The 114,136-nt window shown below is 35.2% G+C and overlaps 7 protein-coding genes across 49 annotated transcripts; 3 read left to right on the top strand and 4 right to left on the bottom strand.

Moving 5' to 3' along the window:
* Positions 1 to 1,012: 1,012 nt before the first annotated feature.
* Positions 1,013 to 4,812, top strand: LOC136819129 (uncharacterized; the record flags this gene model as incomplete). 4 transcript variants are annotated; one of them, XM_067075302.1, is given in 7 exon segments in its annotated part: positions 1,013 to 1,146; positions 1,341 to 1,494; positions 1,696 to 1,913; positions 2,145 to 2,180; positions 2,745 to 2,758; positions 3,026 to 3,366; positions 4,348 to 4,812. In XM_067075302.1, coding segments are annotated over 7 exon segments (1,310 nt in total), but the record flags the coding sequence as incomplete, so codon positions are not given.
* Positions 4,813 to 6,871: 2,059 nt separating this feature from the next.
* Positions 6,872 to 24,734, bottom strand: LOC136819130 (homeobox protein orthopedia B-like). Of its 4 annotated transcripts, XM_067075306.1 has the most exons (6): positions 24,590 to 24,734; positions 23,795 to 23,869; positions 18,958 to 19,096; positions 13,277 to 13,458; positions 12,215 to 12,669; positions 6,872 to 8,036 (listed from the first exon to the last, which is right to left on the bottom strand). In XM_067075306.1, exons 4-6 carry the CDS (start codon positions 13,299 to 13,301, stop codon positions 7,497 to 7,499), a joined length of 1,020 nt encoding a protein of 339 aa, XP_066931407.1. In that variant the 5' UTR covers positions 13,302 to 13,458; positions 18,958 to 19,096; positions 23,795 to 23,869; positions 24,590 to 24,734; the 3' UTR covers positions 6,872 to 7,496. The 4 variants fall into 4 exon arrangements, with proteins under 4 accessions (XP_066931407.1, XP_066931405.1, XP_066931406.1 ...); XM_067075304.1 differs by lacking the exons at positions 18,958 to 19,096; positions 23,795 to 23,869; positions 24,590 to 24,734 and adding an exon at positions 14,033 to 14,187; XM_067075305.1 differs by lacking the exons at positions 18,958 to 19,096; positions 23,795 to 23,869; positions 24,590 to 24,734 and adding an exon at positions 14,039 to 14,186.
* A 1,577-nt stretch (positions 24,735 to 26,311) lies between these two features.
* On the bottom strand, positions 26,312 to 29,736 carry LOC136819122 (swi5-dependent recombination DNA repair protein 1 homolog). The gene is made up of 2 exons (XM_067075292.1): positions 29,461 to 29,736; positions 26,312 to 26,518 (listed from the first exon to the last, which is right to left on the bottom strand). Exons 1-2 carry the CDS (start codon positions 29,659 to 29,661, stop codon positions 26,339 to 26,341), a joined length of 381 nt encoding a protein of 126 aa, XP_066931393.1. The 5' UTR covers positions 29,662 to 29,736; the 3' UTR covers positions 26,312 to 26,338.
* Positions 29,737 to 30,012: 276 nt separating this feature from the next.
* Positions 30,013 to 44,389, bottom strand: LOC136819160 (nephrocystin-1-like). 6 transcript variants are annotated; one of them, XR_010848396.1, is made up of 29 exons: positions 44,297 to 44,389; positions 43,877 to 43,950; positions 43,623 to 43,683; positions 43,099 to 43,173; positions 42,936 to 42,997; positions 42,717 to 42,746; positions 42,228 to 42,281; positions 41,505 to 41,621; positions 41,265 to 41,346; positions 40,766 to 40,860; positions 40,290 to 40,359; positions 39,299 to 39,341; positions 39,095 to 39,122; positions 38,690 to 38,735; positions 37,645 to 37,752; positions 37,297 to 37,381; positions 36,952 to 37,043; positions 34,307 to 34,382; positions 33,831 to 33,883; positions 33,576 to 33,720; positions 33,348 to 33,385; positions 32,984 to 33,066; positions 32,195 to 32,271; positions 31,985 to 32,084; positions 31,652 to 31,758; positions 31,307 to 31,428; positions 30,886 to 31,002; positions 30,264 to 30,490; positions 30,144 to 30,232 (listed from the first exon to the last, which is right to left on the bottom strand). XR_010848396.1 is itself a non-coding variant. In XM_067075366.1 (28 exons), exons 1-28 carry the CDS (start codon positions 44,366 to 44,368, stop codon positions 30,317 to 30,319), a joined length of 2,286 nt encoding a protein of 761 aa, XP_066931467.1. In that variant the 5' UTR covers positions 44,369 to 44,389; the 3' UTR covers positions 30,016 to 30,316. The 6 variants fall into 6 exon arrangements, 4 of the variants coding, with proteins under 4 accessions (XP_066931469.1, XP_066931470.1, XP_066931467.1 ...); XM_067075366.1 differs by having other exon boundaries at positions 30,016 to 30,490; XM_067075368.1 differs by lacking the exon at positions 37,645 to 37,752 and having other exon boundaries at positions 30,013 to 30,490.
* A 3,174-nt stretch (positions 44,390 to 47,563) lies between these two features.
* Positions 47,564 to 49,502, bottom strand: LOC136819132 (GPI mannosyltransferase 4-like). Its single transcript, XM_067075308.1, has 2 exons — positions 48,085 to 49,502; positions 47,564 to 47,872 (listed from the first exon to the last, which is right to left on the bottom strand). The coding sequence occupies exons 1-2, from the start codon at positions 49,471 to 49,473 to the stop codon at positions 47,645 to 47,647; spliced, it is 1,617 nt and encodes a 538-aa protein (XP_066931409.1). The 5' UTR covers positions 49,474 to 49,502; the 3' UTR covers positions 47,564 to 47,644.
* A 6,545-nt stretch (positions 49,503 to 56,047) lies between these two features.
* Positions 56,048 to 62,357, top strand: LOC136819115 (large ribosomal subunit protein eL36-like). Its single transcript, XM_067075285.1, has 4 exons — positions 56,048 to 56,139; positions 57,201 to 57,292; positions 60,879 to 61,013; positions 62,258 to 62,357. The coding sequence occupies exons 2-4, from the start codon at positions 57,203 to 57,205 to the stop codon at positions 62,333 to 62,335; spliced, it is 303 nt and encodes a 100-aa protein (XP_066931386.1). The 5' UTR covers positions 56,048 to 56,139; positions 57,201 to 57,202; the 3' UTR covers positions 62,336 to 62,357.
* A 13,574-nt stretch (positions 62,358 to 75,931) lies between these two features.
* On the top strand, positions 75,932 to 94,750 carry LOC136819139 (uncharacterized). Of its 32 annotated transcripts, XM_067075314.1 has the most exons (40): positions 75,933 to 77,177; positions 78,157 to 78,223; positions 79,219 to 79,568; positions 79,946 to 80,748; positions 80,974 to 81,729; positions 82,003 to 82,340; positions 82,704 to 82,792; positions 82,912 to 82,942; positions 83,588 to 83,695; positions 83,845 to 83,949; positions 84,116 to 84,172; positions 84,336 to 84,401; positions 84,585 to 84,647; positions 84,836 to 84,898; positions 85,063 to 85,128; positions 85,314 to 85,376; positions 86,468 to 86,533; positions 87,188 to 87,250; positions 87,437 to 87,499; positions 87,683 to 87,745; positions 87,907 to 87,969; positions 88,137 to 88,199; positions 88,360 to 88,422; positions 88,606 to 88,668; positions 88,934 to 88,996; positions 89,285 to 89,347; positions 89,634 to 89,696; positions 89,984 to 90,046; positions 90,244 to 90,306; positions 90,461 to 90,523; positions 90,809 to 90,880; positions 91,092 to 91,184; positions 91,437 to 91,535; positions 91,705 to 91,757; positions 92,156 to 92,216; positions 92,386 to 92,436; positions 92,803 to 92,877; positions 93,037 to 93,417; positions 93,734 to 93,766; positions 94,054 to 94,748. In XM_067075314.1, the coding sequence occupies exons 1-40, from the start codon at positions 77,112 to 77,114 to the stop codon at positions 94,449 to 94,451; spliced, it is 5,292 nt and encodes a 1,763-aa protein (XP_066931415.1). In that variant the 5' UTR covers positions 75,933 to 77,111; the 3' UTR covers positions 94,452 to 94,748. The 32 variants fall into 32 exon arrangements, with proteins under 32 accessions (XP_066931423.1, XP_066931417.1, XP_066931420.1 ...); XM_067075322.1 differs by lacking the exon at positions 87,683 to 87,745 and having other exon boundaries at positions 75,932 to 77,177; positions 94,054 to 94,750; XM_067075316.1 differs by lacking the exons at positions 87,188 to 87,250; positions 87,437 to 87,499; positions 87,683 to 87,745 and adding exons at positions 86,709 to 86,771; positions 86,936 to 87,001 and having other exon boundaries at positions 75,932 to 77,177; positions 94,054 to 94,750.
* The last annotated feature ends 19,386 nt before the right edge of the window (positions 94,751 to 114,136 follow it).

Genomic DNA, 114,136 nt, shown 5'->3' with positions numbered 1-114,136 from the left:
CTATCTCAATTTGAAAAGTATTCTTTTCTTTATGTCCAATCCTTCTCTAAGCTTGTGTAGCCTGAGTCTGTATGGTCTAGTCATAAACTCATTGTTTTTCTTCTCGTTGATCTGCTTCATATTCCAAGATGGCCTGAGTTCAAGTTTTTGTTCATGAATGACGTCTCGAAAGAGATTGTTGTTTTACTCTTTACTTTCATTTTCTATCATCTTCCTTTTCGGTTTTCTTTTCACTAGCCTGAGTCCGCACTATGACCAATACTCGCAGGCTATTACAAATTACTGAAGATTCTTTTAGCACAAAAACGGAAATCTAAGTATTGTAATCGCTCTCCTCCAGAGGTGGTAATGTCCATTTGTATCCGACTCTCTGTTTGTTTTTGTGATTTGTTGTTCCTCTTCATTGTCATCTTTTCTCTTCTTTTTTCGACTTCCTGTTTTTACATCCACGTCATCCTGTCATTCATCAATACACGTCTTATTCCAATTTCTGGATTCCTCTTCTTTTAAACATTCTCGAACAAAAAGAATATCCTTTTTATCAAAACTAAATCAAAAACCACGCGTTTGAAAATTTCCGTCCGCGAGCTCAATCAATATCTTATAGTATAATATCTCACGTCTAAGGTTATTAATGAATTATTACTTACCTATTTTATCCTTTAGAGTATTATGTGGGTTTTGCTACAATGATTGCTGAATATTGTAACATCCTCTCTCCCAATATCAATATCGTCGGGTCGCAGGCTTCTACCACACCCAGAAAAACCTTGCATCTAACACTGATGTTTAGGATTTTCCAAGAATTTACCAGAGTTTTAGTCAAAGATTGTAGCTCAATGAGTAGTTCATATTTATGAGTGAGAATGAGTGAATTTTTGTGAATATCCAGCATCCAGTAACAAACTGTATGAATAAAGTTTTTAATTTTATTTCTCAGTTTCAATATTTGTTATAAAATTGAAAATCAGAAATTGCCCGATAATTTTAATTCTATCTCGTTCACACACAGGTCGAAACAGTGAAGGTGCAAGTTCATCGCTATCTGCCATCTATTCTCATCGTCAATCGTACGAAGATTTTCTTCAAGAACACCCTTTCATCTCGTATTCTGGTTACTTGACCAAATCCCCACCCATGCACAAGGTATTAATTTTTCTATTAAACATGTTTAAACGAAAGTCTGTCTCAAAAAGATACATTCTTAAAAATCTTAAGCCTTAAACTAATTCATTTAAATATTTTTAAATTTCTTTTATATTGGACGAGAGATGTTTCAGAATTAATAACTGCAACAGCAAATCTTTCTTTAAATGAAAAATCAATCCATTATGTTACAGGTCAAAAACAAGATAGCGCGTTGGCATTTGCGTTATTTCATTTTGTACGATACTGACCGATCAACTAGCAACGATCAGCGCTGGATAAACCGAAAAGTCTTCCTGTGTTATTATAAGAATTATAGCAGCGCCAAGAACGGAGAGAGTCCCTTAGGTATGAAAAATCTTTCCATTCTTTCTATTTCATTGAAAATATATTTGCAGTTTGCCAGCATTTTAAACCAACTTTTTGCAATTCTACGATTCTATATTCCTAGTATTTTTGATAATAACATTTTTTTGTCGGGAAAAAGACTGAATTCGAAAAAGTATTGTATCAAATGCAAAAACAATTTTGGTCGTTTTGCATTTTTAGGAGTCATCAACCTGGAGAAATCAGTCGTTTCAAAGATTCCACCTCACTCTTCAGTGCACGGCTACCCCAATGCTGTTATTTTGTATGACGGCTTCGAGAATCGGAAATATTATTTTTGCTCTACACAACACACTGTATCAGAAGCATGGTTTAGAAAACTTTCCGAATGCGTTCCACCGCCTTCGCCTAAAGATCGCGAGATGCAGAACGAACACGAGGTTATTCTCACTTTTCAGCACTGGCTTTTTTAGCTTGGTTTAGTTTTCTTTTTAATATTTATTTTAAAAAGTCTCGAAGGATTGAATTTTAGATAAATGAAAACCAAAGTCCACTCTCCCGATTTCAACGACAAAAAGCCTTATCCGCCACTGTCTTTTCGACAAGAAAAATCGTGTATGGTTAATAACCAATACAACCAATGATTAACATTTTTGTGTTTACTTTTACAGGGAGCTTTTAGAAGAAGACCGCGTATTGAGCGACCTGTAAGTATTAGACTTTCATCCATCTTTCTATATTTCCTAATCTCATAACAAATCAATCTATTCTGCGTCTTCTGCGGTTTACCACAACTCTACTCTGACGGGATATGGCGAATGTGACAATCCTAAATGGCTCTTCAGCCAAAGTATCTAAACCGTGTTGCTTTTTACCTAAAAATGTTAAAGATTGACGTTTGTTTGGGATAACTGTTTTAGCCAATCACAGTGCTCGAAACCCATGATAATTTTCATCCTTAATCTGGATGAAAAATATCAAATCGGTCCACCAAACCTGGGTGGATTCTCTTACCAGGCCATTTCCAGAGTACATAAGTGCCATGCGCGGAGTATCCGAATCAGGTAGGAGGTCAATATTTTCCCGTTATCTGTCAAGATTTACAAGTGCTGTGACATTCTGACCAGTAGTTTGTTTTGTATTTTACAGACCTAAGCAGAACTGGGAAGAATGATACCTGTTTTGGTTAACATGTTTTTAAAGTGACAAGTACCCAATAAACTCTCCTGCCAAAACTCTATTATTGAAGTTTTTTCTTTCTCTATTTTCAGGATTCTGGAATAAGGTAATCAGTGTTTTCTTTTGTTGTATGATGCATCACAATAGTGCTTTTTGATCCTTAGATTCTCTGCTGAACAACTCCATCCTATAATACGATTATTTGACAAATTTTACCATGCGACGATATTTTGGTTCGAATCTCCTATAATTCCTAATTATGGAATAAGGGTAACACATTTGCAACTCCTTTCACCGGAAAAGTAAAACGTGATAAAACATTATGCAAAACATCAATTGTTTCATATAGATAAAACGATCATTTCATATATAGCTCCAGTGAAGAAGTTCAACACCCCACAGCAGCTCCTTTAAAATCCAACCCTCTTCCACAAGCAAACAATATTGCCAACAGAGTATGTCACCCCCATCCATCCCATCAAAACATGTCCAACTGGCCCAAATTGCGACTGGACACGGTAGAGTCACCTTTTAAAGAAGCTGCAAACTTTCTTTTTCCGACATCGAACCCATCGTCTGCTCTACTAAACAGAAATCAGTATAAAGATGTGACGACACCAGGTCTGGAACACGACACTGGCACCTCGACAGAGACGCCATCTGATTACGACGAAATGGATCCAGATTGGAGCAACATTGATGAAAGTATTGAAGGTGAAACGGAAATTTTACAACATTTAATCATACATAAAAAAGTGGAGCCGACAGAATCCACCCTCCCGTTATCTGGTTATGATCGCATCGACATCGAACTTAATGAGGATTCAGGTCAGTAAACCCTTGCAAGTTGAAATCTGTGTGTTAACGTGTCGCCCATTTATATAGCTTTCCTGGAAAACATCGTCAATAGTCCCGATTTCTATTTTTGATTGATGAGGAGACAAGGATATGTTTCTAATGTTTTGTGTTCAGTTATTAAAAAATCAATTAAAAGTGTCCATTTCGGGGATTCCAGTCGCCTAAGTTTGAAAAAAAAAATCAAAATTGCTTTAAATTTTGAATTTATGTATTGATTGTGATTGATGTTGCAGAGTGCTCAATGAAACCAGAGCCAAGTAAAATATTAAAAGATATCTTTCATCACATTTTTAAATTTACGAATTTAGACCTTCTGAATTTGAAAAAGTAAAAGATTTCATTGATAACCTATTTTAAGACTGATATCCGTCTGTTGAAATGCTTGTAAACGGCTGAAATTGGATTCAAATATAGATCTAAGGAGGTTTGATTGGACCCCCGCTGAGCAGAAGTTGGATTTCAAAGATAATAAAGTGCAAAAATATTTGATAAAAAATAATTCTCGCAATTCTCGGCCGATTTTTAAATTCTGAAAAACGGTAAGTCATATAGCCTAGCTTTTTCTCGGCTGTAAACGAGATTGATTCACTTCCTTTTAGTAGCGTGCTGAATATAATGCCTCTAGCCTTTAACGGTAAAATTACCTCGTTTTTTTGGTAAGCTGAGATTGTTACAGCCGTTCAAACTTCCCAATAAAAAGATGACTATGTGGCAACTAAAACTTAATATTTTTATCAGTGCTTAAAACTTAAATTAAGATCTATTTCAGGTCTCTTTTGATTTGTTTTACTTTAATCGATTAAATCTCAAGAATATTCCATACATTTCCTTCAGTAGGGCTGAGTCGAACGAACAGTGACTCTTCAACCGTGGACGCGCCTCCTCTCCCTCCACGCATCAAGGGATGGCAATGCAAACGAGAGCGCAAAACTGAAATCGGTTTCGAAGGTCCTCGATTCTCTTTATTCCCAAGTGTAGATCACCTTGACAACGCACGATGTGACGACGAAGAAGAGTTCTGCAGCCGTAACTTTGTACCCGGCGACCATAACAACAATCCAACTAAAGTTAATACCAGTGAAAAAAACAAAATCAAATTCAAACTATCCGTCACTCGCGTGCATTCACGTTCGTTGGATAGTATCCATGATACGTTCTTAAATGCTAACGTCTCACGTTTGTTTAACGAAAACACAATTGAAGAGATTTTCCCGAAAATTGTACAGCAAAAAAAAGACAAAGGAACTTGAAAGAGAAGTTTATATGACCACCTTTGTTTCGTGTTTCAAAAAAAAATTGAAGGAAATTATACACTTCATTTGCCTTCCAAATGTTCCTCTCTGTCTTTCGAACACACCACACAAATCCAACACCTCAGTGATTTGATGAGGTATAATAAATAGAATTATCAAAGTATGGCGACGAAAAACCAATAGTTATCCGCGCAGGGCACGCACAAAGATTTACAAATTGGATGGACCGAAATATTGTTATTTAGGGGATAAATCCATGGTTTTCACAGATGGGCAAAATATGACTCCTCCTCGGTAACGCCCTCCCGAAGTCGACCGAACGATCAGACAGAAGCTTAATCTTGGACAAACTTCAGTTAGCTTAATGGTCCCCTTTTTTGTTCCTGGTATTCCTTCGACATTTTCAGAATTTGTGAATAGCGTATAATTTTCCTCTTCCAATTTATAGAAATAGAATTTTTAATGTATAATAATATTTTTGAGATGTAAATGTACTTTTTTCGTTACCGAGGGAAAACGATTTTCTTGTGTGTTTTCAAGTCTTATTTTTCATATATTCATTGATTCTTTGCCGCACCCCATGGCTTATTTTTCTTTAACCCAAAAGAAGCAATTGTAATGTTAAAACTTTGTCTAAAGGTCTAATGGCGCTCCACCACAAGTGTTCAAGGAATTATGGGCTCTGACCATAGTCGAAAAATTGATTTTAGTATTGAAACATAAAATCAAATCCCTTAAGAGTAATGAAGAATTTAATAGCAAAAATGACGCTATGAACTTTAAAAATTACGTTAATAATATGTTGCATTACCTTCTTTTATAAAAAGTGCTAAGTTTTAATGGGTAATTAACCTTTTTGTTTCGAAGTTTTTTCAAACAGTCCGCAAAGAATTGAACTGTTTTAGATTTTTCGGAAAAAATTTCTAAATTAATGCATCAAAAGTTATAGCTATTTTTCAATGAAAAATTGGGATGAAAAATTGGTCAAAAAGCACTATTTTCAAGATTTTGAGACAAATAAGCTTTTAGAAAAATTTTCCGAAAATCTATTTTTAGTTCGGTAAAAGATACACCATCTACCGCAAAAGATTTTTCAAAATTTTTTTCTTCGCCGAAAATAAGCTCTTCAAAGTTGAAGTATTCCTCTTCGCAAAAGTCTTCATTTTCTTCTTCATCAAATTTTTTCATTCCGATTCTTAAATTTTCAGACTCAAATAGAAATTTATATTTTGTACGTGGCAAATATAAAAAATTCACTATAGTCAGAGCCCTAATTAGATCTAGTGCACTCGATTGATATACACCGCTATTGAGTAGTTAGGGTACCACTCTTGAAAAAAACTCTGATCAAAGACTTTGGTTGGTCGGGATTAAGTAACTTCAGGGTTTGTATAAAGCTTTAGCGAAGAAATTTTGTAGTAGAAAATGTTACTTATAGTTTATGTCAGCCTTAGGCTTGTGTTACCAAGTAAGTAAGACTGGATGATCGTGTTACAGGCCCCTTCAATTCTTTTTAGAATAACAAACTAACGGTGTATATGATCGTAGGCATTGAGTTTAAAGCCCCGAAGAGGTAAGTTTTGGATGCGAAGTGAATCACTTATTTCCCATCTCATCTGAAAGCGTTATCTATTTCCCAGATCCAGAAATTTCCACCCAACACGCTAAAGCTCTGAAGGTCGGGAAAATTTTCAATATCTAGAAGGTTTTGATTACGGAATTTTGCAGGACCGCGTCAAGGATTTTGCAGCCGGAGGCCTGGACCTCAGTCCTCGTTTTCGGATCCAACAGAAATAATTTCAGGTTTACAGCCCCGATTGGGGATGTGGCACATCAAAGACCGACCATCATTCTCCTCCGATGGGAAATTGGCCCGCTCCTTCAAAGCCTTAGCGTGGGCGGCCGCAAATCCGCCATAAGAATATCAGATAATCTGAAAGCTACCCGTGTGATTTTCACACAAACACCAGATTGAAAACAAAGTGCCAGGTTTAATCCGCCATCCCAAAAGCGACGTAAATCTAAAGGTTTCATTTCATCTATAAGAGAGGTCGAAAATTCATCAGCGTTAGATCTCAAAAAGACGACCGAAACAAAATAAAGAAGGATTAATTTTAAAACTCATCTTTTCTCTTAAAACATAAGTCAATAAAATTCAATTATGTTCAATAATATTCTACATTATTTTGCTTTTCCGTAAAATTAAATAAATTCGGGTAATATGAGGGATAGGAGTTTACAATTTATGAAAAATTATTTACATGATATTTACTTTCAAACAAACAGAACAAAACTATAGAAAAATAAACACAGGTAATAATAAATAAATTAAAATATTCGGCCTAAAAATTTCTTAACAAAACACAATGAAATTGCCTTAAAATAAAAGAAAGTTCTAAAGTAATCGCCTCGTCAAGTCCCTTCTTTCCCTTAATAGGGTGTGGTTTACTTTCGCTTATTCAAACGTGAACTAGAAAGTCGAGAACTTGTAGAGTTACTCTATCAGGGACCTTTGCTAGAGCGAGAACGCGTAACAAAAAGTGAAAATAGATTTCTATACACTAAATGTAATAAAATTGCTCCTTTTGATGCTTGCCGTCCACTATTCATAGTTCATTGGGCGAAGTGTTCATACTTCTTTATTGCCATGGTGTACAACAAAAAACGTCACTGGTGTCGGCGTTATGTCGTCCGTCCAGTTTTACTTACAGCATTCAGGGCTTCAAAGTTTCTCTACCTGTAAGGTGGCGCACTACTTTTATGTTCAACCACAGTTCCCTTTCGCCTGTTATCGAGAACACTGGTGCTGCTGTTCGTATTCTGCCAATGATCAGAATGGTCAGAAGTTGTCGGTTGTGTGTTATATTGCGTTCCCCCTGTGGGCGAGCCAGCCGATGACACGCTGTAGTCAAGATCTCGAGAACAATCAGCACTACCATTCAGACCATAGCCCCCTTGAGAAGTAACTGGGCTACGATCGATAGGGTATGAGCCCGGCGGAAGTTGACTGTAAGGGAACTGTGTGGAAGGGGTACCTGCGCCGCTTGTGACGTGAGGTGGAGGGGCTCCGGAAGTTTGAGTCGGTGTGACGGATGGAAAGTTAGTGGGTGACGCAGAAGGCCAGATATGAGGAGGTTCGTTGTGGTAGCAAGACGACTCGCGTGGTTGAAGGTTCTGATTGAAGTAGGAAGGGAAGAGGCCGTTGTTGTGGTGAAATAAAGACATGGTCTTCTTTCGTTTCTTCCATTTGGCACGACGGTTTTGAAACCAAACCTGTCAATAGAAAAAAAAGTTGGTGAGTTCGTGCAGGCTGGATGTTCGTGCAGGCTGGATGTTGAAAATATTGCTATCGCGAGGAAGGAGGAATGGAAATACGACATTTCTTCCGTTGGCTTCGAGTGAACAAAAATTGACGTAAATGGGATGTAGGGAAAACTCAAATCCAGTGTTCAAAAGAAAAAGTTTAACAAAACATATAGAACTTATCTAGATAATCTCATTAAACTTATCCTTCAGCGGTGGTTATTTGATCTTACAAATATTGCACTTCCCTTTGTGAGAATTATGTGTCTGTGAAAATCATTAACAAAGTTTGAGAAAAATTATCAATGGGAAAAAACTAAATCTGCTTCACTCATTAGCTCCATCATTTTTTGCATATTTTGCTGTTTTTCGTCTGGAAATTAATTACATATCTTTGCCACTTTTATTAGACCTAAAAACCTACTGTTTTTACAAATTGAAATTGAAATAATTTTAATGGACCAAATTAAATTGCAGACGAAAACAAATTATGATTATTAAAAGTTTACATTTATATTTAAAGATTTCTGAACGCAGAAGCCAACTCATCACTTATATTGAGGGTCATTTTCATCGAATGTTAAAGAGATCGGAAAGAGGCATATTCCCACGGAGCAAGGTTCCAGGTGAAGCCCACGTGAATATAAATACAGAAAACGCGTAAATGAAATGTAATCCACAGAGTTTGTTGAAACGATTTGTTTTCAAACATCATTTGACGATTGTATTACAACAATATGCTATAAGCAAAGCAATATTGTCAACACTCTCAGCAAAGATTTAAGATTTCACCCGTCGAAAATATTGAGTTTCATTTAAATAATTTTGCACTATGAAATCAGTCAATAAATTTCACAATTATATAAACGGGCAACGCCCTTTTCTTTCTCCATCTTCCAAAAGAAATCTGTGCTATGTACTAAAGTATTCTAATAAAAAAGATTTATGGGATGTTTTTATGAAAAAAAAATAATCTCAAATTTCGTTTGTTTGATGGTACCGTTAACGAGCTTGGCAGATATTCAACAAAAATGCCAATCTACTTTTGGAAGAGTCGTATTCAAAATATATAAAAAACACAGGCTAGACAAATATCGAGCACTTTGGAATATTATGCAATCATAAAATGAGATTCTTTGAGAATTTTTCCCAATGCTGATCACTTAGGTGTCACCCGCTAACCTGCATCAAATAGTTCGATATTTGTTTTTCAAAATATCAAAATATGAAGTTTCTGATGTAATTGTACCAGAGAAGTATTAATGTCCCTGATACAATAACATTCAAAGGCACATATTAACATGTCACAAAGGAGCTTATATCGATTGTCGCTGCATGATTATCTCTTTGATCGGTAGGATGATGGATCTTTCAATCCATTCCATCTACTTTTTGATCTCATTATAGCAAAATGATAACCTTGACTGTCAACAAAGTATTAGAAATTAATAACAAACAATTTGATAGTTTTAAATGGTGCAACTTTCGATTTGGATAACCCGAGTCTCCCCCCTCCGTGAGTGCATCGATTATCAGGGTAAAAGTATAGAAGCCGCTTAACTCTTGCAAGCTGGTTATATCCAAACGCCTCGCTTTTAAGTACCCTTCTTAGTTGCCAGAGTGTGACGCAAAATTCGAGAGCTTCGGAAAAGTGTGGGCAAGAGGATTATTTACCAACTTTTGAAAAAGAATCGTAAAAATAAGGGTTCATCGTTTTCGCAGGCGAATGTCACAAGCATGTTATTTTTTCTATTTATAATAAATCTGTTTCCTCAAAAGCTCAAAAAAAAGAAGTATCATAAAATTTTCATTTTTCATCATGATATTTCAATACATTATTTTTCCTTTTTCCAACTTTCTAAAGTAATGTTTGTCTTTCAAAATAATCGGGATTTTAATCATAGCTTTTCATTACAAACATGTCCAGAACACCAGACTGTACTTTCCCAGGGCTATTCAATAATTCTGTAATCCCTCAACACTCTCTGATCGCAGTGTGTTATCATCGACTTCACCTTATCGCCTAATCTATGTTTCGTAAATCAAAATCTGTTCGCAACATAGTATTAATGTAACAAAGGGAAGCTATCAAAAATCGGAGGCTTCATATATAGGAGACCTAATACCCTTCTTGTCTTAAGGAAATAGAAGATAAACACGGAAGACGATCCATACGGCAAATTCGTTACCCACAGATGTTATAAATTTTGCGAGGATTTATATATTCAAAAAATTCTGATTGGTCAAAGTTAGGCATCTGTCTTAGGGCTTTGGGTTATTGGTTTAACACTCTACTTTAACACAAGAGTGTTTGGTTTTACTCTAAGGATTTTCTTTAGTTTTCACATCAAATATCAGATAGTAAATAAATGAGAGTGAGACCTAAATTTCTCCCCAATTTTCTTTCAGGCAGAAAGAGAAGAGAACAGCCGAGATTTATTGTTTTCTGTGTGACTTTAACAAAACAATACGACTTTCTGACAGGAAAAAGCTTTTAAATGAAGAATGAAAAGTGAACAGGTTTCAGTTCCTTAGAGACATATAAGAAGGCTGTGTTCTCCCCAAAAATCAACCCTCTCAGTTTTATCAAGGAAAATTACTTTTTAATGCAAAAACAACATACAAAAAAATCTGTTCATTTGAGCAAACATTTTTGCTGTCACACAGAGAAGAAGAAAACCTGGGCAATTCAAAAACATCTTAAACCAGTTTATATCTTCAAGCAGACTTCAAATATCTCAAATTGAAAAATAACAATTCAAAGGTTTTAGAGGAAAAAGTCCAGTTAAGCTAGGGCGCTAAAAAGTGGTAATGGATGGAAAATGACGACGTCAAAAGTCATAATGAAAGTACAAAGAAGGAGCAAATTTGAGAAGGACTAGAGCACAAAGGAACATATACTGAAGCAAAAGATGTCTAATTTGAAGCCCAAAAAGAAGGACCATTGTTTTTCTGATTTGCATACTCCGTCAAATCAATGGCAAGTTACAAATACTATAGACTAGGTGCAGATAATCCTAGGGCCCCAACTATATAAAGAGGGAATCTCGAGGGTATATTAATTAGACAAAACCGTTTAGCGCACTATTTAGAGGGTTGGTTAGAGGACGTTTTAAGTAACAGGATTGAGTTCCACCTGTTGGGCAAGAGGTTTAGGGGGCACAAATAGTGCTTTTGACAACGCGGTTAACACCTCCTCGTTAGACTCTTCTTTATTATCCTGCTACGAAGAATTGATAAAATGTATCTTCTTTTTGGAGATTTATGAAAAAGGTTTGGTTCAATTAGTAAGGTATATCTAACTCACTTTTTCAACATAAAATCAAAAAAAGATTTTCTTATCGAATGAGTGTACTAATGAGCCGCTTTGCGGACCGTTCCTACAAATAAACTTTCAGCAGTGCGTTTAACTTAACATCCTTGCTTGAAAGCCCTTTCAAAACTCATGAAAACGAGAGTTTAATAGACTGTAAGGAAGAACAAAAAACTGAAACCGCCTCAACGTTTTTTCGGAAGAACTTTTCACACAGTTTCATTAGAAATGTTTTTCAAAAATCGCAAAACCTTTCATGTCTAAACTCTCTATTTTTTTTGGAAACAGTTGAATTCCAAGATTTTACCAAGTAATTTTACCTTAGAAACAAGATCGAGAAATTAAAACCCGTCTTCCCTTCTTTCTTAAAAGCCCTCATTTCTTCTTGTTTGCAAACAAAGTGTAAATTCAATAAATTATCTGCATTAAACTAATTAATCAGCAGATATTTAATTATCACCGATTAGTATTCATTACCTCTCGTTAATTTAATCGTTAAATTAAACATAAATTAGCACAAGAAAAAGGCTATAAATCTGGAGGAAACATCACCTTCAACAAATACCTGTAGAAATGGAAAAACGCTTCCAGGAGAGTGTGAAGGTGGTGAAAAACTACCAGCAAAAGTTTAGGTGAAGCGATTGCAATATGTTGTGTTATAAGTGATTCGACTTATTCCAGTTTCTGAGGGAATTTTCATCAAGGGTTTATAATTGTAAAATATATTTAAAGTTTTTGATTTTATCATGCGTTGCACACGACAAAAAGTGGATTTAAAGCAAGTAATGATGAGGAAATTGAAACAGATTTGTAATGTAAAAAGAAAACAACTTACTTGAACTCTCGATTCGGTCAGTCCAATGCGCATCGCCAACTCCTCGCGCACGAAGATGTCCGGGTAATGTGTTTTACTGAAATAACGCTCAAGCTCGTTCAGTTGGGCGGGTGAAAAACGGGTGCGATGGCGTTTCTGTTTTGAAGGGCGGTCCATATCATCACTAGAATCGTCTTCATCGTCGGTGAGTTTAGTTTGATTGTTGTTGTTCATGATCGGGCGATTATTCATTCCCGGATGGTTGTTGTTCAAGTCCGCGTCCGTTTGATCACCGGTCGGACCACTTCCACCGAACGTCATGGAGTGAAGCTGTGCGTTTTTAAAAGTGTCCGGCGGGAATTGGGCTAAGACATGATCGACTTGCGATTGGAACGGCTGATGATGGTTCGATTGCACGTTGGAAAGAAGATCGTCGAATGATTGTTGAGGGTTAGGTGGCGCGATGAGGTGTTGATCTATTGACGAATAGAATTTTTTAAGCTAGGATTATTTCGATTATTAAAGAATTAATTTCATTTTCAAAAAAAGTTAGGCCAAATTTTTTGCACTTTCTTTTTTGATTTCTAAAATATTGTTGCTCGCGTGTCTATTGCAAAATCAGCGTCTATTTCGTACGCTAGATTAAAAAGCGAAGCGCAAATTAAAATTCAAAATTAATTGAAGAAAATTAAGATTAATTTCAATGACTACGCAGCCAAAATGAATGATCAAAATATTTAAAAAATAAAAGTTCCGAATAAAATTCATTTCGAACACAAAAATTGAAAAATAATTTATTAGCAATTCAAAAAATTCTCTTCAAGAACCGAGAAAAAATTAAGTAGTAAAAAAATAGTAAGAAACTATAAATGAATTTTCATTTATCACTAACTAATCAATCCGTAATTAGGCGCAAATTAGTCCTTAATTTGCTTCTTCCTTTTAAAAAAAGATAAAAAGTGAAAATTCTTTGACATTCAAGGGAAGAAATAGAGAACGGTAAAGCAACTAGAAATCAACTAATGAATGATACAAAACAATAATTTGGAGAAATCACGAAAAAATAATTACAGTAAAACATACCTGGGGGAGGAAGAAGAGAAATCATTGCGCTAGACTGTGCGCTTTCCACTCTACTTGCACGATCGCAGGCTGCGTGTAGGTTCTCGATGATACTGTTGACTTTAAAATGATGATCTAAGTCTTCGTTTGAAGAAGTGACCACAGAATGATGGTTGGAAACACCTCCTGTGTGTTGCTGCTCCCTAGGTGAGAAGAAAACCAAATTAGAATGGGATGACATTTCGGCCGAAACCTCACAGATATTAAAAATTCCACAATGAATACATTGGCTTTTTATAAAAATCTTTTCATTTCTATCTTTTCACTTCCTTGTGTCTTTAGAATTTTCTTCTTTGTTTTTGTTTTCAAAGAAGAATCACGAAAGAATAAGGGGAGAATAGCTTTAAAGAACTAGCGAATGGGAAGTACAGATTTTCCCCGTGTAGTCCATGAAAACAAAGAAGAGAATACATTGTGAAGAACTAACAAAAGAGAAAAAGAAGCAAAGTAGAAATTCATCTATGTAATTCAAGTTAGAAATTGAAGTCCCCACCCTATTTGAAAATGTCACCCTCTCTACTAAGACAAGTAAACTGTAGAATGTCGAAGCTTTTATTTAATGAAAAAACTCTATGGATTGAAATTAATTCAGCAAAATCGAAAAATAGAACCCATAAGAACCAAAAAACCTGACAGGAGAGGAAAACTAAAAGGTTCAGGCGTAAATTAAAAACAAATTAATACTGTAAACACAAAAATAAATAAAATTTAATATACATGTACTTATTCTTATAAGCAGGCATGTAGATTAGGATTGTTAAACAACTTCAAATCAGGATCCCAATAACCTTCTCTTATCACAAAAATGATCGCTCTTCTCGACAAGAATACAATAGACAAATTAACTTATTCTTGCCATTTCTTTCTCCCTTTATAAAGAGCTGGAAGGCAGAAATCTACTTTCTCCTTTCTCATTGAAATCAGAATTCAAAATGATTCGTTCATGTTAGTCACGTGATAAAGCTTGAGCCAATCAAACTGAAGGACCAATCATGAACCCCCTTTGAAAGGTAAAAGACAATGAAAAGCCTGATATCACTTCAGTTTTAAAGTTGATAATACAACCCCAAGACTGACATTGGCTTTATATTTATCCGTCCATTTCTAAATCTTATCATTTCAAATGTTTTCCGTCGGATATTATGATAGAGCTATTTGCCCTGCATAGAGTACACTGATAAAGGTTCGAATAATGGAATTTCAAAGAAGACTCCCAATGAACTGATCATTTCACATTTTGCAATCTTAGTACAGCAACGCGAGCGTGAGGAAGTTACCCTTGCTAGCTCTACCTTATCATCCTCGTTCTTTTCCAGTTCAATCTTCATTGAAATGAGACTTTTAAAGAGAAGCGAAATAGTGTACCCAAAGTTACCCTTTTCATGAGCCCCGGCGAGCCATTTTAAGTGAGGGGGCCAACATTTTGGAATAAATGTCGCCCACCATGGTTAGGCGACGAAGAAAATTTTTTCACTTTTTACACCCTCAAAGAACCTTAAAACGATATCTAATTGGGGAGAATAATAGTTTTTGTGGTTTGATTTGGTCTCAAACCAGCTTAAAATAGTAACTCTTAAAAACATATGACATGGTCTACCAAAAGTGGGGGGGGGAGGGGTATGGACCCCCGCCCCCCCCGTTGATGGGGCCCATGCTTTTAAGTACCATATGAAAGAAATCTTCATTTAAGAAGGTGTAAGGGAGGCAATCACTATTTGACTTTACGTTCAATATATGAGCATCCATATTTCCAGTGAAACTCTGTAGAGTGGGTGCACGCCACGATCTCTTATTTCGACGCCATTTTGCTTTTTGAAAAATATCGCTATAAATTTCGTGCTCGCTCCCCTCGTGTAATTATTTTACCCATACTTTTTTTCATAATAAGGATACACCGGAAATTGCAGATTTGATCCTGGCCGGTGTGTTTGGTGTCAGTTCTTCTCCCTGTGGCGAACCGCGAGCTTCGCGCGTTCCCCGAAGAAGTCTTCTGGCCATAGCTGATTGTCTCCTGCTGTTGAAACTCTTTCTAATGGCTTTACTGCCATTATGAAAGTAAATGCATTGGTTACTAAGCGACAAGTTCGCGTAACTCTTATTGATAATAAGCATGCAAAGAGACTGACATCGCAAAAATGTTAATGAAGATTGCCATGGAGATACGAGGCATTGCATGCTTTGTCATTCTCGCCATGTATCGTGCAAGTCAACAATAAGCGATGCAAGGTGTTGGTGGAAAGAAGAGGAAAGTAAAACGAGAAGAGGATGATATGATGATAGAAAAAGCGCGTTTATAAGCACAAGAATTGTAATTGTAAGAATTTGTAGTTTCGAATGTAAAGATAAATCATAAAATGATAATAATAATTCGAATCAAGCATGAAATTTAACCAAAGCCCAGTTATCGTCATTTAGCCCTAATCGACTTAATACTCAATACATTTCACAGTATTATATAAATCTTTGCCTACAGCACGCACTTTTTCGTGGTTCTTAAAGAAAAATCATTTTTCGTCGAAAGAAGTGGGATTGAATTTCCCTGTTTACTTTGTGAGAGGGTTCATGTCTGCTGAACACGCTTGAAAGGATCGCTTCCCATAAAACACAAAACAAAACGTGCATGTTGACAAACAGATTAAAACAAGTTTTGCAAATGTTTGCATACAAATTAACAATTGGTGCAGAACAAAAGATGACGTCACTTGAGATCATATTTTGGTTAAAACCGTTTTAGGACGTAGCGCGACTTCTTTTGGAATATTTCTCGAAATGAAGCAAAATTAACTTAATCTCATAAGATATCATCCATTCTGCGCATGCCGTGCTCTATTACTAAAAGGGTTGTGGCGAATGTGATGATATGACCGGGTTGATCAGCAGGAAAGAAAGCGAAAGCGACTGGGTTCTAATGTTTATGATTGACGTTTGTATTGGTGCCTTTGTTTTGCTTTAGCCAATTACTGGCACTTAAATTTGAAAGAAAAAGAAGCAAAGTGGTCCGTCAACTTGAGCAGACTCCCTTAAAAGTGTAGAAGTGGCATGCGCGGAGTAATCAAGATCCTTTCAGAGATTAAAATTTGGTAGGCTACAATGCACAACCTCTAAACACTCCTGTCTCACTGCGTTGCTCCTGAAAGTCCCTGTTCGGTTAAAGAATCAAAGAGCGATGGGTATATCAGTTTGTCTGTCATTTTCAGTTCCTCTGAATTCTAAAAAATACTAATGTTTGGAACCGTCATTCTCAGGGAGAAATTTTATGACAACACTACAAATTTAAAGAGTAATTAGAAAATGAAGAAATGAAATGAAATGATCTTCAAAAAGTGACTCCGCAGGTTAATCATACTTTTGAAACCCTGAAGCACTGGCTATTGATGGTCGAAACGAGCGCCGGAAAGTTTTCACTTTCAATGAAACATCTTGAATAACAATGTTACTGTAACACTCTAGCAATGTTTGCAGTCTATCCAAACAAGGAAGATTTTTGTCTGTCTTTCAGTCTGATAAACGAAGATGAAAAAACATAAAGCAGCAAAGGACTTTTTTAAGCATCGTGCTGCGGAAATGGAAAGAGCGTTTATATAAAGTAATAGGGTAGCTTTGATTGGCCTTTATGTCGACATCGATGAAAAGGAAAAAGAGTTCTGAGAGTTTGTATGAGCAGTAGATATTGCAATATCTCAGTGTGTTAGTGAGATAAATCACAAAAAACCTAAGCTTTAGTTTCTCTATCCTCACAGCATATTTCTTGTTGGTTGCGAGTGTTTTGGTTATTTCTTAACCCTGCTATTCGCTTCTGCGCACCACAAGTAAACAAAGAGAGGTTTTTGGAAGGAAGAAAATACCATGTTTTAAAAATAGTCTTTTCAATTTCAACTCCAAAATCCTGCATCATGCTGGTTTAGGAAATGAAAATAAGATATTTGCAGGCATGCATTACAGAGGCTTTCTACCACTCCAGCTACGAGATTACCGGCGCGACCTTCAACGTTCTTCATGAATTTTGCAATGTTTATTTGTAACCTTCTTCTTTAAGATTACAGCGGTAGGCAGTAAAATTAGAAGTTCAAAGCTCGAGCAGAAAAATTAACCTCGAATGAGTAATCGTAAATTTGGTTCGATTGCAAGGTTTCAAACAAGAGTCGTGTTACCAGGTGGCTTCTCTGCTCTTTGCTGTTTCTTCTAGTGGGATGACAAAAAACTAAACGAAGAAAGCTTGGGCCAGGTTTTTTTATATGGTGTTCTGCCGTGTCCCCAACTTTCTCTTTAAGAATTTGTTGAAAAATCTAGCTAGCTATCATTTAGAGATGAATTTCAAAGATGAATGGAATGGTGGCGGACCGTTCATCGAAAATTATCGTTGGGAATTATTTGGATATTCAAATTGAACATTCTCAATTGACCTAGAAATACCGGTATACTCTTGTAAGACAACGGGTTAAATATTCTCAAAATGTTCCAATAAAAAAGTGGTTTTACTATTTCAGAGGAGGGTTGTATTATCATACAAGAGACTAAGTACCACCCTTCAACTTTTTAATGGAACACTGAGAAAGGCGCGTGTCACTTGAGATCTCTGAAAGTTTAAACTGTGAGCCTCGCTATCATCAAGTATTTGAGTCATTCGGCTTCTATTGCGAGTTCCTTACTCTCTTATAGATTTTTTTAATCCAGTACTTCCTTTGTAAAAGCGCCATAAAATTTGTTTTTAAATACCGTGCGACCACCTTTTCTCGATCTGCGGGACAGAGCTTCAGAATGAAAAATTGTTCTTTTACTTCATGTTTAGAAAGACTTCTTTTTTACAAAAAGTAAGAAACATGGCATGAAAAATCTCAACTGTTAACTTTTCGAAAATAAACTATTGTTAAAAAAATCTTCAATGAAGAACAGTTTTTTTACGATTTTATAATTACTTAGTTATACAACTTTTTGAATATAAAATCTTCGATTGCGTCTATATACGTTTCTTCTTTTCTAAATATTTTCCTTGGTCTATCGACTTTGAAAAATAAAAGGGATTTCTTAAAGAAATTTGAAATAGTAGCGACTCCTACTTGTTCAATATTTAATGGCAGACTGACTCCGATAGAGGAAATCAGCCTCTCGTTTCCGCTCAAAAAGATGATGTTAAAGACTTAGGAATTATGAGACACGGGGACTTAAAACCATCTAAATACGCCACCTTGGGAGATGAGTATTGGCTTGTGACTCATGAATACTCACTTAATCCACGCAAACTTCTTTTCAATTAAAATTAGTTGGCGGGTAGCACCATAATGAAAATCAAATCTTATTTCGGTAAAGTTAGTTGACGTGATTAGACTAGGCGTAAGTCCCGTGTAAGTGAAAGCTACTCTATTTTTCGTGTAAGCAATTGAAGAAGAACATTATGATGTAAAACAAATTTATTATATGCCCCCTCCCCCCGCCACGTGAAGAAAGTAACTAATTAAAGCAACATATAATTAAAACATCATCAGGAAATAAAATCAACCGTTTTCTGGCAATATACTGGCAAAGCAATCCATTTGCAACAAACCTGAGCTTCTCTAATTCAAAATAGCAGATAATCTCACGATAAAAGTACTTACATTTCTGAAGAAAAGAGAAGGTTAATGAAAGTGTCAAGAAGAGCTTACCTTTTCCTCTTCTCTCAATCGAGACAACAAGTTAACGTTTGAAGGAATGAATGAACGAATGAATGGAAAACCAGGTAGTCTGTTAAAATGGAGCTAAGTAGTGATCAATTCTCGTCAATTCGCTTTTCATGTCGAACAACTGCAATGAAAGGAGAAGTAAAACAAATCAGGAGTAAGAGAATACTATGAAAAAGAAGGGAACAAAACCCCGTTTTGTGTCGCGCGGTTCGCATAGTACGACAGAAAATCATGACCTCGTCATATTTTGTGTTGTTTTTATATTACTTCATCGTATCGTCATATAGAAGGGATGCAAAAATAGATTCTGGTCGAATCATAACTAGCAACAAAGGGTACCTCTCTTATTGTTTTTACAACTCTTTCATTTCGAATATGTAGCTCTTATATGCGAATTTACGTGAAATTTATTAACGATGAGAAAAATTATTTTTTGATGTTTTTGTTGTTTTTTCTGGGTAGGGTTTTAAAAAGAAATTTTAACCGATGATTGTTTTTAAGTTTTTAAAAGAAAGAGCATTTTTAAGTAATTATGCTCCTGCCATTGTAAAAAGCAAACTCGATATTGATTTGTATAGGGTGGGCGGTATTCACACCTCCAAGTTTAATAATAGCATGTCAAAAAAGTCGATTTGTTTGCTGATAAAGGATATCGTCATCAGTAAATAAGTGAGAGATTCGCGGACAGGAAGCAAGGCTAGCGTTTGAAGATGCTGCTGATTTTTTATAAGAATTTTAGCGAAGATAAATTAGCAGACGAGTTCTATTTACATTAGAACTGCTTATTTGTGCACACAGATATTCAAAGTGCTTGGAAACTTCTCTTAGTATATAGCTAGTTCTGCTTTCTGTAACATGGATGGGTTCCAAGGTTGTCTTAACAATACAAAAGTACCCATTCAACAATTACTTTTTGTTTTACTGACAGTGTGTCCGGGATAAAAAGCAGATTCATTACAGTTAAAATCTCTTAAATCCTACCTTAATTTAATAGGTTATTGAGAAAGGAATTCAAGTAATTTGGTCATATGTTATCGGGTTGTTAGCATTTTGTATAAAGATTCTTCTTCGATTTTTCCCGAACACGCTGTGTATGTTCTTACAAAAAGCACTTTGAGCGGTTTTTTCTTATGAGGAACGCAAAACATAGAGATATGAAATTTGACAATATTTACATTCAGTTCCTTCTTTCGAGATTTGATGACGTCATGTACTTCCTTGTTGAGCAATAATTTAGCCTGTATCGAGCAAACACTAGCTTGGGCGGCATCCAAATAAGAGAAACTCAAAAGTATAGATCTAAATTTAACTTTTTATGCAAGAGCTTAAGGTGCTCTTTCATATATTTGCTGAAATTTTTTTTTTAGTCGCGCGCGCGCGTGCGGAACACCTGCGTGCTTGAGAAATATTTGATTGCGCAAACGAGCTCTATTATGTAAGTATCAGTTTGAAGAGGGCTCTTTAAAACTCATAAAGTCAAAGAGAATCCGCACTTTTCCAAATGTCCAACTAGCTAGGAAAAGATTGTTAAAAAGATCTCATTATATACTACCGAAAAACTATCGAGGTGAGAGCACAAGCAAAGGTTAAAATTCAGAAATTCATATTTTCACCAACTTTTGTAGAGAGATGGGCAAAACAGTTTACTCCCCCATTATGTTTGCTGATTGCAGACTTCTTCAGTTCTTTAGCCTCTTGAAGATGTCTTGAGAAGTTGACTTACGTTCTTTAAATGACTTTTTCAAAAAGGGTTTTGTAAGACTTTGTTGAGGAAATGAGTTACGAGTTATTTGTTTGTGTTCCAAAACAGATTAAGATGACTTGTGGTTAAACAGCTAAGATCATTTTCATGGATTCGAATACTTATTTCTTATTCGCGTAGGCCTCTTTAAAACCATGACCAATATTCATAAATTTTTTTGATCAGGTTGTCTTAAATTTCGATGTACTGTGTCGGGACCCTGACATCGCAAGTGGGGAAGCCAAAGGTCCTGGGAGGAGCAACCCTGGTTTGCGCTACCCGGAAAAACTCCGATTTTGACCCTCCTGAGTGATTTTGCTCAGAAACCAATGATATATAAAAAAAGAGGGACCTGCTCCTTTTCCTGTGAGCATTTCAGGGTTTAAAAATTAAAAATTTCAAAAAAAGAAACGTCAAAATATTTTCCAAAGAAAATCAAAAAATTATCCATCTGAATTTCCCTTGACTTAAAATTAAATCTTCCTTTTTTTAAAAATCGATAAGTTAGTCAACTTTCAGTAGGTTAATTCATCATTTAGCATGAAGAAACATAGAAGTCGCTTTCAAGTTTTTTTGTACGTTAAAGATGTCAACCTTTAGTACAGAAGATTTTGAATTCTTTCCCTCTATCTACTACTGCCTACACTACTGCCCACTTACATAAGAGGGATGAGGTAATCACTTTAGGATACAACACTCACTATTATCCTTTCAACGATTACAAAGTTGCTGTCTAGTTCAACCTCTGTCAAAAGTTATTCGCATTTAGAACTTTTACTAATAGCTTAATTGAAAGGAACTTAACTTGTTGACTGTAGAAGAAGACTAATATCATCTAGAACCAGTAATAATGTTTTTATAAGGTTTTCGGTGATATGATTCTATCTAACCAGTGCGTTATCTGACCACGTTTCTAAGGCAAGCACGAGAAGAAGACCTAGACTGTTCATGTTCATAAAATCTAATAATCAATAACTTGATTTTAGGTGCTACAAAAGAACTTGAGAATCATGAGAAAATCTCACTTCAACCCTGCGCAAGGGCTCTTTCGATAAAACCATCTCAATTACTTCAAGGGTGTGAGAAAAGTAGCATCGAGCAAAAAATGAGAAAACTGAGCCTCGTATATGTCACTCGGGTGAGGTGCAAGGGTAATTTCTTTGTTATCATTTTGTACCAAGTGAATACCTTGTTAGTTTCAGATTCGATTTGTTTCAAACAGACTATTTTACACTGTCAACATAAATATCAGAAGAATAAAAAAATCCATTTTTGCTAATGTCATGAAAATTTGAAAACAACTTTCTCTTAAAAGATTTTTGAGGGCAATGGAGCAAACCTTTCTTGGGAAATTTAATTTTTAGTTTTATGTATAATCAGTTATTGAGGTTCTTCGCAAAAATAGGGGCAAAAACAATCAGGGTAGGTAGGCTAGGAGGAAAATAACTTTACCCTTAATGTTAAGTAATTGGTTTGTTTACTTTCTGCCGGATAATGCGTTCTAAAAATTATTGTAATTTGTAATTTCTATGTTTTTAAGACATGTCATAATTTACCAGGCGGTATGTATTTTTCTCATCTCATCTCATGCTCTAATTAGATGTATCTCAATTACGAAACATTTGAAACTCTAATGGTTTGAAATTTTTGTCTGAAAGATGGCAAAAAGGTATTATTCCACAAAAGAAAAGAAAGCCTGTATTATTTTTAAAGGGACATTTCTTTTGTGAAATTCAAAGTTTCCATATCAAATATACTTGCCATATCAAAACATGAAAAAAGTAAAATGTCGAAATATATTTGCTTCAATATATTCAATAATATAATTCAAAGCTATATACCGAAATTATGAAATTCTAAACCAACAGTTTGGAAGTTAAAAGGACATCGTAGTAAAGCGACTTTAATATTTAACCAATAAATTGCGAAAAGATTTTTTAAAACTCAGTTTAAAGTGAAGTTAAAACCTTGTTAACAGTTTGGCTCGAATGAAGTTTATGGAAAGTATTATAGCAAAAAGCTATTCTGCCTTTAGCACCTCAATTTTGATTGGCTATCACCCTGTTTTTGGGAGAGAAGGAGGCGGTTGACAACCAGAGGCTAAAACAAATTTTTAAACTTAAAAAAGAAAAAAATGAAACAGATTTTTCTTAATAAAAAGTAGCGTTCCCGATTTTATTGAAAGCCTTTTATATCAGTTTTAGGGAATAAGGTATGAAACAAAAGTTCCTCCTTGGGAACAAGAGAGGGGTCAATATTTGAGGGAAGTGGAGATGTAAAATCCTACAAACAAACTCAAACAGGTTTTTAATAGGCTTTTAAATGCAAACGCAAACAGAGTTGGAAACCCTCAAACAAAGAAACCCTTTTTGGAGTGTACAATTTACACACAGGGAGATAAAGATGGTAGCAGATGATTTTTTCGTGAAACATGAAACATATGAAATTTCTTCTCTTGAGGGCCTATTTTAATTCGCCTTATTCCCCACTCTTTTGTAACAGGCTAATGTCAGATTTTACAGTGAAATCCTTTACAAACAACAGCTTGGTGCAATTTATCAATTCCTCATTGGATTTTAAAGAGCTTATCTAGCATCACATCTGATGGTTTTAATGCTGCACCAAAGTTTTTTCCGGGGAATGGGTACTTATAAATGTAAACCATAATAAGTCAGACCCTCTCTTTATGCAGAACTGTTCAAAAAAAACTTCTTCAAACAAAATATACACCCTTTCTTTGAAATTCAGCCTGTAACGACATAGTAGAGAAACTTCGTTCGAGCATGCCTCAATGTTTCTATTATTTAAAGAATCAAAGATCATGTTACGATAATCATTGTAACATTATATTCTTAAAATTCCTGTGTGACCAATGAAAATTAGTTTCCATTAGAATTGACTTCCAAAGTGTGTAAAAGTAATTAAAAAGCTTTTAATTTTGAAATACAGAATGTGACAGACGGAACGAAGTTGGTACAGACTAAATGAGTTAAGAAGATTTTGATTGAGGTCTACTTTTTGCCGCCGACGTTTTTGTCGAGATTGTCAAATACGAGATTGGTAATTTAAAACACTTACTCGACTCATATCCAGAACTTTTAGATGTTGTTCAGCTTCTTTAGGTAGTTTGACAATATGCATCTCGAGTTCAACCTGGAAAATCAAATCAAAACAAAACTTTGCAAACTCAAAAAATTAGCATTAAAACTTCATGAGGATGGACAATTGTAGTTTTCATTAAGACCATTCATTTTCTTGATCACGAAGACTGGAAAAACATGTGTATCCAAGACCGATAATTTGGAGAATTCACTCAAAAAATTGATTGGAATTTTCTAATTGAAATTTTTTCCTTTGATAAACCTTATCGGCTTTTTTTACGCCGGCCCTTATTGGTATTATTTTAAGCTCTTGGCGTAATGAGGGCCAGCGTTAAAAGGGCCGTTGTAAAAAGGACCAAGATTTAGCAAATTTTACTTAAAAGTGGCGTTAATTTTTGACCATTTTTCTCTATTTAAAGGATTTTAGGTAGGCGATTCGAAGATAAAAAGATTTCCATTGTTTTACTCCATATTTAAAACTTCTCAAAAATCAGTCATATTCAATGGAATTTTCAACAGTTTACTACTGAAAAATTATATTTCAATGTAAATTGAGGCATAAATAGCCATTCTAACAAATTTTGGCGTTATTTACGGCCCTGATTGACGTAAGCCCAAAATCGGGCTGTGGCGTAATAAGGGCCGGCGTAAAGACTGCCAATAAGGTATTCAGGATGTGCACCACCCCTACAATATCTTTTGACATTACGTCACTTTTACACTATGTAGCTGATTGGATGTGGCGTATTGAGTAAAAACAAAGACAAGTTACGTCATCATTGTAGCAGTGCATGTTAGGGATCACCATTAGCATTTTCTCTCATCTTTGAAAGTGCACCGTTGACAGGAGATTTCATCAGAGTATCCAACCATGATCTGTTTTAACTTGTGGTCCATAAGTTGATTGGTAAATTGCAATTTTTATTATTTTGTTATTATTTATTGCTATTATTTTGTTGCTGAGAAAATGAAAAATAATATAGTAAGTCATAGATTTGAAACAATTCAAATTTCCTTATTTCCTTATTTCTTTCCCAGGCTTGGTCAATACAAACAGATTTGAATTCGACTGTTTATGAGTAATTGGCCAATCAAAAGCGGAAAAAGCTCTCAAGCAAGATTTTATGTTCAAATTTACAAATTTTTTCTAAGTAACAGTCTACTTGGAGCTCATTAAGAATAGAAAGCAGGGGGGTTAGGGTCCAGGATACCAACCCAGGGCCCAAAAACCTGATTTGAAAGTAGTAGACACAAACAACCCCTAAATTGGTATCGATACGAACTTGAAAATCTCGATTTTTCTGAAAAAGGGGGACCCACCCCCTCCCTAAACTGGCAATCAGTAAAAATGCAAGAAGTTATATGCATAGGATACTGCATACAAGGGAAGCTAAACAAAATCTGTGGATGTTTTTATTCAAAAAACATTCCCCTTATTAATCACTTATATTATGTACCACACTTTAGACTCCTGAAAATGAAAACAAGTTTTTCTCATTCTAACACAACGTAAATTAAGTTTCTTGAACTAAATTGGCAAAATGTATCAAATTCATAAAACTAGTTGATAAACTAGACTAGATAAAAAACTCATTGTGAGTCTTTGTAACATAGCCTATATGATGAACGTTATGAACAGAAAAATCTTATCACGACTAAAAAAGTTTGAGTTTGCTCAACTCTAGTTTTGAATGAATTCTGGTTGATTGAAAGGATTGAGAGCAGCAAAAGTTAAATAAAAATTAAATTTCAATTATAGAATGAAGAATGCTTTTATATGGAATCAGGGTAGAGTGTAAACGATTCAAATAAGTTTTTATACTAACATTATACAACATTTTAAGTCAGATACCAATTTCAAATTCAGCAAAACTAGAAAAAAGGGGGACCCTCTCCCTCATTTTGGTATCGATACTAACTTAAAGATTCCCTAATTTTCAAAAAAAGGGGGACCCGCGCCCCCATTTTGGTATCGATACCAACTTGACTTTTTGAAATTTGAAAAAAAAATTGACACCACCCCCCGACCCTGGGTTTGGTATCTGGATCCTGACCCCCCCCCCCTGTAAAAAGTAGACGGATTTCTATTTATTTTTTCCCCGAAGAGGTACCTTCTAGGAACTGTTGTTGCCTTGCTGGGACTTGTGTAGTTAAAAAAGGAAAATAATGACGAGATGTGTTCTTTAGTCAGGTGTCTTCATTTCTAAATCTACTATACAATGAATGAGAAGCCTGTTATGTAAGGGTTTTTTCAGTGAAATTAAAGTTTGAATACTTTTTCAAAACTTAAACCAAAACTGAACAGTATAAATATCATAAACGTCCAAAGGTTTTTCAAAACCGCATACAAAAATAAATCGCTGATGATTAGGGCTCTCCTCTCTTTTTAAACCACCTATCGAGAGCAAAGTGAGAGTGGATGTGGATTACCCACGTATCCTTTTTTTGTTTTCCTGTAGGTATGTCACCTAACGGATTACTGGGTCAGCAAAATATTTGACTATAAAACGTCTTTCTTGCGTCATCTGAAGCACTCAGTATCCGCATCAAAACCAATCATATCATGTTGAATGTGTAGCTGGTTCAAGAATTCACCCATCTCTGGTTTAGGCTCGTTGAAAGCATCGTATAATTGTTGTGATGCTTCCTGCGCCACGTCACGCCATTTGTGGATCAGATTGTCCAACTCTTCAAGGTTGTGCTGTAGAAAGTAAATCAAAGTATGCGTAGTTCTTTCCTCTTCTTAACAGTGCGCACTTGCTAATTCGATATCGCCCTATTGGAGAGCTCTTGTTTTCGCTCGCTTATTTCATAAGATAGGGATCAAGGTGCAAGCAAGTCATTTTTAGTAAGCTAGCTTTGCTAAGAAATCCTCACTATTCAAGATCAGTGCTGCAAATAAGGAATTTCAAGTTGGCCGGTGATTACTCAATCAGAAAGCACTAATAATGAAATCATCAAAATTTCACTGAAAAAAAACCACACATATTAGCTTAAAAATGACTGGTAATTACCGGTCACCGGCCGTTATTTGCAGCACTGAAGATAGTCGTGCCATTATCTAAAAGATTTAACGGGTATATGCGTTAGAAACAGTTCCTTATTTTTTCCATTTTAACGATGGGTGTGGCTTTATCAACGCAATGAAATTTTGGTGTTCTCCAAGTTAGAAAGAACTTATTTGAGCAGTTAACAGTAGAAGAGGAAACCGAACCTTAATTCAAAATTTAATGCATTCCTCCAGCTACATCATGGCATTTTTGAAAAAGCCCTGATGAGCATTGCTTGGAGGTAAATATTGTAAGATTGACATTCTGAGGTCCTGTTTCCTTATTTTATGATGATGGATATTCTTAGTGTATTTTTGACCGATGTCATCATTAATTTCTTTAAATAGTATGTTTTGTTAAAAATAGGCGTTTATTTAGTAAAAGCTATAGTTAATTTAAGTATTTGATTTCTTGGAGCTTTAAAACCAGTTTTAGTTAAGCTGGGAAAAGTTTTCTAGAGAGCATTGAAGGGAATAAAGCTATTTTCGTCTTCAGACTCTTACAAATCCATTTTAGCCTTCAGACTCTTAACTGATTGCACCATTTGATAGAGCTTGAAGAGTAGACCACCGGGTCATTTGTCAATTTCGGTCGACATACATATTACACCGACAATGGTCGAACATCGTAAAAAATTATATGCTGTAAAAAATTTCTTCCAGTGGATTCATCTCGAAAAGTACTATCGGTTAGAGAAAAAATTCAAAGGGTTTCCATGAATAGATCTAGAGCAATACGAGTTTGAAATTTTGTAAATGTAATGTAAAAAAAACAACATTTAAAAAAGTCTCCGACAAAAAATATCATCCACTATGATTCAACATTACGGTCAAGTTTACGTTATTTTAGCTGAGTGAGCAAAATTTTATTGGGTTTCGTCACATTCGAGGGTTTATGATTTCGCAACGAACGAACGAACGACTAATTTATAGGACCTCCAGGAAGGTTCGAAAAATCCGTCCTCGAATGATATAAAATATCTTTGTATACCGTCAGTTTAGAGTTAAAATCAAAACTCTGAGTCGTATCGCCACACCGAACTGCTGAGTTACAGAACTGAACAACCGAGACAAATCGCCACACTATCGCGTCGAGCTGGTGAGTTGCTGCACACTTTTAGATTGAGATTGAAACGGTGACCTTAATTGTCTTTTGTAAAAAGACGAAATTTAGTTCTGCCCGATTTTCAACACTTTCAGGCTCATCATGTTTTTATATTTAGATTATTTTATTATTTATTTTTGTTCTTTTAAAATTGTGCTTATAAAAAAGTGTCTAAAGGCAGTAATTTAAATTATCTAAGCGAAAAATGCACACTACTGTTTTTCATTTTTCAAAATATATACTGCAACTTTTACTTGGTATCATGTTCGTATTTGAATTGGTTTTGAAGGTAAATGAAAAAATTGTCCGACCAAAATTTAATTTTCCTTGGTCTACATTGTAATTTTGTATTTCCATGAAAAGTGACAAAGGCATCTCAAGCAACGACAACAACTGCAATTTTTAATAATATCATCAAGATGAGACTAGCATCACAGTAGGACGGAACCCATACATACATGATACAATGTCATCCGGATGATAGCCGGTCATGCACATCAGGTATCAGGCCTCTCAAGTAACGATGACGAAGGGAACATAAACTCCCTTTAACTCTAGGAAGTGAAAGTTACGATACTGTCTTTACTCACACTTGCTTTCATGATATTCACAGCTGTTTATTTCCAAATATGAAACTCGGGAACAGGAACAAACAAACTTTGGAACAACTCGTCGCTACATTGCAACTTTTCTCAAGGGGCAGTTGGGATAGTACTATGTAATTGTTTCAACCGGAAAATAATACCTGTAGAGAGCAATATAGATATGCCCTCCGATGCATCGGAATGGGTCCTACCCACGATGGAGTAGGAATCACAGCGCAAGCAGACATTGCAACCCTGCAGATGCGAGCTGCCGAGCCATGGTGTATACCACGACACTCGAACTACACGGGAGAACGGATGTCCTCGCAGGTGTAGAACCTCCTGAGTGTCACGGCACACCACAATGTCTGAAATATCTACCCATACTCTTGTATCAGAGTTATGGTACCCAATTCCCCTCACATGGCATGGGTTGACCCGGGCGAAGGAGCATTCACTTGCCAAGTGAATCGTAGTGCCACGGTGGGTATCGAACTCGAGCTTCCTGGACAGAAGTCAAGCACGATAACCACTACACCACTACGCTTACGTAGAGAGCGAAACTATATTAACCTAGTTCTTGGAAGCTTTGACCTTAGGGGAACCAAAGAAAATTTATTGCTCTGTGGGCCCGACTGACCATGTTTTACTGTCAGCTGATGGTCATGAGGAATACAAATCAGCTGTAAAAATGACGTAATTTTTTTGATCTTGGGCTCTTGGGCGCCTTTTTTCATTTAAGGTGTAGGTGACAGCCTTCAAATCGTCTCCAAGTTCAGAAGATTTCAGGCTCATTGACGTTTCTGTATAAACGATCAGAATCACTTCCAACAATATAGTAGAATGAATTCAGTAGATGATCGATAATTGGAAGTATTGGAGAAGCGTTTAAAAAAGAGAAATACCTTATTTCTGTACATTTTGACCATCTTCAACTTTCTGATCATTTCTTCTTTCTCTTCAACCTGTTTCTTCAAAATTTCTTTTTCTTTCTTCAAGATCTTCACTTGTTCATCTTCGTTGAAACGTTCACTCAAGGCCTCTGATTCTTCACTCTGTGGCTTTTCTGACACTCCTTTGTTCTTTTTCTCATCGTCACCCTCCATAAGTTTTTATTAGTAGATGATTTTATTACCAAAATTCTCATTCTATTTCATTTTTGTGCATTTCAATATTTCAAATCATCTGTCAAAAGAAAAATAATGTATTTCATGTTAGCACAAAGTAAATAAGCCAGATGAGCAAACGGCCAAACGATTAAATAAATAGAAATTATACTAAAACGTTAAATCATCCAACGCAATGAATCTCAAGGGAAATTGAAAATAATCACAATGCGATTCGGTTGTGTTCGCGTTTAGAAAGCAGATTTCGATGGTTTTTTTCGAAAGAGGAAGATTGAAAGTCTATCAGTCGAACCCGTAATGAAATCGTCAACGAATGAAAAATGCTTCATTTTTAATAATGTACTCAATCTTTTAAAATGTTTCTTTCCTGTTGCTATCTACAAATATACAAAACTTTGAATAAATAACGTTTAAAATTTGCAATAAATAATATGTATGATACAGACAAATAAAAATTGAATCGTGGGTTTTCGTATAAAAAGTAAGATTTCACTACTCTCTACTGTAGCAAAACCAAATCGTAAACTCTAAAGTTTAATTACCCACTGTATACTATGTATGTGCATAGAGAGAGGGAACTCCTATGCAAAAATGAGCGATCAGTAGGTAGCCATGTTCTCACATCACACATGAATCAAGAAGGCGAATGCAACTCCTTTGTGATTGGTTGCGGATAGAGCGCATGCGTCGTATTATTAGTGAATGCCATTCGCCCGACGTTAATCGGTTTGAACTTCTGTTCCGCCGAAAGAAGATTTCCGAGTGATTCCTTCTTTTGAAGGAAAGATAGAATGAAAGCAAAGCGCGCCTATGAAAAGAAAAAAATCGATGGTTTCATGTTGAGAAGTCACCTTAGCAAGGGTTTTTGTTTGATTTGTACATACAATTAATTGGACTATCAAAAAATCTACTTTAATGACAGAAATTTTCGAGGCCAGAAATCAAATCCCCCGAAATACCAAACTTCGCGAATGGCCACACTCGCGATATTTCTTGACATTAAAGTATGTGAATAGAGACCCCAGTTGTAATGCTATGTCTTTATTTGCCTATGGGTGGATTTCACAACGTATACCAAGCTTTGCTCTAAAAAATCTCTAGCTGGATAATATTTTCTTTCGACACCTCGGGGCGTTTGAAAGCACGAGCAATTTACCACTTAATATTTTCTTTATGACTCGAGTTACAATAACGTGTACGTACCTTTTCTGCAGTCTCGTTTGCCCAGTGAAAAGGCGGTAGGTGAGCACATTGTAAGAGACCAAGTATACTTTCATTGAAGCATTGCATGAACACTGATTGTACGTGTGCATTATCTCTCTAAAATTCAACACAAAATTATTAGCACAACCAACACTCTGCGCCTTACAACTTTCTATAATCCCTAACATAACTTGACAGAAGAGTGAACGGACCTTTTGTATTGTACAATTTTCCCTCAAGGTGATGAATTCACCGAGTTCAATTCGCGTACCCATTCTCAGAAAGTCTCCGAAATACATACTTCTTTCGAACAAGTCAAATGTTAATTATTTAAAAACCTCTCTTTAAATAATTATAGCCACCATGAATGTTGCTTTCAAATATCTTTGTGAAATGGTGAAAGTTGAGTGTAATAATTTACCCTTTGAGATCTGTTGAGGGAGGATTTGGCTTTTTCTTCCCAGGTCATCATGAGAGCATCCATTAGGTCGTGATAATCCAAAGCTCTTGGGAATTGTGCCAACAAAGTGTCAAACACTGTACCTAAAACGAGCAAGTTTTTTGTTTGAGGCGCTCAAAATATCGGTTCAGTTTGAAAACTCTCAAATCCTCGAGAAAAGATAATTTGTTCCAAACTGCCAAAATAATCATCTCATTAGGAGTAATCTACAGGTTAGAATTCTCATTTGAATCAAAACCTACATATTGGGAGACACCTACATTTTGGGGGCCATATGCTGTAGTAAATAGTTCAAATATGCGATACCTCTTTCTATCAGGTCGTCTTTACAAAAGACGGTTGCAGCGTGTTGCCGAAAGTAGCCAATGAAACGAGCGTATCTTTGACACGTGACAAACCTCTCCGGAAGCATGCTAAAAAATGGTTCGCACAAAGCGTTTTTACTTTATTCATCTATGCCGTGATGGTCTTTGATAGATTCTTCTGGTTCATTTTTATATACTTAAAGACAGATTGTGTGAAAAAATAGTGCGCACTTTAAAAATTTCAGGGGGAGTTTAGTCATTGGCGTCGAACGAAAACCAATATAGAATTACAGAAAACTAACCTAAAAAATAAGTCTTATGGAACAATTCTTACTCGTAAATATCTTTAGTCACTTTGTTAAATGTGGTAGTTTTGACCGTTATTTTTGGTTGCCGATTGGAACGTAAAATTGATTGCATTAGTGAAACATTGGCTGGAACGAAAAGAATCATCAAAGTTTTATCAAAATAGTTTAGCGTACATGAGTAAAGAAGCACACAAAACATTGTGAAAATGCATTCTTATCAAGAAAGTAATTCTTACTGTTAACACCGATTGTTGGGTCCAACGGGACACCCTTCTCGAAAGGTGTTCCTCCGTTAACTATCAAATCGTGGTTCCTAAAATTTGAAAAGAATTGTTTGAAAAGGCTTCAATATTAGTATAGTGTTTATCAAAAATTAGTTTATAGCCATAGCATAAGAGCTACCAGGAAACGACAAATTCAAGTATACATTAATGGTCATAGGAGTTAATCTAATTTCATTTTTTTTAAAGTTTTCACTGATAATCGTCTTAATCTGACTAAAACACACAAAGAAATACAGTCGCTTGAAGTTCAAAAACATACCGACGTCAGTACGATCAAGACAAGTCAGAGAGTTGTTGTAATACAACTTTTTGCTCAGAATTTCATGCTCTATCAGATGGTACCTATCATTTTCGTTTATTTTGACTTTTGAAAATCAGCCTATGGCGTCACTATTTTGGTCATAAAAAGTTTTCCCGGGCATAATCCGCGCCCTCCCTCTCAAAAATATCTTGTAATATACTGTTCTTTGGAATAGACCTTAAAGACCCTAAAAATGGCCTTAAAAAGGTCGTAAAAAAGATGTCACGGAACCCCAGGCTTAGCCCCCTATTATAAGGCTTGAGGTTAATATGCAACCACCTTTGGTGAGTCTGAGCGGAAGGAATTCAGTTTTGTCAAGCAGTTTTGAAGTCCATGTAACGACATTTGGTCTCGGTGAAAAATATCCATTAAACGGATTACCGCCAACAGACGGGAAAGTTGAAACACTGATTAAGAAGAAGAGATGGTGGATGACTCACTTATTTCCAACAGGTGCACCGCTCTCATCGAACAAACTGAGCGACGCCCAGCCACAAGAAATCTCACTTCTTTCACCAGTTGACTAAAATTGAAAAGTTTCGAAGAATAGAGTTAGAGACTTCCTTTCCAAAATTTACGTTCCGCGAAGATTTCAATGCTCTCCTCGGGCTCATCCATCCAATTACTCTTTCCTTAGCATAGCTCATTTTTCCTTTTTTGTGATGTCACTCAGTTCAAATTGCGTACGCTAGATAAGTTTAACATTAAAAGTAGTTTGACGATGCTAACGAGCTTGAAGATTGAAGACCAACTTTCCAGAAAAAAACATGCCACTCCCTTACTTATTATCCACTATATATTTACCGTGCGAACGTAGGAATAGTTCAATTCCATCAGCAAACCTGTGAAGATAAAGAAACGAGACAAGGGTGAAAAGTAAGGTAAGACAGGGATGCATGTTTTCATTGTATGAGATTTTTATACAACAGCAATGATAATCAAACATCATTGCACCATATCATATTTGATTTTAATTGTGAAAACTCCACATCTAATTTCGGGACTTTAAACACTCCATGAATTTCGACTTACTTATTTTTCGATCATCAGAGTTGATCCTGGCAACGAGCTCACCATCATAGAGACTGGGAATGTGTTTGGCGACTTTCGGTGTGAATGTCCATGACAGATCGCGTTCCAAGGGTACAGCCCGCACCACGTGTATATTACTGAGGATCTGAAAAAATGGCAGAGTGGGTGGATAACAAAAGTATATTGAGCATTCTTTTTGCCTAAAGTATGCACGCAATTTGATTAGCACGAACTAGGAAGATGTATCTTACTCACCTTTTCGCCATCCCATAGGGCGAAATATACATGTCGACTCAATATTTCGACCCCTTAAACATGAAAACAAAAATTAATTCTTTTTTAATGTTTAAAGAGAGTGCATTAAGTAGGATTCATAAACAACGAACCATGTTGCTAAAACTCAAACACACATTTTTAATGTTTCATAAAGAAAAAAACTTTGAAATCTAATAACGGCAAACGATAGCCCTTGACCAAATAAGCATAAACATGCTATAATACTAGGGTGGCTATACAAATTTGCTCAGAAATTGAGCTAGAAAGCTAAGCTACTTGAAGCTAAAAATCGAGTTCCTTATAAAAAGATGTGTATAGTTCAAAACACTAAGCGTTCCAAGAAGGGTACGTACCAAATTCATATACCACTGCTAGGTTAATTGAGCTAGCTTAAAAGGCCAAAAAAATTTATAACAGGGAGTAGGAAAACTCTGAAGAAATTACAGCAAACATACCAGCACCGATGGGAGGAACAAACTTGACAGACACAAGCGTGATAGTTCGGCAAGTTGACGTCTGTTGTCCTCGTAACTAAAATCAAACCACAACTTAAAACTATAGTATATTTTTATTCAAAGCTTTTATTTGTACATAAGTGTCCCTGTTTCATATCAGACACAAATTTCATATCAGGACAGTGTCTCCCTACATCGTGTTTTAAAATTCTTTTATTCATTTTCATCGTGACGTCTTCATTCTCGTCATGCGAACCTCAAAAATGTTTCTGATTTCTTCCCTATCATACTCCCAATCATCATCATCTGTGTCACAAAGAACTGAACACGATTAGTTTCTTTGTTAATTTCCGTATCGATTGTAATAATGAGGCACTTTGTTTTTAATAATCTCGTTTTACTTTATTGCATCATGTCTTTCTTTATTGCATTCTAATAACTGGTTTGGGGGTGCTTATTAAGTGGCAGAATTAATCATATCAATTATCGGATTATCTTCTGTGTTGGTGAGTCGTTTCTTGATTCTTCTATCGAGAGCGATGATTCGAGGTTGAAGATAGAAAATTATGAGTTGCTCAGATGTGATCACCCATCTAACTCAAAAATAGGTGGTGTTTGTCTTTATTATAGAAGGGGTCTTTCTGTTGAGAGAAGGCCTGAGCTGTCTTCTCTTGACGAGTGCCTTGTTTGTGAGGTTAATTCTGGTTCGAAAAAACTTCTTCTTTGTCTTCTCTACCGAACTCCTAGTCAAAATGCAGAAGAATTTTCTGCATTTAAACAAAAATTGGAGGAAACTATTAGAAAAATTTATGATGTTTCTCCTACTTTAGCTATTTTCCTCGGTGACTTTAACGCAAGAAACTCAGTTTGGTGGACCGGTGACATTACAAATTCTCAAGGAGAGGACATTAGCGAGTTAGCTTCACAATATGGGTTACATCAACTAATTGATGAGCCGACTCATCTTCGTCCTGGGTGTTCTCCTTCTTGCATTGATCTTATTTTTTCATCTTCGCGGACTCCTATTTTAGATTCCGGGGTTTTACCTTCACTTAATCCACGTTGCCACCACCAGATACCCTTCGTAAAACTAAACTTTCGAACTATATTCCCTCCAGCTTATAAACGCAAGATTTGGGACTTTTCTCGTGCTGATGAGAGGGGAATCGTGCTTGCCCTGAATGCCATTGATTGGGAAACCTCCTTTCTGGGACTCAACGTAGAAGATCGTGTTGCCCTACTCTCTGAATATATACTTAATATTATTTCTAATTTTGTTCCAAATAAAACTATCACCATCAGAGACAAAGATGCGTTATGGATGACTCCTGTGATTAAGCACATGCTTTTGGATAAGGCTAAGATATATCGTCGTTGGAGAAAATGGGGAAATCCTTTAGATGGTCAGACACTTGATGACATGGTTGACAGGTGCAGATTGGCCATCAAGACTGCCAAGGATAGTTATTTTTCTCGTCTTGGCAACTCTTTAAATGATCCAAACATAGGAAGTAAGAAATACTGGTCTACGCTGAAGCAGTTTCTGAACGTACGTAAAACCCCAAAAATTCCACCTATTCGAAATGAAAGAAACGTCCTTGTAAGTGATGTTTCTGAGAAGGCCGATATTTTTAACTCTTTTTTCTCAAACCAATGCTCACTTATCGATACTGGTAGTGTTTTGCCACCTGAACAATTTCTTACTAACTCTAGACTGGATAATCTTGTATTTGAAGAAGAAAAAATCGAGTCTATTATTAATGCTTTGAATGTTAACAAGGCCCATGGGTGGGATAATATTTCTACTCGTATGGTCAGAATCTGTGGTAAGTCTCTAGTAAAACCTTTGCTTAGCATATTCAATCTTTCTATCAACTCTTCCCATCACAGTGGAAGAAAGGTAACGTGGTTCCTGTCTATAAAAAGGGAGACAGGAGCATAGCCAAAAACTACAGACCAGTGTCTCTTCATCCTGTGTTTGGAAAAATATATGAAAAGTGTATTTACGATACACTTTACAGGTATTTTGAAAACAATAACTTATTTTCTCCTTGTCAGTCTGGTTTTCGGGAGGGGGATTCCTGCATTTCTCAGTTGTTATCCATAACGCATGATATTTATACAGGGTTTGACAAAGATCCTTCTCTAGATACCAGGGGGGTGTTTTTAGATATTTCAAAGGCATTCGATCGGGTGTGGCACGATGGCTTACTCTTTAAACTCAAATCTTATGGGGTGACTGGACCGTTGTTTTCCTTAATTCGCAGCTTTCTTAACGATAGGCATCAGAGAGTTGTGTTAAATGGAAAAACATCTGAGTGGAAGCGAATCAATGCTGGGGTACCTCAAGGCTCGATTCTTGGTCCATTGTTCTTCTTAATTTATATTAATGATCTTCCAAAAAACCTTGAGTCAAAACCGAAGATCTTTGCTGACGATACCTCTTTATTCTCTCTTGTGATTGATCAACTCTTGAGCCTTGATGTACTTAACAGAGATCTCTCCAGGATAACTGACTGGGCTCATCAATGGAAGATGTCTTTTAACCCTGACCCATCTAAGCAAGCCATTGAAGTCTATTTTACCTGTAGACTCACTCCTCCTAATGCTCCAGTAATCTCCAGTAATTTGAAAAATGAATTTACCTTTTTGTTGACAGGATCCCAGTACAGGTCATTGTACTGAAGGTTGGAAGAATTTGTTTTGGGAATGACATAGGAAGATGAACGGTACTCTTCTGAGAGGAAAAAACAGGGTTGAGTGACATAAAAGTAGCAATGATTCTCTCTTAAAAAGGCCAGAAGGTAACAAATAACGCAATGCATGAAAACCAGACAAATTCTGAATTCAATTTTGAAATTCCTTGAAGTTCTGGGGGAGGGTGGTCCAAAAATGAAAATTGGTTCTCGTCAAAATTAAGGAAATTGCTGTCTAGCCCATGAAGTTCCCTTAAGGTAACTGAATATTCACGAAATGTAAAGGAGGTTTACCTTTTTGATACCATTTGCCGAGAGTGGATGAACGAAAGCCTTGAGGGATTGCTTTCATTGCTTTCAAAACATCTGTCACACTTGTCTGAAAATAGAGAAATAAATATTTAAGCGTTTACCATCGTGAGTAGCAAGTTCGAGCTTCCCGATTTAGAGTCAAGAATGCAAGCGACCACACAACTGCGTCAACTGGTTATATATCTAATCTGGAAAAAAATCGAAAGTACTATAATTCATTGTAAAAAAGTAACAATTCATAGTAAAGTAAACCTCAACTTTGGACGGTGAACGACAAGACTTAAATTAATCTACACTAAAATCTTTGTAACAAATCTGATCAAACATTACGTAAGCTGTCCCTTCTAACAAATGAAGAAGTTTCGTGCTACTATCCAATATGGTACAACTGGCTTCATTCTGAATATCTTTATTCTTCTTTTTCTTCCTTTTAATTTTCTAGAAAAGACGAGAGAAATTTCCAAAAAATAAGAAAAGCGAGAATTTAATGTTTTGATAGAATTAGCTTTCACTCCTTCATACTCGCGAAGATTTTTGTAACTGTAAGATATTTCCATTTCATTTGATTTACAAAGACAAAGTTGAAACATGTTGATCAATATCTGTCTTTTATCTTATCTAATGAAAAATTAACGACACGATTAAAAGCTTCTACACTTCTCGTAATGAAAATTTCATGAAGGTGCGAGAAATGATACAACATAATAAAATCTGATATTATATTTCAAAATTGAATCTTTCCAGGGGGGGGGTCTTGCAGTTACTCCTTGACACTATGTGGAGTAACTGCAATTTTGGACATTTTCTACAGACACCACCACCCTTGCAGTTATTCCATAGTGTACTAACTGATTTTACCCTCAAAATTGGTGTATACCACCCCAAAAATGCCAAATTTGGCAATTTTTTCACTGAATTCCTCATTTTTGATACCATTTCACTGGGTACGTCTTATTAACGACCGTTCAAGAGTTAAATATCTCAATCATTTTCCAAGTTTGTTAAAATAACTTTCATCCCTTGATTGAAGAAAAAAATTTGATTTTTTTTTTACTTTTGAAAAAAATGTTTTGAATTTTTTTGCTTCCGGAATTTTTTAAAAACCTAAAATTTTAAGTGAAAAATTGAAAAATGTGCTCACTTAGTACACCATATCCTACCAAAATCGACAATTTTGGGCTTAGGCACCACCCATGTTGCAGTTAGTCCACTGGTGGAGTAACTGTTTTCCCAAATTTTGGTTTATATACCACCACGGTAGTAATTGTCATTGTGTTTATATAATAACTGCATGACCCCCCCTGATCTTTCTTGTATTTGTTTAAAATCGGGAAGAGTTGAAAACTCTTTTAGAAGAAATAGAAGAAATCCATACCTTGCTTGTTTTGGAATCTTTTAAATTTTCCCACAACTCTTTGCCACTAAAAGGAAAGAAGATGCACATTTTCTAGGGTTATGTTTTTGTCAAAATTTGTTGCACATTTTCTAGGGTTATGTATCTGTCTCCGACTTTTTTCACCGATAAGGCATTTTATCAAACATAATTGGTAGAGCTGCTTCAAGTCTTCATTATTTTTTTGGTTTCAAAGATACCCGTTTATGATAAGCAAAAAGACATTTCCGTTGGAAATATTACTTCGCAATCAAATGATTATTCTATTATCACTTTTGTGAAGAATGCGATAACTTTGGAATATTTAAATGTAGTAAGACTAAGGGTAGTATGGGTTACTAACCCTTCAACATATAATTGTGTCAAGAAACGAGAATTAAAACATACCTTCTTTGCTTCTCCAACGGTGGTTTTGCTAATGAAGATTAAGACCAAAATTTCTTTATATTTCTCAATCGCTTGCTCACTAAAGACCGAGGAAGAATTAGCTTTCGAAAGTGATTATTGTCATGACTAGAAATTTTCTTAAAGCTGGCATAGACCGCATGTCAAAAGACAATGAAAGTAAAAATAAAGCTTATTATGAAATACCTTTTACATTTTTTTGTTTGATTGGTTGTTCTTCATGGACTATCTGTTGGTGAAAATGCAAGAAGTACTATTAAAACTGGCGTTAGCAATTACTCAGCACTCGCATTACCTTAAGGGCTCTGACTATAGTGAACTTTTCACATTTGTCGTTTTTTTTCCGACCCCAAAAAAATAACCATTTTGATTGGTTGAGAACAATATTTGCGATATTGTTGCGATATCGGCGAAGAAAAAACATTTTGAAAAACGCATTAGATGGTGCATCTTTTGTCAAATTAATAATGGGTTTTCGAAGAAATTTTGTAAAAGCTTCTTTATCACAAAATCTTGAAAATAATGGTTTTTGGAAAAAAAAGTCACATGATAAATCAGTTCAGAAAAATTTTCCGAACATTTTTAGATTGTTTAATCTTTTGCAGACAATTAAAAAATTTCCAAACAAAAATATTAATTATCCTTTAAAACTTAGCACTTTTTTGAAAGAGGCAGTAATATCAAATTTAATTTACGTCTTTTCAAAGTTCATAACGTCATTTTTGTAATTCAATTACTAATTTACTCTAGATAGAATAAATTCACAAATTACAGTTTTTTATTAAAAGTGTCAAGGAACTCAAAACAAAAGTTTTCTCTTCAAATCTAAGCTGAAGTGGATGAATTTTCGCGAGGACTTTTTTCGGCAGATTGACCTATTCTAAAAATTGGCGTGGATTTGTTTTCGCAAAATAGGTCTTTCATATTAAATTTAGCGATTTCGAAATCAGAAATATTGGTAATATATTCGTTACTTATCGGCATATTTTACTTTTTTAAAGAATAAGGATTGTCCAAAGAAGGAAAATAAAGGTTGAAAATGGGGAAGAACAATTGCATGGATCGCATTTCAACTATATTTGTACAATTGGAAATTTTGCGTGGACATATTTTCGCGCTGATGCACAAACAGATTTTGCATATAAGATCCGACTAGATAAAGACGTTGAACACAAACCTCCACAAGGGTACTGGGGACGAGTCCTTCGTTACCATGACAATCTCTACCAGTCCACCAACCATCATCACTGAATTAAAAAAAAACACAATAAAATACACGTTGTGTAAAATCAAACTATAAAACACCGCCTATGAGTGAGTTAAAAAAATTGATTTACTTGTAATTTATGTCCGTTTTATGAAATAAATCGTAGCAAGGTCTTAAAACGGATTGGAGCCTTTACACAAGACGTGATGTGCTAGATATGTCTAATGCTAGATGCATGCTTTGAATTTTAACCCGACTTAAAGATTTCCTACAACAAAGAAATCTAATAATACAAGAGCTCACATTGCGTGGATCTATCCCTAAGTGATTTTCCTTGGAACGCTTGCAAACTGTTCGTAAGCCACCAATAATATATATGGGGAGAAATACGAACGGGGGGAGTTCAGACAACTCTACACACTAGTGGTTTAAACGATTTTATTTACCTGACTTCTAGGATTTCGATTTGATCCCCAACTTTGAAGGTGAGATCTCCTTCTTGCTGAGCATTGTAATTTGTCAACCCACGCACAATGTGTAGCTGAGAAAAATTGGGAACTTTTCATTGAAAAATATTAAAGCTATGGCATTTTGAGGTAAGGCTGAAATCGCAGTGGACAAGTTGTGACAAATTTTTAAACAGTCAAAACTATTGAAAGAGAAGAATCCGAATAGATACTGTTTATTATACCAAAATTCAGATTCGAATTTTTTTAATTGAGATGAGCCTCTACAATAACAATCACTGAGCTTTCCCGGGCAACCTAAACTTTCGATGGGAACTGTTTTTAAATGGTACCCTGATCAATAGATCAATAAATGAATTGAGGAATTTTCGAGGAAATTGTTTTTTCTGAACAGCTAACAGCTTATGCTCTTACAATTATGTTTTTATACAAAAAACGAGGTGATCGTTTGGATGTTATGTGTAAGAAGAGTTCATACCACTTGGTCTTCACTGACTTCATCTTCGTCTGTTTCCTCATATTCCTCTTCATCGTCATCCTCATCATCGACATCAAGTTCGCTGTTAAAAGAATAAACCATGGTGTGAAACCGTCTCGGTAACTAATTTATTTAGCTTAATGCGTCATTTCTATGATCGTTTTTGGGGATAAGAAACAATGATGACTCTCCAAAGGCAAGCAAAACGTGAAGAGAAACTATTGCAACTATTGTGAATACCTTTCTCCCTCGAGATAGTCTTCCTCAAAATCGTCATCATCATCGTCCTCGTCAAAACCATCTCTATTCTGTTCAGTCACTTTTCTTCGCGGGGATGGTGTAACACTTTTGATCTTTCTAAACAAAACACATCTTCAGAGTTCATGAAAAGGATAATACACGATTTAGATAAGAGATCATTGGCATTATATAAAGACATTTGGCGATTGGCAAAAATGCGATTTTTGGCGGGGATTTTATAAAATGTGATCAAAATTCGCCAAATTCGCCAAATTCGCCCAACTTAATCCCCACCAAAATTAATCCACTTAGTAATAAGCTATTATACTGTAGATCATCTAGAGTCCATTACTCCTTCATATTCAGTTGAAATATTGTTAAGAATTGAAAAAATGGGTTAAAAAAATAAATAAAGTGAAAAGACCCACCTTCGAAGCATTTGGTAAAGAGCATTGTTAGATGGTTAGCTGTCTTTAAATGGTTAGGTTAGGTATAAAGTGAAAGAGTGTGTATGCGTGAATGATATTGACTTTCTGATTTTGTTACTGTCTGAAGTATATCATGCAGGTCTTAGTACTGTAATGCAGAAAAATGTCATGTGCAATTTCTTTTGTTCGAGTAGTATCTTTTTATGAGTAAAATCGATGAAATTCAAGTACTGTGCTGTGCTGTGCTATGCTATGCTGTGTGCTTAAAACAAATTCTTATCCTTCTTTTACTTACACTGACTTCGAAGGAACACTCTCGTTCAAGAAATTATCTGGTGATTTTAAGATTCTAAAAGGAGCAATAAAAATAAAACTGATGAATAATAAAACAAAAATATTTGAATCTGAATGATGAAAATCATACTCTTAGGTGCCAAATAAACGGGGGGGGGGGGTTCGAATAAACGAGGGGACCTAATTGCCGGGGGGGGTTGGAAATTATACTTCTAAAAACCCAAAAATAAAGGGTTTTTGGAGCAAAATAAGGGGCCTTCATTTTGCCAACTGAAATTATTCTTAAAAATTAATAAACGTAAGGGGGGGGGTTCCTAATAAGGTCCGGGGGGTTGGAAAATTTTCGAAGAATCAACAAGCAGGGGGAGGGCGTTTATTTGGCACCTAAATTCAGAAGATTTTAAAACTGATATTGGATATGGCTTTAAACGTTGTTTAGTTGAGTTAGTAGCCAACAAATAGTAAGGAAAACATTTCAAGAGCGACTTACGATTTTCTTGTACCATGCGATTCAAATTTTCTAGGAAATAAAAATTGAAAACAAAAATAACAATGATGATGGTGGAAATGATCATTAGCTCTTGTTGGTGTTATTTTTAATTTTTTTGCAGTACTCCAGTACTCCATCAGTACTCCATTGAGACACCCGGTAGATGAAGATGATGGTGTGATGTGTCAATATACGTAAAATGGTTAAAAGACAAATTACCTGAAGTAATCTTCTTCAACTTCGTCGGGTTCAAGTTGTTCCATTACTTCTGTCAGTCGGCTCTAAAAAACAATTTCACATTGTCATCCAAACAAGTAAACAAAACCATACTGCCAGTTTCAAACGTTAAACTTATACAAGGTTATTGGCCATTTAAACCTACCTTAAGTAACGTTAGTCTTTTTAGTTCAGTCCTTCTTTTTTCTTCAAATTTATTTGCGGGTAATTTTTGTTCTCTCTATAATACAAAGGACAATGAATAGGCGGGATCAGCTGCAGTATATTATTAAGAAAAGCAACTTGACAAACTTGACAAAAATCCGTCTAAATTCAAACAACTCTTCTTTTTTTCGAAATCTTTATATATATACTCTCGGGTACCTAATAGCCGGGGGGGGGGAGGCGCTAATTAGTTTTTCGAAAATTTTCCACCAAGGACATTCTTATTCCAACCCCCCCCCCGCTTATACTATTACTTTTGAGATTTTTTCCAACCCCCCTGCTTATTCCAAACCCCCCCAGCTATTAGGTACCTGAGAGTATGTATATATATTTCCAGGAATGTGCGTCGTCTCAGCTGGATCAAAAACTAACTTTGGAGATCAATCAAACTTAGCTGACAAAGACCATCAGTAAAGTAAAATGAGAGAATCCTTTCAGAAGTGGTTAATGGTGAAAAATTCCTACAACATCCAGATCATTGAGATTAGTCTCCAGACTGAAAACTTCTTTCTTCATATTTTGAGCTCTAAGGAAAAATTAAGACTTTTTGTCAATATTATTACAGTACATTCTATCATTTCTTCATCATCCCTTCAGTTTTCGCATAAAAAACAATGCAAACAGTTGAAAACCAATAAATCAAATTTAAATACCCGAGTAGGGGTACCCCCAAGTGAGATAATCTAAACATGTTGAGATTAATAATTTAGGGCAGAAACCTTGAATAAGCAGACTGTCGACCAGGTGATGCATGTCCAACATTTGGAAGATCATCTTCACAAAACTCATCAATCTATTGGGTCAAAAGAAATATTGTTTTTGCTAACTCAGTGTCTGAGTTATTACTTCTAGTTATTACCAGCAATACCCTTCGCCATACCAACACACCATCTTTGGCTCAAAACACGATCGAAAATAGGCCAAAATTGTTTCATCACGCAAAAAAGTGAAAAGTAGCCTAGATCACTTTTGCCCTATTAAATATCACGTCAAAATCTTGTTAATGTTAACATCACAAAAAAATAATAATCATGTATTCATAATTATGTGAAAATTAAGACATGTTCTTCTAAAATCAGTATAATTTTAAATAATTTTGATTGGAGCCTTGAGCCTCACTGAAACTTCAACAAGCCTACCTCAAATTTGATTTGATCAATTTGTCTTTGTAATTTATTGAGTCCTGTTGCATTTTTCCCTCTGCTCATCATAAACTGTTATTATTTAGTTTTTTTCCTGTAAAAAATGAACATGGTCAGCAATGGCTATTAAATGCTCGATTTAAAAAAACTCTTGAAACACTTGGTCTGGTGAGAATTACTAATTAATAACCATAACATAGATTTTTGAAAAAAGCAAAAAACTTGAAATTCATTTTGCTTAAAGACTGTTTTGAAGACTTCCATCTCTGAAATTTTCACACATGTGAATTAATCAGTTTAAATGTTATGAACTTGCAAAATTGGCCTTAAAAAGCATTTTAGTTGGCTAAAATTGGCTAAAATTGGCTTAATAGGGCTCAAATGGGCACAATTTTCAGCCCAATATGACTATTTTTTACTTGAAATTATAAAAAGGGAATTTCCCCAAACAAGAAAATATGATTTTTTTGCGGAAAAACAACTTTCCGGAAAAAACAGCTTCAGCCACTTTTTAGAGAACCTTGCCCTTTATCTTTACCCTATTTTAAGGCAGCTTTTGGCCCAATTATCCCCAAATTTTTTTTTTTTGAAAATCAGGATCTGTCCCTTTTTGGGTAGTCATTTTGCATCACTATGCAAAACATCAGAAAAAAATAATGGCCTGATCCCGAGAAAAGCTGGTAACAGACGAACGGACGGATGGACGAACGAACAAAGGTTTTAACTAAAGGACCTCCGAGGTAGGTCTAAAATTAATGACCCTCTTTCATTCAAAAAAAGAGAAAAATTTGATAATCCAATTTTTCACCAAGCCCAAAAACCCTATTTTTAGCTATTTTTTGCCTAAAATTTACCCAACTTTTTTTTCTCCGAAAATCAGGTTCCATCACATTTTGGCCACTATAGTAGAGTCCATTTTGTAAAATCGCTCGACTGTTTTGTTAGAAGCACTTGTTATATATTTTTGGAAAGCTAAGGGGTAGGGGAATCGAAATTACTATGTTTCCAATTTTTTTTCGGACACTTTGGTGTGATTTTCGGACAAATATGACGGTCTCAGGCAAAAATCATAGGGTTAAAAATTAATGAAAATTTTAGCTCGAGAAAACGGAGACCTGTTGTATATTTTTGGAAAGCTCTCAAAAAATTAGGATTAGGGATATATTGCAAGTATAGGTGATTTCAGTACCTAACTCGAGATATTGAGCTTCAAAAAGCGCAAAAACTGGACAAAATAGCTGTTTCTGGCTGAAAACCACGGTTTTCAAGGGTTAATATCTCGAGTTAGGTACAGAAATCACCTATACTTGCAATATATCTCTAATCTTAATTTTTTGAGAGCTTTCCAGAAATATACAACAGGTCTCTTTTTTCTCGAGCTAAAATTTTCACTAATTTTTAACCCTATGATTTTTGCCTGAGACCGTCATATTTGTCCGAAAATCACACCAAAGTGTCCGAAAAAAAATTGGAAACATAGTAATTTCGATTCCCCTACCCCTTAGCTTTCCAAAAATGTATAACAAGTGCTTCTAACAAAACAGTCAAGCGATTCCAAAAAATCGAACAAAATTCCCCCTACTACTATCATTTTGCACCTTTGTACCAAAAATCAAAAGATTCCTATGATTCAATCCTGAAAAAAAGTTGGCAACAGAGGAACGAACGAACGAACACAATGTTAACTTATAGGAACTCCAGGCAGGTCCAAAAAATAGGAAGATGCTCGAAGGGTTAATATAAAGAAGAACAAGCCACATGCTGAATGGACCTACCTGATGATGAGAGTCAGATAAAAGTAGAACTAGAAAAAAAGATAAAAATTTCTAGCACAGAAGCAAAATACAATAATGAGAAGGAAAAATCGAATAAAAAGCACACCACTCATCACCGAATGGATAAAAGATGTTAGGAAAGCAATACTGCTGTACGCAAGCAAATTTCGAATTGGAAATGTCCTTTGTTTAATCTACTATATTAGCAAAGAAAAACTACTTGTTTTGGTAGATTTTTCAGAAGGTCATGATTTTGAATTGAAGCTAGCTTAAAGAAAAGCTTGCTTACTTTCACACAGAGTTAGTGAAAGGAGAAACGCAGAATTGCTAATCTTTGATTTGAGTGCTTTGTTTGATTTATAGTCTTAGCTAAGAAAAACTACCTTGTGGCAAATCTTTCAGAAGCTAATGATTTTGACTTGAAGCAAGCTTGAAAAAGAGTTGTGTAAGGTTTTCAACGACAAATAAGAATTTTCTGGGAGGAAAATTTTTTGTCTAAAAAAGACTATTTTTGGGTGATTTTTGGACCAAATTTACCTAAAACAAATATTTTTCAAAAATGGGTCACATTTTTGGTATTGTCATTTTGCATTGTGTGCCAAAAATCTGAGAAAACTAATGAGCAAATCTCGAGAAAAGCTGGTACCGTCAACTGCTCCAACTTGGGACTATCTTACGCAACATGGGACAGCCATTCCACCACCATTTCACCGAACCTCCGAAGTCATTTGATTTGAGTTCAATAAACCGCGTATTAAAAAATACAAGATTTCTTATTCACACCGAGTAGGCTTTTAAATCGAAATATGAAAAAAATCCGTAGTAGAAAACACGCCAATGTGAGCGTTTGACGTCACTCGCACGGCCAGTTACACACTCGCTATTTGTTAATCTTATCGGGTGGTAGGTGGTTAGTCGGCAGGCGTTCTCTAATTCTCCATTCGGCATCCGGTCATTTTAAATGAAAACAAAAGTTAAAAAGGGCGCACTATCAGTGAAAGTTATCGTGACATGCTATGACAGAAAGTATGATTGATAAACTTGGTGGAGTTATCAAAACAAATTTGTTGTCAAAGAGATTTAACAGTAAGTGAAAATACAGGCCAGATATCATCGTCCCAAGTTGGAGCAGTTGACGGTAACAGACAAACAAACAAACAAATGTACCGACGAAATAAAAGGAGGAGAAAAAAATAAAATTTTTATCTACTGGACCGAAAAAAACCTGAATAATACTTTAAACCAGCGAAAATCAGATTTGAAAAAATTCAAGATTTTCGGTCCACTAGAAAAACCATTTGTCATTTTCAATTTTGAAATTTTTAAAAGATTTTTAAGCCTTAAAATAATCCGCTCAAATTATCTTTACAATGAGGTTTTACTTTTTAATATATCTTTTCTCTTCCAAGAGCAATGTATTAAAAATTTTCATATTACCAATCAGACTTTAATACCCATTTTATCATTTAAATTAAAAATCATCAAGATGTAAAACAATAAGCAATAGATTTTGAATGCCAAATTAAAGCAGCATAATATACAGTAATGGATGTCTTAAGCATGAACAACATTAGGTGGGTGAATAAAGTGGGTAGACACTGTAAATGTTCAAGCTGAAAAGATGCATCACTGTAAGCAACCAATGATTGACATCTTCAAGTTGTATTGTTTTATAAAGTAAGTCTAAAGGCAAATCCTCTGTTGTTATATGGGGAAAGAAGGATTCTTCTAGCTTCCATGTGCTGTGCTTTTGTAATTCGGTGTCAACTGCCACTGAGCTTGGACATACCAGAAGTATCTAGAAAATAATATAAAACAATCTTACAAACAGTGGTTTAAATATTGAAAGCCCAAAGTAAATTTCAAAAACATTCTTTGTTTGGAAAAACAAAAAATTTTTCAAAAATAGAAAGTAATTGAATTATTTGTTTTTTAAATACATTTCAAAAGGTAATGATTGCATAAGAATGTGCTTTATATGTTAATATACAGCAAAGTCAACAGTATTACCTTATCATAGGTTCTTTGAAATGCAGTATCTAATTCTTTACCAACAAGCTTCCAATCAGCACCAGCCATATCTTTCAAGGTAATTGCTGAATCATATTTACGTTGCAGTAGCAGATGTTCAGGAACCTTGTATGTTTTCCAATAAATAATTAATACATTGCTACCATTACTGCCACTAAGATGAGAACTTAGATGTGATATTGATGGTAGAACACCAGCTTGGTGCGCAAAACCAAACCAAATAACTCCGAGAAAATTAAAAAATAACCAACTGATGTAAAACAACCTGCTTCTTATAATTTCTGCACCAGTTGCAACAAAACAGGTGAGAGGGAGCAATACCGATAGAATGTATCTCGGTTCTTGATGTCGAATTAAAGATAAGATACAAACTGGAACAATAACACAAGCAGCTAAATATGTCTGCATGTTGTAGTAACCATATAAATTTTGAGAAAAGCCTTTGACAGCTATGATGCATCTCCATATCAATAAAATGTACAATGGCCCAAACATTAGGATCATGTTGACAGTCAAATGTAAGTACCAGGGGTGAATTCCATGAAGTTTAAGATTCTCCATATCGAAGTTGTAGCTCAATAAATTTAACGGTGAAATTGACCAATTTATTACTCTTCCTTCAGTACAATACCAGCTATCCAAAGAGATGCATAAAATTGCTGCTAAACTTCCTCCAACTAGTAGCATGTAACAATATTTGAGAATGGCACCAACCGTTTTTGTAGCAGCCCACCATTTGTAAAACATTAATATTGTTGAAACGAACATAGGCATCACAAAAAAGCAAAGTGATGAAGGTCGGATGAAAAATCCAAGAATATTTAAAAATCCAATAAAACAATGAAGAAAAGAACTCTTTGTTTTGTGCAATGGTAGTAGCAAAATAAACATGAGCAGTAGTGACTCCACATTGTTGGAAAAAGTACGCATGGAAAATGTTAGTGTGACATGAGAAGACCGGAAAAGAAAAGTAACAAAAGTACCTTGTTCTTTTGTAAATTCAAGAACAGTGCCAGTAAATTTACTCAATAGCCAATCAACAGTTAAAGTCACAAACCCCATAAAAATTCTTGGTGCAATGACTAATAATTGAGCATTTAATTCAAAACCTGACAATTTAGAAAGAGTTTTTAAAATCCAAAAGGGTAGTCCAGCAACTGCAGTAGGGAAAATAACATTTCTTGATAAACTGATACAGTTCCACTCCCATGTTCTACATGATTTTAAATGAAGCACATCTGAAGCCATAATTTCTGTGGCTTGGAAATATTCATCAGGATGGATGTAACCATTTAATGGAAGAGCAATCAAAATCCATTGTAAAATGAAAAGTAGTTTATTTGCAGTTAATAAATTCATTACATTCATTGTTTTTTAATCTAAAATAAAGACAAAGTTAGGGGTTAAGAGTTATAAATACAATGAATTATATGCACCAAGAAAAAGTTGAATTGTACAGTCATTGTATAGCACCCCCCCCCCACCTTTAGCATACATTTTTTTGATTGGTAAGCATTTGCAAAGGTTTCATCATTAATATTGGCTTATATAGTCAGTTAGGTACCTATGAATCTACTAAGATAGAAGTTCTATACTGACATCCAAAATTTTGCAAAGTAATGAACATACGCTTGCATAAATTGAAATGCAAATTTAATAAAGTTCATTCTTATAAACAGCCCAGATTTTATGGAAATGTGCCTAACACCGTAAATTTTTTTCACAAATATTTTGATTGGTGTGTGTAGGTATTGCAAATGATTTTCAGAGAGGACAAATTTGCAAAAATTACCAAAGTTATTTGAAAAAAAAAAAACAAAATGCAAAATAATGATGAAATAAGGGTGAAACACACTCTTAAATACTTGAACACAGATTGACACTTGAGATATTTGGCTAAATTGCACACTCATAGGTTTAATATAATTGTTTTAATTATTTCTTAAATGATTTGGGACATGACAAAGTTTTTCACATTTTTTCTGAAAAAGATTTTTACATAAACCCAAAGCCGGCTACCATAGTTCGTGGCCCCCTTTCTTAAGGGGGGATGACACTTTTCGAAAAAATGAAGAAGGGGGGGGGGTCAGAAATTTTAATGAAAAAGGGGGGGATAGTTTAAGAAGGGGGGCTTACATATATATTGTAGATTATTCTCAAGCACTGTTATGAAATTTGGTCTTCATGAAAGGAAGTTTTCTGTTAGAGTAGTCTGAGTCAAAAAGAAAAAAGAAGTTTATTATTTTGCTTTTTCTCTCTAAAGATATTTCACATATATTTGTTAGCTATTATTGTCCAAAATCCTTGAAGGATAGACATTTCTAAAGGTTGGGGGGAATACCAAGAAGGGGGATCAGACCCCTTTCCGCCCTATGGCTACAGTGAGTATTTAATAAAATGTAACCAAACCCTACCAGTTTCAGATAATACAAGATTAGGCATCTTGGGGACCATTTTGATTAATAATCATTAAACCTTCAACACTGCTCTAATCTTTCAATGCTGTATTTCTAATTTTCTTTCTATGATTTACTCTAAAATGACAAAAAATCTATTTAGGTTCTTTAATGACTCAGGAATTCTTTTTTCACCAAAAACTTGGCTGTGACTCTGTTTGGAATAAAAAACTGTGGGCTTTAAGCTCATTTTAACATTAGTTCGGACAGAATAAAAACATACCTGATCCAGGGGGTTCATTTGAGGCAGTAATGTCTGCTAGCAAATTCATTTTATAAGCACTTAACTTGATAATAAGGGATTTTTTCAATGCACTTTTAATAAAAACTCAAACAAGATTTTTTATTTTTTGCTTAGATTTTTCTATAGTTTTATTGCTAAAAACTGCTAAAAAACGCTTTTTCAGTACTTAAAACTGCCTGATTTTTCAAAATTTTCTTGCCCTTCGGGCCCAACAACGCTGGGCCCTCAGGTGACTCTCACATAGCTGCATCACTAAAATAGTAGCCGATCTCTGACCTTCAGTCTCCTTCCTAAGATTTACTGAAAACCCTGCTGATCAACACTTCAAAAAGCCACTTGAACTATCAGATCAAAAAAGAAAAAAAAGGCCCAGGATTCGACAACATCACACCAAAGGTGCTGAAAGCAGGAGGAGAAACAGTAATCAATATGCTGAAGATTATATTTGATAAGATCCTGAACTCAACAGATACTCCAACCCACTTTGCCAAAATGACTGTTACTACACCAATCTTTAAAAAAGGAGAGAGAGAAAACCCAGCCAACTACCCGGCTATCGCCCTTCTTTCCATTCCTGGGAAAGGTTTATTAACCGCATCCTAGGCGAACCCGAAAATTTTTTTTGTTTCCCGTCCACCGGCCGGGTGAAAATTTATTTCGTCGTCACCCGGCCGCATTTTTTTTCGTACATCATCGTTATCATCGTTAGGGTAAGGGTTAGGGTTAGTTTGTTTGTTTGGAAAACTTTCGTGAATCAGTTTTTGAGGCGTGTGATTTATCGCACTTGATATTTTATATTCTACTATAAAATGCACGCCTAAAAATCACTTGGAATGAAGGTTTTATCCTGATCATTGTTATAGAAATGAAATTTTATTCATCTCAAACTAAACCCTGCATTGTTTTTGTTAATTCTTGCTTGCAACTCAACTTTTAAGAATGTTTTTTTTATACACAACTTGGTTTTTATAAAAGAATCATGCTGATTTGTGAGTAAAATAAATAGAAGCATTCACAAAGTGGGGACTTTTCAGTAAGTAAACAGCTTTGTTTTTATAAAAGGAATCATGCTGACTTGTGAGTAAAATAAAAAGAAACATTCATAGAGTGAGGATTTAAAAAATTTGGGAAATGTTTCTCTCACTCTACTTTTTTCTCAAAAAAGTTCACTTCGTATTCACAGTTTGGAGCCTTTAGCAATTGAAGATAAATATTCAAAATGAAAGAGAGTGCCCAGTTCTAAGAGATATTGTAACACAATTGAAAATATAAACGATGAAAATTAAGTATTTGAATAATCGCACGCCTAGACCACTAAAAAATCAAAATCTAGGCGTGCGATGATCACATGTGAATTTTTCTTATGCCGAAGCCTGTAGCGGTGTCAAGTTACTACAGATTTAAGGTAAAGAAGACCATCATTTTAACTTCTACGAGTGCTTTAAAAAGTCAAGTCAAGTCCTGATCAACACAACCAAACCTTCTGTCTTGCGTTTACTTTCCTTCCCAACAACTTTTGCTTTTGCTTATGTAAGTTTTAAAATCCACAAGTAATGAACAAATCTGGTCGAAAATCTTCTGTCAGGTTTCATTCCTTACGTTTTTATCCACATGGTGAACTCGGTTTCCCTGATTTCCCGATAATAAAAAATTGGAACCTTCCCTTGGGCGTGATTGGGTGTACTGCCATCGCGTAATATTTTTCGTGAAAATTTACTGTATTCTAACGCTAATATAATCTAGATAGGAAACAATAATTGAATAGACCTTTTTTCAAAGAGACCACCCTGTTGAATAATTATGTAGTCCAGCAGAAAAACAATGATAAAACCATACATAATTATTACAATATGCATGATACAGTAATTATGCATGGCTATATCATTGTTTTTATGGCCGGACTACATAATTATTCAACAGGACATCCTATTTGAAAAAAGGTCTATTTGACTCTCTTTTGCTTGTATTTCTAAATTTTCCAATAAAAAGAACTATACTTACAAATTATTTTCTTTAACGGGCATTGAATCAATATTGACATATTTAATGATGTCATATAATCAATGCCATGCATATTTTGTTAACATCCTTTTCATTGGATAAATACCACTAAAATATACAAGATAAGTAAACATAAATTTAGCGTCCGCGAGCATGGGTTAGCTAAGCGCACCTCTCTTATTTATTATCTAAGAATTGAAGCGGGCAAAGAAAACTGCGTGGGCTGATGGCGGACAAAGGTTATATTTGAAGATATTTTCAGTTATAATCCAAGGTAGAACAAACTAAACACAGAAATGTCATATTAAAAAGAGGGGTGAAAAAGAGACAAATTTGACGTGAAGATGTTTTGTTGAATCTTGACAAATGAAGAGGCTGCTACCACAGTCTGGGAAATCCTCTCAATTGCACGCTTATGTTCCGAGGGCGTAAGCGCGCAATTGCATGGTTATAATTTACCCCCACTCCCGCCCGGTTGAAATTGCTTAGGCATTTCAAGGGCTTCTGAATTCTCTAATTCGGGCAAAGGCATGTTTTAACGGGCAATGCATTTTTACGGAATATTCTTCTACGATAAATTTTGAGTAAAACTGCCCTAGGCTTTTGAAATTCAACAGAGCTTTCGGAAGGAATTGCGTGTCAGAATAATAAAGGGTGCAATTGCACGCTTACCGCTTACCGCCCGTTTCAGAACAATTGCGCTAAGCATGTAATTACACGCTTTAAAATTCTGCCATTTTGATAACCCTGGAACCGATAGCCCTCGGAACATAAGCGTTCAATTGAGAGGATTTCCCAGACTGTACCAGAAAATAATAAGTATGAAAGTTATATATAGTTTTCTGGAAATTTGAACAAATCTGTTGGGCTTCGAAAGTTGATATCTCTAGTAGATTTTCTTAGTGTCACTGTCATAATTGTCGAAAGAGCAATAATTGCAGTTTTTATCTTAAACATCCAGCTGTCTACTTTTCATCATTAACATTAACCATTCAAATTTTTTTCTTCAAAAAATTGAGTTTGAAAACTGAATTCGAAATTGAGATTTTGCCACCGAATAACGGTGGTAAAAAAGTGCTTGGAAATTACCCTGAATGTACTTCCACTAACTACCCTCCGCCATCAGCAAACCCCCAAAACAAAAGTCCAGACACAGTGCGTGTCAATCAATTGAACGAATCGAACGCTGAATCAATTGAACTCAATCGAATCGCAATCGACAGTCAGGCACATCCTGGCAAATGAACGGGGTGAGCATTTGCATGGGGTATTCGTCACCCAGTTTAAATGAGATAGGATGTCTCAGGCTAAAAGCGTGAAAATGAATAAAAATGAACTTCAAACTGAAAAAGGGAAAAAAGGAAGAAAACTGGGAACTTTATTTTTTCGTTAACAGTTTCTTCAATCTTCGAAGACAAAATTGACCCATGGAAAAAAATTTCATCTATGCAGTTCTTTGAAATGAAGCAAAATATTTCCAACCTGGTTCAATTAAACTGGGTATTCGGTGCTATTACGTCACTTTTGTTTTCGACCCTGTTCATTTGCCAGGATGTGCCTGACTGATCAAATATTACCCAGGATTTGCCGTTCGATTATATTCGATTACGTGCGATTGATTTAGATTTTATTCGCTTTCGTACGATGCGATACTTAAGCGCTCTGCCGTCTACGCTCTAAAAAGCTCTAACGGAGTGATCCAATTTAATTCAATCACAATCAAACTCATCGAACACAATCGTAATTGGACGAAATTGAAGATTACGTTTGACAATCGAATCGCAATTATTCGATCGTGTTTGATTACGTTTGATTGGTTCGATTGCGATTTTTGTTCGAAATTGTTCGATTGACACCGTCTGGATGGAAAAGTTTAGGGGTCACTTACATATCGATTCTTCCAACGACTAATGTCAAATTGACGCTAATTTGAAAACCCCCCCACCCCCACCTCTTAACGTCAAAGCTCAAAAATTATCAAAAATTGATGAAAATTTTCTCCTTCACTTTCATCGTTGTTTCGTTGTCAGCCATTTTTAATTTTGCTACAGCTTGCTCAGGCAGATAATTTCTAAACTGTTTTCAGAAAGTTGCCAGAATTAATTATCTCCATATAATCATAATCAACAGAAAAGCCGCATTTCACAAAAAAAGACAGACCGTGGGCGAAATTCAAGGGCCATGCGACCGTCTGAACAAAAGGAACTCAAGACGTAAACATCAGGCCGTTTGTTTTGGTTAAAATTTCTGTAAAATAGCGAAGTGAACGAATATTTAGGGGTCAGTCACAAATCGATTCTAGGTTAGAAGAACGTCAATTGACGTTTTAAAAGCTGACCCACCCACCCACACCCAAAAACGTCAAACACCTTGATATCCCCGAAAACCGATAAAAACTGCCTTCATTGCTGTTTCGTCAGCCATCTTGATTTTCACTACGGCTCGCATACACTGACCTTCAGTGTTCGCATAGTTTATAAATTTGAAAAAAAAAGAAACGGAGATAATTTCTAAACTTGTTCACAAAATTCCCGTAATTAATTATCTCCGTAGTATGTAGCGACAGAAAGAACGGCCATCTGCAAAAATTCAAGGGCCGTTCGGGCCGTCAAACAAAGAAAAGACATAAACATCGGGCCGTTTGTTTTGGTTTTCAAAACAAACGAAGCGATCAAACAGAAACATGGCGAGAAGTAATATTTGGCATGGAATGAAAAATCGATGTTTCTGAAAAACGTCAACAACCTTTAACCCACCCACCCATATACGTCAATTGACGTTCTTCTAACTTAAAATCGATTTGTGACTGACCCCTTAGGTATGTACTACAGTAAAATAAAGGAGGAAAAGAAATATGGAAAGTAACATTTGTCATGGAATAAACGTATTAAAAATCGATATTTCTGGTGAAATTTCTCAGCGTCAAAGATTCTAACCCACCCACCCCTTCGCGTCAATATAACGCTCATGAGTGACATAGGATTTCGACAATCGTTCTCCAGTGTTGACGAAATTATCTGTATTGAGAGTTCGCTAAGTTCTTGATAGTTTCATGACGCTTCCGCGCCAATCATCTTTACCTTCCTTTGAGACAAAATTATTTCTTCGCAGCTACATCTACCATTTTCAGAAAATTGGCTTTTGATATTTTACCGAACAAAAAAGTCTGTAAAATGCTTCTTTTCAATCAGGCGCAAGGTTTATAAATTTGCTGACAAGCGAAAAACGGAATGTTGAGTCTCGTAGAAATTAGCATTCGGTAGAATACAGCGAGAATAACAAATTCAAAATAAACAACTTTGAGAAGCCTTTTCGAAATTTAGTTGGGCAGAGGTAATACAACTATAAATTATATCAGACTTTATCTGGCCAAGTGAAAGTTATGCATTTGTTTAAGTGTTGCAGAATGTCTCTGCAGTCCATTGTAAATACTTTATAGCAAATATTTTGGAGTGAAAAGATGTATAGTTGAGTTATTTTTAACTTTCCGAAAGGGTTTATCTCCAGTAGAAATCATGAATCTGTCAAGATGACTAGCAGAAACTAGATTTGCTATTCCCAGCTCTCTGAGAACATCTTGAATGAGAAAAGCAACTGAGATAGATTCCACCATTGCTTCTGCTTTTGGAAATTAATCTAGAATGAGAAGCTATCAAACAGTTAGAGAGTACAAATAATGTTAGGCAATGTTAACTGAACCTTCTTAAACTAATTTTGGTAATTGAACCTGAAAGATCTTGATTTATTTGATTACAGTAATGGTTTCTTAGCATCTGATGCATTCAATAGATTCTATGATTATTTGATAGTTGTGATAGGAATCACTTTTTCGAAATTCACAATCGGAACCAGCAAGGATAGTTCAGTGACTTAGGGTGGTTGAATGGTTTCTGTTAGATAGATGACCCATTAGACATCAGATTACTGAATTCGAAACAAACACATCAAACCTCAATGGAACACTCTAAAAACTTTTTGATGTTTGCATTTTTATTATCAGTTTATTTAGTTGCAGGTTAAAAAAAGGCAGTACAAGACTGATGTGGACCTACTAAAAAAGAATAAATAGACTATAAATATATGAAGAAATTGCAAATACAAGTATATAAGAAGTATATTGGACTTCAGAAAGAGCATTGGTTTTGAGCTTCAAAGGATTATATAAAAAAATAATAATAACAAAGTTAAAATCGATATGTGAGTGGCCCCTAGTCATGTAACTTCTGCAAGTCTGTGTTGGCAGGGTCATATCCTTTTTCATGACATGAATTGAGTTTGCATATGAAAATTTTTGTGTTACATAGATTCTGCAGTCATAATGTCGTAATCTTCAAAATTACTGAACCCCATTTGCAAATGTTGAACATCTAATTTGATTTTTCTTTTCCTTTTAGCCATGGCACCAACAGAAATTTCAGTTGGCCTTAACAAGGGGCACAAAGTCACCAAGAATGCCCCAAAGACCAAAGTTAGCAGAACTAAAGGGGTAAGACATTTCAGTTAATTTTTTATTTCGTTCAACACACAACAGGGGAATGAATGAACCCTGAAAAAGGGTGGGTAGCATTTCTAATTCTTGATATTCATGATATAATCTTTTCGTTGATTGACACTCTGAATCAAAACATTTTTCCTCCATTATTGGTGGCAAAACAAATGCGTTCCCCAATGTTTTCCAAGCAAAGACCCCCAGAAAAAATAAGAAAAGATTAATACGGAAGTCCAAATACTCCAAATCAAAGAAAAAACTTTCATTGAAATTCTTTAGATATCTATAATAGATTTCCACAAGATATTTAATTCTATTACATTACTTCACAAGATATTAAGCTTTCTTTTTCGTAAACCCCCGGTTTCGAATAGGTTAGCTTACGTCAAACCTTTTGTTTAGGCGCAAAGATTACATCATGAATATCATCAATAGTTTAAGATGGATGTTATGTGGCAGATCACAATCTGTTGTCCCTGAATCAATGAAATATGCCGTTATTTGAGCTTTAACTATTTCGTATAATCAGAATGATGATTCAAAACTTTCGTTCTTCTGAAATGGTTAGGAAGACAACAAATTGAGTCTGACTGATTTAATTCAACGTTCTACTTCTAATTTTGACTACATGTTTTTTTATAACAAACTCATTAAATAAGGAATTTGAGACTGAAAATGGTCTGAAAAAATAAAGAATTTTTAAGGAACTACTCAGGCTAAGATTTATTTATTTATTTTGCAAGTTTTTAGACAAAATTTATGAGATTTAGAAACCAAGTAAAGGTTCCTTATTTATGAAAAACGTGTAAAGTCTGTGTAGATATAATCTGTAGCAGGGAGAAGAAAAACTGTAATTTTGAAATTTGAATTAAATAGCAGTTTTGTGAAAGTATTTAAGACGCTGTGGTATAGTGGTCATTACCGTGCTGCTGCACAGGCGACTGAGGTTCGACTCCCACTTGCAGCAGTTCACTTGGTAAGTGAATGAACCTTCGTCCGGGTCAGCCCATGTCATGCGAGGGGAATAAGGTAATTGTCCAAGATGCTCATTGAAAACATATATAGTTGCGAAAATAGGCCTCAAAGCCTCCTGCAACTCAACCAAATAGAAATATTCAAAAAGTGAAAGATGGGGAAGAAGCTCCAGGCTCTTAACCCTTCCTTTTGGTCTATAGACATTGCCACCAGTGACCCCTACTGGGAATTTGCCTATAAGATTCAAACATAATTAAAAATTTTAACAAAAGATGTTGATCAGTACAGAATCCAAATAAAAGAATGTTGAAAACACAGTTGATTAGCTTAGGTTTTGAAACTATTGTTTTTTTTTTAAACCTCAGTGTGCAAATGAAGAAATTGCCCTTTTTTGGACAAATTTCTTTTTCCTATGCATTAACAAAGAGTCTATTTATAATGGAATAGCCCAATATTGTAGTTGCTTTAAGAGAATCTGTTGATGATGACTAGCAGCTAAGCTAGATTTGCTAATCCCAGCTCTCTGATAATATCTTGAATGAGTAAAGCAACTGAGATGGATTTCTCTATTTTTCAACTGTTGAATTGTAATGATATTCATAACTTGAGGTTTTAAAGAAGTCAATCTAGAATTTGACTTCAATCAGATTAAGAACGTCCTTTAAAATGGAATAGCCCAATATTGTATTTGCTTTTAGAGAATCTGTTAATGATGACTAGCAGAAGCTAGATTTGCTAATCCCAGCTCTCTGAGAATATCTTGAATGAGAAAAGCAACTGAGATGGATTTCTCTATTTATCAACTGTTGAATTGTAATGATATTCAAAACTTGAGGTTTTAAAGAAGTCAATCTAGAATTTGACTTCAATCAGATTAAGAACGTCCTTTAAAATGGAATAGCCCAATGTTATATTTGCTTTTAGAGAATCTGTTAATGATGACTAGCAGAAGCTAGATTTGCTAATCCCAGCTCTCTGAGAATATCTTGAATGAGTAAAGCAACTGAGATGGATTTCTCTATTTATCAACTGTTGAATTGTATGATTTTCATAACTTGAGTTTTAATGAGTTAATCTAGAATTTGACCTGAATCGGGTTAAATGTTCTGGATTTAATTTTGCAAAGAAGCTTTTGCCTGAAAGCAGCTAAAATTAGCCATATTTTGCAACAAATGGAGACTTTAGACTGGTTTCTCAGCAGAGAATAAGATTTGAAAAATTTTGTGGTGAATTTAATTTTGCAAGATAGGCATCTCACGTGGTTATTCAAGTTTAAAATTTTGCAGAAAAAGGCAAGAACTTGCGAAATCATGAAATTTAATCTCACGAAAGTTAATCAGATTTTGAAGTAATAGTTATTGCACGGTAGACTCATTCACTGTTTTTAAAATGGTAGTTACAGCACTGTTCTTCGTCGCAAAATTAGGTATTTTTGCTTCATTTCTAAAGCTTTTTAAAGTCTGTGCCTTTGATATAGATATTCTACTCGTGAATATCTTTTCAACAAGCACAAACTGATCTGTCTTTCTCTTTTGAATTGTTCTCAAGAGCTCAAAACTGCTATTTGATTCGAGTTCTATCAAAATCTACCTCCCCTGCAGGTTACATTGAGTCATTGGAAATGATGAATCAAAATACTTTCGTTCTTCTGAAAATGTAAGGAAGAAATTTTACGATTCTGATTCAAAGCATTCAAAGAAATATTGATTTGTTTCTGTGGTGGGTCAATCCAGCTTGTCAAGGGAGAGAATCTAAAGTAAATGGCCTCAGGCCAAAAAAAAAAGTAGTCTTGTTTCCGGAAATCGGCCGGGTGAACTTTTTTTTGGAAAAAATATATCTCACCCGGCCGCAAATAGAAAAAAACAGCAAGCTTGTCGCAATAAAAAAGATACATAAAGAGTTTATTTTCCATTTTACGATTTTACGATCCATTTAACGATTGTATTCAAAGATTTATAAAGAGTTTATTTTCCATTTTACGATTTTACGATCCATTTAACGATTGTATTCAAAGATTTACGTATGTCACTTGTGTTTTGAAAAAGAAAATCTTCTGTCACAAATGTTTTCTACTTTCCTGTTTTATGTTGTTGTGAATAGAATTACCTTAGAGTACAGCTTCTTCTTAAAATTTCGTTTTTTCAAGAGACTTCGAACCTGGATTATTTTTTCGTACACGTCAATTACTCAAAACGTCTATCCAAATTAAAAACTTTCTTGAGGAGCGTTTACAATTTTTTATAAATTAAGCTATGTTAAAAATGAAATTTGATATGGTTTTCTTTTCTCGAACTCAGAGAAATCTATGAGGATTGAATTTGAGGCGTTCCCAGGTCTTAAAGTACCAATATGGCTGGTTCATTAAAACAGTTTTTGGGACCATTATACTGTAACCATTCAAGACAAGGTACCTGGACTAGAATATAAAAATCTAGGAAATCATTGCTTGCTAAGGTTTACAAGGACTATGAATTTGTGTATCGTAAGCAAAAAGAGTCCATAAAGTTTTCTGCACCAACTAGAAACTGTTCATTAACTTTTCCAAACATTTTTGTTTCAGATAGGTACGCAAAACTTATCCCAAAATATTTATTTTTATTTTCGAAAGGTTCTTAGCAAACGTGTAAAGTTTGTCCGTGATGTTGTCCAAGAAGTCTGTGGTCTTGCACCATATGAAAAACGTGCCATTGAATTGTTGAAGGTCAACAAGGATAAGCGTGCCTTGAAATTCGTCAAGAAGAGGGTAAGTCAAAATTTCTACACATTTAGTTTAATCCTAGCTGATAATGGATATTTGATAAACTTTTTTAGACTGATCTCACGGCACATTCGCTGCAAACTACGATTATACTCATGGTAGAGGGAGAACTTTTTAAGTTTGCATTGATTCATGATATTCATGACGTAATGTTATCTACGGAAAGAGCCCGTTTTTTGCCAGTAGTGGCAAATTTTAGATAACTTCTGTCTAGTTTATATTCTCAACTTAAGTTGAGCTATAATCTGAGAATGTCTGTATGTATGTATGTCCGTCCGAAAACTTTAGGGCAGGCTGGACACTTCAAAAAAGGTCGGATTTGGCTGAAATTTGGCACACTTGTTTCTTGGGTGAATATCGGGGGGTGTTTTTTTCATTTTTTGAAAATTTAGATTTTTGGGGCCTGGGGACGAGTTTTTCGCCAAAACGAGGCTAAAACTTTGGGGCAGCCTGGAGACTTGAAAAATTGTTCGATTTGGCTGAAATTTTGCACACTTGTTACTTGGATGAATATCTGGGGGTGCTTTTTGCATTTTTCAAAAATTTTGATTTTTGGGGCCTGGGAACGAGTTTTTTGCCAAAACGAGGCAAAAGCTTTGGAGCAGTTTACAGGCCTCCAAAATGATCGGATTTGGTTGAAATTTGGCACACTTGTTCATTGGGTGAATATCTGGGGGTTTGAATGGGGCCTATGAATGATTTGAAGCCACTGAAGTTGAGCCCAGTGCGTTGCGCACGTTCGACTATTTGCCACTACTGGCTAAAACCGGGTTCTTTCCGTTGAAAACATCACGTCATTCATGAATATCATGAATAGACCTTTACAAATATTACGTCACGAACATCACTTGCCTCGTATTCAAAAAATTACTATGGTGATTATGTCCCTTTAGACATTAAATGACCTTTTTTATAAGTAGAAAATAATTTTAATAAAATCTGCTGTGTGTTAATCACCATGACAATAACTTCAAAACGAGGCTTGTGGTAATTTATGAAAAGATCTATTTTGACGGAATTCAGCTTTTTCAGTTCTATAAGATATCTGTTCAGAGTCCAAAAACCTTTGCATCAAACGTTTGAAAAAGTCTTAAAATGAAATGGACGCTACTTTGTAGAAAGCAGGGCGTCTAAGAACTAACTGATTAATAAAGAGAAATGTCGGTGTATTAATCAAAGGGGAGTAACTTTGCGTGGTTGTGGCTGATTTATTTATTTTATTTTTGTAGCTCGGAACACACACTCGTGGCAAAAGGAAGAGAGACGAGCTCACCCGAATTTATAAAAATATGCGAGCAAAGAAATAAATTTTCCTTTTCTGCAAACAAAGTCTTATTTTCTTTTATTGGACCTACCTAAGGTAGTCCTTTAAATTAACCCTTGTCCGTTCGTTCGTCTGTTGCCAGCTTTTCTCAGGATTGGCTCATTAGTTTTTTCTGATTTTTGGCACAATGATGCAAAATGGCAATGCCCATAATGTGACGCAGCCCGATTTTGGAAAAAAAATTTTCTCCGGCCGAAAATGCCGGAAATATGCCGGAAAAACTGTTTTTTGGCATTTTCTCGAGATTTTATCATTAGTTTTTTCTGATTTTTTGCTCAAAGATGCGTATTAACAATGCCCAAAAAATGGCCGAGTCCGATTTTTGAGAAAAAATTTTTTCCGGCTTAAAATACCGGAAATATGCCGGAAATCGCTGTTTTTGCAGATTTTCATTGGCCTTTTTCCTTATAATTGATTGTTTTTTCATTCAAATAGCAATGCCCACCATCAAGCATGTTTTAATTTTCAATAAAATTGATCTTTGAAGCCGGAACAACCTATTTTCGCCGGAAATACAGTATTTCTTGAATTTCTCGAGCTGTACTTTATATTTTTTTATGAAATTTTGCACATTGATGCAAAATGACAATACCTAAAATGTGACGGAGCCTGATTTTCGAAAAACATTTTTTCCGGCCGAAAATGCCGGAGATAGGCCGGAAAAACCGTTTTTTTGTCAATTTCTCGAGATTTCATCATTAGTTTTTTCTTTTTTTTTTGCACATAGATGCGTAATAGCAATGCCCAAAACATGGCTGAGTTCGATTTTTGAGAAAAGTTCTATTCTTGCCGAAAATGCCAGAAATATACCGGAAATCGCCGTTTTTGCAGATTTTCATTGGACTTTTTCCTATTATTTCTTTGTTTTTTCACGCAAAATTATTATTGATAACAATGCCAACCATCGAGCATGGTTCAATTGTCAATAAAACTGATTTTTGATACCGGACTTTCTAAAAATCGCCGGAACAGCCGAATATCGCCGGAAAAACGATTTTTCTTGAATTTCTCGAGCTGTACTTTATATTTTTTCATGAAATTTTGCAGACTGATGAAAAATGGCAATACCTAAAATGTGACGGAGCCTGGTTTTTGAAGTAAAACAATTTCGGCCAAAAATGCCGATAATATGCCGTCAAAACCGGTTTGTTGCCATTTTCGCGAGATTTCATTAATCGTTTTTCCCGATTTTTGCATGAAGATGTGTATCAGCAATGCCCTAAGTGTGGCCGATTCGGATTTTTGAGAATCTTGTCATGCCGGAAGTGTGCCGGAAATCGCCGTTTTTGCAGATTTGAATTGGGCTTTTTCCATATATTTCTTTGTTTTTTCACTTAAAAAAATTATTGATAACAATGACACCATCAAGCATGATTCAATTGTCAACAAAACCTTTCCAAATTTGCAACCGGAACTTTCTATTCCTTTTTCCCTAAACCCCTCCCCCCCCCATCAAATATCAATGATAACATTTAATGCATTTTCGCTAACTGCTATATTTTCTAAATGATTGCTATCTAAGTTTCATCATCAGGTAGGTCCATTCAGCATATTGCTTGTTTTAAAGTTGTCTCAAAAGTATTTTAAAGGTTTTCTACGGGAATAAAAGGAGCTCAAGGCCGGGGTAAATTATTTTAACATTCCATCGAACATGCCATTTTTATGGGGGGGGGTACATTGAATTTAAAGCCCGAAGGGCTATAGTAGAATCTCTATTTTTGACGACAGATTGAATCTAGCAATTGCTTTGTTTACAATTGATATTTTTTCGAAATTTAGCTGTAAATTTTAGTTTCAATCTATCATTTGTGGAAAAACCAGGCGAGCCGCGCAATTCTAGCCCTTAGCGGGGCTTATACTTCATTGGGGGGATACATATGAGATAGCCAACATGGGGAGTCGTTTTTACAAGGGGTAGCTTACTGTATAGTTTTTATGCCCCCAAAACGTAGGTCGTCATTAATATGAGGATTCTGACCTGTAGATTTATCAAAATTAGACTATTTTTGTTTATTGGGCTTTTCCAGAAAAAGATTGAATATGGGGGTAGAGGTTGCAACGATTTTCAGTGATTTAGGCGTAGTTTATATGGCCGGTTTTTTGCCGTGTCTAATTCAAATATATAAAATCGGCAAAAACGAGGCAAAAGTTTGATATTAATTGAGATCGACAGTATAAACTGAAAATTTATTTGAAGTCGACTTTAAATAAGCTTTTATTTTGAACTCGACTTTAAATGAATTGAGGAAACCCCTATTTTAAACAAAAGAAACAAAGAAGTTTGGTGTCTTTTCACATGAAAACATTATTTTCTGAATTAAGATCGACAAAAAAGTAGGCCGTTTAAACCAGTGCCGATCTTTTGCCGCTCTTTTTAATTAAGTCCAGCAAAAATTGCCGTGCTCAATTGTTAAGGTCGACGACCTCAAATCAAAATTTGATTTATAAAGCCGCTCTCAATTAGACTTACCTTAAGGGAAGAAATTTTCGCGAATCAGAGTTTCAAAATGGGAAATTTCGCGGAATTTAATTTCGCGAATGAGCCGATTTTAAAAGTTTCACGGAATTTAATTTCGCGATTGAGAAGAATTTATCAACTTAGATTAACTTTTAAGCATCACGGAGTTGTTTATATTTGTTTATACTTAATAAAAAATACACGTTATAATGCTTAAAAATCAATCGTGTGCATCTTTTTTCGTAATACCTGGTCAAAAACAACAAAATAAAAGAAGAAGAAAAAAAAACGAATTTCGCGGAATTTAATTTCGCGATTTAACAATTTTGGTGTGTTTTGCGGAATTTAATTTCGCGAAAATTTCTTCCCTTGAGGTAGTTTTTTTTGATGAAGTTATTTGAATTAGACACGGCAAAAAACCGGCCATATAAACTACGCCTTACACTCAAATTTTTTATAAGCATACTGAAGCTTGATTTTCCAGAAAAATTAAGCATTCCTTGAGGCTCAGCCAAAGAAATTTTTAGAATCATAATTTCCAAAACTTCAGAAAATAGCAGAAGAATGAAGAAGAGAATTACAAACAAAATTGGTGATTTAATTTTTAATCTCTTATAAATAACACAACTTGGTCTCTAAAGAATGTACACTTTCTAAACTTACAATAAGCTTTTCGTTTTTGTGAACGTAAAAAATAAAATTTTCTCTAAAATATTAACCCCCTTCATAATTTTTTTACCGAGCAGAGAGTTAAGCATAAGTCGAGGCTCAAAATTGAGCTTTACTTAAGCATAGTGAGCTTCAGCCGAAATGTGACCGTGTGCTTATAAAAAAATGAGTGTACCCCCCGGACAAAGTGACTTTTGCCCAATGAAGTATAAGCCCGAAGGGCTAGAAGTCAATCTCTTTGGTAGGATTTGAAGCCAACAAATCCTACCAAAGTTGCGCGGCCTTGAGCGACCCGCCTGGTTTTTACACAAATGACAGATTGAAACTGAAATTTACCGCTTAATTTCGAAAAATATATCACTCGAAAACAAAGGGATTGGGCTCTTCCAGAAAAAATCCGTTCATGGGGGGTGGAGGATATATATATTATTTTTTTCATGAATTACCCCTGGACATTTTGATTTTGAACCCCCTGGACACGGGTTATACCCCTGGACAAACATCAAATCAACCCCGTGGACACAAAAAATTACCCCTGGACATTGCAATTTTTTGGTATTTTTTCAATACCCCTGGACAATTCATCCTCCACCCCCCATTAACGGATTTTTTCTGGAAGAGCCCATTGCTAGATTCAATCCGTCATCAAAAATACGGCGCATATTTTAAGGCTTCAATTTTTCTTGCCTGAGAAAGGTTAGAGATTGACCTCTAGCCCTTCGGGCTTGAAACTCAATGCTTTTGCCCCCCCCCCCGGACAAGGCAAATTTTGATGATTATTCGCTACCCCCGGACAATATATCCTCCACCCCCGGACATTTTCTTGAAGAGCCCATTGAAAGAATGATGGTTATACTTAAAAACGAGTATGTTTTTGATGGTTTGAGACAGATTCAAAATAACATATTTGCGTCCAAACTAGACTAGAGTCTACTTTTGGCTGAACTTTGCTTTTTGATAATTTTTTATAACGCTGAGTCCAGTGAAGTAGACTAGGAGCGTTTGGCGAGGTCGCCATTTTGAAAAAGAATGTTTAAAATCCAAATAGCAAAAAAACTACTTGGAGTTGAAAGATATAACCAAAAATGAGAAACAAACATCAGTAACAGATTTGCAATCCCTTATTCTCAAATAAAAACATTGCTTCATACTGTTTTTACCTTCCAAAAACAACTAAAATCTGGCGGACTGTTTTACAGTCCGCCTAAGCAAAAGCATATTACCATGTACTACCGGGCCACTTAATCGCGCCACCCAGTCTATAAAAGAAAGCTTTAAGTGGACCCCGGGCTACGTCTAAACTGAAGGAAATATTACAGAGAGAATTTGCACACTTTAGGGAGCGGTCATTAAGTATGGCTCTTGGTAGGGTGGAAGATATTTGGGTAGGGTATGAAAATTTTCCTCTTTTTTTGGTAGGATATGGAAAAAAGATGATAGAAAAATTTTACAGACCAGACTACCACTGGTCCACTATTTGCCCCAAATCCTTGAATGGTCCACTATTTGCCCCAAATCCTCGACCGGTCCACTATTTACCCAAAACCCTCGATTGGTCCACTATTTGCCCCAAATCCTCGACTGGTTCACTATTTGCCCCAAATCCTCGACTGGTCCACAATTTGCTCCAAATTTTAAAATAAAATGGCCGCCAAAGTACGACAATTGACTTGTAAACAAAGGGATGAAAAGAACTCTTGTATATTGCTCATTCCGACATCGACTTTTTATTTCTGCCTGTCTTCTCTGAGGCTTTCTTCTGACCCCCTGGTGACTTTTCTAACTTATTTACTATGTTTTCTGAGGCTCGGAAAACACGAGTTACGTTAAATGTGACGTCATCAATGGGAAATTATGACGTCACAAGTAGATAATTTAACTCGTCAATTTATGGTGCACCTTAATCTTACGAGTTAATTAGCTCGTCAATTTATGGTGCACCATAATCTTACGAGTTAATTAACTCGTCAATTTATGGTGCACCATAATCTTACGAGTTAATTAACTCGTCAATTTATGGTGCACTTTAATCTTACGAGTTAATTAACTCGTCAATTTATGGTGCACCTTAATTTGACGAGTTAAATTTTCATGAAGTTGAAACCAAGTTGGTCAAAAATTCTAAAATAGTGGTTAAATTATTTTTTGTGCCTATTTTTAGTTTAAAATTATTGGAATGGTAATTTTCTCTCATAATATTCTATAGTCTTTAACTGAGACAGAAGTTGACAAAAAGTATTTAGGCTGGCTCAAATGCTAAGGGAGGGGCATATGTTTATAGTTTTGTTCCCTGTAGAGATTTAAGAATAAAATTACGAATTTAGAAGCTTAAAAAGAAAAATGTTATTTTTACTGATTTTTGGTCGACTTTAAATCTGGATCTAAGTGCCCATCTCCATTCCCCCATAAAAAACGGTCACTTAAAGCCGAATTACAGACGTAATTCTGAAAAGTTACTCTCAGGTGCCAAATAAACGGGGGGGGGGGGTGGTCGGAAAAATTTAATAAACAGGAAGGCCTAATTACCGGGGGTTTGAAAATGTACCTCTAAAAACCCTAAGAAAGGATAAAAATAGACTAAATTTAGGCTGAGAGTACTAAATATTTGACAAATAAGACAGTCATCGTAAATAATTGAATATAAATTGACGAGTAAGATTAAGGTGCACCATAAATTTACGAGTTAATTAACTCGTAAGATTAAGGTGCACCATAAATTGACGAGTTAAATTATCTACTTGTGACGTCATAATTTCCCATTGATGACGTCATATTTGACGTAACTCGTGTTTTTTGTAACTCATGTTTTTTAACTCGTGTTTTGGGCTTTTCCAGAAAAAATCCGTTCATGGGGGGTGGAGGATGAATTGTCCAGGGGTATTGAAAAAATACCAAAAAATTGCAATGTCCAGGGGGTAAATTGCAATGTCCAGGGGTAATTTTTTGTGTCCAAGGGGTTGATTTGATTTTTGTCCAGGGGTATAACCCGTGTCCAGGGGGTTTAAAATCAAAATGTCCAGGGGTAATTCATGAAAAAAAATAATATATCCTCAACCCCCCATGAACGGATTTTTTCTGGAAGAGCCCTTTCCGAGCCTCGTGTTTTCTCACTATTTTAAAGTGTTTTAACTTAACTTGAAATATCAACCCGACCGTATGGGTAAAATTGCCCCTTTTTTAACCTGACTGAAGTTCAAGCCGTTACTAGCCCGGGGTCCACTTAAAGCTTTTTTTATAGACTGGATGGCGCGATTAAGTGGCCCGGTAGTATATGGTAATATGCTTTTGCTTAGGCGGACTGTAAAACAGTCCGCCAGATTTTAGTTGTTTTTGGAAGGTAAAAACAGTATAAAGCAATATTTTTATTTGAGAATAAGGGATTGCAAATCTGTTAATCGTGTTTGTTTCTCATTTTTGATTATATCTTTCAACTCCAAGTAGTTTTATTGTTATTTGGATTTTTAATATTTTTTTTCAGAATGGCGACTTTGCCAAATGCTCCTAGTCTACTTCACTGGACTCAGCGTCATAAAAAATTATCAAAAAGCAAAGTTCAGCTAAAAGTAGACTCTAGTCTAAGCCGTTACTATCAACCATGCGGGGTCCAAGGCGCCGAGTATGCACCCGGCACAGTGACAAGCCGTTACTAGTAACAACCAGAAAATTTAAAATGTCGGAATGATTAATATACAAGAGTTTTTTTCCCAAAGGGATGGGGTCCATGATTGAGGGTCACTTTCTAAGCATGTTTTGACTGCTTTCTTAATGTTTTTGAGCCAAACTAAAAGCTGAAAAGTAAGGAAGACATACAGTATTCAAAATTGTCTAACAGAAAATTATTTTCCAATTACCCTATTAATTTTTCCATGTAGTCCGCCAAAGAAAAATCCGGGAGAAAAATATAAACATTTTGATTACAAAAGTTATGCCAACAAAACAAACTATAGCCACTCTATATAGATCAAATGACGTAAAAGTAACATAAAAACATGCAGAGATACTTTTAGTATATTCTTTTAAGTATTCCATTTATTAAAAAATAAAGAAGTCAGTTTTGTTATGAAAACACTTTTCTTCGACAAACTTCTATACTTTCTGACAACTATGACGGCCATTTTGTCTTATCGCCTCCGATTTTTCGCCAAAGTCCAACAGCACTCCATCGTAGCGGTTCGTTTGAAAAATCTCAAACCAGAAAAGACAATGACAACAGACCCTCTACGGTAGATACTACCCGTAGATATTGGGTTTGTGTACAGACAATGTAAAGCCCGAAGGGCTAGATTTGCGGCCTTTATCGAAAAGTGAAGCAAGTTTTGGTAGGATTTCCTACCAAAGAAATCACGTGACAACAAGCAATTTCACTGGTTTGAGAGATGCGAAATAGCGTTTGCCGGCTAATTTTTTTGATCTCGCGCTCTGAAAACAATTAAAATGCTAGATCCTATCCATCGGCACGAAATTTAAAAAGTCAAATCTTTACTTCACTTTTTTTTGCTTGAGAAAGCTTAAAGTTGCCTATATAGTCCTTCGGGCTTTACAGATATCTGTGGAAATAACTACATGTGGTCTATAAAAAGAACGACAAAAGACTGGTGTAAAGGCTGGCAAACGATATCATACTTCAGGATGCATGGTCTCTTATTTTCTACTTTCCTATCTTCTATCCTGATTTTCTGTCTTTCTCAAGTGTTTCTAACTGTTTTCTAAGTATTTTTCTGAAATTTGCCCGTACCGGTGAAACAGGTCTCCCACCCCGGCTCGAACCACCAAATGCAAGCAACCTTTGTTTGGTATCAGGGGGGGTCGGGGTCAAAAATCCGAAGCACAGAGGCCGTTGTTCAATTCATAGAGGTCGCCGTAGAAATCATCGATGTCGTCGTCTATTACATAGAGGTCGTGAGCGGACTATAGAGGTCGTAGTGTAAAATTCAACATTTTAAGCTCGGTCTTTGATTTATAACATTAAGGTCTGGAAAATACACGTCACTATCCAATCATAGAGGTCATCGTTCAACCGTAGAGGTCGTCGTCAAAACGTAGAGGTCGTCGTCCAACCGTAGATGTCGTCGTCCAACCGTAGAGGTCGTCGTACAACCGTAAGAGGTCGTCGTTCAACCATAGATGTCGTCGTCCAACCGTATAGACGTTCCCGATTTCCCCGATTTTCCGGATTTGTTGTTTATTGTCCATTAATTACTCTTAAACTTAGAGTCAAATGACGTCAAAATTTGCACTTTTATGACGTCATAATATAGCTAACTCGAAAATTCCTAACTCGATGATTCCAGGCCTCTCCTACAATCTCTATAATCGATTTTACTGATTACGAATGGATCTACGGTTGAACGACGGCCTCTACGGTTGAACGAAGATCTCTACGGTTGTACGACTACCTCTACGGGTTGAACGACGACCTCTGCGTTTGAACGACGGCCTCTACGGTTGAATGACGGCCTCTACGGTTGAACGACGACCTCTATGATTGAACGACGACCTCTACGGTTGGACGACGACCTCTATGATATGATTATATGCTAGACGGAAATTTTGTCATCTTTCAGACCTTCGTTTATTTTCCAGACGTGACCTTAATGTTATAAATCAAAGAGCAGATCTTTAAAATGTTGAATTTTACACTACGACCCATTACGACCTCTATTATAGTCCGCTTACGACCTCTATGTAATTCTTGATATGCGTAAGTCATTTTTCTAGCGGAAACACCCTAAAAAAGCCGGGATTTGACCTCTCTCTGTTACTAAAAATAGAAACACAGAGGTCAAAAACCGGCTTTTTTGGGTGCTGCATATGCTGACGACCTCGCTGGTACTGGGAAGCTTCAAGCCCTGAAGAAGTGGTGGGATGACGTCAATGACTTAGGACCTCTCCTAGGTTACAACCCAAAAGCTTCCAAGTCGTATCTGATAGTGAAGGAGGAGAAGCTCGAAGAAGCAAATGTGCTATTCAAAGACACAGGAATCAACATCACGGTTGATGGACATAAATATCTTGGTGGTTTCATTGGTCAAGAGGGTGGCCAACAGGAATATGTAAAGAAATTGATAGAAAAATGGCAAGCTCCAAACACTGAGTGATATCGCAAGATCAGAACCACACCTCGCCTACTGTGCATTCGTTGGTGGGTATGTTAGCAAGTTCACCTACTACCTACGTGTGATGCCCGGAATTGAGGATTATCTGAAGACCCTCGATGAAGTTATTGACAAATATTTCATTCCTTCAATTACTGAAAACCATCACTGCAGCACCGAAGAAAGACTACTCTTGTCACTACCGGTGCGTATGGGAGGATTGGCCATACCCATCTTATCATCTCTGGCGAAGGAAGAATTTCAAAACTCCAGAGAACTTACAATGAAGTTCTCCCAAGACATCATCGAACAGAAACCAGTGTACGAAGTTGACAACAGGGCAGCAAAGTCTGAGATCAAGAGAAAACGGAAAGAAGGAAGAACAATCATCCTCGAAAATCTCCGCAGAGAAATGACACGTCAAGAGCTGAAAGCGAACGATCTTGCTCAAGCAAAAGGTGCATCCAAATGGTTGACCACTGTACCCCTGAAATCTGAAAATTTCAACCTATCAAAAAGAGAGTTCTTCGACGCAATTGCCGTCCGATACAGATGGAACATGAAGCACCTACCTTAAGTGTATTAATTTTGGCGGGGATTAAATTTGGCGGATTTGGCGGTTTTAGGCGAAATCCGCCAAATTAAATACCCGCCAAAATTTTCAAGATCGGTCAACCGCCAAATTAAATACCCGCCAAAATTAACAAAAATAGAATTATGTGAAGAATCACAACTTTTTAGTATATTTTTGAGTAATTTTCACCCATTTCAGTGTGACAAAACTTCCAATTCGCCAAATTAAATCCTCGCCAAAATTTCCAAAATTGATCAACCGCCAAATTAAATACCCGCCAAAATTAGCCTGTCGCTCAACCACCAAATTAAGTACACGCCAAAATTAATACACTTAAGGTACCATCGACATGTGCATGTGGCAAGTCGTTCTCTGTCGAGCATGCACTTTCCTGCCCTAAAGGAGGGTTCATCTACCAACGGCACAACACTTTGAGGGATACAATTGCTCAAATGTTGAATCAAGTGACACATGATGTCGCTATCGAACCAATGTTGGAGCCGATCACTGGCGAACGTTTAAACAAAGGTGCGATCACGACTGACAACGCGAGAGCTGACATCAGTGCTGGAGGCTTTTGGGTTCGTGGACAACGAGCATTTTTTTATGTAAAGGTATTCAACGCCTATGCTCTGTGATTCACAGCCCAAAGTCTCAAAAGCGCTTTTGCGTCAAACGAACGGGAAAAAAAGAAAAACTACAACGAACGAATTATCAAAGTTGATCATGGATCATTCACTCCGTTGATATTTTCCATGAATGGTGGAATGGGTGTAGAGGCTGAGCACTTCTTTGGAGCGCTAGCTAATCTACTAGCTGATAAGACAGATTCTCACGCGTCTCAAACCAAAAATTGGATCAGAACAAAAATTTCGTTTGCTTTAACGAGATCAGTTGTAACATGTATTCGAGGCACACGAACACTTAAACCAAACCTTAGGTTTGATGAGATTGTATACGGAAGAAACATTGTGGCAATTTGTAATATTGTGATAAACTGGTACCAACAACAATCAATATTTATTTTTACGATATATTTCGGATATATTTATCCATCATCAGGTCTAAAAGAATAAAAACAGTTAAAAACAGTTATATAGATTTAAAAATTATATAAGGTAAATTTCAAAATAATGCAACGCATCCCTTCACTACATACACATAAGACACTATAAATGAATAAGCAAAATTGAATTGATACTGAAAATAAAAGGAAAAATTAGAAAAAATACATACAAGTATATAAATCGCTCAGGGAGTATAGACGTAGCGTTTTGGGAATTATGATGAGATTGACTTATTGAATAACAATATTTTGAAATCGGCAAGTACAAAACGCCTACTACCTACTACTTAATACTTACTACCTACTACTTACTACTTACTACTTACTACCTACTCAGTTTGTATACTTTACAGACCAGAACTCTCCTTCGCTTGTTCGAAATCTTAATATCTGAATGCTAACACACAAGTCTTTGCGTACGTACGTACGGGAGTAAATATTCTCTTCGCCTCATATAAGTATACTGAAGTATAAAACAAAAGGCCATTATCTTGATTTTTTCTCTTTCCTAAACCTACTCTCTCTTATGACTCTTATTATAAGAACTTTCCTTTTTCCTAAACATACCCCCTCTTATGACTCTTATTATAAGACGATAAGAATACACGTAAATGTCTAAAAAAGGCTCTGTAATATAAATAGGGGGTCAATCTATCTCTATCCTATTGTATGATCTGCATCATATCAAATGGTGCCAAAATATTTCTTGGAATTGGCGGGGGAATTGGTTTGCGAAGCTTTTAATATTCAATAACTGTGTCAATATTTTTATCAAAAATTTCATTTCGTCAATACTTTGACATGGTCAAACTGACACCTCTAAAACAGCTCTTTGTAGTATTTTCCTATTGAAAATTTCTACATTGCGATACTGAAAGCATCTTATTGAGCACAATAAGAATTTTTGCTACATAAAATGAAGTCTACAAAGGTCATATTTAATGACCCTGTCAATAGTTTGGTTCAAAAGGGTCATTTTGTCAATAAATGTCAAAGACATGTCAAAGGATTTTCAGCAAGTACCCAGTGAAACATAGGGCTCTACTTACTTAAAGTATTTTAACTTTTTAGATTGATCGATTCTTATAAATACAACTGACATGCATAAATAAGTGTGCTAAGGAAATATTTTTCTCTTCTACGAAGAAGTGCGTCTGTAAACTTTATAGAAAAAGCGCGGGAAAAAGTCATAAACAAAATAAAAGAGAGAAAATATTTTGAAGTCTTCAAAGTACGATAAAAGAAGAAGTTTTAACTTTTTTACCACCAAAATTTCAGATTTTGCTAATTTTAACATGTTGAATATTTTAAGGTAATTTCGAGCCGTTTTGAGCTATTTTACAGTAGGTAGTAAGTAGTAGGTAGTAAGTATTAAGTAGTAGGTAGTAGGCGTTTTGTACTTGCCGATTTTGAAATGTTAGCTTTTCATAGATTTTAGTACTTAATTTTTTCACCGTATTTACCATTGCTTTTGTTTATGCTTTTGTTTTGAGTTTGGCATGACCCGCTAGGTTGTGCTAGTTCGACAATTTTCGATTCAGTTTTCAGTTTTGTTTGTGTCGTGATTTCAATTATTTTTTTATTTAACTTTGAATTTCCTAGCTCTACATATTTTAAGCAATTTATATATTGTAACGCTTTAATTTAATATTTAATTACTAATTTTTTGGGTGCTTCCGTTAAAAAATATGACGTCATCTTGACTTACGCATATCATGAATAGACGACGACATCGATGATTTCTACGGCGACCTCTATGAATTGAACGAAGGCCTCCGTGCTTCGGATTTTTGACCCCGACCCCCCCCCCCCTGATAGTTTACAATACCCCAATGCTTAACCGCTTGCTCCAACGAGACACGGCAGAAAGCTGTCATTCACATATACTTATAGCGTGTAATTTACAGATTGTGACTCTCGAGCTCCAACCCTAACCCTAACCGATAATAACCGAATCGGAATTTCAGTCAGGTTTAAAAAAAGGGGTACTTTTATCCATATTATAATAACATTACCCCCGTCTTTTGCCAGTTCGGTATAGGTAATATGTTATGAATTGCGTGATTTTGCTGTGCGACGATAGTTGCATTTGGTGGTGGGAGATAGTTTCAGAATTAGCCAAATAATTACCGTGAGTATCACAGCGCGAATAAATTCGAGCTGTGAAGACAAAGTTTTTTTTTAATACAAGATCTTGTAGAAAAACGCTCGCAAAGTAGATATATTTCACCGTTTGGCTTCGTTTGGCTTAGAGGAGGTTGCGGATCATGTCTGATTTGCTTTTTTAATCAGTTTGATCATCACGTCCCTATCTCACTTTATTTTTTTCACTCGAAATTCTTTTTGTTTTGATTCGATTTTTGTGTTATTTTTCTTTCTTGAGTGACGTAATTTGGTTCTGCATTTTAAAAACAAAATTCGATTGACAATTTTCGAACGTTTTGCAATGCAGCGCCTTCCGATTGGAAAACCCAACCTCGTCCTCAGAGGTTAATATTTTCTCTTTGAAAACTTGACCTCTGATACTCAGGGTACCAAATAATAGCTTCAAATAGCCAAATTCAGAAAAAACAGAGTTAGAGATAGGAAATGGAGAAAAAGAAGAGATGGGCGGAATTGGTCATTGAAACTAGATCTTTCCGTAGTAAATAAGGAGTCAGCACCGGTCAGCACCGATGCAGATTTAAACATGTGTAGTAGGCAAATCGCGTCCTCTCATTTTTGTGTCCTCCGTTCACTGGATACAGGTTTGCCATCTAGAAACTACATCCAGTGAATTATCGGAAAAACAGAATCCTGCAAAAACAACAAGATGTGTTTGGATCGGATCGTCTATAGGTCTAGAAAAATTTAAGGGATTTCATCATATGATTGAATGTCTTGATTCTTGTGGTGCTTGTTGTTGGAGTGAGATGCAGTGGTATGTGTGGCCTGGAAATATGTGTATATATGCTGGCGACCGAAGGAAGCATTTTGTCCTTGGATGAGACCCAGTCTGCCAGAGCCAGTCTTACAGAAAGAAGTTTTTGGATATAAAAGGAAACGAAAGCAGCAGAAATAGCATTATGTATGACTACATTTGCTGATAGTGATGGTCTCGCAGTCATTGTCAGCATAACCAAGCAGACCAGATTGGTGGTGATATCAAAAAGCTAAGTATTTTTTGAGTATTTTTTTGTAATATGAATACCAAATTTATAATGTGAACTAGATACATCGAACCATTATCATCTCAAGCTTTAAATTTATATATAGAACCTTGTGTCCACAAGCTCACAAAACAGTTGTAACTTAAGGACAGATTATTGTTTAAGGCTGCTAATGATTCTAATCTTGGTGGTGTCCTTTTTTTTTCCAGTAAATATGTTTTTGAATCAAATTGAAATTGAAAAGTTTAAGTTGAGAAAATCAAAAATGAAGATCCTTATGAAATTTGATTGACAGTTTTGTTTACCATGCAAACTAAACTGAGGCAAAAGATTTGATTGACAGTCTCATGAAAAAGAAACTGAGGCAAAAAACAATGAGGATTATGGGGGAATATTCACCAGTCACACATGTTTTCCCCAATGTGCCAGTGGCAAATTAAAATTTGGCATTTTGATCACATATTGTTCACAGAATTTTCCTTTGTGACAGTTTGATTTGAAAACACAAATATAGCTGTTCTTCTACTGTGTTCCTTTTTATAAATACTACAAGAAGAGATTCTTAACCTTATTTATTGTTGTAAGTATTCAGGGATTTTTCTTAGCACTTTTATCTCAGTCAGGAATATGCCAGAATGCAGCTGTTTTATAGTTCTACAATCTTTACTGTCAACTGCTTGGAACTAAAAAAATGAATAAATCCTCCTAAGATGTTTGCTTCAAAAATGTACTTTCAATTTTTAAGGATATGAGTGGGGGTGATGACAGCGATGCATCAGTCGTACCTGTTGGCAATTCAACTGACAATGCAAACGTAAGTTATAGCCTGGCAATATTTTTTATGTTTAATAATCAAAAGTCATATTTCTTTGAGGTAATTTTTTTAACTCAAAAAGTTCAAGGCTGCTCAGTAATGTTCAAAAATATTTTTTTAAAGATTTTGGAATTGATTTGATTTTGATATGTTTGTACCTTTCTTTATATATATACTGTTAGTATGTATTAATTTGTCTTCTGTTGATTTTTTATTTTCACTAAAAAATTTTACCATTATAGTGGATTAATTTTCGCGAGCAGAAAATTGGACTTCATATTGTCAACTTTTATAATTTTATAAGGTCTGAGATTTACTAAATAGAACTAAAAAATTAAGGGGATTCGGTCTTTAGTCTAACAAAATAGCAATGTAAATGAGAAATAGTTTGGTTTGCCTCTGTACTTTACTCTATAAATTTGAAATTTTTTCTACTACCAGTGTATATAAGTAGTTTTAAAAGATTTGAAAAATATGGGCACAATGTGAACCCCTTCTTTATGCCCCCCCCCCCATTAATTAATAATTAAGTTAATAAAGGAGGGGGTCAACAAATTTTTTGTCAAACTATATGTGTATCTCATGTTGGGTTAAGAATTTGGTATTTGTGAACAAAATGGCAATAAAAATAGCTAAATTTTTGCCTGCGGTGCCATTTTCACCCATTTCCTTTGAACATTTTTAAAGCTTTTAATCTATTTACAGCTGGTAAACCGCAACTTTAAAAAAGTCTGGGTTCGAGAAATTCTAAAAATAGGAGGATATACATAGGAAGATGCATAATAAATGGAGGAATTCACACATTTATTGGGGATGAAGTATAAATTGAGAAATTAACACCCTTTGCAGACCAAACTTAATTTTACTTTGCAAAAATGACCAAAATCAATCAAAGGTATTGCAGAATCAACCTTTAACACTTTGTTCGTTAAAACAACTTTAAGCTCCATATCAATCAATCACAAAAATATTTTTTTAGGCTGAAGATTCGTCTCATCCATCAGATGGTAATGACAGTACCCAAAAAGCCCCTAATGACACAGACAGTAAGTCTGATTTTAAAAATAAGATGTTTACTCCATAGATATCTTTTTCTCTTAACCCCTAAAAAGCAAGAACACAACGCAGCTTGCTATTATTTTGTATGATATTTCAGAGTTCTTGTTATGGGAGAAAATCTTTCCAATTAAGTCAATTTTATTCAAGTTCAATGAACTCTTTTATCCTAAATTCTTCAACTATGTCATTTATCTCCTAACCTACAAATTATTTGTTGTAAAGGCCCAAGAACAGGAAGCTATTATCTTGCCTACCTGACAATCTAAAAGTTCGCTTAACAATCAAACGCGCAAAAATTGCAAAAATCTGGATAATGCTGCGGTACAGCCACTTTGGAATAAGTTAAAACCAAGCTGGTACATAATTTGGGAGAATTTTGCTGAACAATTTTAGTGAGCGGCCAGCTTGGTTCATATCTCAAAATATTTCGTAATTTGCATTTTCAGCAGAAATGTTTTCATTTGATTGTTGATTTAACTTTTGTTTCTATGGTATATCTTAAGGGAACTATTTTTTACTATTTTTGTGGTGCACTGATTTTGAGATCTTTTGCAGATTTTTGGCTTGGGAAAAAACTAAGCCATTCTGTTGATTATTTAGTCATTATTTTTAGCATTTGAAAAATTTTACAACAGCTCAAGATTAAATTGCGGTTTGGGGCCAAATCTGAACAAAAACGCAAAATTCAGTTCCCGCCTGTTCCCGAAAGAATTAGTTCCCTTAGTAAGGTAAGTTTATGTTAGTCAGGCTGCATCATTTAAGGTGTGCGATAGCACATGCACCCCTCCACACACACCTAAAATCTCTGAGGGGTGTGGTCAATCACGCCATTAATCCAAATTTCACTGCTAAAGTTGTACATAGCACTCCTTATCACACAACTAAATTCCAAAAATTAAAGTTGGGAGTTTGATTGACTACACGCCTGTATTTTTCAAATGACAAAGCCCGGTTAGTTTATTAACTTGTTTTTTGGTTCCAGGTAAAGAGAAATCAATTTGGCAGAACGATTTGGGTGAGGAATTATACTGGATCCTCATTCAATGTCTTTCCATCTTTCATCCCAAAGGTGATAAGGTTGAAACAGATGAGTCAACCAGACCTCAAATGGAGAATTTCTACAGAAATAAAGAAAACAAAAGAAATTTTCATATTTCTAAGAATACTAAAAAGTGGAAATATGAATTTTGTGTTGATGATAATGATGTTGTTCAAAAGTTTGATGATGGCTTACCCAAGTTGATTATCAATAGAAAGTCAGACACAACACCTGAAAATGCAGCTCACAAAGTTGGCAACATCCACAAGAAAGTAGTTGTTCCCATAGAAAAGGTAATTTTTCTTTCTTATTGATGAAAACCCACGTATAGCTAAAGATCAAGTATAAATGTACTATTCCCTCTCCTGCCCTCTCTACATATTTCATACAACATTGTCAACAAACCTGTATTGCTTAAAGGGGAACTCCTTTAGATTTCAACTGGGACCTGAACCTTACTGAAAAGTGGCGGGACCTAAAACTTAGGGTGACCTAAATTTGTTGGGGGGACTTAGAACCCCATTCTGAGCCATGTGCCAGTGGCACTTGATGGGTTAGAAAAGTATTAACCCCTACTCATACGGAAACAGTGCTTGTAGGTTTTTGAAGTTTATTGTTTCACTGGGTGTAGCCCGTGTATTATCCAAGCACCACTTACTCTTCTTTTAAGGTTCCTGCTGTGTTAAGAAGTATTCACAACAACATTGATGTTGCAGGTCGACTTCAAAGTTGTAATTCTGGTGGTCAAGCCAAATTATTAAAGGCTTTTAATAAAAGTTACCATTTCTATGGAATCAGAAAATGTGTTGAAGAATTCTTGTCCAGCTGTCCAACATGCCAAGCAACCATGCAGCTTCCACAGATGAAAGCACCCCCAATTCCCATCCGTACACATTTCCCTCATCAAAGACTCCAAATGGATTTGATTCAGATGGCTTCCAAAAAGAAACAACACATGATTTTGAATCCCTGGCGGTTTTCTTACATTCTTTCCGTCAAGTGCTGCTTCTCAAAGTACGGTTGGCTTTTCCCTTTGAGAAATAAGAAAATTGATGGGGTTTACTTAGCTGTCAAGTTTCTATGTGAGAAGGAAGGGTTTCCTGAGTATATGCAAAGTGACAATGGAAAAGAATTTGTCGGCAATATCATCAAAGAATTTTTTAAAAGTCGAGAAGTCAGAATCAAACACGGTAGACCCAGACATCCACAAAGTCAAGGGCAAGTGGAAAACCTCAACAAAACGGTCAAACATCAATTGAGGCGAATCCTGTGTGTCTTACCTGGAAAGGAAGAGCAAGGAAAGCTTTGGCCACTTCTTCTTCCAGGAATTGCTTCAAATTATAACAATATGTACCATCACACCATCAATGATGTACCCTTCCGTGTGTACCACAATCGAGAGCCTGGACAACTTAAACACTGTGTTGCTCCAGAAGACTATGACTGGTGTATGCAGGCTGGTATTAAATCAAAGTAAGTAATTTTAAATCATTTTCTTTTATGCAGGATATAGGATATAATCATCTCCATTCAGCGTGGGGCTGCGTGGGGAGGTAAATTGAATTGATTTTATCACCATATCATTATAATCAAATGAGTAGATAATTTGTTGAACCAAAAGTAATGAATACTTCAAAAAATGTTAAATAGGTCAAGAAATATGGTTATTTTTTATTAAATAATTGTTTTCTATTCCAGGACCAGTGGAGAAAGTGACGAACACAATGATGAAGAAGATGAAGACGATGAAGAAGAAGAAGAAGATATACCTGAAGAGGAAGTTCCACCCGTGAGCTCAGAAGAACAGATGATGTCATTGAGTGACCTGCTTCAATCTTGTGCTAGTGCCTCCCTCTCAAGTGATTTCCTGTCTCAAAGACAAAATCAACAAATAGAGTCCAACTCTGATGATACAGATTTATGCTCCACAGATGACTTTGAGACAGTGAATTTTCAATCTTGCCTTTATTCGTTGGCAAAGAATTCTGAATGGTTACGTTATTCTGCTTTAGAAAATACTGAATATACAATTCACCGTAATTTTAAACAATCTATGAAATCGCACAAGAACAGCATTTTTAAAATAGGACAGCGTGTGCTCTTTCGAAACCCCAATCTAAATAAATATACTTACAAAACATTTTCATTTGATAAGCTGAACATTATTGGTACCGTAAAAGAAGTAAGCGGACATATGTATAAGGTGGAGGTTCAAGAAGGAGAATCAAAATGTGTCAAATCGGTGTTTAAGGGGGAAATGGTACCTTTGGCAGATGGAGATGAAGGTAATGGAGAAGAGGACGAGAATGATCATAGCAACAACAACAACTTTTCTTTAACCAGTGTCTTGAATTCAATCACAGATGTTGGTGCAAAAACACGGGAGTCCATTTACAATCATTCTACCCGGTTTCGCAATAAACAAATGACTGACGTCTGCTCCTACATGTCAAGGTAACTTTGGAGAAATTATTTCATTATATTACTCTTTATATCCTCCTCTTCTTTTGAATAAAACTTTAATGAAAAAGTATGTTAGCTTAAATGTCCTGACCAATTCTATTGGTATTTGAAAAAAGCTGGAATGAGTTAATTAACTATATCTTTATCTATTTATATGATTTTTATTTTTCAAGAATATGACAAAATTTCATTTTAGATTTTTGCAGAAATTTAGACGCACTCTTCAAATCAAAATAAAAGAAAACACATTTTTATTTACCATAGATACTTTTCAGCATTGGACAAAGAATTGTCAGCAAAATTGACTACTGATCCTGTGCTTGCTGATCAACTTTCTTCAGAGTCGAACAGCATAATTCATGATCTTCGGAAGCATGGATTTGGTTTTTTTATGTACGGTTCGTGGGCTTGGGAAAATTCAAGGAAAGATATCCTACCGACACACATAATTGACTTTGTGAAAGATCAGCACCCTTCGTTCATGGCAGATCATCAGTGTGTTGACTGTTTCCAAAGCACTGATTCCTGTTCCCACGAATGTTGTTTTTTTATGGCGAAAGATTTTGCTGAAAGAACAGGCTTAAAAGTTATCAAAAAGAAAGGTAAAGTTCTTCTCATGACAGCATATCTCAATTAAATTTTACTACATTTTATATTTGGGTAGTTGAACTTAAAGTGGTTTTGATAGCTTGAAAAACATTTTCAGGCATGCTTTCTTTCAATATGAGAATCTGTTGTATCATATGCCAGGATTTTGCAATGATAATTTTGTCTGGACAAGAGGAATTTATGGGGTCCTGTATCCAGTAAGATTATCTGGCTTTGGTAGATAGAATTTATCAAGGACTTATCAAAATATAATCATATAATTATCAAAATACGCTCCTGAAGAAACTCTTTCTTACAGTAATTAGTTTAGATTTTATGGAACCTCATATGCAATAAATATCAAATTTTTTGTTCAGCTCCAAAGGAAAATACAACAAACAAAGAACCTGAAGATGGAGATGAGCAAATAGATGGAGATGAGCAAATAGATGGTTCAAGCACCCAGGTACAAATTCTATTTTGAAATGGAAGAAAAGTTTTTTACCTCAGATAAACATGAAATCTAGCCCCATATTTAGCATTTGTCAATACTTTACAGTTACTTCACTGCTATCCTCTTTTTAGACTAAACGCAACTCAAGAAAACGCAAACAAGGTAACTCAGGTTTTTTAAAGCGTTCATTTCTCTCAGCCTAATAAACGAGGTCCCCCAGCAGAGTCCCTGATCAAGCCATAACGCCAAAAAGAGCTCTAAGCACGCCACCAGCTGAAAATATTCTCTCATCACACCATCGAAAAGAATATTTTATCAATCACGTATCATGCTTTTTGAAATCACAGATACTGCTGTCACACCAAAAAAAGATCCAATCACGCCATCATGCAAAAAGCTCTAGGGGGCTCGTAAATGGGGGAAAAAATAAACCGGGCAATGAAAATTTTTCAAATTTTGATAAACAGGTAGAACTTATAAGGTTCAAGGGATTGAAAAAATCCAAAAATTAACAAGCTGGGGGTGTTTATTAAGCACTTAATCTGTCTATTATGTTGTGCGTCTTTTTTTATTGATAAAGAAATAAGACACGGTTGACTATTTTCCATTCTTCCTTGCATCAATCATGCATAGTTTCTGGGGAACTAAAGGCCTTTAGAAATTAGGGAGATTTAAAAAACAAATTCAAAATAAGAGGAACTTTGTATGAAGGGTCTTTTTATCTTAGAGCCACCAACATTCTTTTTAAACTTTGACAACTAGGTATCCAAAAATTGTATTTTACAAAATAAGTATGTCCTACCATAGACGACCCTATGACGAAAAAAAGGAAAAAATCAAAGCCAACAAAGACCTCTTCAGCAGCTGCAAAGAAGCTTAACACACAAAAACAAAAAAATGAAGCAACTAACAAAAGTGAGTATTATTTTGTAAAAATATGTTTTTTGCGTGAATGCAAGAAATAAATTTATGTTATTAAATTTGTAACATTGATTATAAGGGCTCCAAATTTGATAAAATAATAGATATGAAGTTTTTAAAATATATATTTTTTTCATTTTCAGCTAGAGGACCTGCCTTGCCAATATCTGCTTTTAGTGTGAGCTTGGTTCAACCTCAACCGACTCTAAATCAACCACAAGGCATTCCCAAACAAACACAGTTCAAAGGTATAACTCGTGGGTTACTTTAGTTTATTTTTCTATATGTTCCAGCATTCACTCACATCAAGCCCCTTATTACGTCCATCGGCCTCAACAATCTTGCCACTAGGTATAACTCAGATCATAGAACTGTATTTAGTGTTGTTTATTGAAGTTTTGTAAAATATTTCAGGTGTTCCAGTAGTCAAGCCCCCTACTACGTCATCAAATCAAACGATCTTGCCACTAGGTATAACTCAGATACTATCATTTGTTTTGCCTCACGTGTGGATTTTTATTAACATTTGTTTATAACAGGAGGCCATTTCCCAGGGTAGATTGCGCATATTTATAAAACTCTACTTTCAATGGAAATTTTGTGTTGTTTATTGGAGTTGAATATTATTTTTCAGGTCTTATTGATTCACTTCCCCACCCTAAATCAACTGTGCCATCAACTTCAACAATCTTGTCCAAAGGTATAACTCATTCTTTTAATGCCTTGTGTCATGTTTTTAATGCAAAATAGAGTGAATTATAATAAACATATTTTTGAAAAAAAACTCAATATCCAAGGGTCCCTTGCATATTTAAAAACTGTATTTTTCCTGGAAATTCCTTGAAATTAATGTTTTTTATTGAAGTTGAATATTTTTTTTCAGGTCCTAATTCAGTTCCCCGCCATAAATCGAATGTACCATCTACTAGAACGGTCTTGCCCAAAGGTATAATTCATCAGATACTTCATTTGATTCCTCCAGGTCATGTTTTTTATATGTAAAATAGAGTTGATCATAATAAAAACATTTGCTTGAAAAAGGACTCAATATCCCAGGGTAGCTAGCATATTTAAAAAACTATATGTTTCATGAAAATTTAGTGTTGTTTATTGAAACTTTATAAAAAATTTTAGGTGTTCCAGTAGTCACTTACAAGCCCCCTACTACGTCATCAAATCAAACGATCTTGACACTAGGTATAACTCAGATACTATCATTTCTTTTGCCACACGAGTGGATTTTGATAAACATTTGTTTATAACAGGAGGCCATTTCCCAGGGAAGATTGCAAGTATTTATAAAACCGTACTTTCAATGGAAATTTTGTGTTGTTTATTGAAGTTGAATATTATTTTTTCAGGTCTTATTGATTCACTTCCCCACCATAAATCAACTCTGCCATCAACTTCAACGATCTTGCCCAGAGGTATAACTCATTCGTTTAATGCCTTGTGTCATGTTTTTAATGCAAAATAGAGTTGATCATAATAAAATTATTTGCTTGAAAAAGGACTCAATATCACAGGGTAGCTTGCATATTAACAAAAACAATTTTCGTGGAAATTCCTTGAAATTAATGTTTTTATTGAAGTTGAATATTTTTTTATTTAGGTCTTAATTCAGTTCCCCACCATAAATCGAATGTGCCATCTACTAGAACGGTCTTGCCCAAAGGTATGATTCGTCAGATACTTAATTTGATTCCCCCTGTCATGCTTTTTATGCAAAATAAAGTGGGTTTTAATAAACATTTGTTTATAACAGGAGGCCATTTCCCAGGGAAGATTGCGAATATTTATAAAACTGTACCTTCAATGGAAATTTTGTGTTGTTTATTGAAGTTGAATTTTTGGACCTACCCCGGTGGGGTGGAGGTCCTATAAATTAACCCGTGTTCGTTAGTTAGTTAGTTAGTTCGTTCGTTCGTTAGTTACCAACTTTTCTCGAGATTGGCTCATTCAATTTTTCTGATTTTTTGCACAAAGGTGCATTACTATAAACCCTCGAATGTGACGGAGCCCGATTTTCGAAAAAAAAATTTTTCCGGCCGGTAGAACCGGAAATGTCCCGAAAAAAGCGTTTTTTTGAGATTTTCTCGAGATTTTATCATTAGTTTTTTGCGATTTTTTGCACATAGATGCACATTAGTACTGCCGAAAAGGTGTCGAAAACCGTTTGCCGAAAAAAATTTTTTCCGGTCTGTAGAACCGGAAATGTGCCGGAAATCGTCGTTTTTTTCACATTTCCGTCACATTTTTTCAACTTATTTAATTGTTTCTTTACAGAAAAATGTTCTTTATGATGATGCCCAAAACTTAGCATTGTTTGATTTTCAAAAAAATCATCCTTTGAATCCGGAACTCCTTAAAGATCGCCGGAACAGCCGAAAACCGGCGTAAAACGGTTTTCCTTCATTTTTTCAACTTATACTCGACAGATTTTCATGATTTTTTGCACAATGATGTAAAATGGCAATGCCCAAAATGTGACAGAGCCCAATTTTCGAAAAAGAAATTTTTCCGGCCGCTAGAACCGGAAATGTCCCGAAAAAAGCGGTTTTTTGAGATTTTCTCAAGATGAATGATTGATTAAAGTGTCGATATTATTTTTCTTTCACCGTTAAACATCGATGCGTTTCTTAATTGCTTTCTCCGTTCCAATAGATATATAAATCGAAATTTAAAATTATACATTACTTCCATTAAATTCTAATTATTCGTTTTATAAATAGGTAGGTCCATTAAAGTATTACTTGTTTTTTTCAGATTTTATTGATTCACTTCCCCACCATAAATCAACTGTGCCATCAACTTCAACGATCTTGCCCAAAGGTATAACTCATTCATTTAATGCCTTGTGTCATGTTTTTAATGCAAAGTAGAGTGAATTATAATAAACATATTTTTGAAAAAGGACTCAATATCCCAGGGTAGCTAGCATATTTAAAAAACTATATGTTTCATGAAAATTTAGTGTTGTTTATTGAAACTTTATAAAAAATTTTAGGTGTTCCAGTAGTCACTTACAAGCCCCCTACTACGTCATCAAATCAAACGATCTTGACACTAGGTATAACTCAGATACTATCATTTGTTTTGCCTCACGAGTGGATCTTGATAAACATTTGTTTATAACAGGAGGCAATTTCCTAGGGAAGATTGCGAATATTTATAAAACCGTACTTTCAATGGAAATTTTGTGTTGTTTATTGAAGTTGAATATTATTTTTTCAGGTCTTATTGATTCACTTCCCCGCCATAAATCAACTCTGCCATCAACTTCAACGATCTTGCCTAAAGGTATAACTCATTCATTTAATGCCTTGTGTCATGTTTTTAATGCAAAATAGAGTGAACTATCATAAACATATTTTTGAAAAAGGACTCAATATCTAAGGGTAGCTTGCATATACCTAAAAACTGTATTTTTCATGGAGATTCCTTGAAATTAATGTTTTTTATTGAAGTTGAATATTTTTTTTTCAGGTCTTTCTTCAGTTCCCCACCATAAATCAACTGTGCCATCAACTTCAACGATCTTGCCCAAAGGTATAACTCATTCATTTAATGCCTTGTGTCATGTTTTTAATGCAAAGTAGAGTGAATTATAATAAACATATTTTTGAAAAAGGACTCAATATCCCAGGGTAGCTTGCATAGTTAAAAAACTGTTCTTTTCATGGAAATTCCTTGAAATTTAAATGTTTTTTATTGAAGTTGAATTTTTTTTTTCAGGTCCTAATTCAGTTCCCCGCCATAAATCGAATGTGTCATCTACTAGAACGGTCTTACCCAAAGGTATAATTCATCGGATACTTCATTTGATTCCTCCAGGTCATGTTTTTTATGTAAAATTGAGTTGATCATAATAAAAACATTTGCTTGAAAAAGGACTCAATATCCCAGGGTAGCTTGCATATTTAAAAATATATCTTTCATGAAAATTTAGTGTTGTTTATTGAAACATTATAAAACTTTTAGGTGTTCCAGTAGTCACTTACAAGCCCCCTACTACGTCATCAAATCAAACGATCTTGACACTAGGTATAACTCAGATACTATCATTCGTTTTGCCTCACGAGTGGATTTGATAAACATTGTTCATAACAGGAGGCCATTTCCCAGGGTAGATTGCGCATGTTTATAAAACTGTACTTTAAATGGAAATTTTGTGTTGTTTATTGAAGTTGAATTTTTTTTTTTAGGTCTTAATTCAGTCCCCCACCATAATTCGAATGTGCCATCTACTAGAACGGTCTTGCCCAAAGGTATAATTTGTCAGATACTTAATTTGATTTCAGAGTTGATCATAATAAAATTATTTGCTTGAAAAAGGACTTAATATCTCAGTAGCTTGCATATTTAAAAAATCTATTTTTCATGGAGATTCCTTGAAATTAATGTTTTTTATTGAAGTTGAGTATTTTTTTTTCAGGTCTTTCTTCAGTTCCCCACCATAAATCAACAGTGTCATCAACTTCAACGATCTTGCCCAAAGGTATAACTCATTCATTTAATGCATGAGTGAATTATAATAAACATATTTTTGAAAAAGGACTCAATATCCCAGGGTAGCTTGCATAGTTAAAAAACTGTTCTTTCATGAAAATTCCTTGAAATTTAAATGTTTTTTATTGAAGTTGAATTTTTTTTTTCAGGTCCTAATTCAGTTCCCCACCATAAATCGAATGTGTCATCTACTAGAACGGTCTTACCCAAAGGTATAATTCATCGGATACTTCATTTGATTCCTCCAGGTCATGTTTTTTATGTAAAATTGAGTTGATCATAATAAAAACATTTGCTTGAAAAAGGACTCAATATCCCAGGGTAGCTAGCATATTTAAAAATATATCTTTCATGAAAATTTAGTGTTGTTTATTGAAACATTATAAAACTTTTAGGTGTTCCAGTAGTCACTTACAAGCCCCCTACTACGTCATCAAATCAAACGATCTTGACACTAGGTATAACTCAGATACTATCATTTCTTTTGCCACACGAGTGGATTTTGATAAACATTTGTTCATAACAGGAGGCCATTTCCCAGGGTAGATTGCGCATGTTTATAAAACTGTACTTTAAATGGAAATTTTGTGTTGTTTATTGAAGTTGAATATTATTTCTTTAGGTCTTATTGATTCACTTCCCTACCATATTTCAAAACTGTATTTTTCATGGAAATTTCTTTAAATTAATGTTTTTTATTGAAGTTGTATATTTTCTTTTCAGGTCTTAATTCAGTTCCCCACCATAATTGGAATGTGCCATCTACTAGAACGGTCTTGCCCAAAGGTATATTTCGTCAGATACTTCATTTGATTCCTCCAGTCATGTTCTTTATGCAAAATAAAGTGGGTCTTAATATAAAACATTTGTTTATAACAGAAGGCCATTTCCCAGGGTAGCCTGCATATTTATAAAACTGTACCTTCAATGGAAATTTTGTGTTGTTTATTGAAGTTGAATATTATTTCTTTAGGTCTTATTGATTCACTTCCCTACCATTATTTCAAAACTGTATTTTTCATGAAAATTCCTTTAAATTAATGTTTTTTATTGAAGTTGAATTTTTTTTTTCAGGTCTTAATTCAGTCCCCCACCATAATTCGAATGTGCCATCTACTAGAACGGTCTTGCCCAAAGGTATATTTCGTCAGATACTTCATTTGATTCATCCAGTCATGTTCTTTATGCAAAATAAAGTGGGTCTTAATATAAAACATTTGTTTATAACAGAAGGCCATTTCCCAGGGTAGCTTGCATATTTATAAAACTGTACCTTCAATGGAAATTTTGTGTTGTTTATTGAAGTTGAATATTATTTCTTTAGGTCTTATTGATTCACTTCCCTACCATATTTAAAAACTGTATTTTTCATGGAAATTCCTTTAAATTAATGTTTTTTATTGAAGTTGAATTTTTTTTTCAGGTCTTAATTCAGTCCCCCACCATAATTCGAATGTGCCATCTACTAGAACGGTCTTGCCCAAAGGTATATTTCGTCAGATACTTCATTTGATTCCTCCAGTCATGTTCTTTATGCAAAATAAAGTGGGTCTTAATATAAAACATTTGTTTATAACAGAAGGCCATTTCCCAGGGTAGCTTGCATATTTATAAAACTGTACCTTCAATGGAAATTTTGTGTTGTTTATTGAAGTTGAATATTATTTCTTTAGGTCTTATTGATTCACTTCCCTACCATATTTAAAAACTGTATTTTTCATGGAAATTCCTTTAAATTAATGTTTTTTATTGAAGTTGAATTTTTTTTTTCAGGTCTTAATTCAGTCCCCTACCATAATTCGAATGTGTCATCTACTAGAACGGTCTTACCCAAAGGTATAATTTGTCAGATACTTCATTTGATTCCTCCAGTCATGCTTTTTATGCAAAAGAAAGTGGATTTTGATAAAATTATTTTTTTTGAAAAAAGACTCAATATCTCAGGGCTACCCTGTTTTGCCTTGCATGTTTATAGGTTTGTATGTTTCATGAAAATTTAGTGTTGTTTATTGAAGCATCGTAAAAAATTTCAGGTGTTCCAGTATTCACTTACAAGCCCCTTATTACGTCATCGGCTTCAAAGGTCTCGTCCAAAGGTATAACTCAGATACTTTCTTTCGTCATGTTTGTTATCTAAAAATGAAGTGAATTTTAATAAACACTGCTTTAAAAGGGAATCCTTTTTAGGGTAGCTTTCATGTTTATAGAGCTGTATTTTATTTTTAATGTAATTGTATATTTTCTTTTCAGGTCTCAATTCAGTCCCCCACCATAAATCAACTGTGCCATCAGCTTCAGCGATCTTGTCCAAAGGTATAACTCATTCATTTAATGCCCTGTGTCATGTTTTTAATGCAAAATAGAGTGAATAAGCATATTTTAAAAAAAGGACTCATATCCCAGGGTAGCTTGCATATTTAAAAAACTGTTCTTTTCATGGAAATTCCTTGAAATTAATGTAATTGTTAGCAGAGTTACTTTTGTTCCTGTTTTGATTTGCTTTTTTCGAGCAGAATATGAAACCCTACCTAGCCGGACTTTAAAAAATATGTGAAAGTTATCGCTCTGTGATGCTTTTATAATTTCATGTTGTTCTAGACGATGAAGCAATTCAAAAGAAGCTTGGAAAATCAAGGTCACTCAAGGTGCTTTTACCGAAAATGAAATCAGGTAATAAATTTTCATCCCTTAAACTTTTTAGCATTGGCATTATAATAGGCTTTTTGAACAATAGGTTAACTGAAACAATCAATGGAACAACAAAACCTACTGATTAAAATTAACACAGGGATCCTCGTCACACGAAAGTGTTGATGGCTGTTCTAACCCTAGGATAGGATATTCTGTCAAAGTAATATATGAGTTTTGTTATACGATTCAGAAAAATCATCCAATCAGCATCAAGTCTTTCAACCTAAACCGTCATTAAATCAAACGACGACTTTACTAGCATCAAGTGTGCCCACATCTGAAGGTTTTTTCAAATAATTTTTTTTATTTTTCTTCACTTAAAAGATCTACAGGATCCTTTTTTTATCCATATATTATGTTTTATGTTGGGATTTTAAAATCGCTCACCGCTGTAAATAACAGTATTTATGAATAACCAAATCCAGATGATATATTTAATAAAAATTATCTCAGTTATCCACAAAATTCGTGTATCGGCAATGGAACATATAAAAGTGCACGATTCTTATTTTTTGCAATTATCTTTATGTTTCAGCTGGGAAAAACGAAAGGATTGATATTATCGGTGATTGTAACAGTGTAACTAAACCGATAAAGAGTGTCGAATTCAGTACAAATAATAATAACATGAAAGGTTTGTTTGATTGTTTGATTTATGTAGCATTGATGATTTATACAGCTCAATTGTTTTTTTGCTTATTAAGAATTTTATGTTTTTGAGCTTTTTTATCTTAGCACTATTGACTCTGCCATGTCAGATGTATATTACATTCAAGCTGTAAGATATTATTTTTATGTTGTAGATTCCTCTTGCAAAGAAGATGAACAAGTTTGTGAAGCTTCTGAAGAATTCCAGGTATGTTGGACCACACATATACATTGCGCTTAATCTTCACGTTTTTGTATTTTTTTTTTGTAAAAACGCGAAGGGAGTTTTTAACAATTTTATATGAAAGTCTCTGTGTTTATGATGGTTTATGATAAATCTGTAAAATTTGTGAAAAAAGTTTTTCGTGGGTCGTTAGGTTTAAAAATATTACTAAACTTTACATAATTCACTTTTTCTTTTTATAAGTGAACTGGTTTGTCTGAACTCCTTCAATTTTCGGGTAGGTCAAGCATGGAATAGATTGTCTATATGAGATCAAAACATCTGATTTGTTAGAGAGCTTTAAGAATAAAATCTACAAAGAAAAAAATATTGTATTGTATGACTGCGATGACCAATTTTCTATCATAATATGTTTTTTATAGGTAATGACATACAAAAATGGTGCACTTGAAGCGAAATACGATGATAAAAATTGGTCTGATGGTATGTTTCAAAATTTTCTCTCTTACCTCAATGACGACTCAGGAAGTGTCTAAGGAGGAGGCAACCTAACTAGCACCTTGCGAAAATCAAAATGACGTTACTCTTTTGAACCAACCAGAGAAGCCCCTATCCTATGTTGATATATTCATGTATGACACTTTTCTCTCAGACCCAAGCTCCTCTGATGATGACCTACCAACCATCTCTGATGCTTTAAAAAGTAAGTCTATCTGTATGTGTGTATGCCCAAAACTTTAGGGCAGCTGGAGACTTAAAAAATGGTCAGATTTGGCTAAAATGGTTCCTTGGGTGAATACTCTCTAAGAGTAGTTCGGTTTCATGTTTCAAAAACTTTATTTTTTGGGGCCTGGAAACCTTTTTGCGCCAAAATGAGGCTAAAACTTTGGAACAGCCTGGAGACAACAATGGTCGGGTTTGGCTGAAATTAGACAGACAACAAGTTTTTTAATTTTTGCTACAATTGGGCCTATACTAAAAAGAGCGAAAAAAAGGGCCTTATCTTACTTTCAGACAAAACACTCATGGCGCCGATTGCATCAATATAATATTTCCCCATTTTGATTAGGTCAAAACTTCCACGAATTGCGGGATGATTCTTCGAACAACAATGTTAAAACGTCGCATCTTCCGGACTTGGACGGTAAGTTATTATTAAATTAACCCCTCATCTAATAGGAAATATTGTGAAAATTCCTTTGATCAGATCGTGCATAAAACTACCCATTAATACTTTTTAATATAGACTTCTTTTAGTGGTTACGTTATACTCATTTATTTCACTTGATTTTCCTTTCTTTAGTGCCTCGTATATCGTCACTATCACAAAACGAGAAGGCGAAAATTATCCTAACGGACTTATTTGGTTTCGAGTGCGCACAGGAATGCCTTGCTCAAAACGATCACGTTGACGAAAGGCACATCAACGCATTTAAAAAGCAGAAATGGGTGCCAAACAGTGTGCACAGACTTGGTTTGCTGAACATCGAAGAATTCACACCCTTCCATTTCAACGAACTTCAAAATGTGTTGGCAAGTAAACAATCGTCACTGTGTGTGTGTGACAAATGCCACAAAAGACTTCGCGATTCGAAGGAATGCATTAACTGCTTTAAGCAGTTTCATCGTAGATGCTACGGTCCTGACGAAATCTGCTTCTGTTGCAATTCCATCATTGAATCAGGTATTTACTTTTTGGCTTTTGTTTTATTACTTCCTCATACTTTCAAGTATTCCAAAACGTTTAGATGGACAAGAGGAGAACAAAACTTCATCTGCCGAATCATGGCCGAATTAAACGCCCCATTTAAACTCACTTTTCTATTTCAATTAAACTGTTTAGTTTTGAATGGACTTCTTTCAATATACTAATCTCTAGCGTAGTGTTTCTTTTTTCAAAAAAGATACTGACTCATGATAGCCAATATGAGATATACTGCAAGAATGTATTTTTGGGGTTTTCTGTGTAAGGAAATGACTTTTTTTATTCTAAATTTCAGAGAAAAAGATTCAACTTGAATTCGAAAAAAAAGGTAATAATAGTGTTTGTTTTTTACGAGACTGTCAAAGTATAAAACAGTATAGCAGTCAAGATAAACGCTTTTTTATAATAATGAACTCTATAAGAATATTCTTGATGAAATTGACCAAACAATTAAGAATATACTAAGAATATCGCCATCGTAAAATTTGGCAACTTAACACCAAACTTACAGCATTTTTACCTGTAAATGGCTGTTTTATTCACACATTAATCATTAGTTTTCAAATCATACTTGAAATGAGTAACTTTGTTGACACATCGTATTTTTCACACTAGAAAGCGAAGCTATGGAACGTTCGAGAAGTTGGGACCAAGTTGAACATTTTTTGAAGAAAACGATGAATAATGGTGATTTAGCGCTCTTGTTTAAGGAGTCCAGTGATCCGGTAAAAAATGTTCTTCTCTCGCTCGATGGCTTGGAAAAAGGATCGCGTTATGCTTCCAATATGAAATCTTTGTTAATGGAAAATCCTGAATTTAAAAAGCTCTTCGACCAAAGTCAACATGCTGAAGACTCAATTGACAAAAATGGTCTCATGACAGCTTTCATCATGAAGCATTTCCCTGTAGGAATTGGCAGTACCGGCTTTGCAAAAATCCAGTTCATGAAAATGAAGCTTATCGACAAATTTTTGACACCAATTAATGCCGAAGATCATGTGGGCGAAAACTAAAGAACTTTAAAAGGACATACTTTTACACTTTATGTCTTGCTCTTAATCGAATGCATCGTTCGAAGATATTAATCAGCCTTACATTATTTTCCAGAGATTTCACAGCGATTATTTTCCATTTGATGATACTCTTTAATCGAATTTAATGTTACGAGTTTTAGCTTCTTCTTTTTTGCGATACTTGTGAAATTTGATGCGATTGGTAACACTATTGGGAGACAGTATCTTACTAAGTCCCTACTTTGCCAAAATTCATTAAGTCTTCCTGGGGGTCTTTCGAGATTTTTTATGAAGTTGTATTTTGCAAAACCAATTTTAGTAGTACATAAAAACGCGAATATAGTTTCCTCAAGGTATTAACACCTGAATGCTAGAGAGAATAGGCATTGGGGGAAAAATAGGTGTGCTTGATGACAAGGTCAAGACATAAAGAGTAAATTTTCTAGAAATTACAATCATTTTCATGATTTTTTTTTATTTAGTTGATATATTATTATCTTTGAATTCGCAACCAAACCCCTAGTCTGAATCGCAGACCTCTACAATACCACTGGTAGTATATATCTATAAGGAGCGCGAATCCGTTAGCGTATGCCAGTAGCCTACAAAAACCCGGGGACCAAGTAGTTTTGAAAGTAACCTTATAAGCTTGTATTATTGCTAAAATATAAAACAAAATAATGATATTGATAGGTAACTTTTGAAAGTTTTTTAATACTTTTTCTAGAAGCGACCGTGCGGTATATTACCAAGTTTTATTGTTGGTAAAACATATGTAAATGTATATAGGATAATATATATATATATTCAAACCTAAAAGAAGAAGTGATGCTTAACAAACTACATTCACGGTGTGATCCTCTATCAGATCAGTAATGAAGCATCTTTAATGGTAAATTTTATTGGTTTGTCGTTAATCCTTACTTCTCAGTGTGTTTTAGACATTAATGATATGCCCTTGATAATACACTTGCATTATAAAATCATTGTAAAGGAAAGATCAACAGTAAGAAATTTAAACAAGCACAAAATGGCTGGGCTGAAAGAACTCAAAAATAAACAAAGCGCCTCGAATGCCTTCGCGATATTTCAGTGAAATCTTTTTAGAAATCAGTGAAAAAGTACATCTAAATAATACTGTGAAAGTTTCAAGCACCTTCAAAACTTATCATTCAAACTGACAAGAAAGTTGTCATCTTGAATATAGTTCTTATAATTTCAATTTTGGCGAAAAACTATTTTTTCCACAAAATACCTCTAAAATATGTCCAAATTAGTTCAAGTGTTCTATTGGGTACAGATTCAAAGATATCTAGCAATAAAAAAAAATTTTGTGAAGGAAAATAAGAGAAAAATTTCAAAAACTATCTACCAATAATAAACTGAGCATCTTGATGTTCTTATAAAGCTCGGAGACAGAGATAGAACAGCAATTAACTGAGAAGACAATGTGGTACAAATTCCAGCCGCGGCTTTCTTAATACTATGGTCTAATGTATGTCAATTTTAGCTCTTTTGGGAACAGTGTTGAAAAGATTTTCTCAATTGAAAATTTCGTGTACTTTAAAGAATTTTGTTTGCTTATTCTCGTCTAATGATTTTCTCACACGCCTTATTTTCAAACTTTTCGCCTGGAAAAGTACTATAGAAAAAAATTTTGAATCAGAAAAATGAAGATGAATAAAATAAACATTTTTTCTGCTGTTTTAAAAAAGTTGAGTGTCCACTTACTTTTTAGACAGACTTTAATAGAATTCGAATTAAAGTCTGTTCAGATATAATTGACAGTGGAAGCAAGAATGCCTGTAACTTTTGATAGTCAAATACAATTGTAAATTTTTTGTTCTTGTTTAGAGAATCAAAAGTGCTACATTTGAAGAAAGCGGTTTTTAGCGGTTAAATTTGCGATTGAAAAAAAAAAGCTTTTTTTCTACTTATATTCATTTTTACACCAGTGGTAGTTCAACCTTAGTTATGAAGAAGGCTGTCAAATTTCAAGGCAAACAGATAACTCTTTCGTAAGATATGGGACCCGAAATACCCCTTGGTAGCACTTTGCTGTGAAACATAAAATCTCTAACTTTTAACATTAAACTGGGGCTAGTTTATCCTTTTTGAAAAGCTCATTCATAAAAGTTTGAAAATGTAAATACTTTAGATAGCAAAAAAATACCAGGGATACAAGGATAACCAGGGTCGGAATGTTATCAAATTGAAAAAAAGCTCGCAATGAAGATTGCAAAAATCCAAAGAATGGTGCAAAAGTTACTATAATTTTCACAAGAGTTACTTCTTTGATCCGAGAAGATCATCACTTGCTGAAAAAATTTTCGAAAAACATTTACAGAAGAAATTGAACTGCTGTGTAAAAAGTTTAAGATATATTTCGAACAGTCACGCCCAACGTCCCTTTGCTCCATTGAAAAATATAGCCGAAAGTCTTTCACTGATTCATTTGAAAAATGATCAAAAAAGAGACCTTTTGTACAAGCAAACAAGCAAACAAATATTTTAAGGTTTTTTTGACTGAATGAAGATTTTTGAAGATTTTTTCATAGCGACGTCTTTAAGATTGAAAATTTCTTGATATGAAAATTGGAAGCTCAATTCTACAAGAAGTTGACACTTTTTCTTCGTTTTTAATTTTTTGTATTCATCAAAGTAGCAGTCCTTTTTTGCCTCTGCTGCAAATTGATAGACAAACTTTAGTACGCGTTTTTTTTATGAAAATGGTGTTTTCCATTTCATCATGGATATTTTTAACTTTTTGATAAAATCATCTTAAAATAATCTCACGGTATTCTTAGGTTAGGATCTAAATTCAACCTACGCCCCCAACACGAAAGTGCATTTTTTAGGTCATCGATAAACCAGTTATCAGACATTTGCTCGTACAATATGGAAATATTTCACTCGTTCCGGATTTTCTGTATAACTATTATATATTTTCTCGGATTCGATCGCATCACATCATCATGCCAAGACCAGATATATAATACTATAATATACGAGTCCTATAATACGAGTGAATTTTGGTCCGAATAGGCCCTCAAAGCAAAACTTTCAATTTAACAATTTAATTTCTCGAAATCGACCAAATAGCTGCTAAGTTTATACTAGCAATTAGCTAAGGCTATGAATGCCCCGCAGAGTATTACAGACACTTTAAAATTCATAGATGATCCTCTCAATCGAGAATTGTAATTACATAAAAATTACACTAGACATTCGATTCGAGTCTACTCGAAACTCTAACTCTAACTTCAACTCTCAACTCTCAACTCTGATTTGACTCTGAGCTTCAATGCGCGGCGGCCAAAAAAAAAGTGTAACGCGCTAGTCTATATCACCACGAACGGAACATGAACAATTTTTTTGCAGAAGCTTCCTATATCGTGAAGCAACAAAAGCCCCTGCGGTGCAATAATAAGAGTCTAATAGGTGGTATTTGGTCCGAAAAGTCCTGAAAGCAATACTTCAATTGAAACGATTTGTTTTCTTACCGTGAGCACCACATTGTAGAAAACGTGTTTCTGGGTTTTCTGGTGGGCAAGAAGATTGCCTCGACGTTGCAAACCCTCTCACGGAAAGTTTTTTCTCGCTGTGGGGGTTTGGCACAGGCTAGAATATCACGGAAATGAGTTTCATTCAAAAGAAATCCTTACTCTGACTTAAAAGTGTCAGGGATATGTTATAGCGGAGCTGGATAACGTGCATTTAAAAAAGCCTTGTTCTATCTCTGTCCCTGACATTAAAATTTGATATGAAATTTAACTTTTTTAATTACAAACTCGTGAAATTTGGATTTCCTCTTAGCCAATGATTCTGCTGCTGCATTGATCGTTCACGATTAAAAACTTTTAATTATCAAGAGGGTCTGTAAAACATTGGTGAATGACAATTTAAAAAAATGAAAAACATTGTTTTCATTAGTAAAGTTATAAGAAGTTTCTTCTCTAAGATTATAAATAGTACTTTTTCATTTGAAATACCGCGCTACACCGCGGGTTGCCCCACTTGCTAACTGGTATTTTCAGATAGCAAGTCGGTATGTCTGATTATGGAAAAAATTTCAAGTCAATTGAAACAATATTTGTCAAAATATTTACATCCGAAATTTTTAAAGAAAAATCATGAAAGCTTCTCAAATTCATAACACACGCTGATAAAAATAGATTTCATTTACAAGGAAGCTTTTGAGGTAACTTCTACAAATATTATTTTGATGAAAAGCGGGAACATCATAGCAAAGTATGTGCAAACGTACTGCATGAATACTTTGTCTGCTTCATTTTGCTTATAAAAACAGAACACTCAAGGGGACGGATTTCTATTATCAACAGTTTACAATAGAAAAGACAAAGAAGCAATCCGCTAAGGAATTCTCGTCCTTCATCCAGCTCCGCTATAACATATCCCTGCAAGTGTGTATAAAAGTAATTATCCAGTCATTAATAAATTTTCAATCCTGTCTAACGTTGCCGTGAGCACCACAGTTTAGCTTTCTCTGAAATTAAACCCGTGGAGACGGGCTATAAGAATTTTATTGCGCATGTCTCAATCACAGTACTATTCAAAGAATCGAAGATAGAGAAATGCCATTTTAAGCGAAGGAATCCCCTTTTCTGGCATTTCAAATCAAACAAAGGAACCAGAACAACGAGAAAAAACTGGACAAAATGACATTTTTGACTTTTTAAAGTGTTTCAGTTTTTTCTATACTCTATAAAATCTGCAAGTTTTGGCATAGCTCAAGGCTACGGCAAGCAGTTAGAAGTTTAATGGCCGAATTTTAGAGAGATTCCTTGCGTTTCATTGTTTGAACTGTCAAACTTGAACATGAGAGCAGAATGGGTGGGTTTACATCTAGGGGAGAATAGATTAAGGAATATCGCACGATTTCTTTTGATTCTATCACGATTCCTTTGTAAGTCAAAATTGATTTTCCCTAAGCTTTCTGATTGGTTCATTTCAGAATGCGACTATGGTTTTTCTTATATTCAACCGTCTTTACGTCATTTCAACGGGACACAATACAAGTTCATGCTGCATAGTAAAGCTTTATCGAAAAAGTCATTTACGTAGTTGTCATCATTTTCATCGAAATCATTTTCCAATTTTTTACTCATTTACAATGAATTGGAAAAATCGTTCACGCGATTTCTTTTCAAAACTTAATGGATTTTCTCCTCGTTACGTACTTTGTCTTAAGAGGTACCCAAACCTACCTCTTGTAACAATGGAGAAGATCGATAATGTATATAAAAGAATTCATAAAAGTGATTTTGAGTTTTTGTTTCGTTTATGTTCTGAATTGTTATCGACAGAGGGAGTGTTAATCGATTCTCCCCTACAGATGTAAACCCATCGATCCAGAATCACAATTTTCTATAATGACATTAATAAGATGATGACGAAAAAACAATTGAAAAGCTATTAAAATTTAATCCCTCATGAGCAATTACCAAATGTCAGTAGGTGTAAACGCACCCTTTTACATTGAATAATCTTTTCTAAGTATTTCTTATTCGTGATTTGATTGGTGTGGCCTTTGTCACCACAGTGTATTATTCATTCACTGTTACTCATTGTTTTTAAGATTTAACAATTTATTTTCTCGGATTCGTCCACATAAGTCTATAATAATTTGAGTCTAACGGGTGATAGATACTGTGGAGAATCACAGTTTTGCTTTTCTTCGAAATTTGAAATTACCTCTAAAATAGATTTTTCGAGTTACGGCTGGTGCAAATATTTTACGCCCTGTTATTTTACCCTGCCAGAATTGTTTTCTTAGTTGGAGTGTGTAGAGGCATTTGAAATAAAAATATTTGAAAATATAGTTGAAGTTACGGAGTTGATGGCATTTAATGGGTTACTTCACTTGCCACAGAATGGTCTCTCGACAGAAAGTCCTTTAAATATTCACGACTTAACATTCTCCACTCAAATTTAAGACACAACAGGTAAAGCGATTCTTTGAAAATGCCTTTATAATGAATGGGCAGCAGCGTCTCGGATTCCGACTCTTTTCGCCCATATCTAATGTACATGGGCGAAAAGAGTCGGAATCCGAGGCGCTGTCGCCCAATATAAATAAGTTGGTATTTATCTTAATTCAGGCTGCCTGCTTCCTCTAAGGAATACGATCGAATACGGGCTCCTTGTTATAGAGGATGCCTAATAATATTTAGCTACTTTAGGCCCTTTAGGTAATTATCCCGGGTTTGGGGGGGGGGGTGTACTGACCTTGAAGTTCGATAGACCCTACGCAGGACTCATTTTTTCGCCGAAAAAGGAACTCAAATTACAAAATGTTCTAAGAATTTTGTATTTTTTGCTCTAAAATTCTGAAAAATGGACCTGAAAAATGGACCCTGAATGGGACAACTTTATCATTTTTTGCGTTTTTGCGACCCTTCGTGGGACTTGTGATTTCAAAAAGGTACCCTGACCAACGGCACATCCCGTCCTCTTTTTTGCCCATAAGAACCCCCCCCTGGGAAAGATTTTGGTTGGGGAAAATTTTACTCTTTCCATAAAACATATACCTTAAAATAGGAAACTCAGCTGCTTCATGTAATCATTTTCTACTGTATTTTTTTGCTTTTTTAATTATGGTTTACATTTCATCGAAAGGGTAACGATTTCAAAAAACAAGACAAAGTAAATGAAAACAGTATTTAAAAAATTGTCAATATTAAAAGATTTAGGGTTTATACAGGCAGCAGAAGGTATATAAGTATAGCGAAAGGGATCAAAATAACTGAAATCAAAGATTTGTTTGGAAATCGAGAAAATTCATCTTAAGAAATAAGTGTGAATTCCTGTAATTTAATAAATGTTCAAGTGGATATTTTCTAAAGATATAAGAACTATTATATAAAAATTTATTGTAAACGAAATTGCAATCTATTATCAAAAATATTAACTATGATAATGTGTAGTAGAAAGCATTGATGCACAAGCTAGCTTTCAAAATCTGGGACAAGCTCTTAATTGATTTGGTTGGCCGTTAACCTGTAATAAAACAATTTTGTTATACTTTTTCTAAAGAACGCGTCTTCTCTATTACTTTTCAAGGACCAATTAATGAAGTATCATTATCATACTCATGCTCATATTCAAAATCTGAACAGAGACACGACTCGTGGGATATTTATTTTTTGGTTTTTAGACCGGCATATATACTATTTCAAGTAAATTCTTAAAGATAATAAAAAAAATCCAGCTTAAAAATAATGACAAGAAAAAATTCATTACACAGCTTTATTCATTATGCATCAGTGTGTTATTTTTTAGTGTTGAAGTTTTTAAATTATTTGAATGGCATTGTGGTTATAAAAGGTTTTATTAGGATCCCCTGTTTATTAATTTTTAAAAGAAAAGTCCCTTATTTTACTTTAAATCAACTGATGGGAAGAGTTGATATTTACATTTTATGTAGATGCTCAGTGATTAGGGCCTTGAAACTCTTTCAACTTTTTATGGTAGCCAACTCTCGGTTTAATTCATGATATGCACCATTGCATGTCTTCCACGGACACAACAGCTGATTGGGTCTGTGATCTAATGTGAAAATACATTGCAATGGTGCATATTATGAACTGTCAGAGAGAATTAGGGATAATCAGATGGTTTGATATACCTTAAGGGAACTAATTTTTCCAGTTCGCAGTTCAAGATTTTAAAATATTTAATATTTGCGGGAACTTAATTTTGCAGATTTCTCACTTGAAAGAAAATTAGAGCCGTACTGTGAATTATTCGACCTTTGTTTTTCGCATTTGAAAAATTTTGTGGGAACTTAATTTTACGGTTTGGGCCTAAATCCTCAAAAACCGCAAAATTTAGTTCCCACAAAAATTAATTCCCTTAAGGTATATTGCCCGGGATATTGCCTGTAGATTCCTTCTATAACCCTGTTTTAAAACCTATGAATATGATTGCCTTACTAATTCGAGATATTCAAATCACAACTTTTGGACTTTTAGCGAGAAAACAATAGAATTTGAATGAAAGTATGTAAGTGTGTAAGAATGTGTAAGAACACATTTTGAGAATTTCAAATTATCATATCTCAACTTTAGAAAATAGTTATAAAAAAAGACTATAAAAGGATTTTGTAGGCTGAAAATCTCAAACAATCTGATTATTCCTTTAAATCTGATCGAAAGGACCAAATCAAAAAGGTGTAAGTTTGCTTGTGATCAAAAGTGCTTGATTTTAAGTCAGGAAATAGCTTGTTGAGACCTTGAGCATCACACTTGACATTTTTCCATACATAATTAATTATATACCGTAAGTTGGTCTAATCTCGACATCCGTCTTCTAATTTCGACACCCTTCTTTAGAGATAGGAATATTATGAAAGCTGAAATCAGTGATGGAAAAAGAATTTTTCCTCTCTTACCACTAAGTAAAGAAAAATACTTTCGACCTTTCTATTATTTTCAGCTCTAGAAAAGGGTGTTGAATTTAGACGAGGGATGTCGACATTAGACCAAGTTACGGTACCTAAGAAACAAACAGTTTAAATAATCCATCGTTTCTAGAGGTGGGTAGTTTGTCTCCATTCTTTTTTGATATACCATGATCAGATTTCAAGTAATTCAAATATCTGTTCTTGTACATATTTTGATGGGATACATATTAGTACTGTGGTTAGGGCGGGTTAACAATCCAAAAGTCTGCTCAACAATCAAACGCTTTTTCTGAGCACTGATTGGTTAATAACTGCCTGTTTGGCAGTTTGCGTGATGGTTTTGATCAAATGAATGAAGGTCTTGGGCATGACACACACATGCATATGTATATATAATATGTAAATACAATACTGTAGAGGGAAGAAGCTTGAGGTGTGATTGATATTTCCACTATTTCCATTTTTCCCTTGGTATTTACATCATTCCACAGTCAAATTATTTATAGTTTATTATTGTTCCTCCACTTTGTTGATCCATCCCTCTGTTATTATAGAATGTAAAACTAACTGTGACCTTGGTGACTTGCACTGGGCTCTGGGCTACTGGGAAAGCAGAAATAATATCGAATACATGATCTAAGAAGCAATCACTTTCATGTAAAAGATCCAAGATGTCAGCATTTTCTTGTAAAATATTCCATGATTTCCATAATCTATCATTTCCACCAGTCCATCCACACCAATTATAAAATCATAAATTAAATTTGTTGTTCTTCCATCATTCTGTTACCTTTCATGGAGGAATATAAACATTTTTTAAAGATCTGAAAAAAAGAAAAATAGCATAGCATTATTTTCATTTTCCATCATTCAGCCATTTCACAATTTCCCATTAGAGAAAAATTTCAGATTATGTAAAAGGTTCTAGGCTCTTCCACCCTTCAGGTTTTGCCGCTAAACGCTGCGAATGAGTGCCCAATACCGAAACCATAAACATCGGCCATGTGCCCAATACAATATGGACACACTTTTTCAAGGACACGATTTGCGTGCTACAAACATGGCCAGCACGAGCACCAGATCTCGACATTCACACATATTGGATATATATCACATGCAACATGGGGTATATTTATGTCTGGCATAATGACATATTTCTGATATTTTTTTCGTTACCTGTGGGAAAACAGCCAATGTATAGTATGAGGCAATGTACCCAATTCCAACGATAATAGACCTTTAACACTTTGCTTGGAGCTGGGGGGGGGGGCAGTTTTTTTCGTTTTTAAACTTGAGAGTTTCTAGACTAATGCCTGAAAGGCAATTCGCTTACCAAAGATATTCATTGATTAAGCTGAAATCTTGTGAGTGTTCAGAGAGTGAAGCTCTTGAAAAAGAATTGAATATGTATTATAGCTAGCCATTCCAGGGTCAAATTGAAACTATTTTGGTGGCAATCAAACCTAATTTATCTTGTAGAGCTTCAAAAAAGAAAAAAAAATGAGGGGTCATACACCTCCTAATGATTCCGGAGGTATTGAGATTTTGGTTCCGCTAAAATAGCACCTTTTTAGACATCATTTGAGGTTGACAATTTAGCCCAGAAATGGCATATAAAATAATGGCACCGAAATATACACTTTTCCAGACCCCGGCGCTCGATAGGATTGATCATGGGAACGGCTCGATGACGGATCGATATGTGATCGATGGATTACTTATCGATCCGGATAGGAGATCGATGGAAGATTCAGCCATTAAAAAGTCTTGAGTATCGATCCTTCGTTGATCCATTATCGAGCTAGTATTTCAATCGAGTTTATCGATTCGTCATCGATTATGCATCGATCGTTAATCGATACGTCATCGATTCGTCATCGACTTTGCATCGATCGTTAATCGATTCGTCATCGATCGTTAACCGATTCGTCATCGATCGCTAATCGATTCGTCATCGATCGCTAATCGATTCGTCATCGATCGCTAATCGATTCGTCATCGATCGCTAATCGATTCGTCATCGATCGCTAATCGATTCGTCATCGATCGCTAATCGATTCGTCATCGATTATAAATCGATTATGCATCGATTTTAAATCGATAGGTAATCGATAGGTAATCAATAACGAGAAAGATCGATTAATATTAGAGCTCGATTTTTAGAAAGAGTCGATAGGGTCGATAAGATCTCGATAAAAGATCGATGATAGATCGATGATAGATCGATAACTAATCATAAGCTTAAAAAAATCCTGAGTATCGATCCTCTATCGATCTCCTATCCGGATCGATAAGTAATCCATCGATCACATATCGATCCGTCATCGAGCCGTTCCGATGATCGATCCTATCGAGCGCAGGGGTCTGGACTTTTTGATGGTTTTCCAATTTCAAAATCCAATAAAAAAAATCCAGATATCTTCATTTTGACTGCAGACTTTTATCAAATTCTTTTTGTAATGGCTGCTAACACTTCAAGGAAGAAATGAAAAGACATTTTTTTGAAAAAGAAGACATTGCATTGCAAAAAACAATAAAAACGTTATAAAGCGGAAGTTAAAGTTGCTGAACCTACCTATCTTTGTAATCAAAGCGATGCGGAGGAAAAATTCCCATGGCATATAAATAATTGTTTTAGGCTAAAAAAGGGTCAAATTTTTCAGTGGTACCAGTCTCTATAATTCTAGTCCTCATTTTCAGGCTGAAAATGCTTGCCAAAGTACGAAAAGTAAAAAATATTAACTTTAATGTAAGAATTAATTACAGAGAGTAGCACCATTGGATTTCTCAGGTATTTTCTGATAAATATGGAAAGTTTCACTGTCTGAACATTTTTTCCTCCGCAGCTGTTTGAAATCAAAGATGACTTGTGAATTTTTGTGTGTCCCGCAGATCTAATTTTTCTAAAAATGGCCTTAGTTGGAACAAATATTTAGACAAAAGTGTAGAATATTACACCTGCATATTATATATGGTTGTAAAGAAAGCTCTAAATTACTCAAAAATAATTAATTTTATAGCTCAACTACACAAAGAACATTTGCTTGTCCAAGTTGGACATAAAATTGAAGATTTTCATGAGCGTCAAATAAAAAACAAGCAAACCAGGAATGGCTAATTATAGCCAGACAGTGTCAGGCCTCTGGGTCACCAATAGGTTTTGTTCCCGTCAGTTCCAGCCCCAAGCCAAAATGTGAGTCGATCAGTCAGTTGATTGGCATCTTAAATCTTTGGAAGAATGCGCACTGAATATAGGCGGTCGGGTGGGTAGTGGCTTCTTCACAAAGACGAAAGACAGATCTGGAATTATTTCGTACTTTCCAGTCTCTTGTTTGTAGTTTTTCTGACTTTCTTATTCTTTGTGAGTTATTTTCTATGTTTTCTAACTTACTGAATGACTTACCGACAGATCGCCACCGGTGGGATTCGAACCCACTAAATGCAAAGTTACGATGTTTTGAAACCCATTGCCTTATCCACTGCGCCACGGATTCAGGCTTCGGCATATTAGGCGTGCGATCGCACGCGCACGCCTCCGCACACGCCTAAAAGCCTTTTAGGCGTGCAATTTATCACACGCCATAAATCATGAAAACCTAGCGAGGCGTGCGATCAATCGCACTTGCAAAAATTTATTCTAGAAATATTTTTTCTGCTTGTTGAAAGAAGATCAAATATCATTTTCTACTTTAATAATAAGAACCAAATAGATGAAAGATAAACTTTCTTTTACTCTTTCAAACTGCTATATGTATACAAAATTTCTTATAAAAAAGTTACTCTAATGGATACACATCTTCTCTCTCCTCTTTCTCTCATACTATGCTTTGGTCTTCAATAAACAAGCCTTTCTCAAAAATAACTTTTGCTGCACGATTTTTCGTCTCTCTAAAACCTTTTTAAAAAAATCACTTTTGCTGTATGATTTTTCCTCTCTCAAATCTTTTTCCTTCCCTCTCGCATGCTTTGTTTATGAGGTCGTTGGTTTATGACAATAAACTAGCTCTTCTTAAAAGTTACTTTTGCTGCATGATTCTTCTTCTCATTTGTTTTCCTAAAGTAAAGTATTCTCCTTCTTGATTATTCAGTGCTCTTTTGGTTTCTGTTTTTGTTTTTCAAATATGAAGATTGAATATACACTTTCTTCTTTCCTGTTGTCTAGTTTTTATGTAGATAAAAGAAAGATCATTCTTAGGAATTGTTCAAAAGTTTGTGCCTTATCATTGTTAATGATGTTTATAAAATAAAATAAAAAAACGATCGCACGCGATCGCACGTCTAAAGAAAATGAGGCGTGCCATGATTCGCACGCCTAAATTACTAAAAATTACTATGTAGGCGTGCGACGATCACACGCCTTCTTTTTTCTTATGCCGAAGCCTGCGGATTCATGCCAGGATATCGCTTCTGACGGCTATTTATATTGTACAAACTGCAGACCAGACTGTATTAAGAGAAAATCACAAAAGAGTGCTTGTTTCGAGCTCCAACCCTAACCCTAATTGATAATAACCCAATTCCTAGCCGATCTGATACGTAACCACACCCAAACCACACCCAAACCACACCCATACCCAACCCTGCCAGGTCGCCTGCAGGTCCTGACATTATTCCCGCATACCGGATCCGAAAAATAGATACATGTCTTTCGTCTTTATGAAGAAGCTTTCACCGGTCGGGTGGTCCTAAAATCATTGGAAAATTGCGCTCTGAGCATAGGTTTCAATGTTCACAGGAAAAAAATTTTGATTCTCTACTAAGGCTATGGAAAGGTATATTTCCAGATCTGGAAATCTGGATTTTTCAATCCCTAGCTAGGGAAGGTGCAACAGCTCCCTAGTTATGGAAATGAAATTATGACTACCTGCTTTTCTTTCTTTTGTTCAAATCAAGCATGCTAACATTCTCCTGAATTGAGTGCTGCAAATAAGGAAATTTCAGTTGGTCGGTATTTTTTTGAGCGCAACGAAAATAAATTGAGCAGGGAGTCTGGCAGAACCCCATTCTGCCATTAAAAAAGTCTGAAATGACCTTTAGATTGGCTAAACACCTGTATTAATTCAAAATATATTCCTCTTTTAATTGGAAACATTATTAATTAAGTATTTATCTAAACCTCTAGTCTTTAAATTTTAACCAGACAAAATGAAAGATTGAGCTTCAGGATGGAAGTTGTAAATTTTTAAATTTTTTCTCATTGGGCTCTTTTAGAAAAAATCCAATTAAATTGGGCTGCAACAGGAACTTTGGGCCATTCCAGAATTTGTCTGTAACAAGGGGGCGGAGGACACAGGATTTTTAAGGGCAAAAGTTTTCACCAAAATTCAAAATTTCCAAGGCAAGAGAAGAAAATGTATGAGTTTCCAAGGCAATTGAATTAAAAAAGACAAAAAAGAGTGAAATTTCCGATGCATTTTGCAAAAGTACATGGATTTTTATCGGAATTTCCAACCACCACTGAAAAAGAAATATTATTTCTGAGGCTAGAAAAAAATAAAAAATGCACCGGGGGGGGGGGGGGTAACAAAAATTTTCTGGAATGGCTATTCAGGTCAGGTACTTTTTAAGGCGTTGGAAAACAGTTTTCCTGTTTCAAAATTGATGATTTTTTTCTCAAAGTACTGTAATACTAATTCAAGTAGAGATGAGTTTGGCATAGATTTTGGCCAATTTTCCGCAGCTTCCTGCAGATTATTGCATCCCCCACGGTTTCATATGTTTCCAAAGTCTGATAACAAATTTTTGAAGTCTGATCTCAAACTCCGCCGCTGCTGGAGATTGCAGATATCCTGCGGAGCTTCGCATTCTCCGCGTTTTCTTGTGTTTTTGAAGTGTGATCTCAAACTTTGCCGCTGCCGCTCGAGATCGCGGATTTTCTACAGATATTCTGCGGAGCTTCGCATTCTCCGCGTTTTCTTGTGTTTTTGAAGTGTGATCTCAAAATTGCCGCCGCTGCTAGAGTTGACAGATATCAAGCGCTTCTCGACTATATCTCGAAAAGTTTTATAAGGCTTGTGTTTTAGAAGACAAAATGTTGAAATTAACATTTTAAGATTTCGATTATTGATATTGATTAATATTTTGAAATTGAAACAAAATTGCTGAAAAAATATAATAATATAATAATAACATCGTCATTGAAACATATTGAGACAAATAAACAGTTTTCACAATAATTGTTAACATGTCAAATGAAAAGAGCCTATATTATGTAGAACATTTTTGAAACTGATGATAATACAACAGAGTTAGGGCAAAAGAGGGAGCTTTCAAAAAAAATTGGGAGATGGCTATTAGGTACCCGAGAGTAAAGTGTTACAATATATAATGTAACTTATATGATGGTTTTAAAATTAACCATTTGTGCTTCATGTAGACAATTTGTATTCAAACATCGAAACGTTTTGTTAGTCTTTTATTAAATGCATGGTCCATCATTTTAAAAAACATTACCCATCAAACGGATTAAGTTTACTGAAAGATTGTTCAGCAACTTTAGTGTAAATTTCTTTAACATGCAAAAATCTGGATGATACACGCAACGAGGGTCGTCCAAAATACACTTCGGTTGTGTATGCTTTTCCACGTGGAAAGAGTCTACTATGTAACTTAATTCTCTATAATTATCTGCTGATTTATTACCTTCATCACTCAAACAATTGATAAAAGGGCGCAGTTTACATGCTCTGTCATATACAATCCCTTTCAAATTTTCTTTCTTAGGACCTGAACCGAACAGACAAATCTAAAAGATAGGTGAATATGCTTGATAGCAATTCTGCAGTGTTCATTTCATAATTACACAATTTGATGCCACAAGAGCGAAAAATATAAAATTGTCCTGCAGTTTGTGCATAAAATTTATCAATGTTGTCCTCTTGTTTACATCTTCCCCCCCCATGGATATAACTGTTGGCAGTGATTTTGTCATATAGATTATTGGGCAGATGTCTAACTGTTCAACCGTAGACCCAGACGCTCCATTCAAGTGCTCTTCACAAAGCCTTTCATATTTCTTAAATTGATTACCACAAATTGGATTACGTATACACATATCATATCCATTAACTTCTCCTTTATTACCCGTCACTTTCTTCTTTTCGGCTGAACATGAATCTGTACAACTTTTCATTTCCATCGGTTACAATAAATTGTTCTTTACAACAGACTTCGGAACAGATGTGATTTATCCATAGACTATCAATCATTCTCTTTATTTCTGGAAAATTGGAATGACAATGATTCCAAATATGTGACCCTCCAAACGATTTGGAGTACATTAAAAACGAGACCGGTCTTGGTGCGGTCGTCCTCGTGCCGCTTTCGGACTGGTTAATTGTGCGAGTAAATGTTGAAAAAAGCGGCCAGAAGACCGCACAGTACCGTATGGTCCGTGCGTACAAAACGCCGACTAAAGCGGACGATGGTGCGGTCCCCGTCGACTAAAGCGGACGATGGTGCAGTCCCCGCCGTTTCTATGTATGCTGTATGCTGTTTGTTATGCCAGCAAAATGTCCGCACCACGTTTCGAACGGCAAAATGTCCGCACCATGACCGCACTGAATACCGCACTTATTCAAATGGTGCTCTTTAGTGACCGATCGAGTGCGTTTGAATGGATTTTTAGAAAAGATTTTTGGATGATTTTTGGCCGCACGGTAAATCGTTTCGCCTCTTTTTTGCCGCACATATTATCGATCCGTCCGCACCAAGACCGGTCTCATTTTTAATGTACTCCAAATCGCTTGGGGGGTCACATATAATGCTTTGCTTGAAGTATGACGCGGCCATTCCGGAAAATCATTCATAAATTCTAAAATTCTGTAAATAAACCATGCCTCTTCTATTCTATCAGGATTGATTTTATTACTTTCCCAATTGCCCTCTACTATTTCACTCAGCTTCTCAAACGAGAAAGCTCCTATTGTTATCATATTATCGATACAGGCAAATAAATATTTTTAGTCAATCGGACATCATGGCCGACAGAAACCCTGTCGGTCAAACTCAAAATCCTGTCGGTCATTCAGTGTATATTTTTATATAGTTACGGAGAAAGCGAGTAGGAAAAATAAAAGTTACCTTTGAACAGTTTGTTACTGTATATAACAGAGAAATTGATTCGTTAAAAGTGATCTTAGAAACAAAGAAGTTTACGAAGAAAGCAAGTTGACAAAAGTAATTCAGAAACACCCTTAAAAGAGTTACAAAGAAAGCGGGTTGATAAAAGTGATCTTAGAAACAAAGAAAGCAACGAAGAAAGCAAGTCAATAAAAGTTAACTTAGAAACACCCTGAAAGCTACAAAGGAAGCGAGTATTAAAAGAATAGGCTAAGTAAGAGACAAAGATGTAAGAGATTTATTTTCAACTCTCAAGTTAATCGTTTATTCCTTTTTTCATTCAGACATCACGACCGACACAAAAGATTTTCAGTCAATCAAATAGCTTTATCAGTCGGACATTGACCGATGACCGACGCTTATTTGCAGCCCTGTCGATATATTTCATCAATCGTTTACTGTATACCGTAACGTTGTTAAACATGATGTAATCTCAATCAACATTGAGTTTCCGCATACCCTAAACAAGAAAAAAAGTAACCTCTCGTGCTGTTAATCCTTTACCAAATTAAACAATTTTACTGGTCAAGAAAAACATCTCATAATTTAATCCAAATAATAAGTAAAGGATTGGTTTGCCATGAGTTAATGATATAATAATAAATTAATATCAGGAGGAAAATGTACTAAGTAACATACCACTTTTTTCATCAATAAATCCATACGAAAACTTCCTTTTACATTTTTTGCATCGTGAATGATATGACTTTGCGATGGTCACTTGGTTGATATCATACACAGTGACACTTGCGAAATAGGATTTCAGGTGCAACAAGGATCAACAGCAAAAGTTATCCATCGGCAACAATATCATTCAGTTGTAACGATAACTTAGTTTTTCTTAGATTGTTCTCTAATAGGAGTATATCATTAATTGTGAAATTAAATAGTTTTCTTGATAACTTTCAACGTCGTGTATGGTAATAATTTGATTGCCATCTTTCTGCCAACCATTATTCTCGATCAATGTAGCAGCATGTGATTTGATGATCTGATAGCAGTATTGCCTTGAAAAGAATATGGAATACTTGCAAAGCATCTAAACCAATCTTCATTGCTACAACCTGAAACTGAACATCTTGTTATCGAAGTCGTTGCACTGGTCAAACGACTACAAGCTAAAAAATTGACGTCACAAATAAAAAAAGAAGGCGTTACAATGTAGAAACATCACAATTTCAAATGCCGTTGAACCAGATAACAAATTTTATTTCATTTTGGTGGCAAACTGAGTTCAGACGTATTTTGTTTACAAATCCCGGTAAGTGGGATTTTTCTCTAAATTCTGTTTGTAATTTATAAAGTTAAAAGATTATCTATGCATTTAACGTGTTACATTTAAACAATGTGGGATCAGAAAGACATTTATTATTAAGATTACTTATAAATATGCCTGAAAAATAGAAACGATGTGGTTCAGTTTCGAAAAAAAATTATATAGTGAGATGATTCTACTAAGGATTGTCATCGTTTTATTGATGTTTGGACTGTTTTTCACTTATTCTACAGAAACATGTCCAAATATCCACTAATCGAATCTGCTTCCTACCAAAAGTCTGTGAATGCTGCTTGGGATGTAACATTCAATGTTGATGAATGCTTTCCAAAAGAAATAGTGAAGTGGATTTCGTACAATTCAACAATCCTTGGCGTCCTGAAATCCTACATCTCAACACCGCTTCTTATCAGTACAGCTTATTGTGCGCAGCATGCTACCGTAGCCTATGAAGATTTGCATACCGAACCAGTAATTCTTTATGGCCTTGTAGTTGGACAATCGGGGACAAATAAGAGTGCGTCTTTGAAAGTCGTCCTCAACATCATAACCTCTATTGACAACAAATTGGGTAACCTTCCACATACCTTTGACACTGGCACTCTTGAAGGGCTAATGAAATCTCTACATGACAACGTCTGATGGCTGTTCACGATGAATTCGCGTCTTTCAACGATGCTTTAGACAAAGGGTCCTCAGGTTCAAGTGAAATGTCTCGGTATCTTTCACTCTGTTCAGGTAGCAGTTGGTCAAATAACACTAAGCCAAAAGTCAAAACTGACATTATTGATCCACACTTTAGTATGATTGGTTATACCCAGCCATATTATGCGATGCAATTTGCAAGGGACAATTTTTATGACAGGTTCTTTCAAAGATTACTATTGTCTGTACCAGATGAAGTTTTCGTCACCATGAAAGATAAGAAATCGAGCAGAAATCCAATATCATAGAAATGGATGCAGTAATCGGTAAAATATACAACCATTGTCATGTTCAACCTCGAGCCATGGAGTTAGATGGAGATGCGATTAAGCTGTACGATGAGATACACGACGAAATTGTAGCTTTCAGGAGGCAAGACAGATTCAAGATAGCAAAACTTTCTGTCAAGAGTATGGTAATGAGACTTGCATGTACAGACCAAATCAGCAACACCGTTACAAAGCAAGACGTTTTTATGGCCAAAAAATCGCCAACAGTTCTGTGTCGACAGCAGTCAAGAAAGCTGATCTTCTGTTGTCAAAAAAGAACCCATACGTCAAGAACCATTACCGGAAGCTGAACAACTAACTATGGAATATTTGGTACCCATCATCATAAAGTGAGAAATATCTTAAAGGAAGATGAAATCCCAATGTCTGCAATAACCAGAGATAAAATCCCAATGTCTGCAATAACCAGAGATAAAATCTATCCCGTCTTAAACAACCAATCTGGGTCAATAATCGCCAATAAGTTTGTAAAGGGTTTGGAATCGCTGGGTTTCGGCAAATATTCACCAAACTCCAGATCGTTCAAAAGGTTCAGCCCAGGGGACAGCGATTGTCCTGACAGAGAGAATTTGGTTCAGAAATACAGACTTCTGAACATTGAATTTGGTACAAACAATGGGTAATGTTTAATTTGAAATCCATGCGATTTGTCATTAATATTTGATTCTTATTTTTACTTCCAATTAGACAATTTAAAGTTTTATTGGTTTTATTGAAACAAATGCATCTTTAAAGTATTAGATAAATTGATTGGGATGAAAAACTTAAGGTTACTATACTATGAAAAATTTAAAGAACAGATTTTCAGATCGAAGTTTCTGACTAAAAATAATCTTGAAAGTGTCCAATTTTAATTGGCGTAGTTTTC

This window comes from Clytia hemisphaerica, unplaced genomic scaffold (genome assembly GCF_902728285.1).
Source record: "Clytia hemisphaerica strain Z4C2 unplaced genomic scaffold, Clytia hemisphaerica genome assembly, whole genome shotgun sequence".
Classification (NCBI taxonomy): domain Eukaryota; kingdom Metazoa; phylum Cnidaria; class Hydrozoa; order Leptothecata; family Clytiidae; genus Clytia; species Clytia hemisphaerica.
This window is presented reverse-complemented; position numbering and strand designations above follow the sequence as displayed.

Excerpts from the sequence above, each read along its gene's own strand:
- LOC136819160 (XM_067075366.1), bottom strand. The coding sequence starts at position 44,368 with ATGATGAGCAGAGGGAAAAATGCAACAGGACTCAATAAATTACAAAGA. Across the intron at positions 31,429-31,651 it reads AGACGACCTGATAGAAAGAG|GTACAGTGTTTGACACTTTG; the intron begins GTATCGCATATT and ends TGCTCGTTTTAG. Across the intron at positions 31,003-31,306 it reads CCCTCAACAGATCTCAAAGG|AGAGATAATGCACACGTACA; the intron begins GTAAATTATTAC and ends GTTGAATTTTAG.
- LOC136819139 (XM_067075314.1), top strand. The coding sequence starts at position 77,112 with ATGAGTGGGGGTGATGACAGCGATGCATCAGTCGTACCTGTTGGCAAT. Across the intron at positions 84,648-84,835 it reads TAGAACGGTCTTGCCCAAAG|GTGTTCCAGTAGTCACTTAC; the intron begins GTATAATTCATC and ends AAAAAATTTTAG. Across the intron at positions 87,746-87,906 it reads TCAAACGATCTTGACACTAG|GTCTTAATTCAGTCCCCCAC; the intron begins GTATAACTCAGA and ends TTTTTTTTTTAG.
- LOC136819122 (XM_067075292.1), bottom strand. The coding sequence starts at position 29,661 with ATGGAGGGTGACGATGAGAAAAAGAACAAAGGAGTGTCAGAAAAGCCA. Across the intron at positions 26,519-29,460 it reads TCAAAATGTACAGAAATAAG|CACAACCTTGAAGAGTTGGA; the intron begins GTATTTCTCTTT and ends TACTTTCTACAG.
- LOC136819115 (XM_067075285.1), top strand. The coding sequence starts at position 57,203 with ATGGCACCAACAGAAATTTCAGTTGGCCTTAACAAGGGGCACAAAGTC. Across the intron at positions 57,293-60,878 it reads AAGTTAGCAGAACTAAAGGG|GTTCTTAGCAAACGTGTAAA; the intron begins GTAAGACATTTC and ends TATTTTCGAAAG. Across the intron at positions 61,014-62,257 it reads TGAAATTCGTCAAGAAGAGG|CTCGGAACACACACTCGTGG; the intron begins GTAAGTCAAAAT and ends TTATTTTTGTAG.
- LOC136819130 (XM_067075303.1), bottom strand. The coding sequence starts at position 13,496 with ATGTCATCCCATTCTAATTTGGTTTTCTTCTCACCTAGGGAGCAGCAA. Across the intron at positions 12,670-13,276 it reads TTCTCTTCTTCCTCCCCCAG|ATCAACACCTCATCGCGCCA; the intron begins GTATGTTTTACT and ends ATTCGTCAATAG. Across the intron at positions 8,037-12,214 it reads TGACCGAATCGAGAGTTCAA|GTTTGGTTTCAAAACCGTCG; the intron begins GTAAGTTGTTTT and ends TTCTATTGACAG.
- LOC136819132 (XM_067075308.1), bottom strand. The coding sequence starts at position 49,473 with ATGAATGTAATGAATTTATTAACTGCAAATAAACTACTTTTCATTTTA. Across the intron at positions 47,873-48,084 it reads TTCAAAGAACCTATGATAAG|ATACTTCTGGTATGTCCAAG; the intron begins GTAATACTGTTG and ends ATTATTTTCTAG.